The sequence below is a fragment of the Pipistrellus kuhlii genome, unplaced genomic scaffold (genome assembly GCF_014108245.1).
Source record: "Pipistrellus kuhlii isolate mPipKuh1 unplaced genomic scaffold, mPipKuh1.p scaffold_m20_p_27, whole genome shotgun sequence".
NCBI lineage: Eukaryota > Metazoa > Chordata > Mammalia > Chiroptera > Vespertilionidae > Pipistrellus > Pipistrellus kuhlii.
Window position 1 is genome coordinate 2,265,135 of NW_023425526.1, and position 137,095 is coordinate 2,402,229.

Genomic DNA, 137,095 nt, shown 5'->3' on the forward strand with positions numbered 1-137,095 from the left:
TTATTTCTTTGCATGCTTTGTAATTTTTGTTGAAAATTGGACATTTTGAAAATTATAATGCAGTAACTTTGGAAATAACATTCTTCTCCTCCCCAAGGTTTGTTGCTGCTGCTTGTTGTGCATTACAGTTATTTGTTTAATGACTTTTCTAAACTATTTTTTGTGAAGGCTATGTTATTTTGTTGTGTGTGGTTACTAAAGTCGCTGTTCCTTTAGCATAGAGGTCAACTGGTGATTTTATAGCCATCTCCTCATAGAGCCCAAACAACAATGGCAACTAAAACCCCATACAACTCTCCTGGTCTTTGCAGATTGACTCTGCTGGAGTTCTCCTTCAACATCAGCTAGGCCTCTTGCAACTCTCCCATAGCCTTCACTTTTTTTATTTTTGTAATCTTTATTGTTCAGATTATTATGGATGTTCCTCTTCCCCCCCCCAACTAGCTCCCCTCCACCCAGTTTCCACCCCACCCCATGTTCTTACCCCCCCTCACTGTCCTCTTCCATAGGTGTAAGATGTTTCTCCAATCTCTTCCCACAACCCTCACACCCCTTCCCCCTGAGAATTGTCAGTCCACTCCCTTTCTATGCCCCTGATTCTATTATATTCATTAGTCCATTCTGTACATCAGATTTTTAAATATATTTTATTGATTTTTTTTACAGAGAGGAAGGGAGAGAGATAGAGAGCTAGAAACATCGATGAGAGAGAAACATTGACCAGCTGCCTCTTGCACACCCTTACTGAGGATGTGCCGGCAACCAACGTACATGCCCTTGACCAGAATCGAACCTGGGACCCTTCAGTCCACAGGCCAATGCTCTATCCACTGAGCCAAACTGATTTCGGCTCATTTGATTTTTTAGATTCACTTGTTGATAGATATGTATTTGTTGTCCCTTTGTTCATAATTTTTTATCTTTACCTATTTTTTTTTTTTTTTTTTTTTGTCTTCCTCTTCTTAAAGAATACCCTTCAGCATTTCATGTAATACTGGTTTGGTGTGATGAACTCCTTTAGCTTTTTTTTTTTGTTTGTTTGTTTTAATCTGTGAAGCTCTTTATCTGACCTTCAATTCTGAATGATAGCTTTTCTGGGTAAAGTAATCTTGCTTGTAGATTCTTGCTATTCATCACTTTGAATATTTCTTGCCACTCCTTTCTGACCTGCATAGTTTCTGTTGAGAAATCAGCTAACAGCCGTATGGGTACTCCCTTGTAGGTAACTAATGGTTTTTCTCTTGCTGCTTTTAATATTATTTCTTTATCTTTTGCTCTTGGCATTTTAATTATGATGTGTCTTGGTGTTCTGTGCACTTCCTGGACTTGTAAGTCTATTTCTTTCACCAGGTAGAGGAAGTTTCCTGTCATTAGTTCTTCAAATAGGTTTTTAATATCTTGCTCTCTCTCTTCTTCTGGCACCCCCATAATTCAGATGTTGGTATGCTTGAAGTTGTCCCAGAGGCTCCTTACACTATCTTCATATTTTTGGATTATTTTTTCTTTTTGTTCTTCTGGTTGGGTGTTTTTTGCTTCCTCACATTTCAAATCTTTGATTTGATTCTTGGGATCCTCTAATCTATTATTGAACCTCTGTATATTATTATTTATTTCAGTCAGTATATGTTTAATTTCTGACTGGTCCTTTTCCTTTCCTTTCCTTTTCTTTTTCTGCATTCTCATTAAGATCTTTGAAGGTCTTGTTAAGTTCCTCAGATGTTTCTAGAAGATTCTTTTAAAAAAATATATATATTTTATTGATTTTTCACAGAGAGGAAGAGAGAGGGATAGAGAGTTAGAAACATTGATGAGAGAAAATCACGAATCAGCTGCCTCCTGCACACCCCCTACTGGGGATGTGCTGGAAACCAAGGTACATGCCCTCGACCGGAATTAAACTCAGGACCTTCCAGTCCGCAGGCCGATGCTCTATCCACTGAGCCAAACCGGTTTCAGCTCTAAAAGATTCCTGAGTATGCAAAAGCCACTGCTCACAGCTTGGGTGGGGTTGTAAATTGGGTGGGTTGGTGTCTCAGGGAATCACCAGGGCAAAGCAAACAGCAATGGCTGCCAGTAAGCCCTGCACCGGAGAGGTCCCTGTGTCTCCCTGTCCTGTGCCCCTACGCAGGAACAATGATCGCTGTGAGCACCTCTGAGAGAAAGCCACTCTCGCGTTCTGGCCTGATGCCAGGCAGTCCAGTTTCTCCCCATATGAGTCTGGATCCCCGGAGTCTCACCCAGAACTGGAGTTCAGAGCAATCACGAACTTAAAACAACAACAATAGTGCCCCCCGGTTGCCAGCCTCCATGCGCGCCTCCACACCCCCTACCAGTCATAACGCACCTTTTTCTTTCCTTCTAGTTATAGGACTTCTAATCAGTCAGCTTTCCTGTGGTTCTGGATGAGAGTTGTTTTGTCTTTTAATTATCGTTTTGATGTGGTTGTGAGAGGCAGCACGTACAGGTGTTTACCTGTGCCCCATCTTGGTTCTCCCTAGCCTTCACTTCTTGATTATGTGGAGCCTGACCATCAGCCAGAGGTGAAAGCTGGCGGTCTTTCTTGAGCATGTGTCAGCCCTGGGCTCACATGCGGCCTTCTAGTCTCTGGCTTAAGTGGGAGCCTTACAAATTCTTTATTCCTCCTTCCTCTCAGCCTCTTCTTTTCAGGCTGTTCAGTCTCTCTGATGCTTGCCCCATCTATTATCTCTTGCCCAAGCTGGCTGTAGTTAGTAGATCTGTCTTTAAACACTTTTTTTAAAAAAATATATTTTATTGATTTTGTACAGAGAGGAAGGGAGAGAGATAGTTAGAAACATCGATGAAAAAGAGTCATCGATCAGCTGCCTCTTGCACACCCCCTACTGGGGATATGCCCGCAACCAAGGTACATGCCCTTGACCAGAATCGAACCCGGGACCTTTTAGTTCCCAAGCCGACGTTCTATCCATTGAGCCAAACCGGTTTCGGCTGTCTTTAAACACTTTTGACAAATGCTCGCCAGGAGGCCACTTCAGCCCAGAGAAAGTTCTGAAGGGAGTTAAAAAAAAGTCAAGGCCATAAACATCCATCAGGGAGCCACTAGATAGGTCAAAACACACCCCCACAATTCTGTAAGAATGTTTGTACCCCTCTCTCTTCCCCAGCACCAGAAAACCATTCCAGGAACACAGTCCCAGGTCTGCCTCTGAGGTGGGATGATAGGCAGGTACCTTCAAAAGCCAGGTTGTAATCTTTCTGAAGTTTAGCAGCTCCTTTTTTCATGAAGCATCCCCCTGGTTGCAGTCAGTTTTATTAGATACCGAAGTTGTGTACGTGTTGGTTCTGATAGTTATTGCCAGCTTTCCTTGTAGCTTTTGTGAAGGGACAGATTTGGGGGTTCCCTGATCTCAGATATGGACATTTTTACAGTTATTTTTATATTGACGATTGCTCTCTAAAAAGAATAATTCATTTTATAGTGCTAACTAACAGCCATGCATTCAATTAGTTATAAATTTTTAAATAAATTTTTGTTATAAATTTTTAATTTTGTTATAAATTTTTATAAAATTTGTTATAAATTTGTTATAAATTATTTGATTTTGTTATAAATTTTTTATAAAATTTTTTATAATTTTTTAATTTTCTGATTATTATTGAATAATACTTCACAGTCATACTGATTTCAATTTATTGCATTATTGTTGAGTTTGAACACTTATTGATTTAGTGTTTGTTTTTCTGTAAACTGTTGATTTTTTTGATCATTAGACTCTTAAGCTTGTTCAGGTATTAGCCTTTCACCTGCATTTTCATTTACCTGCGCCTGGGCTTGATGTACGAGAGACATCTGTGTAAATGGCCTGGTCCATCCTAGCTGGGGACAGACAGCCCCTAATGCTGGGGAGGCTTGTTGGACCAGATTCCGGGTCTGTTTAAATCATTCGTTCATTAAATCATTCATGTACCGAGCCCTGCCGAGTACTAGGCCTGTGACGGTGCTGGGGCAGCCATGCCCCACCCCTTGTGGCAAAGAGCTGGACCGGGGTGACATACAGCAAGGTGCTCAAGATGTCATCTCAGAACACGGTTTTCCTGCTGAGCCATGCTAGTTTCCATTCTGTGCAGGTGATGTCCTTACACTTGCCCATCACATCCTTGAAAAGAGAGGCCAGATTGAGCCCCCACCAACTCAGCAACTTGATCTTTGTGGTGCATGTGCTCAGTCCCTGGGTGAGCTGGAAGGGGTGTCCTCCTGGGTACCAATAGGCCAGGCCCTCCTTTCTGGGAACCTAGGGCCCCAGGACATGAGCTTTCTTCTGGGGGCCCCTCCCCTCCCCTGACCAGCGGTTCCTTCCAGGACAGAGCTCCCAGAAGCTGTCGGGAGGCCAGGTCCCAGAAGGCGGTGCTTGCCCTTCCTCAGCCTGAAGGTAGGTGTCCCTCACTTCAGAGGTGGAGCTCTCCTGAGGCTTGGGGCCACAAGGGAGTGGAAAACCCATGGCTGGTTTTCCTTACATCATTTTAAAAGATATGTTATTACTGATTTTAGAGTAAGAGGAGGGAGGGAGGGGGAGAGAGAGAGAGAGAGACAGAGAGAGAGACAGAGAGAGAGACAGAGAGACAGACAGACACAAACGTCTATATAGGCTGCCTCTTGCACACCAGATTGAGCCCACAACCCTGGCATGTGCCCAATGGGAATTGAATTGGCGACCTGGTGCATAGGGTAATGCTCAACCAACTGAGCCACACCGGCCACGGCCCCCCTTGCATCTTGCAATACAGGGTTGCCCGTCTCCTCACCCAGCATGGCGGGATGGTGGCAGTCAGGTGGGATACTGTAGTACTCATCCTGTCCACAGGGGTCCGTCCAGGCAGCCGCCGCAGTCCCGGTTCTTCTGCCCAACCTGAACCACAGTAGCTTCGCTCACCCCCTACGCCAGGGGATCTGCCGGCCCACCCAGCGCCTCTGCAGCCCCAGCTCGGCTCCGGCTCCAAGATGTCGAAGAAGCCCAAGATGCAGGCCACAGGAGACACGCTCCCCGCCGACTGGAGCCCCCTGCGTGTCCCGCTCCTGACCCCGAGGGCCAAAGGGGATGTGGCCCCCACGGACTGGAGCCCCCCGCATGTCACATGTCTGACCTCGAGGGCCACGGGGGATGTGGTTCCCACCCACTGGAACCCTCCACATGTCACGTTTCGGACCCCGAGAGCTATAGGGGACGTGGCCCCCACGGACTGGAGCCCTCCACATGTCACGTTTCTGACCCCGAGGGCAACGGGGGACATGGTCCCCACCCACTGGAGCTCCCCGCATGTCACATTTCTGACTCCCTGGCCACCGAAAGCCGGCAGGGGGCCCCTAGCCCACAAGTGGGTGGGCACAGTGGGGCCTGAGGGCCTCAGGAGACTGGCCTGCTCTGTGCCCATGGAGCTAAAGCAAGAGCCCCATGACTCGGACCCCATGGAGGACCTGGCCTCACGGGAGGAACAGCTCTGCAGCCCGGCAGGTGCCAGCCAGCAGGCTGCAGCAGGGACCAGCACTGGGGTAAGCAGAGGCCTCCTCTCCTCACTGCCCTTCTCTGGTCCCCTGCCTCTGTCACCCCCAGGCTACTTCTTTTGGCCACTCCTTGGCTATACCCCAGCTGGCCTCTCACCATCCCTCCTCATCCTCATCCCTCTAACCCTCGGCTCCAAAGCCCGGGGTGGCCTCCCTTTATTCCACTCCTCGCTCTGGCCGGCGGTGGCGTGGCAGTGGGGCCTTTGGGGGTGTGGTTGGGATGTGGCCGCAGAGAAGGGCCTTGGGGCCGGGGCAGGACTAGTCAGGCGCAGAGGCCGGGCTGGCTGTGGTCCGTGGACCTGGAGTCCTGAATGGACTCTTCTGCGGTGAACTTCCCACGGAGCAAACCCCCTGCCAGGTAGACTGTGGGGACACGTAACGGTGTCTGTGACAGTCCAAGACGGCCAGTCACTGAAATGCCCACCACTGGGGGAGCTGGGGAGTTAGTTCCGGCCACAATCGGGGCGCCCTGAGAGTGTTTCTGAAGTTACCCCTGTAGTACTGACATGGAATGACCCTGTTAGTGCGCCCGGTGCGTGCGGGGGCTGGGGGTGCTCCCCTCCGTGCTGAGAGGGCTCTGGCAGGCCTGTCTGCTCGCCTGCGCACAGAATCGCTCTGATAGCACGCCTGGCCTGCGGGGAGGGCATTTTACTGTACGCACTCATCTCATGTTGGCTTATTTTTTAGTCAGGTGAATGGGTTGCCTGCTCAGAAAAGTAAACAAGATAAAGAGGGTACTTTAGATTAAAATTCTTTGTGTTTCCCTCTACTTTGTTTTTCTCTCTCTTCCCCATTCCCTGTCTAGCTCACCGCTGAGGGCTCGGAAAGCTATGTCAACAGCTTAGATTCCTTGCTGCAGGAAAAGAGGTGAGTGCAGGGAAAGGTCCGTCATGGGCTGTTCATGTCTGTGGGCTTGGCAGTGCCTTCACAGGGCTCATCCTCTGGCTCAGATCAATGCCTCCTAGGCTGCAGCCACCCACCTCCCCCACAGTGAGCCCCGCCCGCCCCCGCCCAGCGCCCTGGGTGCCGACCTAATAACGAACAGAGCGGCAGCCAGGTAGAGGAGGGCATGGCCAAGCAGAGAGCCCAGAACGCCCCACCCCCTGCCCATCACAGAGCCCGCGTCCCCGCTCCTCTTCCCATCCTGACTCTTCTGCCCAGTTCCTGCCAGTTTGGAGAAGCGGGGAGCTGGTCTCGGTTCCCTTTCCTGTGTTAGAGGCAGAGGAGGCGTGTGCGCCCGCCTCCTGCCGCCCAGAGAGGGTCACTTCCCACTGCCTGCTCTGTGCCAACCCTGACTGGCGCACGCTTTGCTCATTTCCCATGCACGCCATCTAGTTCACGTGTGCCGGCTCCCTGGGTCACAGTGAGCCTTATCTCACGAAGAAGCCCTTCCAAAGGCCAAAGTGATGTCCCTTAGGGAGGCGGGGGCGGTGTTGGAGACACTGACTTTTGCACTGGGCGGTCCTCGTTCTGCACTGGGCCCTGACCGGGCGCCGGGTGTACAGAGGCCATGCAGCCCCTGCATCAGGCTGCTGTGGAGGGGGCTGGAAGAGTGGCACCTGGAGATCAGGAATGGCTCCCCATAGGGGTCCTTGCCCTTGAACCTCAAAGGGTTAGAGTCGGGGAGGGCAGCGGAGGGGACCACACATACAGGTGGCCAGAGTGGAGCTGCAGCCGCGCCGTGAACGGCAGCTGGGTCCTGAGGGGCCTCGGGAATGCCAGATGGGCACCGGGGAGGTCTAGGCAGGCAGTGATGCGATTGCCCACGTGTCTGGGAAAGAGCTCCGGGTGCATCATGGAAGATGGTGGGAAGGAGGAGAGGAAGTAGGGCAACTGGTGATGAGAAGGGATGTCTTTGTGGGAAAGACCTGGACCTGTGGTGCCCAGCGGGCCTGAGTACATTGAGCCAGACGTCATCCAGTGAGTGACTAGCTAGGGGGACCTGCACTCAAGACAGAGGCCCAGGCTGCAGGTACCAATCTAAGAGCTAGAACCTATGGGCAGAGCCAGGGTAAGCCCTGGGAGGGGCAGGCCAAGGGCTGGGAGTCATGACTCCCTCCGCAGCCCACAGTCAAGGACAGCCGAGGACAGAGAAGGCTGGAGCCAGTGAGGGAAGGTGATGGTTGGCAGCAGGGCCTGTGATGGGGGCCGGTTGAAAAGGGAAGTACAGGGGAACCTCAGTTCTCTAACTTAATTTGTTCTGGAAGGCTGTTTGAGAAGTGATTTGTTCAAAAAACGAATCATTTTCCCCATTAGGAATAGGTAAATTGAGCCTTGGCCAGTGTTGCTTGGTGGTTAGAACATTGGCCCAAATACCTAAAAGTCTTGGGTTTGATTTCTGATCAAGGACACATACTTGGGAAGTAGGTTCAATCCCTGGCCCTCGTCAAGGCTCATGTGGGAGACAAGAAACTGATGTTCTTTCTCACATTGATGTTTCTCTCATTCACTTGCGCTCTCTCTCTTCCTCGCTCTCTCTCTCCCCCTTTGCCCTCCCTCCGTCCCTCCCTCTCTTCCATTATCTCTTAAAAAAACACACCAAAAAACACAAACCAAAAAAACCAAAAAACAAGAATGGAAAAATATCTTTAGAATGAGGAGTAGCAAGACAAAAAGTACTGTAAATTGAATTAATCCATTCCAGACCTCAAATGATTTCCTGTTTTAACCTTTCTTATATACAGTGCACATCCAAATACTGTTTAATCTACAAATCAACACTTCTTTTCTTAAATTTATTGAACAACCCTCTACTAGCCTTAAGTGAATTTTTCATATATCATTGCTTCAGAAAAGCTATCACCAGCTCACTGCTTTTTGTTTATCTAAATCACATGTGTCAAACACAAGGCCCGCGGGCCAAATCCGTCCTGCCAGGCCTTGCAATGTGGCCAGCACCGCGCTGTCATCACTGCACTCTGATGCGTTTCCATCACAATGACAGTTTATGACTGTTCAGTAAACCATTCGGCCCGCGATTTAGGCTGGATTTTAGATTTTGGCCCCTTCTCTGATTGAGTTCGACACCCCTAATCTAAATCAACGAGTTTGTCCACCTTTTCAATTGCCTTTTACACCCTTAACAGTTTTAGCACTCTTGGTGGCCTCTGTGTTTTAAAACTGTGCTAATCTCCATTTGCCAGCAACCAGAGCATTCTCTCCTTTGTCTGTGGCCTGAGAGATGCTTTTTGTCCGGCCGAGGTGTCAGCTGGAAAGGGTTGTTAGGTCGAAAACTGAAGTTTGGGTCGACAATCAAGGCATTTTGTTTTTCTGTGAGCAACTTGGTTGGGAACGTTGGAGAGTTGAGGTTTGACTGTAACGTGCTCAGGGCCTCAGGCCTCTGACTGGGGCCCAGGGTGGGGGGAAGGTCTGGAGCTGCCCTTGGAGGCGGAGGGTGGTGAGCGGCCGCCGTGGGCGTGGGCTGCTCCAAGGGGCTGGCGCAGCGTGATGTGCCAACAGTGAGCAGGTGCCACAGTGAGGTCCGTGATGAAAGCACACGTTCGCCCCGCCGGCGGGCTCCGTGGCGAGCACCAGCCTAGGCGCCAGGAGGTCGAGGTTCCACTCCTGGTCAGGGCCAGGCCTGGCGGTGGGCTCGATCCCAGGGGGGCCTGCAGGAGGCAGCCCATCAATGGTTCTCTCTCCCTCCTCCTTCCTCTCTGAAATCAATAAAAATATATTTAAATTAAAAATGGAATTGGTATATGTACCAAAATAATAACTTAATAAAAATATATTAAAAATAAATTAATTAATTAAAAATGGAAAATAAATAAAAGCACACTTTTAAGTGTGTAGTGCAACAAGTCTTCCTTAGTAATTTCTTTTAGCCCTCACTGGCGGACATGCTTTTATTGATTTTAGAGAGAGAGGAAGGTTGCCCGACTGTTTCCTGCATCCACTTTGCTGGGGATTGAACCCACAGCTAGAGTCTGTGCCCAGAATCAAACCTGTGACATTTGGGTCTAAGGGACAGCGCTCCAACTAACCAAGCCACACTGGCCAGGCAGAAACCATGTCCTCTCAGGCCTGTGCTCCTCTGCACACTCAGAAATGATTCGGTCAATGCAGTGCAGTTCTGCCCCCGTGAAGGTAGAAGTTGTGGGGGTTTTGTTGTGTGTTTTTGTTGTTATTGTTTTGTGTGGGGTTTTTTGTTTTTTTGTTTTGCAGAAAAGCAAGGAAGAATTCATTGGCTGCAGCAAAAATATACTTAGGAGAGTGAAACAAGGACGGGCTTAGAAGAAGCCACAGGGGAGCCCAGGCTGGGCTGCCCAGGCTCCCTGGGAAGGCAGAGAAAAGGGGCCTGGGAGCAGGGCCAGGGGGTTAGCCCAGGAAGAGCTGCCCGCTGCTCCCCTGGTTGCAAGGCTCATGAGGTCCCCTAGAGGTTAGGGACACATGCATGTGGGGAAGGAGAGGGGAAAGGGAGAGCACAGCGTGCTCCTGCAGGGAGAGCCAAGATGGAAGTGTTTGAGGCGGGCATTTCGGCTGCCGGCCCCTCCTTCCGGGGGTCCCTGCAGCCAGTGCCGCTGGATGACCCTCAGGACAGCACTGACCTCTGGCTCTCATCTCCCTGCAGGGAACAGGCCCTGGAGCCGGAGCCGGGGCAGCTGCTTCTGCAAGACCCTGCTGACCATGGCTCCTTGGATGCCCACGAGGAGGCCGGGCCCCTCACGCCCGAGCACAGGTGGCGGGGCACACGTGGGAAGAGGGGGCTATGAGGGGCTCAGGTGGGCACTGGGGAGGGTATGAGGGGCAGGCAGAGGTGGGGAGGTTATGGGGGAAGCACCCCTTTACCCACCTCTTCATGCAAACAATTTAGCCCACCACACTCTGGGTTTTGAACAATTTCAGCCAGAGATTTGTGTCCTTTATGAGTTCTCTGGTCGCCTCCTTCCCTTAAACCCACATTTACTGGGAAATACTTATTCCTAGCTGTGTGCCAGGTCTAGTGTGGGCCTTTGAGGACACAGATCCAAAGCATGGCCTGCTCGGCCCCACTTGTCTGCCCACATCCACGGAACCTACTCTTGGGACAGTGACTACACAAAACTGCAGCCTCAATGGAGACTGCCTTTGAAGGGGCGCGCAGCCACCTGGCACGTCCCGTCCCCGCTGGGAAGAGAAGGCGGCTTCTCTCGGTGCTGCCGTGCAGGGTCTCATCTGTGCCAGCCTCAGAGATGCCCAAGGACCACAGCTGAGTCCGCCTCAGGGAATCCGTTATGTGTTCCTCCATGTGTCTGTCCATCCTTCCATCCAGTCACCCATCCAACAAACGTCCACCGCGCCTGACTGGAGCCAGGCTCTGTAACAGACTCGGGACGCAGCGGGAACAAAGCCCGCGGACATCTCTGCCCTCAGATCATTGCCTTTAGGGCAGGAGACAAACAGTGAGCCGGCCGGGAGAAGCCATGTGACAGGCGCTCATGAGAAAGGATAAGCTGGGGAGGGGCTTTGGGACTGTTGGGGGGCTGGGAGGTTTGGGATGAGGGGTTGGGGAACCACACCACCCCCCACCCCTGCACCAGGTGACTTTTATGCAGAGCCCTGGAAGAGGCGAGTGGTGTCAAGGAGAGACTGGCGGAGAGGGAGGGGGGAGGTATTAATCAAAGGGGCCAGAAGGGTTTGGCCTGAGCAAGCAGAAGGGAGTTGTGTGGGGTAAAACTAAGGGTTATGGGGTGGGGTGAGGTGGGATTGAGAGTTCTTTTGGGGGATCCAGAGGCAGAATCAAGGAGGCGGCTAGGATGCCTTGTCTGGAAAGGCAGACTTGGGAGTTTCTATATACAAATGGCATTTAAAGCCACAAAACTGGGTGGGATGACCTGGGAGCCATTTATAGAGAGAAGACACAGGGGCCCAAGGCCAACACAGAGGCCACGCTGACCTTGACAGGAGCGACTCTGGCGTGGCTTTGGGCAGATCTGATGGCACAGGTTCCTAGGAGAACAGAGCAGAACAAAGAGCAAACTGGGCCGTAGTTGGAGGGGGGCGGAGTCAGGACAGATCTCTCTGTCTTTTCCCTCCCTCCCTCCCTCCCTCCCTCCGGCTGCCACCTCAGCCATGTGATGCTCAACACGCCCGACTGTGGCTGTCCCGGCCGTGCCTCTCTTTTTTCTCAGTCCTCACCTGAGGATATTTACCCACTGATTCTAAGAGAGAGGGGAAGGTGGGGGAAAGAAAGACACATTGATTGGTGGCCTCCCACATGCACTCCAACCGGGGCTAGGAATCGAACCTGCAACCCAGGTACGTGTTCCTGACTGGTGCACAGGCCGACGCTCTAACCACGGAGCCACAGCGGCCAGGGCCGGCTCTGCCTTTGCCTGAGTCTGAGTGCCGTTATCCCGCTGGTTTGCGTGACAGGCGGAGTGTGCATTCGGCACCCTCTTCCTGAGGATGTTGAGTGAAAGCACACGGCCTCCTCGGGGCCTCACTTTCTGGTTGTTGGCCAGAGATGATTAAGTGCGACACTGTGGTGGGCTGTTTGCTTTTTCCTGCAATTTTCTCGGTAACCAGTCACCTCAGGACTAGATCAGGGCCCAGCACACTTCCTGGGAGATTTGTAGCCGGTAAATGTTCAGGCTGTGGGCCATGCAGCCTGTCTAAGACCAGGCTCTGCTGTGCGGAACGCCCGCAGACATGGGAGTGGCTGCGCTGCCCTGAAGCCTCGATCAGAACTGGCAGGCGGCACTCAGACCCGGTCTAGGTTCGGGGTCCCTGCCCCCTGCCGGTGCCAGTCCTCACTGTGCAGAGCCCAGTGGCCGGATGGGCTGAGGGGAGGGCTGTGTGCTGAGCGTGGAAACGGTGGGACCTCGGGGTGGAGGCCTCGGTGGCAGCACAGGTGATGGGAGCACTGCTCTCTCTGTGTTGGGGCCTCTGGATTTGGTTTCCAGGTTCCCGCTCGCTGGACAGATAGCCTTGCAATTGAACCTTTTAGAAATCCCTGCAGCAAGAATCATTACTGTAGCTCTGCCTTCCTGCTGCGGGCACTCAGGACTCGGAAGCCACGCTCGGATATGTTTAAGTCCTAGCAGGAAAGGAGTTATCTGGCCAACCGGTTTAAGACAGAAGGGGTTTCAGGCTTGGAAATCACTGACACTTTTCTGGGCACGTGACATTTTCAAGCTGGACTTTGAGAAAGCCTTTGATAGCAGCCATTTTGAGGTGGTGGTTTTGATGTGGGGTCATTTTGATGGGACAGTTCAACTGTCTGCTTCAAAGAAAAGGACTTCCTGAGACACAAAGCCAGCAGCGTCTTCCCCCCTGAGTCGGGTGTGGCGCATGGAGGAGCGTAGGTCCGGAGGGGGGAGCTGAGGGGCCCGGTCTCGTCTGGCAGACAAGTCGCCTGTGACTCATAGAACCACAGCTGCCCTCAGAAGGGGACCCTGAGCATCCTGAGCCGATCATCTGCTCGCACGCGAAGGACTGACTGGCTAGTATTTGAATGGACAACGTCTTACATTCCTATTTCTTCAAGTTGAAAGACCTTGTGTGTGTGCTGGGTGGGGGAGGGAGGACATTTAAACCACAACAGCATCCTTTATCCTCAGTTTGGGCTGCACAGGAAGCCCTGGATTAGATGTGTGAGGGTCATCCCGGAACTCTGAATGACAGACAGACAGACCTTACAGTTAATATCACAAAAGTCCCTTTGAACAGTGGTTTGGGGACAAGGTTAAGACCTTTTTGTAGGTAAGCCTACTTCTTCCAGACTTTTAATCATTTGAACATTTTTTAATTACAAAAACAACTTAGAGTATTCAAACAGTGAAGAAATTAATCTCAAATGGCAAAGAAACGAGTAAAACAGAAAATGGTTTCACCCTCTGGCGGCTTTCCCAGGCTGCCCCAGAGGCCCAGGGTCACTCTCCCAGCGTGATGCACCCCTTTGTGCTGTTCCACCCTCAGGGCAGCCTGCAGTCTGGTCAGCCTGACCGTGGCCCGCCTGGCACTGCCAGAGAGCTCACCTGGCCAGCAGCGGGCAGCCACCTCGCGCTCCGCCTCCGGTGCCAGCTGCTGTGTCCCAGATCCTAACGGGAGCCCCAAGTGCTACCCACTCCGAGTTCACAGGCTCAGCCCGGCTGAGTGTGGCCGGGGAGCAGTCCTCTGCGAGAGAGGGCATGCAGTACCGTAGCTGCTTTACTTTGTTGCTGTTACTGTTGTATAAAATAAAGAGGAAATGCCTCCTTTTTTCCAAATCCTGCAGCCCAGGACTGACCCCAGGTCATAGTTGCATGTACCAGATATTGGGGGTGGGGGGTGGGATACTGCATGCATTCATGAGTGTGTGTATACCTACACACACACACACACACACACACACACACACACGTGCACGCACACTTTCTGTTCTGCAGCTTGCTCTTCCACCGCATTGTGGTGCAGCCACCTCACTCCCAGGAACCATCCCACTGCCTCCCTTTCCCCATTCCCTCCTCATGCAGTGACGGGACTGACGGGCACACCCTCCCGACATAGTTGGATGGTATCCCTCTTCTTCTCCCTGCTCTCTGATCTGCTCAGTCAGACTCACAGGAAAGGTGGGGCCTGGGCATCTGCATTTTGGAGGCTTCCCAGGGAGTCCTCCTGATCACACAGCTTAGGACCACTGCCCGGAGGAAGAGCCTGGGCTCCTTCATGGTGAGGATGCCCTCCCTGACCCTGGCTGACCCAGGTCTGGGCTCTGGCTGTCCACCTGCTGTAGGGCACTGGGAAATGCAAGGGCACTGATGGATCCTCCAGCACCTGGCACTGCACATGGTGGGCACCCGGTGAACATTGGAGCTGAAAAGAGCCGACGGGTGGGGCTGGGGTGTCACCAGAGCCTCTAGCCCGTGGACTGAGGCTCAGGGAGGGATCAGGTGTACGACACAGCGAAAGGGGGGGCTCCTGGTTCCCAGACCGCTGGTTGTCTGTGAGGTCCTAAAGGTTGGCGACCGCTGCCTTCGTCTACATCGCAGGGTTTTTCTCCGTCAGCAGGTGGCGCTGTCCTGGTTCAGTTCCACCCTCCCCTCCGCTCAGCTCCCAGGCCCCAGCTGCAGACCAGGTGTGCCTGCTGACCGGCTCTCCATCCTTGCTTGGCAGGACGCTGTTGGAGAGGTACTCCATGTCCCTAGAGGTCATCCCCTCAGTCCATCCAGGAGAGGCCGTGTTTCTACCCAGGCATCGCCCCCTGCCTTGCGACCTGGACTGTTCGCAGCTGGAGCCCCGCAACCACCTGGAAAGGCAGTTCCTCAGGTAAGTGTCTGTGCTGCATGACCTGGCCCTCCCCATGGAGCCCCTGTTAGGACCAGCCCAAAGGAGGCAACCCAAAGCCGTGTTTTGGCCCGTTTGGAAGTGTCGACTTTTCGAGATGTCGATGAAAGAGCCACCGTGTCTAACAATATTTAATTTTTAAATCTTACATTTCAGTAAATATTAGCCTGTGTATTCATGTACTCATATTGCCTTTCCCCCTCACACCTGAGCTTCATCAAACAACCTTAATCACAGTCATCCTACCTGCCTTCGGAGTTACGTCTCCACCAGCACTGGAGCCACTTCTGGGCCAGCTAGCAGTTTGCAGAGCATGCGCGTCGCTGCCAGCCACTCCGGAGGCCCTGCGTCAGCCTGTGCGCGAACCGGGAGTGTGTCCGGGAGGAGGCTCTGTGTGCAGTGTCAGGACAGCTTGTTCCTCTTCCCTGGGAAGGAAGTTCACGATTGTTATCACATAAGCTCTGACTATGTTGTTTTCTAAGGCTTAAAAAACCTCATGACAGTAACATGCAATACTTGCAATTGTGAGTTCACACAGGGAAGGAGAGAGAGCCGAGGACGCAGGGCGCAGCCGTCCTGGGTGCGGTGCGGCCCAGGGGCTGGAGTGGAGGCCGCTGGCCCACCGCTCACAAGTCAGGCTGCCCCTGTGGCCCCTCCGGCCACCTTAGGACTCGAACCCAGGGATCTTGTTCTCTTTTCCAGCTGTTTGGGGCTTCCTTGTGTCTGTTTCATTAATTCTAAGTCTACTTTTAAAATAATAGATAACATTTTAAAAAATATATAGTTTATTGATTTTGTACAGAGAGGAAGGGAGAGAGTTAGAGAGTTAGAAACATCAATGAGAGAGAGTCATCGATCAGCTGCCTCTCGCACACCCCCTACTGGGGATGTGCCTGAAACCAAGGTACATGCCCTTGACCAGAATTGAACCCGGGACCCTTCAGTCCCCAAGCCGACGCTCTATCCTTTGAGCCAAACCGGTCTCAGCAATAGATAACATTTTGATGTGTTTCCTTTAAAACTGAGATTCATAGAAAGTTTCAAACATACATAACAATAGAGGGAGCAGTACAATGTGGCCTCATGTTATCTACTCAAAGCTCTTCTGGTTCTGTCTCTACCCCTGCCGGCTAACTAGCATTGTCCCCTCGGGTAGTCTTTAGGCAAATCCCAGACACACATAATTTAATCCGTACGTGTTATACTTCAATTTGTGTCTCTAAAAGCAGGATTCTATCGTTAGATGTTACATCAATGCCATTATTGCACCTAAAAAACATAGTAGCTTCTTATCAGTCAATGTTGAGTTTCCCTCGATTGTCACATAGGAGTTTTCCACACGTTGTTCGCATCAGACGCAGACGTTGCGCCCAGCACGCTGCTCAGGGATGCTGCTGCCCTGCCCGGGCGTCCTCGTTGCGTGGCGGGCAGGCTGTCCCTCCTTCCCCTGCTACAACGCGTTCTTACACGTGTCTGTCTGGAGGTCTGGAATATTCCGTGGGTGTGATGTGAGGTGGTTTGGCCTGAGCGTAAGAATAATGATGAAGGTTCACTTTACCAAATTGAAATGTATCTAATAAAGAGAGGATGAAAAGGGGAAAGGGATGAAGGGAGGGAGGAAAGATAGTGGAGCTGGAGAAAGGAGGGGATAGCGACCAGGCCGGGCAGGAGTGGGGCGGGGAGGACAGGAGAGGAAGGCGGCTTCCTGAGCAGCCTCACGGTTTGTGCCAGCAGCAGGCCGCCTGCCCCGGGCTAGACGGCCCGCAGGAAGTGCTGGACAGAGGAGCTGGCCCGCGGAGCGGTGACCTGGATCTGAGTGGCTCTGCCAAACGGGGCCAGGTGGCTGGCCGGCTCCCTGGGCAGGAGGAATGCAGGCCCGCCTGCCTGGGGCCTGCTGACCGCAGTGCACAGTGCAGCCTCGCCAGCCGGCAGATCCTAAGCCAGGGCGTTCTGGTCCGGGCCCCTGCTCCGCCTGGGTAAGGGCTGCTTCCGGAAGGTCACCCATTAGCCTCGGGGCCATCTTTTAGTTCCTGTTTTGGCCAAGGACCATCAAGTTTAGACACAAGAGTGGAGAATACTGGTTCTTTAATAATTATCCCGTTGTGTTCAGCCGGAAACACGGAAATGGAGGAAGAATAAAAGATCACTTGATCTCAAAAAAGCAGTTTTTCCATTTCCTGCCGTACAGACAGCTAACACTGTGATTACAGGTCATTGTAACTGTCCTCCTCATACTCCTGTGTTTCCCAGACTTTCTGAGCATTCTTACATGTGAGGGGAGAAAAAGTGAATGCCTCCCTAAAAATCACGTCCGGAAACAGAGTGGCTTCTCCCTGCTGTGAGGAGCATTATCTGCCTCCCCACTGTTCACCGGGGGAAGCCTTGGCACTGAGGGAGCAAGCTGTTTGTCTCAGGCGGCAGAGCGAGCGGGGCCCGGGCCCGGGCTGCTCAGGGTCTGAGCCGCAGCTGTGGCACCGGAGGTGGCCCGGCCGCCCCCTGGCCCATCACCAGCTGGACGTGTGGCCTCCGCGCGGTTCCCTGGGACCAAAGGCACATGCCTTCCTGCCAGGGCTGGTGCCAGGCTGAGCTTTTTCCTCCTCCCTGGACAGCAGTTCGACAGGAAATCCGATGCCCGGAGTGGAACTTTGGGACGTGCCCACTCCCGGCCAGGAGGCAGCTCCAGGGAAGGTGGGGGCTGCCCGCTGGGTTATGCAGGGTGCTCCCTGGCCCCGCAGTGTGCGGGGGGAGGGGGGGTGTCCTGCGGGTGGGGCGCCTGGTGCGCAGGCCAGGGCCTCGCTGTGAATGCTTTAACAGGAGGCCGTGGGCGGGTCCGAGCTGGAGGGCCTTGCGGCGTGGGCACCGGACCTCCGAGGCCCAGCCCTCGCTTTGCCAGGACCTCCTCTTCCTGGCATGCTGGGGGGAGCCTGTGAAATAAATCCAGTAGTTAGTGGGCAGGACTGAGCCCGCTGGCTGCAACTGTCTCTGAAAACACAGAGCCCCCAGGCAGGGCGGTCGCCGGGGTCCCTGCTCTGACTGGTGATGCTGCTGAACTTGGACAAAGGACAGCAGGAAAGAGAAGAGCAGGGATGAGGCTCTGAGCACTGCTTTCTGTTCTCCGAGGAGGCCGTTAACGTCCATTTGAGTGGCTTGGCACGGGCGCAGAACCTGATCCTGTATAAATAGCTGCCTGTGTTTATGCCTCCGCCAGCGTGGGATCCCCAGGCAGGAGAGCTGCCCTCTGGGACGGCCGCGGGCGGGGGAGGAGGGAGGCTGGAGGACCGTTGGCCGGCCTCTCCGGCAGGGACGTCCACGCAGGCCGGGGCTCCGCCAGCGCCCACGTGTGGGTCCACACGGCCCTTTGGTGCCGTCCCGTTTGGGGCCGACTCCCCTTCCTTCCCGCAGCTCCAGGCCCTCCGTCCCCGCCACTGGGCTGGGGACCAGCAGTTTCCTGACTGGCTGCTCCGTGTCCTGGCGAGAGCTCCCTCCTGGGACCCGGGGTGGGCAGTGTGGCTTTGTGTGCAGCCCGGCCGCGAGGCTCCCTCCGCCCCGCTCACTGTCTGCAAACCGCTGGCCGGAGCCGTGGCTTAGCCGCCCCGCGTCCAGGTTCTCGATTTGTAGACGTGGCAAACCACACGGGTTCTGTGACCCACATGTTTGAGTGTTCAGCACACACCTCCTGCCCCTCCCCTTGCCTCCAGGTAAGGCTGCAGCTCTCCCTCCCTCCCATCGGCTCCCCCCGAGCTGGAGGTCACTCCTGCCTCACCGCCCTTCCGCGCGGGGGCAGCCTGTGAACCGCAGGGGCAGCGGCACTTGTGGGCCAGCCCTGGGCAGAGTTCCTGAAGCCACTCGCTCCGGGCGCCCCGGGCCACCCTCCCTGCCATCTCCTGCTGCTGGTCTTACAGACCAACCTGCCTCGGCAGCCGTGAGCCCAGAGGCAGCCTGGTCACTCCTGTGGCAGCAACTGCGCTGCAGGGTGGGCGAGGCCGAAGGGAGACGTTGCCACGGGGGTGTCGCTCCCCTGGAGCAGCGGTTGGAAATGCATTGATTGACAAGAGGGGCTTGTACGGTCAGCCCCCCATTGAGAAATGGGCAGGATGCCCCCAACAGAAGGCCACAGTCTCCTGAGAGTCCCCGGAGCACCAGCCTCCTTGCCACGTGGCCCCGGGCCAGGCCCCGCTGGTCTGTGAGGCCCTCCAGACACGGTTTGCCTGGGTGTTGCCGGCACCGGGGTTCTGTGCGTGAGCCGCGCGGGCATCACGGGGTCAGTCCATGACAGTGTCCGTGTGCCCAAGCGCATGGAGCCGAGCGGTGCCGCGGCCCCGGGGCACACACATGTCTCATGAACAAATAACCGTCTGTTTAGAGCCGCCAACTTCACAAACAGGGGGAAAGCTGCTTTCTCCTCTGAACTTAAACGACTTGGAAAATATAAACAATCTGTAAATTGCCTGGACATACTCAAGGAGACAGCATCTTGGCTTGGAGCAGAAGCTTTGTTCTGGAGCATTCCGTGCCTCACAGATTAAAGCATGTCCTTTGTAAAGGGAGAAGGGTGGGCTGACCGAGGACTTTCTATCTGGAGTCATGATTTTAAACGCTGTCCAAAATCCCTGCATGGGCCTGGCCATCAAAGCAAGAACGGGAAGTTACAGCCCTCTCCCGAGAGCAAAGGGTGCTCGCAGAGGCAGCAGGAGGGCCCCTGCCCAGCCTCCCACGGAGGAAGCCTGCGACCCTCCGAAGTGGCTCCCAAGCTCCTTCCCCGAGGCCCTGGCCACCTGGCGCGATTCGGCTCCTGGCCTCGGGGTGGCCAGCAGGCGGGGCTCCGCGGCGGGGTTTGGAGGCTCCCGTTAGGACGCTGTCCGAGTGGGGCTTGGGTTCGGGCACAGGCAGGTGGTGACTGGTGCCAGTCCCTGGACGATTTCTGGAGTCCCCGGCGGCACCCTTGTTTGTGATTCGCTTCCCAGAATTTCCATTATTCCCCATCTTCTCAGGTGTTCCCTTTGTTTCGGAAAAACAGCCCAGGCCGAAGCCCCGTGTAACCGGAGTCCGGATGCTGGCCCACGTGGGCCCGGTGGTAACTCTGCCCGACGGTGGGGCCCTGGGCCGAGGCTGTGCCCGGCCACTCTCCCCCAGCCAGCCTGGGGACACTCGGTCCCCTCTGTCCCGGGAAGGACAGTGTGTTTAACCTCTGAGAGAGGTGCTGCGGGAGCAAGCCATTCTGGTGAGAGCGGTTTCGCCCTCGCAGCTGCCTGCATCCAGGGCTCTACAAACTGTCCATAGCGATCACTGACATGATCCTAGCACCCCTGTGAGGCCGAAACGCGGGAACCCCCACCCCGTTTTACTGAGACGGGTGTTAAGGAAAGCTGGGCTGGAGCCCCCTAACCTGGCTCTTCCGCCCCGCAGCTCCCCGCGGGCCCAGCAACTCTCCTTCCTGCGCAGTGGCCTCCTGAGCAACCTCTACCTGCACCGGCCTGGCTGCCCTGTGCCCCTGCTCCGGTGGCTGTTCCAGGTGAGGACCAGGCCTGCCACCAGGTGGCGGGAGCGTTCCGGCCCACAGCCGGGCAGGCGCGGGGAGGGGAGGGAAGGGCAGAGGAGTGGGGAGGGGCGGGGGCCTGCCTCTTCCTCCTCAGGTCTGGGCTGCTTCTGGATTTGTTTCCCTGAGGCAAGAGGAGGAAGGCCTGTGATGGCATGTGGTCTGTCACCCAGAGCATGTGCCTCGCAGGGTGCTGCCTGTGCCCCGAAGTCCTCTGTGATTCTTTCCCTGCTGCTCCACAGGCGCCTCCTGGTCCTGGCTCATCTCTACTCCAGGTCTCAGGGCCTGGCTCAGGGCCCGGCTCAGGGCCACCAAGGCCTGGAGACCCTGTAGGTGGGGGGCCTCATGAACTTCCAGCTGGGGTTGCTCAGGTGTTGAGCGTCTGCCTCTTCTGTGGGTGTAGTCAGCTGGGGAAGCCCAGAGCAGCTGCGCTGGCCCCTTTCTGCCCCGCTGGTTCCCCTGGGCCTGAGAGAGAGGGTGAGAGCCAGCAGGGACAGCCCAGGCACAGCTGCTGAGGTCTGAACGCTGCCAGCCTTGGCACCTGCCCAGACCAGACCGTCCCTGTCCCGGAGGCAGGTCAGAAGTTCCGCCTGGTCTCATCCTGGCATGTTGGAGCCTGGATCCCAGCTGTACAGGAAAGCAGCTTGCAGGGCAATTGGACAAGGAAGTCGCCTTGCTGCCTGGCTGCCTTCCAGGAGGAGCCCTCCAGCTCTCTCCTCCCCTGCCCCTCCCTGCCCCGGAGGGAAGAGGCACCCTTGGTGCCTGGGGCTATTGAGTGTGGCTGTTGCCCTTGTCCCTCCCCCGGGCCCAGTGGGAATGGTGGCCCAGTGGCAGGGAACAGTGTGGCCATTCTTCTCTGCTCCCAGTCTGTGCTCCACGCACAGTATATGACAAAACACAATCGGGCATTGGGAGGCACAAAGGGCTCGTCTGAGACATCGCCCACAGAGGGTCCTTGTGTGACCCTGGCACGGTGTGGACGGCCTCCCTGTCCGTGAGTCCTGGGGGGAGCGAGCTGTCCCTGCAGTCTCCTCTCCCACCTCTGTCACGGGAGGGGGGGGGGGATCGTAGCCCGGAGGCACCAGCCTGAGGCAGACCATTCCTCCCCGCCACTTCCTGCCGTGTGACCTTGGTTTTGTGTTCTGTGGCCTGGGGCTGAGAGTCCCATGAGGAGGTGAGTGAAGTCCTGTGACCTGCCGTGTTTGGAGGTCCCCATGGCGCTGCCGGGCCTGGCACCTTGTGAAGGAGAGTTAGGGAGAGGCTCCAGCTCTCCATCTTCAGGAAGGAGCCAAGTGGCCATGTGGCTGCCATGTGTCACTGCAGGCCTTCACCGGACTCTGCCATTTCACCTCTGAGGTTTGGGCGTCCTTGTACTTGGAACACTTCCTCATGGAGCAGCACCATCCATTCATCCGTAGACATCGGCTAAGGTCCTGCTGCTGTACTGAGCTCTAGGGGTGGAAGGGCTTGGGGGCTGGCGTCCCGGGTGCCTGCCCAGAACGTGGCCCTGTGCTCAGCAGACTTCTGAGCCTCGCTATTACAGGGACTCTGGCGGCAAGAGACAGCAGTCCATGGGGCTCCCTGAAGCTGCTGAGGAGACTCTTAGGAAGGTGCAGGGGTCGTTTGTGGGTCCTCGGGAGGAGCAGGAACGAGGATGGAGAAGGATTGGATCCTAGGAAAGATCTCGGCTTTACTCTGCAGACTCCATGGCCCAGTAAATTCTCAGGAAGGAGAGTCTGATTGGACTAAGGGGTTAATGACGCCCCCAACCCCACTCCATCCAACCAAAGGCGCCTGGGGGAGCAGTGTCCCTGGGCTGCCCAAGGCTCCCGGCACACCTGGAGCTGACTCAGAATCGGGGAGCAGAGCAGACCTCCCATCGGCTCATCGGCTGTTTCTTTGGAAAGAATATCCTCAGGGCCCTGGGACAGGGTCCTGCCACCCTCCGGGCTCCTCCCAGGGGCTTCCGTTGGGTATACAGTGGGCACCGGGTGAATAGACTTTGGCCTCGGTGCTCATGAATCACATGAACTTGTTACTAGAGCGCTAGTGTATGCCTGCCAAGTGAGCCTTGCTGGGGTCGTGGACAAAAGCAGGTATCATATGCTCTGAATTTATATTCTTGTTGGGAAACAATCAGATGTCCAGCTATGGATAAAGAAATTATGAGAAGTTATGAGGGGAGGAGGAGGAGGAGGAGAGGAGGAGGAGGAGGAGGAGGCGGCGGCGGCAGAGTTCTGGTGTCTTAGGTCAGATCCCGGGAAGCTGACTCTGAGACGTGATTTCCCAGCAGATTTCTGGGAAGAGGGTGGGGTGTGCGACACCCTCAGCAGCTACCCTGGGAGGGAGAGAGGAAGGCCTGGGCGGAGTCAAAGCAAATGCAAGAGAGGTCACAGTGGGGTCTTCTGGAACTGGAGGGACCTCTAGAGTTGTCCCAATGGAGGCAAGGGGTGCAGGCCTTTGCACCCCAGCCTAGGTCAGTTCTCGGACAAAAGCTGTGCTTGGAGGGGTGTGAGACCTTGGGTGAGGCATTCCCTTCATCCAAGTTAGTGGCCAGAGGGACTGGCTCAGGGCCTCAGGCAGCCACCGCACTGAGCCCTGGGTGGGGCCCTGTCCTGGAAGGGGCGGTGCCCAGGGCATCCACCTCTGAGTTCTTTCTCAGCGCTCAGGAGGGTGGTTCGTGGGCAGCATGGCCGGATCTGTGTCCCCAGGCCAGATGGCACTGCCGGGGAGGGAGCTGTCCATGCCACTCACCCCAGATGCCCAGCTTGTGAGCCTGCGGGGCTAAAAAATATTAATGCTTTTCCTCCCACTTTCCAAGTTCTTCTGGCTGGGCTAATAATCAAGCGAACAGGTTATCAGAGAAAAACAAAGCTTAATGCATGTGCCTAGGAAACTCACATGGGCATGGAATTCCGAAGACAGTGAGGCAGCATCAGGTAGATAAGACATTTTTGGGCAAAAGAGACAAGAGGGAATGGGGGATTAGATTCCAGAAGTGAGAATGGCTGACTCACAGGCAGTCGAGGAAGAGCAAGAGGCCCCTGGCAGGAAACCTTTTGCTAGACAACCCAGAGGGCGTGCTTCATGTGCAGCTCCCAGGCCTGCGGCTCCACCGTCATTCCCACGTGGCTCAGGTGACCTAAGGTCTCCTTCCTGGAGCAGCTTGTCTGTCTGAATCTCTTGGGCAGGACAGGGAGGAGGGTCAGAGCTTCTTTCTGAGTTTTTTAACAAACAGCTTAAAATCAATATGCCAGCCGAAACCTGTTTGGCTCAGTGGATAAAGCGTCGGCCTGAAAACTGAAAGGTCCCAGGTTCAATTCCGGTCAAGGGCATGTACACTGGTTGCGGCACATCCCCAGTAGGGGGTGTGCAGGAGGCAGCTGGTCAATGTTTCTCTCTCATCAATGTTTCTGGCTCTCTATCCCTCTCCCTTCCTCTCTGTAAAGAAAAAAAAAAATCAATAAAATATATTTTAAAATATAAATAAATAAAATCAATATGCCAGAAAGGGCAGCTTCAGGGAAGCAGAATTTTGGTCCCTTCAACCCTCAGAGTCAAGGAGCCTTTAAGCAAGGATTCCAGGACATTTGAGTCAGTGGGTGACCTGCTGCCCGCACCCCGCCCGGGCTGCTGGAGGCCCTGCGCTGAGTGCAGCCGTCGTCTCATCTCAGATGATGGCCGTCTCAGACGGCGGAAGCTGAGGCACCGATCTGGGCGTGATGGGGACCACAAAGGGGTCCGGCCTGTCATTGTCCAGCTGACTTTCAAGCTCTTTCTCTTTCCTGCACTGGCCCAGCCTGGAGGGGCCCAGCCGTGACAGGGAGTGAGGGGCAGGACAAGACTCCGCACAGGGAGGTGGACGGAGTAGGAGGGTTCAAGTCACACAGACCGGCTGCACCCTGGCTTTGCCCGTACGAGCAGGGTGACCGGGGAAGCTGCTTGCCCGTATGAGCGGGGTTCCTCCTCTACGATGGCAGTGATGACAGTGTCCGTGTCCCGCACGGCGTGAGGACGGAGCAGTAACGGTGTGTGCTGTACGCAGGGGAGTGACCGGCCTCCTGTTATTTCTCCTCCCAGCTGCTGACATGGCCTCCAGAAGTTTCCTCCGGCGCCTTTGGTCTCCTGTGGGATCTCAGCGTGGATGGTCTCTTTCGTCCGTCCGGTCAGTACCGGGGGTGGGGTCACCATTCACAGCTCCCAGTCTCCTGCGCCGGCCTGCGGGGGAGGTGCTGTGGGCGCTGGGGGCGCAGTGTCACCAGGCTGTGGAGACATGGGGCCATCGTTGGCTCTGGCGTCGGCATTAGTAGAAAGCTGAGCCGACAGGCTCCGTGGCACCTGGATCTGGCCTCAGGGGAATAGCACTGTGGCCAAGCCCAGGCTGGCCTCACAGACTCGGGATCCCAGAACGGTCTAGAAGGCAGTTCCCTGGATTTAAGGGGACAGTTCTTTCTGAACTTGTACATCAGGTCAGGGAAGCTCCTGGGGTTGGATTAACCAGGGGCTGGAGCCATGCCCACCAGCAGTGAGGCCCGAGTTTGGTCTGGAGAGAGAGCCTCACATCTCTGTCTTGGCCCTGACAGCGAAGGTGCACAGAAGCCACCCTTACACTTCCAGAAGTTCTGAGTTCACAGAAGCAATTGCTTTTCCCTCCAGTGGCTGCACACTTCCCAGGCTGTCACCATTTCATTCCTGAACCCAGACACTTTGGCACCAAAAACAGTATCATGCACCCAGTTGCAAGTTGCTTGCAGCAGGCAGACAATGAGAGGGACAGACAGGTGTCCAGACCCGCCTTCGCTCACTAGCGGAAGTCTGCCCACCCTCTCTCTCAGACACTGATGGCATAGCTCAGAAGGCCAAGGTCGGAGACCTATGATGCACCATTGACACCCCACCAGCACTTTGACCTTCTGCTTTTGTGCCTCCTTGTTTCAGGAGTTGGCTGAGCTGGGGGCCAGCTGTCAAATTAGAGCATCCAGACCCCTGCCCCCGCCTAGGGCCCCTCTGAGGATTTCTGAATAGCCCCAGTCTCAGCATCCTCTCCCTTTTCATAACCTCTGCCCCTGCGCCCGCTGCCCTTTCTGGAGCCTCTGGGCACCTCTGCGGCATGCCTGCCCTTTGGGGAACAGAGGCCTCCCTTGTCCTGCTCTCCTCCAGGCAGTGCTGTGTCTCCTCTCAGAGAGGGGGCGAGGCCGGCCCACTCTGCTCTGCTTCTTGCCACATTGTCCTTGATTCGCCTGCACCAGGGCGGCCAGGATCTCTCCGGAGCTCCCAGGTGGCTTAGCTCTGCTCCCTCCACCCCAGGGCATTTCTCATGCACCACCTGAGAGTCCATCCAGGGGCTCTCCCCGCCCTCCCCCCTCTTCTCCCCCCATCCCATAGACTGGCCTACAATTCCAGGCCCAAGGTGCAGTCTTCACGGATTCAGAGAAAGTCAAAGGCCAGGTCCACAAATGAACTGTCTGCAGGGACTTGAACAGATGTCCTCACCCGCAGGCTCACAGCAACATTACTCACAACAGCCAAAAGGTGCGAGCAACCCAAGACCGCGCTGGTGGGTGACCGGACAGTAGTGTGTGTACACACGCGATGGAGCACGAGTCAGCCTTGAAAAGGAAGGAGCCGGCAGGCTGCAGCACGGATGAGCCTGGAGGACATCATGCTGAGTGAAATAAGCCAGATTCAAAGGGACAGCTGCTATATGACTCCTTCTATGTGAGGGCCCTAAAGTCATCGGAATTATAGGGGTGGAAAGTAGAAGGCGGTTGCCAGGGAACGGGAGGAGGGTGGGGAGTTCGTGTTTGATAGGCACACTGTCTGGGAAGGTGAGAAGTTCTGGGGAACCATAGATTTTGCCATCCTAACCCTCCTCACTGTGTGCAGTCACCATCACCATTCCACGTTCCGTGCTTTGTACCATCACACACACACACACACACACACACACCAGCCAAGTCCAGAGCCTAGAGCAGTGCCGGGAGAGACCACCAAAAGCCGGAGCTGAAAGTCAGCCGCCGGTTCCGGAAGCGTTTGGGAGCTCCGTTAGACCCGGGTCGCTGCAGACAGACAGAACCAGGCGCCCTGGGATTCGTGTACAAGCTGGGGTGCTCTGAGTGCCTCCAGCACAGGCCACAGCCTCCGGGGAGAACCCGGTCCCTCCCGTCGGGATCTGTGATCGGTGTGCCTGACCTTCCTCTGTAAACGGGGTATTTCTTCCCTTTCCTGGAACTCGTGGTTGTGGGCAGCCCTTCCAGACCACGCTGGGGAGTCACCCACCACGCTTCCCCAGCCTGCGAGGGCGAGGCGCCTGGCCTCCGGCGAGCTGGCCGTGTGCAGGTGTCCTGCGGGTGAGGGGCTGAGACTGGCAGCGGGGTCCCTGGAGTGTGGTACTGAGTGTGGCAGGAGGATTTTCCTGACTGAGAAGCACACATAACTGTCTAGGGGGACGGGATACTCCTGACCCTGGTGTTCTTCATGCAGGGGCTGTCTATCCAGTTATTCAGCAGACGTGTTCCGAGGCGTCCTGTATTCTAGCAGCTCGCTTGGGGTCGTGGCAGAGGGAGAGGAGAATGAGGAGGCAGATCCTGCCCTCGTGGGCCGGATGGCTGCGCAGCTGCAGTAAGAGGTGGGAGGAAGGCCAGGGCAAACAGTGGACTTGCACGGAAGGGGGATTACTCCAGCTAGATGGGGACAGGAGTTGGGGTTGATTTGTAGAATGGGGGCCAGTAACCCATCTCTTGAAAGATGGTAGTTGCCTCTCTTAAGGGCTGGCAGGTCCAGTGCGCCAGGTCTCTCCATTTCAAGACGAGCTGCGTGTTGGTTAGGATGGACTTTGCCTGTAAGGAACAAATACCAGGTCAGAGAGGTTTATTATCTCACGTGAGAAACATTCCAGAGGCGGGATTACGGGCCCTATCCAGCAGATCTGAGTGTCAGAGCCCTGGCTCAGCCCGGGGCTGGCGGCTCCCGCAGGGTTGCAGGGTGGCTGTCGTGGCTCCGGCGTCACCGTGTCCTGTGAGGGAGCAGTGCGCAAGGCAGGACATTCTTTGCATTTCGTTTCACTAAACAGAACCATGTCACGGGCTTCCTGACTGTCAGTGCCCTTTGAACCCCTGGCTATGTCTGAAAAATTTCAGCTCCATGAATCCTACTCCTTCAGGAACTCCGGACACTCACTTTTCCAGCCTCTTTCCAAATTTTGAATTTTTAGTTTTGGAATTTCCATTTAGTCCTCTTTTCTTCTTCTTCTTCTTTTTTCTTCTTCTTCTTCTTCTTCTTCTTCTTCTTCTTTTTTTAATAGTTTCTGTTTCTCTACTGGGATTTCTTGTTCATTCAATGTGAGCATATTTTCATTGATCTCCTTGAGCACAGTTATAATAGCCGCTTTAAAATTCTCCTCTGTAATTCAAACACCTGGATTATCTAATTCATTACATGGAAAATTAAGTATGAAAGTGAGCTGTTACTTAGAATGAGTAAAGAAGTCATGGACCAAAGTGCTGGACCATGGGAGGTTCTTCCTCCTCCATCTTTTCAGAGTGTTTTCCAGAGACATTCACGCCCAAATGCCCGCTGGCCGTGCCGGGCTTCCTTCCCCGGCCTGGAACTTTCGGGCGCGCGGGGGAGAGCCCTGGGCCCTAAGCTTCACCAGCTTTGTGGGCAGTGGCTCTGGCACATGATAGGCCTGTTTTCTCTCAAACAGCCAGTCCTGGGCTAAGAGTTCTGACTGCTCCAGGAGCCCCTAGGCCAGTCCCTGCAAAGGGCAGGGGGATGCCACGGTTCTCCCACTGGATGGACCAGCTTTTCCCAGCAGAAGCCAGAACAAAGCCCGCTTCTCCCAGGGAGGAAGAGGAGCGTGGCTCTTGGACAGGCAGCCACTGCCACGGCCAGAATGTGGGTGTTTATGTGAAATCTCAGGGTAACTAAGTCAGTTAGAAAACAAAAGTAGAAACTGCCCCGGCAGGGTTAGTGTCTGCCTGAAGGACTGAAGGCTCATGAGTTCGATTGCTGGTGAAGGGCAGGTACCTCTATCTCAGTTGCAGGTTCAATCCCTGGTCCCTGCTGGAGGCAACCAGTTAGTGTGTCTCACATTGATGTCTGTCTCCCCCCACCCCCTCCCCGCCGCCCCCCAATTTTCCTCCCTTCTCTCTTCTACTCTCTCTCTAAAGATCAATGGAAAAAATATCCTCGAGTGAGGATTGAAAAAAAGGAAAGCAAAAACTCCCGCTGTGAATCCTTCTGCAGATTCTTTTCAACTGTAGATGGAACATAGCTCCAGTGGCCTGCCCCCGAGGAGAGGATTCAGGTGCAGAGCTCAGGGAAGCAGAAAGCAGCAGAACAAAGAAAAGGGGGTGCAGGAGATGAGGCTGAACATTGGGGGCCCGGTCTCAGAGGACAGTGGGGTCGCTACAGACAGGGTGAAGCTTACTCTTTGTTAAGACCAAGACAGAATGTTGCTATTTAGATATAATCTACATACCATATAATTCACTCCATTAAAGTGTGTGATTCAGTGTGGTTCACAGAGCTGTTCAACCATCACCACTGTCTAATCCTGAGCATTTTCCTCACCCAGCACAAGACGCTTCAGACCCATCAGCAGTCACTCACTCTCAGTCCCCCTCTCCCAGGCTCTGGCAACCCCTAGGCTATGTCTGTCTCGGTGGATTTGCTTAGTCTGGCCACTTCACATAAATGGAATCACACAGTAGGTGACCTATTTTTTTTAATGGTTGAAAATATTACATATGTCCCCTTTCCTGAACTCCCACATTGACCTCTTCTATCCTCCCTTTCCCACCCCCAGGCCTCCACCACCCTATTGTCTGTGTCCATGGGTTATGCATATATGCATACAAGGTGTTTGGTTGATCTCTTCCCACCCACCCACCTTCCCTTGCCTTCCCTCTGGGATTCCAGTCTGTTCCATGCTTCTGTATCTCTAGACCTATTTTGTTCATCAGTACTTTTATACCATGGAATACTGTGTAGCTGATAAAAAAAAAGGATCTCTTACCTTTAGACAGCATGGAGGGGCCTGGAGAGTATTATGCTAAGCGAAATAAGCCAGTCAGAGAAAGACAAGTATCACATGATCTCCCTCATATGTGGCATCTAATGAACAACAACAAAAAGGTAGGTTATCTTTTGTCTGGCTTATTTTACTCAGCATAGTGTTTTCAAGGTCTATGCATGTTGTAGTGTTTGTCAGTATTTCATTCCTTTTTATAGCCAAATAGTATCATTGTATGAATGTACCACATTTTATCTATTAGTTGATGAACACTTGGGTTGTTTCTACTTTTGGGCTATTGTGAATAATCCTATCTAATAAAGAGGGAATATGCAAATTGGGGAAACATCTATTCAAATGTTTGGCCCATTTTGGTCACAAAGATGGCTGCGCCCATAGTCACAAGATGGCGGTGCCCAGTCCCTCAGCCCCGCCGAGTCCCCCAGTCCTTTCAGCCCCACCATGGAGGCAGGGGGGCGGCAGGCGCACACACACACACACACACTTAAGAGTAGAATTTCTAGGAGGGAAACCAAGATGGCGGCCTAGATAAGCACCTAAACTACTGCCTTGCACAACAATTTTAAAACAACAACTAAAAGACAGAACACATAATCTAAAACCCCAGGAAAGCTGGCTGAGTGGGAAATCTACAACCAGAAAGAAGGAGATAGGTTCACAGGTAAAGGGAGCTGCAAAGCACTGAGGTTGGGAGACATGCGCACGGAGAGGAAGGGCAGACGAGTGCCCGGCTGGGGGGAAGGGAAAGGAAGCCCCGACTACACTGACCCCCAACCCCGGCCGAAACCCCATGGACCCAGGCTCATACAGGTGGAGTCTGGACTGTAAAGAAAGGCACGCGGAGACTCAGAGACTGGGAGACTTGGGGGAGCCGGGAGCCGCAGCGGGCAAGGTCTAGAATTGCGTGCCAGTGAGTGTGTGCAGAGAGGTCTGACCGCAGATTGCCATAGCCGCTCCTTAGCAAAAGGAGTCGGAAGCTCCTAACTGCTCTGGACCCCAGTTCCAACTGCACTGAGCACTGAAACCCAGTTCAGGGCAAGCCCCTGGAGCACCCACATTCTTACAAGGGGGACTGTCAGGCAGAAACTCAGGAGAACCATGGAAGGCAGAGGTCTGAGGTGCACACACAAGGGCAGGGCTGACGGGAAGCCAAGACTCCACCCCATCCAAGCTGAGCACAGAGGCTTTTGCAGTTTTGCAAGTCTGATCCTATAAGACTGTCTCCAATACAGAAGGTATCCTGGCGTAGACACAGCTGATACATCCAATTGTCCTGAAGGTCAATTCCTCCCAGTGATACCAACAACAATCAAGACTTAACTACGACAAGGCTGTACACGCAGTTCACAAAGGGGAGCACCAAGAGTGTCTACCTCAGGTAACTGGGGAGACTGACCCACCGGCCCATATAAGACACCAAATACACAAAGCCACCCTATAACTCAGGGAAGCAGCAAAAATGGGGAGACAAGGAAACAGATCTCAAACGAAAGAAACGGAGGAGAACAAAAGACTGGACATAGAGCTCAAAACCACAGTTATAAGGTTTTTTTTTGTTTTTGTGGGTTTTTTTTGTGTTTTTTTTTTTTTTTTACAGAGAGGAAGGGAGAGAGATAGCTAGAAACGTCGATGAGAGAGAAACATCGACCAGCTGCCTTCTGCACACCCCCAACTGGGGATGTGCCTGCAACCAACGTACATGCCCTTGACCGGAATCGAACCTGGGACCTTTCAGTCCGCAGACTGACGCTCTACCGCTGAGCCAAACCGGTTTCAGCAAGGCTGATAAATTTAACGAGACCTTTAAGGATATGAAAAAGGACCAACTAGAAATTAAACATACACTGATTGAAATAAAAAATATTATACAGAGACACAATAGCAGACTAGAGGAATGCAAGAATCGAGTCAAAGATTTGGAATACAAAGAGGCAAAGAACACTCCTCCAGAGAGAAGAAGAGAAGAGAAGAGAATCCAGAAAGTTGAACCTAGTATAAGGAGCCTCTAGGACAACTTCAAGCGTACCAACATCAGAATTATGGGGGAAGAAGAGAGAGAGCAAGATACTGAAAACCTATTTGAAGAAATAATGACCTAAAACTTACCCCACCTGGTGAAAGAAATAGACTTACAAGCCCAGGAAGCACACAGAACACCAAACAAAAGGAATCCAAAGAAGACTATACCACAACACATCATCATTAAAATGCCAAAGACAAAAGACAAAGAATCTTACAAGCAGCTAGAGAAAAACAGTTACCTATAAGGGAACACCCATATGATTATCAGCTGATTTCTCAACAGAAACTATGCAGGTCAGATGGGAGTGGCAAGAAATATTCAAAGTGATGAATAGCAAGAACCTACAACCAAGATTACTCTACCCAGCAAAGTTATCATTCAGAATTGAAAGGCAGAAAAAGAGCTTCACAGATAAGAAAAAGCTAAAGGAGTTCACCACCACCAAACCAGTATTATATGAAATGCTGAAAGGTATTCTTTAAGAAGAGAAAGAAGAAGGAAAAAGTAAAAATAAAAATTATGATCAACAAATACATATATATCAACAAGTGAATCTAAAAACCAAGTGAATTAAAAATCTGATGAACAGGCCGAAACCGGTTTGGCTCAGTGGATAGAGCATTGGTCTGTGGACTGAAAGGTCCCAGGTTCGATTCCGGTCAAGGGCATGTACCTTGGTTGAGGGCACATGTCCAGTAGCGGGTGTGCAAGAGGCAGCTGGTCAATATTTCTCTCTCATCGACATTTCTAGCTCTCTCTCTCTCCCTTCCTCCTCTCTGTAAAATATCAATAAAATATATTTAAAAAAATAAAAATAAAAATCTGATGAACAGAATAAACTGGTGAATATAGTAGAATCAGGGGCAAAGAAAGGGAGTAGATTGATAATTATCAGGGGGAAAGGGGTGTGGGGGGTGCAAGAAGAGGCTGGAGTAAAATCGTACCCCTATGGATGGGGACAGTGGGGGCGGGGGGAGGCGGGGCGGTAAGGGCAGTAGGTGGGGTGGGAACTGGGTGGAAGGGAGCTATGGAGGGAAAAAGGAGAAACAATTGTAATAATTTGAGCAATAAAGATTTATTAAATTTAAAAAAAAGAAAAAAAATAGAATTTGTAGGTCATAATGGTGATTCTGTTTTTAACTTTTTTGAAGGACTGCCAAACTATTTTTCAGAAGTGGTGACATCATCTTACGTTCCCGCCAACAATGTTTGAGGGTTCCTCTTTCTTTACATCCTCGCCAACATTTGTTATTGTCCATCTCATGATAGTAGCATTACTAGTGGTGTGAAGTGGTATTTCAGCGTGGTTTAGATTTGCATTTCTGAAATGGTTAAGGGTGTTGAGCATCTGTTCATGTGGCTGTTTGTATATCATCTTTAGGGAAACATCTATTTAAATGTTTGGCCCATTTTTGGGTTGGATTTTCTCGTCTTTTTTGTTATTTGTGTTCTCTATATACTCTGGATACTAGATTCTTACCAGATACATAATTTGCCAATATTTTCTTCTATTTTGTGGGTTATCTTTTCACTCTCTTGATAGTGTCCTTGATACATAAAAGTTTTTTTTAAATATTATTTTATTGATTTTTTACAGAGAGGAAGGGAGAGGGATAGAGAGTTAGAAACATAGATGAGAGACAAACATCGATCAGCTGCCTCTTGCACACCCCTTACTGGGGACGTGCCTGCAACCAAGGTACATGCCCTTGACCGGAATCGAACCCGGGACCTTTCAGTCCGCAGGCCGACGCTCTGTCTACTGAGCCAAACCGGTTTTGGCTGCATAAAAGTTTTTAATTATGATAAAATCTACTTTATCTGTGTTTTTTTCTATTGTTGCCTGTGCCTTTGGTGTCAAACAAGATACTTTTGCCTAGTCCAAGGTCATAACGATTTTCTCTTATGTTTTCTTCACAGATTTGTGTGTGTTTTTTAATTGATTTTGGAGAGATAAAAGAAGGAACGAAGGGGAAGAGAGAAAGCGAAACATCAATTTGTTGTTCCGTTTTCGTATGCATTCATTGGTTGATTCTTGTATGTGCCCTGACAGGGATCAAACTTGGTGTATTGGGATGACTACTCTAACCAATTGGGCTCTTCTAAGAACTTTACACTTTTAGCTTTTACATTTAGGGCTTTGATCCATTTTGAGTTGATGTTTATAATATATGGTGTGAGATAGGGAGTCTAGCTTCATTGTTATGCAGGTGGAAATTTATTTGTCCTGACCAGCACCATTTGTTGAAAAGACTGTTCATTGCCCATTGAGTTGTCTTGGCACCTTGTTAAAATCAATTGACCATAGATGTATGAGTTTATGTCTGGGCTCTCCACTCTGCTACATTGATTATACATCTATTCTTATGCCAGTACCCCAAATTCTTAATTACTGTACCTTGTATTAAATGTTGAAATTGGGAAGTGTGAGTCCTCCAACTTTTCCTTTTCAAAAGTATTTTGTCTACTCTGGAACCCTTGTATTTTACAGTCATACATTCAAGGGTATGAATTTTAGGATTGGCTTGCCAATTTCTACAAAAATAAAAGCCGGGGTTTTGATAGTGATTGCGTTGAATCTGTAAATAACTTTGGGTAATATTGATAATCTTAATAATATTCACTTTTGCCCTAACCAGTTTGCCTCAGTAGGGGGTTCCGGGTTAGTGTCCCATCAAGAGCACGTATCTCGGTTGTAGGCTTGATCCCAATCCCAGTCAATGTCTCTCTCTCACATCAGTGTTTCTCTCTCTGTGTCTCTTCCCTGTCCCTTCCACTCTTTCTAAAAAATAAAAATAAATAAATAAAAATCAATGGAAAAATATCCTTGAGTAAGGATTAACAACAACAAAATAATAATATTGAGTCTTCCAATCCATGAACATGGAATATTGGGATATCTTTAATTTCTTTGAACAACATTTTGTAGTTTTCAGTGTACAAGTCTTATACTTCTTTTGTTAAATTTATTCCTAAGTATTGTAAAACCTTTTTGAGGCTATTAAAAATGGAATTGTTTTTCATTTCAGATTGTTCCTTGCTAGAGAGTAGAAATACACCAAATTTTTATATCTTGACCTTATATCCTGCAACCTCGCTGAACTCATTTATTAGTTCTACTAGTTTCTTCTTTTATGGCAGAATTTGGTTTTGAAAACAAACATATTCTTGTGCAATTAATTGCTTGAAAGACATGACCTCATGTTTCTTTAACAACGTAGGACTGGCCAGTAAGCCTCGCGCCCATCATCCCAGTGTAGGCAGCAATGCCTGGGGAAAGGAACTCCGTCAGCAAGATCAAAACACATCAGAAGAGGCATAAACCATGTGTAGGTTCTCTCCCGTTAGCTTCCAGGACAGTGCTGTTCATTCTTACCTACCCTCCTGTAGTATTTGTGTAGGAGGGGAGAGAATAATAAAATAAAATGACCCTGGCCAGTACATTCTTTGGATATTTTTTAAGTGGGCGAGAAATTCAGCTCTCAAAACAAATTAGTTTTCTTTTCACCAGTCTTGTCTTTGGGCACTTTGTTCTTCCTCATTTGGTCGCCATGCTTTTCCCTTTGCCCCCAGAGCTCCAGTGTCATAGTCACTGGGGCTTTAGGAGTGTCGTGGACATGCCCCTGTTTTGTGGGTAATTTTCTTTTCTGTCGTGACCTTGCTTTCATTCTCCTTCTTCCTCCTCTCCCTTCCTCCTTACTCCCTCCCTGATAATATTTATAAGGTTGCTTCTTAGAAAAATAATAAAACAAACAAAAAATGACCATAATCGCACTAGTCAGGTAACCTTTGTTATTTTTTAAATATGTGTTTTATTGATTTTAGAAAGAGAGGAAGGAAGAGGGAAAGAGAGGTAAAAACATTGATGAGAGAGAAACATCAACATCTGTCAGCTGCCTCCTGCACACCCCCCTTCAGGGATCAAGCCCGAAACCTGGGCATGTGCCCTGATTGGGAATCAAACTGGCAAGCTCTTGGTGCCTCGGTTGATGCTCATATGCAGAGCCATACCAGCTGGGCTGCTGTTGTTTTTAAAGTATTCCATGTACCAAGTGGAGAAAATTTAAGTACTAGAGAAAGATGCAAAGTGAAAGCTCCCTCTGGACTTGCTCCCAATAGCCACTTCTTCTCAATACTCATTATTAGCAACCCCTTATGGTACTTCCAGGAACAAAATGAATGCACAAGCCACATAATGTAAGTATTCATATTTATAGGTTTGCTTACACCACATATCTTTTGCCACTTGAACAGTCATCTGAAAATACCTCCAGAGCCAGCCGGTGTGGTTCAGTGGTTGAGCATCCACCTGTGAACCTGGAGATCACGGTTCGATTCTCAGTCAGGGCATATGCCCGGGTTGGGTTGATCCCTAGAGTGGGGCATGCAGGAACATCATCATTGGTATTCCTCTCTTTCTCCCTCTCCCTTCCTCTCTGAAATCAATAAAAAATATATATATTTAAAACAAAATGACCTTCAGAGGAGAGTTACTCTTTTAGGATTTTCCACTTTTCTCCTTGGATGTCCAGGAGCCTGCAGAGTGGGAGTCCTGGAGGTAGGATGAGCCACCAGGCTGCAAAACAAAAACATTAATGCATTTATCTACATTAGCCCATTAAAAAAAGTTTTACTGAGTTTTAATTGACAAATGTCAACCTCTACACAATAAAACTCACCACAGTCATGATAATAAACATGTCCATCACTTCCAAAGTGTTCTTGTGCCTTTTGTAATTCCTTCCCTTTTGTCTGTAGGAAACCACTGACCTGCTTTCTGTCTCTACAGATTAGCTTGCATTTTCCAGAATTTTATATAAATAGAATCAGGCAGTAGGTTCTCTCTTTCTTGTCTGACTTTTTACCTCAGCATAATTATTTTGAAATTCATCCATGTTGTTGTGCATTGATACTTTATTCCTTCTTGTAGCTGAGTAAGTATTCCATTGTGGAGATTCCCCATGGTTTGTTTATCCAGTCACCTGTTCATAGGCAATTTGGTTGTTTCTGTTTGGAGCCTATTGAAATGACACTGCTGTGAACATGCTTATGCACTGACACCTGTTTCTTTCCCCGGGAACCTGTCTAAGAGTGGACAGGCTGGGCCGTGTAGTAGATGTATGCTTGCGTTTTTAAGACATTTCCAAACTGTTTTCCAAAGTGGTCACACCACTTCCCACCAGCAGCGGAGAGCGTTCGAGTGCCCGGCGTCCTTCCCACCACTCTCTTCATAGGCATGGAGCGGGAGCCCACTGGCATTCTACATGGCATTTCCCGAAAGATGGAGAGGTTTGTGTGACCTCATTTGCCATCTGTATATGGTCTTTCGTGAAGTGTCCACTTTCTTAGTGGGTTGAGTTGTCTTCTTATTGAATTGTGAGAGCTCTTTATATATATTCTACAATAGCTACAGTTCTTTGCAAGATACATGTTTTGTAAGTATTCTCTCCCAATCTGGCTTTCCTTTTCATTTATGTGATAGTGTCTTTTGGATAACATATTTTTTATTTTAATGAAGTACAATTTATTCATGTTGTATAGTTTTTGTTTTTGTTGTCATATTTGTGAAATTCGGGTCACTGAGATTTTTTCCCTGTTTTTTTCTACAATTTTTCTAAGTTAAAATTTTTATAATTAAAGTAAGTTTATAGCTTATAATTAGCCTTATGTTTAGGTCAGTCATCCATTTGGAGTTAATATTTGTTTATGGTGTAAAGTAAGTTAATTGATTTACAGATGACTGTCCAGTTGGTCCAGCACCATTTGTTGAAAAGTTATCCTTTCTGCATTGAACTACCTTGGTACCTTTATCAGAAATTAATTGGTTATATGTGTGGGTCTATTTTTGGACTCTCTTTTGTTTCATTGATTTATATGTTTAAGTTTACCCCCACTATCTTGATTACTATAGCTCTGTGGTAGGCAAACTGCGGCTCAGAGCCACATGCGGCTCTTTGGCCCCTTGAGTGTGGCTCTTCCACAAAATACCACAGCCTGGGCACGTCTATTTTGAAGAAGTGGTGTTAGAAGAAGTTCAAGTTTTTAAAAATTGGCTCTCTGCCCTAACTGGTTTGGCTCAGTGGATAGAGCGTTGGCCTGCAGACTGAAGGGCCCCGGGTTCGATTTCGGTCAAGGGCATGTACCTTGGTTGCAGGCACATCTCCAGTAGGGGTTGTACAGGAGACAGCTGATCAATGTTTCTTTCTCATCAATGTTTCTAACTCTCTAGCCCTCTTCTTTCCTCTCTGTAAAAATCAATAAAGTATATATTTTAAAAATTGGCTCTCAAAAGAAATTTCAATCGTTGTACTGTTGATATTTGGCTCTGTTGACTAGTGAGTTTGCCAACCACTGCTATAGCTTTATACATGTGGAAATCCAGTAGTTTAAGTCCTTCAACTTTGTTTTTCTTTTTGAAAGTTGTTTTGGCTCTTTTAGGTTCTTTATAAATCTTAGAATGAACTTGTTATTTTCTACCAAAAAGAATCCCCCTGAGTTTTTATTGGAATTGTACTGAACCAATAGATCAATTTGGGACAACTTGACATCTTAGCAGTATTGTCCCCCAATTTGTGAACACAAGATGTCTTTCCATTTCCTTAGATTTGTTTAGTTTCTTTCAGTATTTCAGTGTACAAGCCTTGCATTTCTTTTGCTAAATTTATTCCTAAGCATTTTATTCTCTTAGAAGGTCTTTAGAAGGGATTTTTAAAAAAATTTATTTTTGGATTGTTCCTTTGCAGCATACTGATATACAATTGATTTCTGTATATTGACCTTCTGAACTACAATCTTAATAAACTCCTACTTTGCTGAGAATGTTTGCCAGGAATTAGCTTCCAGGACAATGTTGTTATTCTCACCTACCCATTTCATTCTCTAGCAGCTTCTGTAGTATTTGTGTAGGAGGAGAGAGTATAATAAAGTAAAATGACCCAGGCCAGTACATTCTTTGGATATTTTTTAAAACGTTGGATTTTGAGATGTTTATATGCTTCTTCTTATTTAGTCTCTCAATATAGTGAATTGCATTGATTCTTGAATGTTGATTCATTCATCCTTGCATACCGGAGTAAGTCCTACTTGGTCGTGATGTATTAACTTTCTATGTATTGTTGGGTTCAGTTTGCTATGTATTGTTGGGCTCTTCAGTTGTTAAGAGCCCTTGCATTATGTTCATGAGGATATTAGTCTGTAGTTTTCTCCTTCTGGTGTTAGTTAGCATAGGGAATGCAGACTTCATAGAATGTGTTGAGAAGTATCCCTTTTTTCAATTTTCTGGAAGAGTTTGTGCAGAACTGGTATTATTTCTTCCTTAAATGTTTAGTAAAAGTAACCAGTGAGGCCATCTGGGCTCTAAGTTTTCTTTGTCGGGAGATTTTTAACCACAAATCGGATTTTTGTAATGGCTGTGTGGCTGTTCGTGTCACCTACATCTAGTGTGTGTCCCTCTCATCTAAGTAGTTGGGTTTGTTGGTATAGATTTTTCTTAGTATTCCCTTATTATCCTTTTAACATCTGTGGGCCAGCGATGGTGTCCTTTTCTCATTCTGATTTGGGGATTTCTCTTTCTCTTTCTGATCAGTCACATTACAGGTTTATCAACTTTGTTTATCTTCTGAAAGAACCTGCTTTGGGCTTCATTAATTTCCCTTTTAGTGTTTCTGTTTTCTGACTTCTGCTCTTATCTTTATTATTTCCTTTCTTCTGCTTGTTTGGATTTGATTTGCTCTCTCCCCCTCTCGTCCCGAGTTTCTTGAGGTGGAAACTTAGCTCATAGTAACTCATCTTTTTCAAGTTCTCTAAGTTATATAACGAACATATGTAAGTATCGTGGTACATTTCCATAGGTTACAAATGTACAACTGTTGAAGATATAAATTAAGATTTTTTAATGGTGGACCTGCACGTCGGAAAGCTTGGAGACCAGCACGAGCATTCTTTGATTGGAACTTAGGCTGACTCACTGGAAACTTTGAGCAGAGATGTATCTTGGAGACGCGGGACGCGTGGTTGTGACAGAGCATAGGTTGGGGTGGGTGGAATAGAGGCAGCAGTCACCCCAGGGGCTCAGGGCAGCGTCGGATCCCAGGGGCTCAGGGCAGCGTCGGACAAGTGATGCTCAGCAGTCAGACTCGGTGTAGTCACCGGGTGGCTGGCCTGGTGTCGGCAGCAATGACAGGGGAGCACCTGGTGCATGGTAAGCACTCACACGTGACAGCCGTTTCCAGAACAAACGTGTGTTTTTATGAATGAGAGGCCACTAATAAACCGAGGGAACTCTGAGTAGTATCTGTCCCTTTTCTTAATTTCTGTAGGTCTGCTTTTGCCATTTCTGTCCCAGATGGTCGGGTTGGGTTTTTCTTTTTGTTTTCTTTTAAGCATTCAGAAATCCCTTTGTCTACATATCCGGTGGACATTTCTGCCCTTCACTGTCTACGAGGAGCTGCTGTACCTGCCCGGTCCGCCTCGCACGGGCAGGACGGCCTCCGTGGGCGCTGAGGGGCAGGACGCAGTCCATCCAGAGCCGCCCAGAGCTCCCGGCGGCACAGCTCCCTGCCCCACGCCTTGTTTGTGGGCTGTATCTCCTGTGGCAGAGGCAGAGGCAGTGGCAGTGGCAGAGGCAGAGGCAGTGGCAGAGGCAGAGGCAGTGGCAGAGGCAGAGGCAGAGGCAGAGGCAGAGGCAGAGGCAGAGGCAGAGGCAGTGGCAGAGGCAGAGGCAGAGGCAGAGGCAGTGGCAGAGGCAGTGGCAGAGGCAGTGGCAGTGGCAGAGGCAGAGGCAGAGGCAGAGGCAGAGGCAGAGGCAGAGGCAGAGGCAGAGGCAGAGGCAGAGGCAGTGGCAGAGGCAGTGGCAGTGGCAGAGGCAGAGGCAGTGGCAGTAGCAGTGGCAGAGGCAGTGGCAGAGGCAGAGGCAGTGGCAGAGGCAGTGGCAGTGGCAGAGGCAGAGGCTGAGGCAGAGGCAGAGGCAGAGGCAGTGGCAGTGGCAGAGGCAGAGGCAGAGGCAGAGGCAGTGGCAGTGGCAGAGGCAGAGGCAGTGGCAGTGGCAGAGGCAGTGGCAGTGGCAGAGGCAGAGGCAGAGGCAGTGGCAGAGGCAGAGGCAGAGGCAGTGGCAGAGGCAGTGGCAGAGGCAGTGGCAGTGGCAGAGGCAGTGGCAGTGGCAGTGGCAGAGGTAATGGCAGTGGCAGTGGCAGAGGCAGAGGCAGAGGCAGTGGCAGTGGCAGAGGCAGTGGCAGAGGCAGAGGCAGTGGCAGTGGTAGATGCAGTGGCAGCGGACTCTTGTGGGTCCCCTTTGCTCACTAACTTCCTGGGCGGTGCTGCTCTCCCCAGGCCCAGAGGGCGGCTGGGACCCGCGTCTGCCAGCTGCACCGTTAGCCCCGCACTGGTTCTGCGAGCAGGTTGTGCAGACCCAGGCCGGCAGGGAAGCACAGGCACCACCAGGAAAGCCATCCTCTGCTTGGCTCCACCCTGTAAAGCCTTCGGTTGGAAAGCAAGGATAACAGTAATATCACTTCATAATTGATCCTCACGTTTTAAATGTCACATTGTCAGTTGTGATAATGAAGGTTGTTTCATTGAAAATAATGGCTAACGTTTCTAGAGCTGTGCCAGGCGCCGAGCCAGGGCTTTGCCTGTCGCATTCACTAGTGGTCGCCAGGACAGTCCAGCGGCAGATAGAACGGTTTTCCATCGTGCAGATAATGAGGCTGGAAGCCCGAGGCGCTCGCTCTCTGGGTGACGCTTTTGTCAGAAAATGAACAGGGAAGTCCAGTCTCCTGCATGCCTCCCCGGCCCTGGCCCGGCTCGCTCTGTCACGTCCTCTCTGGTCTCCGTGCTCCCGCCTAATGGCCTCCTTTCTCCCGTCTTCCTTCCTGCCTCCGGCCTCTCCTGTGCCAGTCCCCGCCTGGCCGCACGCCGCCGCCTCCCTACAGCTGCTGCCTCTGCCTGCTCGGCATCCTGTCCCGGGCTCACCCTGGGGCCCTCTGCTCTGCACCGTGTCTCGTCCCCCCCCCTCTACTCACACTCCTTTCCCCTCCTCGTGGCTCTGGCCGTAGATGGTGGTGAATCCCTTGATTCGTGCCGGCTCCCAGGCTGGGGGCTCCTGAGCACAGGAGCCGCTCGTTGCTTGTTTGTGTTTAGCCTTTTCCCCAGAGCCCGCGGCTGCGTGAGCCGGTGCACGGAGGACCAGGTAGGGCCTGGGAGGAGGGGAGGAGTCTCAGGCGGCCGGTGCATTGCCCACGGCGGTCGGCAGCATCCTTTCCCAGCGGCTCCTCTGAGCCCCCGGCCAGTGGGCTGTGGAGCTGTCCGTGCGGCCACGTGGGCCCCCGGCATGCTGTCTGCCCTCAGCGCTGCAGCGTCGAGCTGCGCTGCGCCTCACAAAGCAGGGCCCAGCCTGCCCGAGGGGGCCCTGGGTGCAGCCCGGCCTGGGCACCCTGAGACCTCCCGGCCATTCCAGATCACAGCAGGGGCTCGACCCCCAGCCACCAACAGTGAGGGCTGTGTGGGAGCTGGGCTGCCTTTCCTTCATTCCCCCCGGCCATTCCAGATCACAGCAGGGGCTCGACCCCCGGCCACGCCGGCGAGGGCTGTGTGGGAGCTGGGCTGCCTGCCCTTCATTCCCCCCCTCATCCACCTCCCCGTTTGCGTGGCAGGAGCAGGACCGGAGGGCAGGAGGGAGCTGGGAGGGCGCTTCCCTTAGCTCAGCAGTCCCAGCCTGGCTGTGCATCAGAACCACTTGGGACTTTTCAAAAATTCCAAAGGCCCAGCCACACCCAGACTGCTTCACGGCCGGCACTGGTGGGACCCAGATGGCAGCCGTTTCTGAAGCTGCACCAAAGTGACTCCAAATGTGCAGGCCAGGCCGAGACCCACCGCGTGCTCTCCGTGTCCGTCCCCGCCGTGCCCCCCGGAGGCCCGGCCGCTGCCGGTGCGGGTGCTGCTTCCCGTTCTCTTCTTTTTTACCGGATTCCTGGTTGTTGTTGTTGTTAAGTTTTAGTGTTTCCGAAGAATAAATGGGAAAGTACAGAGCGTTCCCATTTTCTCTCCCTCGCCTCCGTCTCTCTCTCTCTCTCTCTCTCTCTCTCTCTCACACACTCTCACACACACACGCACACACACACACACACACACACACACACACACACACGCAGTGTCTCCTGTTGGTCACAGCTCGCATTAGTGTGGTATCTCTGTTAGGACTGATGAGCCATTCATACAAGCTTATTAACTGAAGCTCATTGTTTAGATTAGGGCTCACCCTTTGTGCTGTGTGTTCTGGGTTTTGCTAAAGCTGGTGACACCTCTCACCATTGGTGTCCCACACGGAAGAGTCGCTGCCCTAAGAACCCCGTGCCCACCTGCCGCCTCCTCCCCCCTCGGCCCTGCAGCCGCTCCGCCCGTGCTGTGGCTGTCTTTCCAGATGTCATGCAGCTGGACTCAGAGGTCTTAGCTGCAGAGGCTCCTCACCAGTCACGTGCTGGAGGCTTCCTGCGTCTGTTTCTTTGTAGTCGGCCACGCACGCTCACTCTCTGTGGGAACCAGTGCTCATCCATCACCTGCGGGGGGACATCTTGGTTGCTCCCAAGTTTTGACAGTTATGAACAAAGTTGTTGTAAACATTCATGTGCAGCTTTTTGTGTGGGCAGGCGCTTCCAGCGCGCTTGGGGAAAATACCAAGGAGCACAATTGTTGGATCATATGGCTAGTTTTGTAAGACACTGCCAGGCTGTGTTCGAAAGTGGCCGTACCGTTTGGCATTCCCTCCAGCAATGAATGAAATTCCTGTTGCACCAAGTCCCTGCCTGTATTTGGTGTCTTCTGTCTCATTTTACTCCAGAGATCTGGAATATTCCAATGTCTCAGGTTCAGAAATAAGAGTGAGAGAGAACACGGTGGCCCATGCATTAGGGGACTCACTGGGGAGCCCTTTGCTTGTGTCTAAATTCCTCTCAAACTCTTGCTTTCCAAACTCGAGACGGTGATGTGCCACTGCCTTCCCAGCTCACCCTGAGGGGCCCTGCATCCTCAGCAGCAACCCAAGCATGCGCACTGAGGTGGCAGAGTGAGCCAGTGGTTGCCTGGGGCTGAGACGTGATGGCCGGGCCTCTCGCAGCCATCTTGGGCCACGAGGCGGCCTGAGAAGGAGAGGCAGGTGCTGAGATGGCGTGGCAGAAGGTGGGCACCCAGAGCCCTACAGGCCAGTCAGGGCCCTGCCGCCCACTCCCTCCAGGCTTCCTTTTAATCAAAGAGAATTACAATCTCTGTAATTCTCTTACAAACCCAGCGGGCTTTTTATTTTGTTTGTGGTCTCTGTTATTTGCACCTGAACCTAATTCCAGCTGATACGAGTGGTTCAGTGGTTTGCACCATGCAGGTCCGTCCCGCACTGCAGGCCTGGAGTGCTCCACTGTGTCAGGTGACACCAGGTGTAGTGTGAGTTACCGAGCAGAGGAGAGGTGGCGTGAGGACGGCATCGCCTGCCTGTGCACACCCGCGGCCCCCGGAGAAGCGGGCCGGCAGACAGGCTGTGTGGTGGAGGGTGGAGGGTACCGATGGGGCTGAGTGCAGGCTGCGCTACACAGGCAGGCAGGACGCTATGGCAGCACCAAAGGGGGGCCTGGTCTCAGGGAGGGGCCTGGTCTCAGGGAGGGGCCCTGGTCTCAGAGAGGGGGTCTGGTCTCAGGGAGGGGGACTGGTCTCAGGGAGGGGGACTGGTCTCAGGGAGGGGGGCTGGTCTCAGGGAGGGGGGCTGGTCTCAGGGAGGGGGCCTAGTCTCAGGGAGGGGCCTGGTCTCAGGGAGGGGGGCCTGGTCTCAGGGAGGGGGACTGGTCTCAGGGAGGGGGACTGGTCTCAGAGAGGGGGACTGGTCTCAGGTGGGCGGCCTGGTCTCTGGGAGGGAATGAGAGTGAAGAGGCCCATGGGCACTTGCACAGCATCAAGCAGAAAGAAGGTTCTGGAAGAAGGTGGGTAGAGCAGGTCTGGAGAAGGAGCCGGGGGTGAGAGCCGAGAACAGAGGGGTAGGAGCTCGCCAAGGTCCTGCTAGGCACCAGCTCTGCTGGGAGAGGAGCTGTGAGCGTTAGAAAACACGGCTCCCCTAGCCGGGACCGGTTTGGCTCAGTGGATAGAGCGTCGGCCTGCAGACTGAAAGGTCCCGGGTTCAATTCCGGGCAAGGGCATGTACCTTGGTTGCGGGCACATCCCCAGTGGGGGGTGTGCAGGAGGCAGCTGATCGATGATTCTCTCCCATCGATGTTTCTAACTCTCTATCCCTCTCTCTTCCTCTCTGTGAAAAATCAATAAAATATATTAAAAACAAAACAAAAAAACAAAAAAAGAAGAAAAGAAAAGAAAACACGGCTCCCTCCAGTGATGGGTGGGCAGCGTGCTTCCTTCGGGAACCAGCACCCATTAAGGCAGAGCCCCCCCCCCCCCCCGCCCCCTGTGCATGGGCCTCGCCCTGTAGTTGAGCCAGTGAAATGAGTGCATTTTAAAATAGGGACTTGGTAGGATTTTGTTTCAGCACATAATGGATCCCTTTGGTAACATCACTCCTCCCCCATATCCAGCCTGCTCCTGTGCCCTGCAGCCTTGCCCAGCCTACAGGGCAGCAGGCCCCACCCCGGCCTCACCCCCAGCTCCGGCTCTGCTGGGGGAGCTCAGGCTCAGGTCTGTGACGTCACCGGCTCCCTGGCCACCGTTCCCGGCCAGCCGCCCACCTGCCATCGTTTATCTGTCAGTTTGTCACATGCACTCTATCCCTACCCACTCATCAGCTCTGGGAGACCAGGACACACGCGCACAGGCGCGCGCACACACACACGTGTGTCTGACTCTCCTCATCCTGGACCCCAGCATTCAGTGCTCACTTACTGTTTGTTGAGTGAATAAGACTTTAAATGGCTCAGGCTGAATCAGTGAAATGGAAATGAGTTTAAACGTAACTAGGAAAGTGCTGGGGGAGCTAAACGATTGGAGCTGGGCGGGCAGGCAGGTGGGTTTAACCTCCCCTCAGTGTGGCGGCCCCCACTGCGCACTGGGGCGCAGTCTGATGACGGGCAGCGATGGTGTCGGGAGCAGCCCCCCTGGAGGCTGAGGCGGTGGCGCCCTCGGTCCCGGGACGTGTGGTTCCCGGCCCAGCACACAGGCCGGAGAACGTGGGTGACGTGAAGCACTGCTGGAGGTGCAGATGGGAAAGTCACTGGGTGGGCCTGATGCTTCCCTGCCCTGCCTGCCTTCCAGCATCCGCTCCGTCCTCCGCTCCGTCCCAGGAGAGCCACCAGGGACGCCTCCACATCCTCCACCTCTCAGCAGAGGCAGCTGTGGGGCTGCTGGCGGAGGAGGCTCAGCCGGCCGGTCGCCTCGGAGACTCCGTGGGCGTGGAGACGGGAGATGGAGCCTGAGCTCCGGGCCCGGGTTTTCTCCGGAGCCAGCTCTCCAGAGCACCCGCGCCCGCCGGGACAGGCTGCGCAGGAAACGCTGAGCGTGGCCTACTTACAGGCGCGTTAATTACGGGGGCTGTGGTGCCTGTCGTCCTGAGCCAGCTCCGGGCTGGATGACATTTATCCCAGGCAGCCCGGGCCCGCTCTCGGACACGCTCTGACGCCTGCGCCGGGGCCACGCCGCCTGGGCCCTGACCGCCGGGCAGTGCAGGCTCCCGGCTTGCGGCTGGTGCCCCTCCCCCCTGCTGTGCGGGGCGATGGGGGAGATGTGGGGCCTCAGTGGGAAGGGTGTAGGCCCCGCACGGCTCCCGCTGGGTCTGACACTCTGGCAGGATGTTCTGGCCCAGCTGGCCTCGCCCTCGCTGATTCTCTTTCCATCTGCGCCTTCCCCTCCCTGGAAGGTTCATCGCCGCCCACACAGCGTGCACGTAGGAGCACGTCCCGGGCGGTACACGCTCTCCCCGGCGGAGTCGCATTGTTTTGCAGACTTCATTCTTCCAGCTGGTTGTGAGGGGTATCATTACACTCTTGTTAAGCCGCCTGGGAGGGAGAAACACAAACAAGGCAAGTTTTTCCTCCTCCAGGAGTCCAGTTACTTGCTGGGTGAGCCTGGGCCCGTATACGCTTTCTGAGAGAGACACCCGATGCGGCCGAAGCCCCGTCCTTGGATGGGACTCACCCCTGCCCGCCATTCCTCCGGCGCTGGCTCTGTGGCCGGGCTGGACTGGCCGAAACCGCAATGAGTCCAGGCCGCTTGGTCACTGCCTCGGTCCCTGTCATGCTTCTCTGTCTTGTCGTTTCCGTGGCTCTGCAAGGGGTGTGCTCCTTTCCCCTGCCTGTGCGTGCTCCTCGCCCTCCTCCCTCTGACAGCTGGTCCCCTCCTCTGAGCAGGCACCGTGCATCTCACCTGCTTTGTTTCTGCGTGAACATGCTCGGTGTTCATGTGCCCACCTGGCCTCTCCCTCCTGGACTGCGGGCTCCCTGAGGTCAGGTTCTCACAGGGTCACCTTATAGCCTTAGCGCCGGGCACAGTCCCCCACACACGCGGGCGCAGGGAGGGCACATCCGCCCTCTGACGGCAAGGTTGGCACACGCCTGCTAACGCCCAGCCTCGCCTCCAGGTTCTTTCTTTTTCTGTTTGTTTGTTTGTTAATCCTCACCTGAGGGTATTTTTCCGTTAATTTTAGGGAGAGGGAAAGACAGAGAGAAATACTGACTGAGAGAAACACATCGATGGGTTGCCCCCTGCATGAGCCCCAGCTGAGGAGCTTGTAACAGAGGTACATGCCCTTGACTGGAATCGAACCCGCGACACTTCGGTCCGCAGGATCATGCTCTACCCACTGAGCCAGACCGGCTAGGGCCCTGTTCCAGTTTCTTGATCCAACACCTCATTCACTGTCAAATTCTGCATTTGTGTTCTGACGCGGCCGATTTATTTTGTGACTTGTCATTGCGCTCTTAGCCATGCACTACTTCGTCAGATTGGTTTAGGATGCCCTCTCTCCTTCTCTCCCTTCCTTTCTCTTCCTCCACTGTGTCTCCGTGGGGATGGAGGGAGTGGTCATGTGCAGAGAGGACATTGTAGCATTTCATCATTAGGAAACATGCCTGGCCACACGGTTTTTATTTTTCTGTTCTCCTGTTTCTGGAAATGTCCTTAAATAGTCTGACAAAAGCAAAAGCCCTGAGTGAAAAGTTAGAGTCAGGAAAAACAGCCGTCTCAGACGGTGCTGAAAGGAAATTGAATTTATTTAAGGAAAGGGGATGGAGTTGGACTATCCAAAGGGAAGGGCTGCACGGAGAAAAGGGCCTTGGAGACAGGTTAGGGGGTCAGCCCGGGACGAGCTGCCACTGCCCATTGCTCCCTGGTTGCGAGTCTTGTGGGGTTCCTTAGGGGGTGGGGTCTCGTGTCTGTGGGGGAAGGCCGAGCGTGCTCCTTGGAGGGAGCGCGCACGCTGGTCCTTTGTCCTGAGTGTATTGTCTCGGGAGGTCTCGGAGGGTCTCAGCACATCCATCAGCTTCCCCGTGCTCTTCAGGCCGTGGTCTCCACGGGTGGGTCAGCGCCAGGGCCGGGCCATCAGCCACTGCAGCTGGCCCCGAGGCAGCCACAGCGCTGAGACGGGCGTTTTCTGAGGCAGGGCTCGCATCCGGCTAAGCCCCGAGGGGCTCAGTGTCCTGAGTGCCTTGCTGCTTTTCTAGGCCTGGAGCGAAAATACAGCTGAGCCCTGGCCGTTTTGGCTCAGCGGATAAGGCATCAGCCTGTGGACTGAAGGTCCGGGGTTCGATTCTAGTCAAGGGCACAGCCCCGGTTGGCTCTGTCCCCAATGGAAGGCATGCAGGAGGCAGCCGATCAATGATTCTCTCATTGATTTTTTTTTTTTTATTGATTATGGTATCACATAATTGTCCTCATCCCCCCATTCCCATCCCAAATTCCTCCCTACATATGCCCTTTCCCATTGATTTTTCTATCTTTCCCTCTCCTTTCCTCTCTGAAATCAATAAAAATGTATTTAAAAAAATAAAGCACAGCTGAGGCCTAGATGTTATCTTTAGGGAGGAAAAAGCCAGGGGCCCAAACTGCCTGACCAGCGACACGAAAGTCTGGGTTCAGACCTGGCCGGTGCTGTGCCAGGGGGGGACAGGCTGCCGGGCAGGGCTCTTGTCTCCCAGCTTTGCCGCTTGCTGCGCATCCGGGGCTTTCTGCCTGGGACCGTCTGTATCCGGCCCATCGTCCTGGCCCCGGAGTCTAACCCTGAGTCTGTCAGGTTTTCCCCTCTGTGGATGGGGCCAGATTATCACTCATGTTTTGTAAACTGGTCAAGAGAAGATGGTGCTCACAGCCCCGCTTGCTGAGAAGCCAGGGGCAGGATGGGGGCCTGGGAGAGCCGGCGCCAGGGCCAGGCCCGGTGTGGCAGAGCCGGGCGCTGAGACGGGGGTTTTGTTTTGAGGCTCTGGGTCAGGGCTCACCGTCTGGCTCCGCTCTGAGCGGCTCAGTGCCCTGCGGGCTGCCTGCCAGAGACGGTCAGGCGGCCATGGCTTGAAGGTCAGAGAATGAAGGGCCAGCTTCCCAGAACCCCAACGAGTGTCTGGGAACCACAGGTGCTTTATTTCACCCGCGGGTGCCTGTGCCGCAGGATGCAGAAGCTGGTCCCCTCCGGCCAGCCTGGCCTCCCCACCCCTGTCTTCCTCCGCTGCTCTAATCCTTGCCTCCCTCTGGCCCCGCAGATGAGGACGTGCACATGTGGTGCCCCTCAACGCAAGAGGTCATGGAGGTGGTCTGCGGCCTGGGCACCCACGGCCCTGCTCTGTGCCCGCAGGGGCCCTCTCCGCGCGGCAGGAGGTGAGTCAGCCCCTCCCCCGTCCTCCCTCGCTGGCACGGCCTCGGCTCAGACCCATTGAGATGTGTACGCTGAGTAGGACCAGGTTTTCCATGCCAGTCACGCCTCAGTACAAATGTCGAGAAACAAAACAAAGTAGTACCTCACAAAGAAGCATTCTTCTAAAAAATATGTCCGAGCTGGGAAATATTAATTTAAAGCATATCCTATTCTCTAAACGAAACACAGCCATTCATTGCACAACGTTATCGATTTCATTATTTGTGGAATGATCCTCAGCTCAGGAAGCATTTATAAGCTAGAAAAAGAAAGATTTCTTCTGGCTTTTTATATAAAATTATATGCATTTTTTAAAGTAAAAAGTTACTAGCCTGGGCAGCATGGCTCAGTGGTTGAACTAGGAGGTCACAGTTTGATTCCTGGTCAGGACACATGCCCGGGTTGTGGGCTTGATCCCAGTGTGGGGTGTGCAGGAGGCAGCCAATCAATGATTCTCATCATTGATGTTTCTCTCTCCTCCTTCCTGCCTGAAATCGATAAAAATATATTTTTTAAAAGTTACTAAAAAAAAAAAAGTTACTAAACTCGGGGAAGCGGAGCCTGAGGGAATCACACGACAGCCCCACACGAGTCCCCAAGAGCCTCATGCGTGAACAGCCAGGCTCCCAGCCCTGGCGGTACAGAGAGAACAGGCCCACTTGTCTTGCTGCTTTGGTTGGCACCTCTTCTGCCCCTTCCTGATCAGAGCCCCCGCTCTCCCAAGACACGCCCAGCCTCTTCAGTCCATCCCCAGCCTCCGGGGGCTCACCCTGGTGGTCAGCAGGGCACAGTAGCTCGGGACTCCACCATGCTCCCCTGTGTGCGGTGCCCTCTGTGCACTGGGCAGGGGTCCCTGCCCTTCGGACAAAGCCATACCACACCCTTCAGTTGGATGGACAGTGACGAGACCTGGGCTGTGAAAGCCGTACAGGTTATGGCCCATCTAACCTCTTTCTGGAAAATTCGTTCAACATATCTCAAATATGTTGGTTTGAGAAACAACAGAGTGTGCAGAACCCTGAGCGGCTGTTCCATGGGAGCCCCTCCCGCGGACAGCCCCTCGCCCCGGAAGGTGCTGGGACCGACGTCCATCGCGGAGAAGGCCCACGCTTCCTGAAGAATCGCTTCCACGGCCGTGATCAGTGATCATCTGCCACCAGCCCACTCGGCTCTGCCGGGACTGCCTGCACGTGCCCGCCTGCGCTTCGCCCCAGCCTCTTCCCAGCCCAGAGCCGCAGCCACCCCACCCCTAGGATGAGTCAGGAGAGAACGGCCCTCAGAAAACAGCGCGCATCAGAAGTGGGGTGCTGTGGGCTCAGAGAGCCTGGCTGGAGACATGACACTCAGTCACTCTGCGCTCAGAGCCATGCCCCCCCCCCCATGGCTTCCTGTGCGGATGCTTCAGGACAAACCCCTGAGCTGGGAGGCCGCTGGAGGCAGGCGGTGGGCCTAGAACTGTGGTCCTTTAAACGTGTCCCCCAGATTCCCGGGAACAGGCCCAGCACACAGACGTCCTTACCAGGTCGGTCAGCCTGTGCAGGAGGCGAACGAGCCCAGGAGCCACCAGAGCCGCGTGACAGCCCGGCTCCTTCCCTGGCCCGCACCTTGGGCTTGCAGCTGGCGCCGTTTCCCCAGAGCAGTTAGAGCTGGCCCCAAGGAGCAGGCGGTGGCCACGGGGCTCCCTGTCCCTGCGCCCTAAGAGCCGTACGAGACCTGAGAGGCGTATCTGCCTGACAGCCTCCTCAGAGGAGCAGACAGGGCCTGGACGCCCCCTGTGACCGCGGGGGGCGGGGGCGAGGATGCTCAGGTGTTTTGGGGGCCGGTACTGGGGGGAGCTGGCTGGTGCTGTGCTTGGGGAGGCGCTGGGGGTCACGGTGGGAAGATGACATGTCGTGTTGGGGGAGTTGGGGCTCAGGAAGCAGGTTCCAGCATCTCCTCCAGCAAGGGTGAGGCATCCTTCGTGGATTCACGGGTCACAGGAGCCCCGGAGGGCCGGCCACCTTCTCCCACCGCCGCCGCCTCTTCTCCTGACCCGGCTCAGAGCAGGCCCGCCGGCCAGCTGGGTCCGCTCCAGGGACCGCTCTTCTCTGCCGGCTTCAGGGACGCCCATCTCGGGCAGAGCAGACGCTGGGTCTCCTGCGGGCACCCCAGGGCCCGTGACCCAGGGCTGGAAGCAGGGCTGAGCATGTGCCGGCCGCGGCTTGGCTGCCTTTCCCGCCGCCGTGAGAACTCAGGCCTCCGCCACCTGCTCTGCTCTCAGATTTCCTCACACCGTCAGCACCCCCCGGGGCGCCCGAGGTGGCCTCTCAGAAGGACACGTGGAAGGTCTGCTGTCCGCCTGTTGCAGTCGCCCTCTGCCCGAGATGGGGCGGAGAGGCGTCGGGAGGGCGTTGGCGTGTGGAGCGGGGAGGAGGGACCGTGTGGCGCTGAGCACGGGCTCCTGAGTCCGCCTGGGAGGAGAGGGAGGGCTGCGGGGACCCCGGCTGGTCCTCCGGGGCCGCTTCCGGAGACAAAGCCGGGAGCCCTGCTCGGACACAGGCCTGCCTCCGGGCCAGGAGGCCTGCAGCTGGCCCGGGCTGGCCGCCCCCACGTGGCCCTGGGAGAGGACAACTGTCCACTGAAAGGGCCCCGCAGGCCAGGGGCCTCCTCGCCCTACAGCAGCTCTGGGGTGTGGGGGGGCAGTACCCACTTACCCTCCTCCTGCCGAGAAGCCGCAGCCCTGCAGACAGTAACTGTTGTTTATCAGCTCTTGGGAAAAACAAAATGGGGCTGGCTTTCCAGATGACCTAAGACATTTATAATTCTTTCCCAAAAAGAAGGGCTCCGAGGGTCACTGTGGCCCAGACTCAGGTCCTGGTGCTGCCCGCGGGGCGGCGAGCCCAGACCTCGCCGAGGGACGGCGGCCCAGGCGGGCTGCTTCGCATGGACTCACGTGGGCCCTCAGCCCTCAGAGGGGCCGGGCCGGCACCCGTGCTCCTGGCCGCCCGCGGGAGTGCCCAGCACAGCCGTCAGACGCCACGTTCCAGTCAAGTGGCTCTTCAGAGGGAGGGGAGGACCCCGTTCTACCTGCTGCTCCCCAGGAGAGGTCACAGGGAGGCGGAGTGCAGAGCACTTTCCAGGAGCTGTCCCTCTCCCTGGGGGCCGTCCCTCTCCCTGGGGGCCGTCCCTCTCCCTGGGGGCCGTCCCTCTCCCTGGGGGGCCGTCCCTCTCCATGGGGGGCCGTCCCTCTCCCTGGGGGCCCGTCCTCCCTGGGGGGCCATCCCTCTCCCTGGGGGGGCCCGTCCCTCTCCCTGGGGGGCCATCCCTCTCCCTGGGGGCCGTCCCTCTCCCTGGGGGGCCGTCCCTCTCCCTGGGGGCTGTCCCTCTCCCTGGGGGCCCTCCCTCTCCCTGGGGGGCTGTCCCTCTCCCTGGGGGCCCATCCCTCTCCCTGGGGGGCCGTCCCTCTCCCTGGGGGCCCTCCCTCTCCCTGGGGGGCCGTCCCTCTCCCTGGGGGCCCTCCCTTCTCCCTGGGGGGCCGTCCCTCTCCCTGGGGGCCCTCCCTCTCCCTGGGGGGCCGTCCCTCTCCCTGGGGGGCCGTCCCTCTCCCTGGGGGCCGTCCCTCTCCCTGGGGGCCGTCCCTCTCCCTGGGAGGCCGTCCCTCTCCCTGGGGGGCCGTCCCTCTCCCTGGGGGGCCGTCCCTCTCCCTGGGAGGCCGTCCCTCTCCCTGGGGGCCGTCCCTCTCCCTGGGGGGCTGTCCCTCTCCCTGGGGGGCCGTCCCTCTCCCTGGGGGGCTTGCTCCCTCCTGGGAGGAGTGGGCTCTGTCACAGCCACACACCCCCTCGGTGTCACCAGGTGCTGCACTCCACCTGCCTGGGAACCACGCTGTGTGAAAGCCCGCCCTTTACAGAGGCAGCATGCGCACTCTGACGCCCCCTTCGGGGAGTCTGGAAGCCCCCCACTTGCCGGCTGTGAGCTCAGGCTGCTCCCGCTGATCCCCTGGGACTGACAGCCCAGCCCGTTTCCCAGTGTAAATGCCGCCCCCTCCCTGCCCTAATCCACGGGACCCAGCCCTCGCCCGCGCCCCAGCGAGGATGTTGGCACCGATGCTGCCTAGACTGGGTCTCCTTCTTGCCATAGGAGCAGCGCCAGTGCCACGTAGGGAAGAGCAGAGGCCTCCCCGGAGCGCGGGGAGAGCAGGCGGGGTAGGCAGCGCTGTCATCGGCGCCTTCGTCCGGCGAGGCTGGCGGCCCCAGGCTGGGCTGCATGGTGGGAACGTGGGTGAGACAGCGCATAAACTCGCCTCACTTCCTGGACCTCATAAGGACACACTCGGCCGCAGGGAGAAGGCACCTGCCGCCCTGAGTGCGACTCCAGTCCCGCACGGGTTTGCTATGGCCCTGGCCTCGGGGGAGGGGCCGTGCTGGGCTCCGCAGCGCCCGCCCGACAGTGTGCCCCTGGGAGGGTGTTCCTCGCTCCTGCTCTGATTGTCACCTGCCTTACTGACGGGAGGTGCAGCTCTGTGCGTCCGGAGCACGTCTCCACGCCTGGATGGACAGAGAAAACGCCTCTGAGGACGGCTGTGGGGCCGTGGGGCGCGGCTTCCTGCTGCCCAAGCCCCAGGAAGCTGCAGCTGGAGGCCTGGCTGGGGTGGAGCCGCAGGCTGACCCCGTGTCCACAGCCGGCCGTCACTTCACTCCGGGCCAGGTGTGACAGGCTGCAGCCTCGTCCAGGCTCCTCTCGAGTCACTCTCCCGCTTTCAGGAAGCAGGCTGCCTGCTGACCGTGAGAGAGCTCAGGAGCTCCGCTGCCCAGCCAGGCCTGCAACCACAGCAGCCCGTCCCCCCAGCGACTGGGGGACACCCTCCTGAGAGACCCTGAGCCCCAACCACTGAGCTGAGTTGCTTCTCTTCCCACGCCCAGGACCTGTGTGAGATAATAAACGTCGTCCTAAGCCTTCGCGTCTGGGGAGTCTGTTCACAGCAGTAGCGACCGGCACAGCGGGTCCCGGCTGAGCGGATGGGCTCTGGGCTTTGTGTTCTTGAGCGAGTGTAGCCCTCCGCCTCAGTTCCCCCTGGTGCCCATCCCCGTTCCCTTCCCTTTGTCTCTGCCTTAGAGTGCTTGCCAGTGAGGCCAGCCCGGGCTGGCGTGAGCTGCAGGACACCCGCCAGGAGACCGCCTTGGACATCAGCCTGAGCTACATCTATAAGGTGAGTCACATGGCCGCCTCCATGCCCCATCCTGGCCCGCCCCACAGGCCAGCCCCGGAGTGCCACCCAGCACCCACAGGCTGGGCGCCCTCCACGCCACCACCTGCCACTGAGGCCCGCGGGGCCTGCCCTCGCCTCCCTGCTTATCTCGGCTCCTCCCCAACGCGGCAAGCTGCTCACATGCAAACCCTCCTGTGCCCTGTCGCCCAGGAAGGCCCTCACTGCCCTGTGTTCTCTCTGCTCCCCAGTTCCTGACACTGTGTGCCCAGGCGCAGCCCAGCGCCAGCCCTGACAGAGACCTCCTGGACCTGATGGAGCTGCTGTGCAGAGCCGGCCTGGACGTGCGGCTGCGCCTGCTGCCCAACGCCGACCTGCAGCAGCTGCTGCTCCTGCTCCTGCAGAACATCCGCGAGTGGCCAGGGAAGGTACGCGCCTGCCCAGCCCGCCCCTCCTCTCCGGGCCCCCAGGTGCCCCTCACGCCCCAGAAGGAGTGGCATGCTCGGAGGTCACGAGGTCATGGAGATGCCAGGGGCCATCCCTCCTGTCCCTGCCTCCGTGCTGGTCCTCTGACCCTCCGGGGACCGGGGGAGCGGGTGGGAGTGCCCTCCCTCGCCCACGGAGCTGGCTTCCCCACAGCTCCAGCAGCTGTGCCGCGCCCTGAGCTCGGTGTCCGACCACCACCACAACCTGCTGGCCGTCGTGCAGTTCTTCCCGGACGTGACCTCCCGCAGCAGGTGGGTGCCGCCGCCTCCCTCTGACTCAGCCGGCTCCGCTGGTGGGTGTGGGGATCCAGAGCCATCCCGCCAGTCTCAGCAAACCTCCCACCCTCACGGTCTCTGACACCCCGGGGAAAGGACTAAAAACAGCACTCACTAATGAGTTCATTACAGAGGGGAAAGCGAATCTCCTTACTGTGGCTTGATTAGCAAAGCAATTGTCTCGCACAGTTAGCCGTGACTGGTGGCCCCGCCCTCCTCTGCGCTCCCTCCCGTTGGTGAAGGGTTCCTTCCGGTCTCTGCCCTCCCACCCGCCTCTCACACTCGGTTTATCATTTGCTAGCCTGCACTGCAGCGGTCTCTGCCCAGGAGATCTGTGCTCCTGTGTGGGCTGGGCCCTCCGGGGACAGGTCACGCCGCATCCGCCCGAGAACAGCGCCCCCACTGCTGAGCCGGAGCAAACTCAGCCACGGGAGATGCGCCCCCGCTAGACCGGCCCCCATCGCCTCGCTCCTTCCTTCTCCCACGATGGCCGCCGTCTCGGGTGCAGTGCCCTCCCTCAGCAGGCCCTCCCCAGCCCCGCTGCGCTCCTGGCTGGTCCGCTTGCAGCTCCTCCCGCCTAGAACGACACCCCTGCCCGTTCTTGTAACCTGGCCTGGCCTGGGGTCCCCCTCAGGAGGGCCTCAGCCTTCAGGGCGCCCCCACGGGGCTGGCCCCAGCAGCCCCTTCGTGGAGCTCTGATTCAGCCTCCTGTCCCTGGGCCTCGCGGGTCTGACCACCTGAGCCCAGTGCAGTCCTGAGATGGCGGCTCATCTCCTTCCTCCGACTCCGGCCGAAGGAGAGGAGGCCTCCCTACGGTCCTGAAAGGGGAGTTTTTGCTCCATATTTGAAAGAACTGGGCTATACATGCATCCTGTACATATACATACACACATACACATACATGTGTACATGCACGTGCACACTCAGGAGGAACACAGCTGCAGTGTTCCCTAGTGGACGGACGTATGATCAGGCCCTGGATACCCCTCCAGTGACTTCCCATGTATATGAACTTTGCACACTTATTCATAGTTCTTTTTTATACATTTATATTGGTTTCAGAGAGGAAGAGAGAAATACAATAGAAACATCAATGATAAGACTCATTGATTTGCTGCCTCTGGCAGGCCCCCCACCAGGGATGGAGTCCACTACTGGGCATGTGCCCTGACCGGGAACTGAGCCGTGACCTCCTGGTTCACAGGTCGACACTCACACTGAGAGTCACACGGGCCGAGCTATTTAATGATTTTTCTAAAGTTTTGCTCCGGGACATTTTGAACGTATACAGAAGTAAAGACTGGCGTCATGGGCTCCACACACCTTGTTCCATCTCAGCAGACATTCCTATGGCCTTGGTGACTCCGTCCGCTTTTCCCTGCTCTCCCCCCTCTCCTGCCCGGATCCTCGGGAAACAGATCCCAGATCTGTTTCTGGTTCTGGTTCTGACGGAATCCCTGCTTCCTGTGCGCGTGTGTGTGTTAACGTAATAGTTATCACACAGGACATCCAGCGGTAAAGGAACCACCACCAAAGAGTGAGTCACTTCCCCGTCTCAATCCCCCGAGGCTCCGCGTCATGCTGGAGGGAGGCTCCTCCAAGATGCCTGTGAGGCCCCGGGGATGCGGCCCTGCCGCTGCGCGCCCTCGCTGTCCCTGGGCACACGGGGACTTCCTCCTGTGTCCCCTCTTTCCGGCACACCCGCCCCCACGTTGGCAGGGATCACACTTTCACATCGCTGTGGTCTCCGCCAAATCGTCGCCTCCTCACAAGAGACCACAGCTGGCCATCCTCTCCACGCACTGCCTCCTCCGGCCTCCAGACCCGAGTGTCTTCGTTTCCTCCTGACTTACCAAATGCCAATCGCTCCTGGCATTTCTCCGCGTGTTCCCGCCCCTGCCCCTCAGAGCTCCGCACCTGCGGGTCCCCGCCTGGACCATGGTGGAGTGGCCTGTGCTCCTGGGCGCCGTGAACCCGGCCTCCCTCCTCTCTGCCTGGGCTCTTTGTCTTTAAGGGAAGGGCCTGTTGTTCCTCGGCGCTGGGCATCCTCCCTGTGCTGCGGGGGAGCCCTCGTGCTCCCTGCACAGAGCCTTGTCACCTCTTGGGAGCCGGCGGGCACCGGGCAGGTGCTGCTATGCACGGAGCCCAGCAAGCAGCCGCCCCCTCCGCCCCGGGGACCTTCCTGCTCTCCCTGCCCGCGCCCTGGGCTCCCCACTGTTTTCAAGCCAGTTTCTCATCTTCCCTCAGACTCCAGAGCCCCAGGGTCCTCTCACACAGCCCTTTCTGCCTGAAGCAGCTGGTCCTGAGCCTGCGGGGAGCTGGCTGATGAAGCAGACTTACTCCTCTGCCTTCGAGTTTTATTCTCCACTGGCTTTTCCCTCCTCAGCAAAGCGTTGCCCTCGTGAGTCTCCTCCCATAGAACCGTTCTGTCTCCTCCCCCGTCCTCCACCTCCCACTGCATCTTTCCTCCCCGGCTTCCTCTTGCTTCTTGTCTGAGCTAGACACCTCAGAGCTCAGAGTGTTGTAGGGGTTCTCACCGGAGAAGACATTCAGAACATTCTAGAAGGAGGCAGCCAACGTGTAAAAATGCCCTCAGTATTTCAGAAGGGTTCAACATTTGGAGGAACAAGAAACAAAGGTGAAGGTCATGTTGGAGGTCAGGGGCCATGGCTGGAGCTGGGAGGTGAAGCAAAGGAAACCAGCCTCTCCTCAGCGGCTGTCACCAGTGACCTGATGGCTCTTTCTCCTGAACAGTGTCTCGTCCAGCCTCTTCCCTACTCCACGGACCCCTCCTGATCCCTCCCTGTCCGCACCCCTTCTCCAGTCCGTCAGTCTGTCACTGATTGCCCTCCAGCCTGCTGCGCGTCAGAATTCTGCCCCAGGCCGCTTCCTGCAGCGGGCATGTCCAGGGCCTTCTGGCTGGGCCCTGTGCTTTCTGTCTGGTGGGGAGCTCGGACGCCCCAGCCCGGTTGCCGGAGTCTTGTTGCCTCCCCAGCCCATCCCAGGGGTGTCTCCGCGGAAGCCAGTCACCTTCCCTGGGGCTGGGCCCTCCCTCGGGGGCGGCCCGGTGATGGGGTACAAAGGCCCCACTCCGGCGTCTCTGAAGGACCTCGCCAGCCCCAGGGCTCCTTGTGGGGTCAGCTTTGCCATGAGCATCGCAGCCTGGCTCCCCCTTGGCCCAGCCTGCTTCCTTCTCTCCCCCAGGGTGGTTCTGACCTGCGACCACCCATCCGCCTCACGGCCTCGGCGCCAACCACAGGCAGGGCTGCCAAGGCGACGGCTGTGGCCAGGCTTCCCTGTGCGCGTGCGTGAAGCAGCCTCCTCCTGCCCTGGAGGCCGCCCCCTGGTGGCATTAGCACCTGCCCACCACCTGAAGCCTGGCGGTGCGGGCACCTTCTGTCCTGCCAGGCCCCTCATCCCCACGCTGGGCAACCCGCGTCCTCCTTGTCATCCTACCGTGGCTGCCACCGCTCCGGCTCGGCTACCAGCCGGGCCTTCTGCCAGGGACTCGGAGCGGTCTCCTGCCAGGCTCTGTCCCGCAGTGTGACCGTCACACACATCCGCCGTGTCACTCATGCGTACCACCCCCGAGGCTTCGGTCCTTTGGATGGAGTTAAACAGCCGCCTCACATATGAGGGCCTCTGGGCCTCTCCCAGTTCACCTTCTCCCTCCTCCGCCCCCACCCCCTCAGGCTGCCACGCTCCAGCCACGTCCTAAATCTTTGCAGCCACCAAAACCACAAGCATCGTCTCTAAGCTTTTTGACATCTGTTCTCTCTTCTTTTTTCTTTTTTAAAATATATTTTATTGATTTTTTACAGAGAGGAAGGGAGAGAGATAGAGAGCTAGAAACATTGATGAGAAAGAAACATCGATCAGCTGCCTCCTGCACAACCCCCACTGGGGATGTGCCTACAACCAAGGTACATGCCCTTGACCAGAATCGAACCTGGGTCCCTTCAGTCCGCAGGCTGACGCTCTATCCACTGAGCCAAACCGGTTTGGGCTGTTTTCTCTTCTTTAAAAAAAGTTTTTTAAAGAGGAAGGGGGAGAGAGAAAGAGGAACATGGATTTGCTGCTCCGCCTACCTATACATTCATTGGTTGATTCTTGTATGTGCCCACCCGGATCAGACCCCCAACCCCAAGACATTGGGACATGGTCCAACCAGCTGAGCCCCCAGCCAGCGCCCCCTCTTCTGAGAGAAGCCTCTTCCCCTCTCCTCCCCGTTGTCTGGTAAACACTTCCTCACCCTCAAGACGAGGCTCTGAGCAAGGGTCTCCTCCGAAACCCCCTGCCGCAGCCTCTGTGGCCGGCGCCCTGGGCAGACCCCGTGGCGGGAGCCTGCCGAGAGGAGCGTGGCGAGGGGGAGCGGTGGGCATGCGGGGGAGCGGCGCTTCTGGAGGGCAGAACTCAAAAATTGGAGAGAGGTGATCTTTTAGTATCAGGCTCCAAAAACAGATTACATGTGGGCTAGGACAGTGGTTGGCAAACTCATTAGTCAACAAAGCCCAAAATCAGCAGTTCAACGATTGAAATGTCTTTTGAGAACCGAAAACAAACTTCTGTGCATGGGCCACGAAGTTTCAATTGCACTGTCTGTGCTCGCCTACACGTGGTACTTTTGTGTAAGAGCCACCCTCAAGGAGCAAAAGAGCCGAATGTGGCTCGAGAGCTGCAGTTTGCTGACCACTGGGCTAGGAGATCCTGTGATACAACTGACTACGGCCCAGCAGGGTGGCTCAGTGGTCGAGCGTTGCCATGCACCAGGAGTTGCCAGTTCAATTCCTGGTCAGAGCATGTGCCAGGCTGTGGGCTCAACCCCAGTAGGGGACGTGCAGGAGGCAGCCAATCAGTGTCTCTCTCTCTCATCAATGTTTGTGTCTATCCCTTTCCCTTTCTCTCTCTAAAAAAAAAAAAAGAAAAGGAAGGAAGGGAGATGGGAGATGGAAGGAAGGTTCTGAAGCGGGACGGGGGGCGGTGGTAATACTGTGCGGGAAACCAGGGCCGGCGAGGGTGGGCCGCTGTCTCGGCAGCAGCATGCTGTTTGGGCTGATGTGAACGTTCACACTGATGGAGAGAAAAGCACCACAGATCCCTCTTCTGCATCTGCCGTCTGTCTGGGGCGTAACGTTTCACCCGGACTCACATGTTGGCCGCGGGCACTTGAGGCTCAGGAGGGGACGTAGGCAGAGGTGGCTGTGTGGAGGAGGTGAGGTCCCTCCAGCGGGGGGACGTGGCGTCAGTCCTGTGAGGGCAGATGGTGCCCTGAGGGGGAGAGCGGGGCCTGGGCGGGACAGAAGGTGCTCCCCGCCGTCGCCCGCCTGGCTGTGAGCACACAGCCGCCCAGGATCCCGGAGCCAGGCAGCCAGGAAGTGCTCGGAGACCTCGGTTCTTCTGGGGCGTTGGGCAGAGCCGTCGTTGCTGCTTGTGGACGCGGAGAGGACACGTGGGCTGAGGGAGGTAAGCTGGACGGGCTGGTCATCGGAAGGCACTGCTGGCCATGGGTCTGCCCGGGGCGGCTGTGGCCACCAGCCTGTGTCTTCACCACCAGCGTGACAGGCGACCCAGCATCTCGGACAAGGCCATCAGGGGAGCAATAGTCAGATTCACACATGGCATGAATTCAACTGACAGCAAAAGGAAGATCTCAACACACCATAGTGCCGGGCTGGGAGGAAAGAGAGCCAGCTGCACAGTTAAGAAGATGTAGGAAGGGGGATTTGACAGCGAGATGTGTGCGAAAGCCTTTGCGCTCACTCCGTTACTGCATGGCATCAGGGGCCTCTGCCCTGAGCGCCTCCCCTGCCTGGGCGCCCTGGGAGGACCCGCCCGGGGGGCAAGGAGAAGCTGGCGGCAGCACTGCCACCTCCTCCAGCCTCTGAGGGCCGCGGGAATGGGTGGCGGGCAGGTGGCAGACGGGTGATGTTTAGGTGTTTTCTAAGCCCAGGGTTATACCAAAAGGGAGGACAGGAGGGAGGACGTTGTCTTGCAACTGTCCACATGAGCTCTATTTCCTAAAGAGCAGGAACCTCTGCACTTAGTTATAACGCGCATCAGGCAGGACCTGCTAAGGGGGCCGCGATGCTCCTCACAGGGGCCGCTGTGTGGCCACCAGCACATCCCGGGAGAGACGGCGCCTGCTCCCAGGAGCCCCGCCTCCACGGCTGCACCTGCAGAGACCCCCTCACTCCCCGCCCCCGCCCGGCAGGTGGGTCTGCACTATTGGGACGTGCACAGAACCGGCACCTGCAGAGCTCGCCCCCGTGCACAGTGGAGAGCGACAGCTCGTGGTTTCATCTCCGTTGGAGAGGCTGGTCCTTCGAGGTGCCACACGGCAGTTCGTGAGCAGGCCTGTGGCTGGCTGTGCCCCGCCTGCCGTCTCCCTGTGCCCACTGCGCTCACAGTCGGGTGCCGCAGCCTGCGTGTGATGCCCGAGCCCAGGCCTGGCTCTGTGCCTGGCAGTGCCCGCTCATGCCCGGAGGGAGCCACATGGAGGGCTTGGGCAGGTGGGTGAGAGGGAGCCGGGCAGACACCCCGAGGCAGGGTGTTGGGCGGCATTTCCACTCGGAACAGGCCGCTGCCACCGCCGCTGCTGCTTCCTGAGCCGCCCGAGAGACATGGAAAAGGCGGCTCTCCCTTTGGCCCGCTGCCCGGTGGCCTTTTAGGGTAGTTCGGCCTCGCGGGCCGGTTCCTGGAGGAGGGAAGCCGGCACCCGGGGCTGCGTGCCTCGGTGGCCGTCCTGCCTTCCCTGCAGGGTGCGGCTGCGCTGCCCCTTGAAGGAGCTGAGGGGGTGCGTCCATGTCTGCCGGCTGTTTGGGAAAATCATTCCCACATTCCCCGGCTCTGGGCTCCTCTGAGCTAGTCCAGGTCCTGGTCTTCGAGCGGCCCGGGTGGGGGCAGGGGGGCGGGCTGTGAGCCTGGGCTGGAGCCTTGCCTTATATGACAGTGGCTGGCCCGCCAGTGGCTTTTGCGTCCTCCTTTGTCCGCCTGGTGCCAGTTCCAGGGGGAGGAGCCGGGCCGTCCTCAGCCAGGCCTCCGCCTGCCCCTGCAGCGGGGGTGCTTAGGGTGCATCTTAGCTTTTCCTCCTCTGCAGAGTGACTTCTCCGTCTAAAATGGGAAAGGGGTCTCGTCCCCTCTCCTGTGGGAGCCGAGCGCCGGGACGGTTAACAGGCGGGGGAGCCTGGGATAAAAGGCAGGCGGCGAGGGGGAGCACGCTCTCAGATGTGGGTTTCTTTGTAACCATTCACCCCCTCTGCTTTTTTCTGGGCTTTTCATTTCTGGACAGCAGCCCTGTCCTGACCCACCCACCGCCTCTTCCCTCTGGACCCACCCAGCTCTGCTTCGCCGGCCCGCACCCACCCCGGGCCCTCCCGCCTGCCCCCTGCCAAGGAGCTCCTCGCAGTCCTGGCTGGATTACGGGCGCCCAGATGCAGGACTTCTGACTGGCTGCACATTGCTCTGAGCAGCAGCTCAGAGGGGCCATTTACCTCCCACTGTGTCCGCGCCAGCTGCTGGGGCTGCGAGCAGCTGCAGAGCCGGGCCTGGCTCACTGAAGGGAAGCCACGCAGGGCGTGTATGGGCCAGGGCCAGGGAGGGCTGAAGGGTGGGGCTGAGGGGGGCAGGCCGTGTCGGGACCCGGAATGAGGGGTACCCAACAGTGTGGGGGACCTGGGCTGAGAGGTGCCCAGCTGGGTGGGGGACCAGGATGGGGCTCCTGTGCCCAGTGCCCGGTGCAACCCAGGACAGGGAGGTGAGGTGGGAGCCCACGGCCCTCTGTGGAGAAGGTCAGGGCTGACCAGAGCTGGGGCCAGACGACCTCTCACTGGTTAATGCCACATCTTCCCGGCAAGAAGGGATGAGAGTGGCCAGGCCTTCCCAGGGCTGCCATTTATCATGCAAATATGGCATGGTAGAAACGTGTGCTAAAAACACTCTTTGGCCGAAACCGGTTTGACTCAATGGATAGAGCATCGGCTTGGGGACTGAAAGGTCCCGGGTTCGATTCCGGTCAAGGGCATGTACCTTGGTTGTGGGCATATGACTCTCTCTCATTGATGTAGAATTTCTAACTCTCTATCTCGCTCCCTTCCTCTCTGTACAAAATCAATAAAATATATTTAAAAACACTCTTTGTTTATCTATAAGAAATTCAAAAATAACTGGGCACCCTATATTTTTATTGCCCAAATCTGGCAATCCTCTCTCCTCCCCCAGCTGGATTCCTCCTGTAAGTAATTATTTTATGGAGCTAAAACATATGAACAGAACACAGACCGTCAGTGTATGGCTCAACGGATTTGCACAAATTGAGCATGTGGAACTAGCACCCAGATCAAGAAATGAACCATGCCTGGCCAGTGTGGCTCAGTGATTGAGCATTGACCTATGAACCCGGAGGTCACAGTTCGATTCCCAGTCAGGGCACAGGCCTGGGCTGTGGGCTTGATCCCCAGTGTTGGGGTGTGCAGGGGGCAGCTGATGAAGGATTCTCTCTCATCATTGATGTTTCTATCTCCCTCTTCCTTCCTCTCTGAAATCAATTTTAAAATTTTTAAAAAGAAAAGAAATGAAACATGAGTAGAATCTGCCCCACCATGTGTCACCAGTATCCCCACTTCCAATAGCTAGCTGGTACTTGCCCGTTTTTGTTCTTTCTACAAATGAAATCATATATTATTTTTAATTTTTTATTGATTGATGTTTAGAGAGAGGAAGGGAGAAAGAGTAGGAAATGTCGGTTTGTTCCTCTTATTCACGTGTTCATTGTTTGATTCTTACATGTGCCCTGACGGATCGAACTGCAGCCCTGGCACATCTGGCCGCGGCTCTGCCCGCTGCCCGCCAGGGCTGTTCCTCTGTGTCTGGCCTTGCCCACGGCACCGAGGGGTGGTGAGCGCCGCTGGGAGAGCTGGCCGGCGGCTGCGGTCGCCGTGCAGGGTTGGTTGTAGGGTCTTTCCCCACCCGTGGGGCCGCCTCTGCCTTCCTCCTTTCTGTGCGTGGGGCCAGGACAGCACTGCGGGCCACGAGGTGGGCATGCGGGCCGCTTCCGAAGATCTTCCAGACCGTTCCCACCAGCTGTGTGCGAGCCCTCTGCCCACGCCCTCCTGGCGCTGGGCCTTTCCTCCTCATGCTCATCCTGGTGGGAGCAGTGCCGCTGGCTGCTGCCTTTTTTCTTTGTTTAATCAAGAGCCTGGCTTTGTTGACTCCTCTGACTCTCTAGAGTCAGACTAAGTGCTAGGGAAGAAAGTAAATGAGGCCCTGGATCAGATGCCAACCGGCCCAGGCCGCAGTCCCCAGCACCGGGGGGGCTGGGCAGCCTTGGGCATGGGGTGGAGGGTGCAGGAGGCTCGGCTCAGCTCCCCGCGTCCTTCCCGAGGGCAGCGTGTTGCCCTCAGCCTGCTGCTCCCACGTCCGCTCCCTCCTTTCGTTCCTGAACTGTCGTCCACGCTGCGGGTCCCCCAGACTGTCACCGAAGGCGGTTCCCTAAGGAGGGCCTCCAGCCAGCGTCTCCTCAGCTCCGGACTCCTTGATTTCCGCGGGAAGTAGGGGCTGCGGCCAGGGGCTGCCGTCTGCTGCTGAGGGGGCCACAGGTGGGGGGGCGCACGGGAGATGTAACCTGGTGGAGGCTGTGGCAGGAGTGGGGACAGGGCCCTGGACCCCTTCCCATCACCTCTCCCCCGTCTGGTCTCCACTTCCCTCCCTTCGCCTTGGCTCACTCCAGCCCTCAAGGACTCTGGAAATCAGAGCCCAGCCATTAGCATCTTAAATTCACATCAGAGGTCTTCACCCCTGACGGGAGGAGCTGGCCAAAACCGGTTTGGCTCAGTGGAAAGAGTGCCGGCCTGCGGACTGAAAGGTCCCACGTTCGATTCCCGTCAAGGGTGTGTACCCTGGTTGTGAGCACATCCCCAGTAGGGGGTGTGCAAAAGGCAGCTGATCGATGTTTCTAACTCTCGATATCTCTCCCTTCCTCTCTGTAAAAAATCAATAAAATATATTTTAAAAAATAAAAATAAAAAAAGTAATAAAGGGAGGAGATGGCAGCCCCATCATGAGTGAATCATGGCCGTTTGGTGCTAGACTCAGAAGCCAGCTCAAACTGACTCAAGCAGATGGGACTTCATTGGCTCACAGCCACCCAGCTGCCAGCGGGAGCACGGCCGGGGGCCCGGGGCTTGGGCAGGCGGTGCTGGGTGCCGTCAGGGCTCGCTCCATCCGGTCTGCCGCTTCCTTCAGGCACGCCCACAGGGAGGCAGAGGCACCAGCCGCTGTGGGATCGCCTCTGCCAAACAGCGGCCCTGCTGGCAAGGCACACGCTCCGCTGTCAGTCGGCCACGACCCCCGCCCGCCCAGCGGCTCGGCCCCGGGGACTGTGTTGGGCCAGGCCTGCCCAGTCGCCCACCTGGGAGCCCAGGTTCTGGCTGGCGGGGAGGGGGCTCCCCCAGGGAAAGGCACTGGGTGCTGAGTGACCAACAACAACTGTGGCTGCTGCGCCAGGAGGCTGCCTGCCCAGGCCCTGCGCGGGCTGAGAGGCGGGAACAGGCGAGGCCTGAGCAAGGGATTGGCCACGCCCTGTGTGCGCGTCCACAGTAAGTGTGAGCACAGAGCAAGAGAACCTACAGGAGGAAAACTCTGTGCTAGCCTCCGAAATTACCACTTGCTTTAATTTTTCTGTTTGCTTATTTTTTAACTTTCCCATCATGGGTGGCTGATTACTTCTAAAATAAATAAATGAGAAAACCCACATACTCCAGACAGAGCAGCTCTCCCTTGTCCCTCTCTCTGCGGTGGGTGTCCGGCCCCCCTCCCCCCCTCCATGGATGTCCGCACGGCTCCTGTCTGACTGCTCCCTCCCTCCTCCCACAGGCAGCTCCGCAGCCAGCTGAGCCTCGTGGTCATTGCCCAGATGCTGGGCCAGCAGGAGGCACCGCTGCTCTGGAAAGAGGAGGCCCAGGTGAGTGCGGCTCTGCCAGGTGTGTCTGCCCGGCCTGGGAAGCCTGTGGGCGAGCCAACAGCTCTCCCCTTGGCCGGCTGCCCGCGCTTTTCCCAACGGTTATTTGAATGTTTTACTCACATTCCCGCATTGGGCAGTTACTTGTGTAAGCCTGCTTGCTGTGTGCTGGAGTGGGGAGCAGGGAGTGTGTATTACTTTTAGTTAAAATTGTGGTAAATTTTAGATAATATAAACTTACCACTTTTAGCCATTTTAAAGTGTCCAGTTCGGTGGCCGTAAGTACATTCAGGGTGCCGTGAGGCTGTCCCCACCAGCCATCTTCCCAAACAGAAGCCACCTGTAAACACTACTCCCCACCCTCCTCCTGCCGCCCCTGTGATGCCATTTTGTTTTATTTTTTTAAAGAAGGTGTGTGTGTGTGTATGTCTGTTCCACTTTTTAGAGAGAGAGGAGCAGAGAGGGAGAGAGCAAGAACAACACCCATCAGCCGCCTCCTGCACACACCCGCCAGGGCCCTTCTGTCACTCTTTATACGTGGAAAACAAATGCTATGCACCTGAAACTGCTCCCTTTCAGTGACCTCTGTGCCAGCGTCAGGCATCCTGAGGGCAGTGGGAGGCAGTCTTGTCCTCTGCTCTCCAAAAAGCTGATACCACCTCCTTGCAGCTCAGAGAACATCCCTGAGGGCCCCTGGGCAGCTGGGCCCGAGCCAGCCGGGCTGTGTGGCAGGGAGGCTGAGAAGGCGCTCACCCTCCCAAGAGCCCTGCGCACCCAGAGTGCGTGGACAGCCCAGCCTCCGGCGCAGCTGGGAGACAGGCAGGACAGGCCCGCCCACTGAGGGGCAACCCCTTACCGAGTGCAGAGGCTGTTCCGGCACATCCGGGCAGGGCGGACGGTGTGCTGAGCTTGCCTTGCAGGGACAGAGCTCAGCACGGGGCCCAGGGTTGGCTTGTCAGAGCAGGCCCCGCTTGGCTTTTGCCTTAGCTGTCCCCTTTGCCTTAGAAGCTCTTCCCATAGGAAAGTGGTCAGCAAACTCTATTAGTCAACAGAGCCAAATACCAAGAGCACAACGATGGAAATTTCTTTTGAGAGCCAAAGTTTTTAAACTTAAACTTCTTCTAATGCCACTTCTTTAAAATAGACTCACCTAGCCCGTGGTATTTTGTGGAAGAGCCACACTCAAGGGGTCAAAGAGCCGCAGTTTGCCGACCGCTGCCCCAGGACTTAGTGCAGCTGGAGCTTCTTATCATTCCAATTCTGGCTGAAGAGGTCTTTCTGGACCACCGAACCCAAGTACCCTGGCACCGTCACCCTGTCTTTCAATTACTCCTGGGTTCACCTTCTGATATTTTCATGTTCGTTCAGGGTCTATACACATGCACACACCCCAGCAGCTCCTTTATGTACACACACATGTACACACACAGTAGCACACAGACCAAATGGCTGCTGCTTCCTGCTGCCCTTTGGTGCCTAGCACAGTGCTGGCCACAAAAGAGCTCAGCACACACTTGTGGGTGCACACTGCGGGTGCACACTGTGGGTTCACACTTGTGGGTATACACTGTGCATGCACACTGCAAGTGCACACTGTGGGTGCACACTGTGGGTGCACACTGTGGGTATACACTGTGCATGCACACTGCAAGTGCACACTGTGGGTGCACACTGTGGGTGTATACTGTGGGTGTATACTGCAAGTGTACACTGTGGGTATACACTATGCATGCACACTGCAAGAGCACACTGTGGGTGCACGCTGCGGGTGCACGCTGCGGGTGCATGCTATGGGTGCACGCTGTCGGTGTACACTGTGGGTGCATGCTTTGGGTGTACACTGGGTGTACACTATGGATGCACACTGTGGGTGTACACTTTGGGAGCACACTGTGGGTGCACACTGGGTGTACAATATGGGTTCACACTGTGGGTTCACACTGTGGGTGCACACTGTAGGTGTACACTGTGGATGCATACTGTGGGTGTACACTGTGGGTGCACACTGGGTGTACTCTATGGGTTCACACTGTGAGTTCACACTGTGGGTGCATACTGTGGGTGCACACTGTGGGTATACACTGTGGGTGCACACTGCGGGTGTATACTGGTGTTCAGACTGTGGATGCACACTGCAGGTATGCACTGCGGTTGTACACTGGGATGCACACTGGGTATATAATGTGGATATACTATACATGCACACTGTGGGTGTACACTGTGGGTGCACACTATGGGTGCATGCTGTGGGTGCACACTGGGTGTACACTGAGGGTGCACTCTGTAGGTGTTCACTGGGGTTCACACTGTGGATACACACTGGGTGTATTAATATAATGTGGATATACTATAGGTGCACACTGTGGGTGTACACTGTGATGTACACTGCGGGTGCACACTGCGGGTGCATGCTGTGGGTGCATGCTGTGATGTACACTGCAGGTGCACACTGCGGATACACACTGCGGGTACACACTGCGGTTGCACACTGTGGGTACACTTGTGGCAGTGAGTTGCTGGTACATGTGCAGGGGAATGTTCTCCAGACAGAGACCTTGGGAGGTTGGGTGAGGGAGTGGCCTGAACAGGGGTCACTTCACAGAAGTGACAGCTGATGACGGGACACCTCTGTGGGGAGCAGAGGGACCAGACAGTGTGGTGGGAGCACCAAGGGGCAGGGGCAGGGCGGGCAGAGATGCAGCAGGGACGGTTGGGGATGAGACTGCATGATCCCAGAGGGCTTTAGAGAGGTCACCGAGCCCCACGGAGAACAGAGCAGTGCCAGCAGAGTCAAGGTCAAGGAGAGCAGGACTGCCTGCGTGCGGTGGGGGGCCGGTCGGGGTAGCATTTGGCAGTGACTAAAAAGTCAGAGGCAACTCCAATGTCAGCATCAGTTCAAGGTTTGGGTGTTTTTTGCTTTTTGTTGTTGTTAATGGATATTTTCCCATTGGTTTTTAGAGAGAGTGGGAGATATAGAAAGGGAGGAGGAGAGACAGAGAGAAATATCGATGTGAGAGAGACATGTAGATTGCCTCCCGCACAGGCCCTGACCAGGGCTGAGGATCATGCCTGCAACCGAGGTACATGTCCTTTATCAGAACTGAACCCACAGCAGACAGTCTAACCACTGATCCACACCGGCCAGTGCTGTTTTGCTTGGATTTTCTTGAGGAGAGCCAGTGTATGGCGGAAGGCCTGCAGGCTCTGCAGGGGAGCCACCCTCCAGAGAGGGTGTGAGCAGGGGCGGAGCAGTGAGCAGGCTCCTAGCGGTGTCCTGAGCCAACCCTGGAGGCTGGCCCGTGCTTGTGCTGCCAGAGGAGTCTGCAGCGGGCAGCACAGCTGTGCCAGGCCGTGCCAGACGCCTGGTGGCTGGGGAGGCAGGACCAGCTCAGGCTTGCCCACGGCCTCCGTGTGTTTCCCCATCTCGGAGCCAGCCCCGCTGCCACGGCCTCCTCCTGGTGCCGGCTGCAGGCACTCCCCTTTCCAGTCTGGCTAGTCAGACGGATCCTCGTGAAACACACCTTCAAAGAGCCATTTCAGCCCACAGCTGCCCACACTCAGCCCCCTGCTCCCTCCCGACTTCTCCTCTGACTTCTCCTTCCTATTCCTCTCAGCCGCCTCCACACACAGCTCTGTGCGCTGACACGCCTTCCTTTTCCCCCCATCACCTCCCACCAGGACCGTGTCCCAGGGGCCATCTTAAGCTTGCCTCTTTCTCACAGCAGCCCCAGTGTAAGGATCGGTTCATCGCCCGTCTTTTACAGATGGGGAAACCGAGGCAGGTGAGTTAGGGAACTTCTCGGGATCACTCAGCAGCAAAGCCGTGGATCTGGGATTGGAGCCCAGAGTCCTGCCCTTGACCCGCATGAGCCATCTGTGCTTCCCCAGCCCCTCCTTGGCTCACACTGTGGGGTCAGCCCGATCCACACCTGCCACTTCCGGCTGCAGGTGCCTGCTGGTCCCTTGAGCTTTAGTCCTGAGTGGCAGGTCAGAGGACAAGGGCCATCCCTTCCTTGTCCTCCTTAATGCACAAGTGCTTGGTGAACCTCATCAACCGATTCCCTAGAAATGGGGGTGCACGGGCTGAGGGCTGATGTGGAGGAGCGAGCTGGGACAAGTGCTGTGCAGAAGTCCTCGGAGCACTGCTGGCTGAAGTGTCTGCTGCCTGCATTGCTTGGCTCCCCAAGTCAGGCTGCGGGCTGCGGCCTGGGAGCAGGAGCAGGTGCTGGACAACTGAAGGTGTGGATCAGGACTTCTGTAGGCGGTCAGCACGCAACTACCCCAAAGCGTGCGTTTTCCAGGAGAGCCTCAGGGTCCAGCTGCCTCCTGGACTATCCCAGAAGCAGCGGGGTTTCGGCCTCAGGTGTCAGTGTGCTCTCAGGTCACTGCAGACACAGCCCTGAGCACACTCAGTCCCTCCCTCGTGAAACTCATGGTTCAGGGGGATCAGGGAAGAAGCACGTACTCGGCACGCCAGGCTGTGTTCGTGCTGAGGAGGAAAGTGAAGCCGAGGAGGAGGAGGAGTGGTGGGAGGGTGCTCCTCTATGAGGATGAACAGGGACATTTGAGCACAGACCCGAGGGAATCGAGCAGGTTTGGGGGAAGGAGGACAGCAAGTGCAAAGGCACTCGGGCAGGCAAAGGCCTCTTGGGCTGGAGAAAAGCCAGAGGCCGGTGTGGCTGGAGCAGAGGGCTGAGGGTGGAGCGGGCTGAGGGTGGAGCGGGCTGAGGGTGGAGCAGGCTGAGGGTGAAGTCAGAGAGGCGAGTGGGGACTCAAGCCCCGCGCACCTCCAGGCCAAAGTGGAGGTCCATGGGGAGGAAGAGGGAGATGATTGGTTTATAGAATGTGCCCAATCTTGAAGTTGACTGTTGGGGGTGTGGAAGAAGGAGGTGATGGCAGTAACCATGGTTTGAGCTGGCTGTTCGGCCTGGGGAGGAGGTGCCAGAGGTTGTGAGCAGTGGTCAGATTCCAGGTGTACTCCCCGAGGACAGCGGTGGCCTGGGGCGTGAGAGGAGGCGGCGAGAGGGCTCCACGGCTGTCCGGCCGGCCGGGGGAGAGGCAGCGGAGACAGGGAGCCCGGGTGGAACCGGTGGAGGCCGCCTCTTACCACACAGCAGCCTCCTTGGTCAAGTCAGGTCTTCCAGTTTGGAGTGTGAAAAACATGGGCTTCGGATTGCTGACGTCAAGGGGGTGGGGTTTGCCTGTTCGAGGGGAACTAGCTGCAGCCCTGCCCGGCCCTTTGGTTCATTTAACGATGTGGTTATACACGTACCACGTGCCAGGCTCTGCGCTAGACTCTGGGACAGTGCCCTCATGGGGCTCACACTCTGGTAAGGGAGGGGGAACAGATAAAATAGAAAGTGCATTGCACAGCATGTTAGCAGGTGACAGGTTCCGAGGAAATGAGGCAGGGCACAGTCAGGACTGGCGAATGGGTGGTGAGGGCGGGAGGATGCAGGTTGCAGGGAGCTGGGTGGGCCTCACCAGCCAGTGGGCCTGGAGCTGGGCTGGAAGGAGGGGAGGGCAGTTGCAGTGTCTGGTCGGAAGGACCACTCGCACAGGCTCCCGGAAGCAGCTGGGCCCCCGCGCATCGCCCGCAGGTGAGATCCTGGCCTTCTCCTTCGGGCAGGAGGGCAGCAGTCCTGTTGAGGCAGGAGCGACGGGCTTTGTGGCCCCGCCCGCACTGGAACTGGCCTGCCGCCTCTGCCCCAGACTGAGCGTTTGCTTCTGGCCCAGAGGTGTCTGCCCTCCGGGGCTGAGTGTTAGGGAGCCGGCCCCCAGAAACGGGGCCAGGTGGGGAGATGCAGGCCAAACAAGTCCTTATCCTGGAGAGAGGTGGGCCAGCTGAGCTGGAACCACAGGGGATAAGCAATCAGAAGGTGGAGGCTGGTGTGCTGAGTGGGGTGGGGGTGGGGCGAGGGGGTAGGGGCTGAGCTCTGCGTGTGTTCCTCCGCCCTGCCCCAGGCTCCCTGGCTGGGAGGGCCCGCTGGGGTGAGGCGGAGAGCGCCCCTGGGCGCCCGGTGCTGTTGTGCGCCTGAGCAGGCAGCGCTGCCCTGGGGCCTCTCCCCAGGCTCCAGGGACCGAGCAAGAGGCACACTGAGGGTGTCGCTCTTCACCCAGGACCTTCCCCCCTCCCTCTCTCCCCGCCTCCTCTCTGCCCTCCTGAGGACCCGACACTAAGCCCAGAGCCCGGGCTTCCCAGGCCTGACTCCTCGCCCTCAGCCCAGCTGCTCTGTGGGCTAGGCCCACAGCTGCTGGGCGCCGAGCAGGTGGCTGAGGGCGAGAGGGAGGAAGCCAGGTGCGCTGGGCAGGCTAGGCTCAAGCAGGGGCTGGGCTCGGGGCTCAAGTCCTTGCCCTTTCGGCCGCCCTGACCGGCTACATCTGAAGAGACGGTGCCTCTGAGAACTCCCACCCCCCGCGGCTCCCCGTTCTGCACCTCCAGCTCCAGGCAGCACGTGGCCGCAGAGGCCCGGGCGGAGCCCGCCTGCCCGCCACAGTTAGCTCCGGCCCACGGAGGCTGCCCGCGCCAGGTGCAGGGCTGGGGAAGGATTGCTTGCTGCAGACACCTGGACTGGTGTGGACCACAGGGTGGGGAACACTGCCCGTTTGTTCAGAGACGATGGTCAGTTAAAGGGGGAGTGGGGAGAGCTAGCAGATTAAGTGACATTTCAGCCCAATGCAAGCTGTGGGCCTTGTGGGGAATCCCCATTCCCTTAAACAGCTCCAGGAGGATGTACTGGAGACACAGATGTTAGATCATAAGGAATTCATCCTGGTGATTTTATTGGGCAAGAGAATGGTATTACCGTATTTTTCGGACCATAAGACGCACTTTTTTTCTCCCAGAAGTGGGGGAAAAAGTCCCTGCATCTTATGGTCCAAATATAGCCTACACATATACTTTTAAAAAAAAGTTTTTTTACTTGCCCGGCTCTGTGTGGTCTCTGTGTGCTTGCCCGGCTCTAAAATGGTTCTAAATGCTGCTGTTTACTTTACAGGGTTGATTACATGTGTTTATGACTGTGATGTTGGGTTTTAATGCACATAAAATATTTTAGGACACTATTTGTTTCAGAATCTTTTTTTCTTCATTTCCCTTCTCTAAAAACTGGTGCATCTTGTGGTCCGGAGCGTCTTATGGTCCGAAAAATACGGTATGATTCTATTGGGAGGGACCCGTGCCCTTGTCTGTTAGAAGTCTTTGTGGGTAAATAATACGGTGTTTAGATTTGCTTTAAAATCCTCTGGGAGGAAAAGCGGGGAGAGAGGATGGGACACAGGCAGCACGGGTGACCCGTGGACCACTGTTCCTGGGGGGGGGGTACAGCTTGTCCCCTTCCCCGAGCCCTCGCTCAGGCCCCACAGGGACACATTGAATGGAAAGAGGGACGTGGGCCAGTGGGCCAGAGCAGCTCAGCCAGGGCCTTCCTGGTGGCAGCGGGGACCGTCGCTGCTGGCTGTGCGTTAAGCCAAGAGTGCTGCTGGCTACAGCGGGGTGCGGCCTCCAGCGCCCCAGCTCTTCCTCCCTGCTCGCCCTCCGAGGGCCCGCCGGTGCCAGGCTGGGTGACTGTGTGCCCTCCTGCTCAGGAAGGTGCACTCCCCCACTGTACAGAGCGCGAGTGCGCGGTGGGCCCAGGCTCCGGAAGCCGGTGTTCTGGCCCCAGGACCCACTCTCGGCCGCAGTGCCAGCGAGGCGGCAGGCAGCAGCCGCCCACTGACACGGCCTCTCCTCCGCAGCTGGTGGTGCTCGGCCGGCTCCTGAGCCTCATGAGGCCGGCAGCCCTCGGGCAGCTCCTGGACTCCGAGGCCTCGCCACCCCGCCAGGAGCAGCGGCCGACGGGCAGTGCTGAGCGAGACTACCAGGTGAGCCCCACACGGCCCCCCCTCGCCCAACCAGCGGAGGGGGCGGGTGAGGCAGCCCCACCTTCGCCTGTGGTCCTGCCCTGCCCGGCCCACGCTGGGCGCTGCGAGCACAGGCGCGGGCCCGGGTCTGCTGCAGGCCTGGCCTGGGTGTAGCCACGGGCACCGGGAGCCCCGCAGCGCCGGCAGGGAGGACGCAGGCGGCCCTGCTGCCGAGGGAGGAGGGGGAGGGACACGGAGGAGGCGCCGGGCGTCCAGACGTGCCGGCCCCTGTCCTCCGAGGGCGGCGCCCGGTGAGCTCCGTCCCGTCTGCGTGGTTGTCGTTGACCTGAGTCCTCCCGTCGCCCCTCCCGACGCTGCCCGGGTCCCTGCAGCGCGCTCCGGAGGTTCGGGAAGCGAGGCCGGGCCGGGTGAAGGCCACAGGGCGGTGGGCAGCGGGCGGTGTGGGGCCCGGGAGCCGGTGAGGAGCAGGCCGGCGCCCTCCTGGTTCGGAAGCGAGCCCAGAGGCTCCTGGGGGCTGGCATCAGAAGTCTCACCTTTGGGCATCATTCTGCAGATCAGATAAACAAATTAACGACTTAATGAGCACAAACCGACCATTAGGAGCCGGAGCCGCGCACGCTCCTCCGGGCGTGGAGGAAGCTGTCTTAGCCCCGCCCGGCGTGCCCGAGGGGCGGCCTCCGCCTGGGAGCGCCCAGCGTCCCTCTCCGGTGCCAGCTCCTTCCTGGCACGTGGGAGCGGGCTCCCAGGCGAGGGGAGTGTGGGGTGAGCCCGGGTGGTCTCTGAGCAGGCAGTGGTGAGAGCCGCAGGCTGGGCTGGAGACGGAAGGAAAGGGCAGAGGAGGGGGAGAGTAAGGGAGCGCTGTCTGTCCACCACGTGGAGAGTGCGACTCCAGGCACCTTGGGGCCCTCCCGTGACCGCACGCATGGGCGAGGGCACCCTTTGTTTTGAAGACGGCTCTCCCGCATATGGAGGCGTGGAGCGTGCCCTGGCCGGCTATAGGACGTGCCCCGTTTGGCCTGGAAGCGGAGAGGCCCCACACCAGGCGGAGTGCGGCGTGTGCTGGCCAGGGCACAGAGGCCGGGGCTCCCGGTGCCTCTGCAGAGGAAGGCACCAGCCCCGGCCTCCGTCCTGTCTGAGAGGGGCGGGAGGGGCGGGCCAGGCTGGCTGGAGGCACAGCGGAGACACAGAAGGTGAGGTGTCCTGACCCCTGGGCCGGCTCTGCTCTGACCTGGAGCACGTGGTGGGGCCGGTGGGGCCGGTGGGGCTGGTGACGGGGCTCCGGCAGCCCAGCCCCCTCCCCGGCCGCTGGCTCCTCATTAGGCCCCAACACGTTTCATCTTCAAAGATGATCAGCTACTCACCCGCCGAAAAGAGAGGAGGCGTCACCCGCCCTGTTTTACGGGAGTGGTGGTCGGCGGCTGAGCTTTCATCCCGGAGCTCAAAGGCCTGCTTCTCTCTCCTAGAGGCGCGGGGAAACCGAGGCCAGAGCGAGGTTGAAAGGGGACGGCCCTTTCCCCGCCCAGGGGCCTCTCCCTCAGGCCTGCTCGCTCCTGTCTGGGCGATTTCCTGCCCTGGAGAGACCGTGTGGCCACAGCCCTCCCAGCCTTCAGACACTCTGCCAGGCTCCGGCCCGCTTCCCCCCTCCTCTCTCTGCCCGGGGCCTGGGCACAGCCTCCTCTCCCGGCTGGGAGCAGTGCTCTGTGCCCGGGGCATGGCTTCCCTGTCCTGGCTGATCTGGTGGCTTTGCCGTTCTCCCTTTACTGTTCTTAGCTGGGCACAGCCTGGGTGTCCCAGCATCGTGTGGTGTGGTTGGCTCTAGATGAGTGAATGAATGAAGCAACTTCAATTCCTCTCCTCTCTGAACTCCGTTCTGGAGGGCCTCAGACCTGCTCCCTCTGCGCGCCCTCCGACCCTCTGACCAGTCCCTCATGCGGCCCCCTTGCCTCCAAAGTCCTGGTGTCATGAGAGCTGCAGGGGCCTGTAGCCTGTGGGACGGGACGCTGGGCTCCACGAGGGTCAATCGTGAGGAGCCAATCAGAGGACATTGTGTGTGATTATCAGCCAGTGACGCTAACCACCCAGCACCACCCGGAGAGCCTGCCGCAGCACAGTCTCCGCGGAGCGGGAGCCGGGCCCGCCGCTCACAGCTGCGGAGCAGAGGGGCCCAGCTTCCTGACGGCCCTAGAATACTGGCGCATTTTCAGGTGCTTTTGGACAAGAAATGGTCGCCCAGCCCTGGCTGCTGTGGCTCAGCGGGCTGGGCGTCCTCCGTGAGCGGCAGGAACGGTCGCCCAGCCCCTTGTGGCGTGTGGGTCAGACTATTTTGCACAGAAAACAATTGAAGCCCAATAAACTCAGGAAGAGTTTGCCGCTCCCCCTTTCCTGCTGGAGATTCAGAGAGAAAAACCTGCTTCAGAACAGGGAACCAGCTAGGCGGGTCCAAGAACATCTGACTCCGAGGCTCCCCTCGGCACCCACTGTTGTGGGGGCAGGCGGGCATGTATCTGCCAAAAGTTTGATCCTTCTCAACTGCCTGTGAATTGACTACCTCCTCTCCTTAGTCCAAAAGGACATATACACCTCAGTTTGCCTTACTGAGGGATGTGTGCCATTTGTAGTGCTGTAATTCTTATGTTTCCGTGAATTTCCCTTGCACAGATACTAAGGTTTGATTTTCGCCTTGGCTGGTGTGACTCGGTTGGTGAAAGGTTGCTGGTGCCCAGGCTGCTGGTTTGATCCCTGGTCGGGTATATGTAGGAGGTAGCCAATCGATGTTTCTCTCCCTCTCCCTGCCCCTTCCTCTCTCTAAATTCAAGTTTCCCTGCCTTTTGCGGCTGGTGTAGGCCCTGTGCTTGCCTGGTTTGAGAGGGGCTCTGCCAGAGGGGGGCAGGGTCAGAGGTCAGCATGAGGTTTGGGGTACGAGAGGGGGAAAGGATGTCTTAATGCAGGAGCGAACTGCGAGAGTTGGCCTCCAGGTCTCCCCTCTGACCCAGGGGCACCAGTTTGCGAGAGACCGGCCCCTGGGCTCCGTGAGGTTCAGCCCTGGCAGAGGAATGCAGGTAACTGCACTCAAGCGGCCACCGTCTCCGGGAAGCTACCCGCTGAGCCTTCCAGCCCACAGCCAGGGATCTGCAGCTTTTTGTTTTATTGTTGCCGCATGTAAACCATTGTCGATGTAAGAGATGTCCAAACCTGTAGATAATTTTTAATGAATTTGATTGAAAAAAATGCTCCTGAAAATGGCAGTTTTGCAGCTTATTTTATACATTAGAGTCAAAGGAGGAGAAGTAAGCCTCCCGGCCAGGGAGGAAGAGGGGCTTCGGGCCCAGCTCCCGACCGGAGAGTCCCTTCTTCATGAAACCCATTGGTAGATTAGGGAGGCAGGAGAGAGCAGAGTGGGGGTGGGGATCTCGGACATTGGATAAAGTAAAACACATACTTCTTTATATATATATATATATTATTGATTTCAGAGAGAAAGGGAGAGTGAGAGAGAGGTAGAAACATCAATGGATGAGAGAAAATCATTATCAACTGCCTCTTGCACTTCCCCTACTGGGGATCAAGCCCACAGCCCAGGCATGTGCCCTGATCAGGAATCGAACCATGACCTCCTGGTTCCTAGGTCGATGCTCCACCCCTGACAGGTACTCCTTCTGCATGTGGTGCAGGAGGGTGGCATTTACCGCACAGAGAGGGCATGCCGGGTTAAGATAACGGGAGTTCACTCTGGGTTTGTGAGGGCTCTGAAAAAAGATTGCGCTGACATTTCAAAGGCACGTTATCTTGTCCATGCAAAAAGATGCTAGGCAGGCTCACTGAGGTAAAGACTGACTTTTTACTCAAGCCTCGGGCCTGGACGGGACCCTCTCAGGCAGGAATTTTGATGATCAAACCATCTGTGTGGTTGTTCAGGTCCCGTGAGTTTGTAAGGCCGCCTGAGCCAGCAGGTTTAGCACAGCTTTTGTCCGGCTGTGTCCCGGCCGACCTCAGAGTCTCGGCCCCCCTTTTCCTGAGGCTACCGGCCTTGCTGAGCCTCCGAGTCTGCTGTGCCTCCTGCACTTCCCTCAGGGTCTCCCTGGCGGGGAGTTCTCCCCAGTTTGGTACTTTTGGGAGCTTGGAGGAAGTAGAGGTCTCTGGCTGTGGAAGAAAAGGAAGGTCCGCAAAGGGGAAGTCCCGCGGTCTACCCCAGGCGCCGGGAGCCGCCTCGCCTGTCTGTCAGCCTCTGGCCTCATCCTCCGGAGCCGATGGTGTGCTTGTGGGACAGACAGCTTGAGGTTCTGGTGGAGGCCACACTCCGGATGGAGCCGGCCGGCCACAGGTGGCTCCCCCCCCCCCCCCCCCCCCCCCGCCCCCGCCCCGCTTCCTCTCGGTGCTTATGGCCTGCAGGCAGCCCGGTGCCGTGCCTGTGGGAGAAGGGCTGGTGCAGAGCTGGTGGTTGGAGGCGGGTGTGCTCCCAGCGGACCACCCCTTGGGCCTCTCGGCCTCTGATGCTCTTACCCCTGGGGTCCCCGTGTGTCCACCGCGGAGGGCGCTGGCCTGCTGCGCCTGTCTGTGTGCACGCTCTCCTGCACATCTCTTTGCACACATCTTCGTGGTGCGCCCTGCGCACTGGAGCTGACGAACAAGTTTTACTGCTTTTGCTTCTGCTGCTGGGATGGCGGCAGGCCTGTCCCTGTGTCTGGCCTGCTGCCAAGAGCACCTGGAGTGACTTGGCGGCTCTGGGAAGGGCAGGGAAGGGCAGGGAGGGGGCCGGCCCCAGGCGGCTGTGTGCCTGCCGCACTCCCCCGGCTCCCAGCAGCATGGGACAGCGCTCCGGGGCTGGGAGCCGGCCTGCGCCTGGCGCCTGTCACCCCGGAGGACCGGGGGCTGGAGCTGTCCCTTCTCCTCACACTGCGCCTTCTGGCAGGTGACTCCCTCTTTCCCTGCGCCGCGGGGAGAGCCACGGGTAGGAGGGATGGGGAACTGGCTGGGCCCGAGGAGCAGGAAGCAGACGTTCCGGAGTCGGGAGTCCCTTCCCAGGCTGTTGCTGGCGGGTCTTCTTCCTTCCTCCCCAGCGAGGAGCCTCGGACATGTTTGGGAGTCAGCGCCAGCGCTGGCCTTTGGAGAGCTGACCCTGCAGGGCATCCGCGCGCTTCACGTGCCCTCAGTGGCCGCCGAGCCTCCTCAGAGCAGCCTCCTGAGCGTCCGAAGCCATGCAGCCCGGGCCTGGCCACTCTGCAGGGCTTGAAGGGGCAGAGCTTGGCGGGCAGCAGGTGGGCTTCTCCACGCAGCTGGCATTCAGTCCTGCTCTCTGCCCGCCCCACCCCAGGCCCCGGGCCCCCTGGCACAGTCCTTGCCCCAAGCTTGTGACTCCTCTCTCCTGACCTAGCGCCTTCCCAGCCTCTTTATCCTGCAAGTCCTGCTGGGCTACTCCGATCACCTTCCTCCCGTTCCTGCTCAGGAAAGAGCGGCCCTCATGCCTGTCCGTCATCCCTGCCCGGCCACCCCTGCTCCTCAGCTGCCCTTTGTCCACGTGCTCCCCCGGGGTCACATCCAGGCAGCCTGTCCTCCCAGCACCCCCTGGCAGGCCTGAGGCTCTGCTCCTGCTCCTGCTCCGCCTGGCAGGGCGGCCTGTCCCCCGTCCTGGATCCCGCGGTTACAGCTGTTCACTCACCCTGTGGCTTCATCACCAAAACGGCGTCACGTTGAGTCTGTCTCAGCTGCACCCCCAGTGGATCCTTCTTCAGAGGGAACAAGCCCCTTCACTGGGCACAGCAAGGGCCCCAGGGCTTGCTGGAGGCTGGACAGCGGGAAGCGGAGGGACCCTTCCCACCCCCTGCGCCCAGCCCACCCACCCGGGCCTGAGCCAGTAGGTGGAGGGGCAGTGCCTGATTAAAAAATAAATATGCCTCGCCCTGGCTGGTGTGGCTCAGTGGATAGAAGGGTCCCGGACTGAAGGGTCCTGGATGGGATGCCAGCCAAGGGCACATGCCCAGGTTTCAGGCTCGCTCCCCATTCGGGAGTGTGCAAGAGGCAGTCAATCAGTGATTCTCTCCCATCATTGATGTTTCTCTCTCTCTCCCTCTCCATTCCTCTCTGAAATCAATATAGTAAAAACAAACAAACAAACATGTCTCTACTGATTTTAGAGAGAGAAGAACTGAGAGGGAGAGAAGGAAAGAAACATCAATGTGAGAGAAGCATCGATTGGTTGCCTCCCACCCACACTCCAACCAGGGATCAAACCGAAAACCCAGGCGTGTGCCCTGATCAGGAGTCGAATCCACCACCTTTTGGTACACGGACGATGCTCCAGCCAACTGGGCCATGCCGGCCAGGGCCAGGGCAGCGCCTTCTGAGTGCTACGCGTAAGCAGCTTACTCAGCAGCACCGCCCAGCCGAGGTCCAGGCCGGCCGGGGCCCCACCCGCCGTTCTGTCCGCAGGAGCAGCTGCCAGGCAGCCGTGCCTTCTCGCCACCTCTCTGCTCGCTGCCTTTCCGCCCTTCGCCCTGTCTTTGCCGGGACTTCGTAGCGACAGAACCTCAAACACAGCCTGGCAGATCTGGAGAGCCCTCCAGCTGGGCCGGGGCTGGGCAGTGTGGTGAGGCCTGGACGCTGCTCCCTGGACCTCACGGCTCTGCCTCCCAGCAGGCTCTCCCGCTGCAGCTGGCCCCTCCACACTCTCACCCGGCCCTCGTCAGCCCCGGCGAGGGAGGAAGAAAGGCTTCGGGCCCAGCTCCTGACCGGAGAGTCCCAGAGCTTAGTCTCGGGGGATTGGCCAAGGTCATGTGCTCATCTCTAAACCAGTCCCAGAGCCAGGTGCACAGGGCTAGGCCAGCCTGGGCCGTGTCTCCCTTAGCGTCAGGAGAGCAGGAGGCTGGGACGCTGACAAAGGGAGGGACAGAATCTGGGCACCTGGGAACCTTACACGTCCATGGCATCCTCCCAGGCTCAGCCACGGGCATGGTCCCGCGTTTTATCCTTGGGAGGGAAGAGGAGGCCTGTGCCTGCCAGGAGCCAGAGGGGAAAGAGAAGGCAGGAGCCATTGCTCTGGAGGAGGCGCTGCCTGGGAGGCCTCTCCAGCCCCCGAGGATGCTGCGCCATGCCCGCTGCTCTCGGGCTCCTCAGCAAGGCGCCCACGTACTGATGCGTGGACTCTCCAATGGGGCGTGGAGAACCTGTCCCTCTTGGGCAGACCGCAGAGCTGGGTGTCCTGTCCACATCAGGGTCTCTAGTTCTAGCTGGAGAAGCAGGAAGAGCCAGCCAACCCGCCTGTCATCTCCCCAGCCCCCAGGGCCAGCAGGGAGCCGGGAAGGAAGGCTGGGCTGGTGGGAGGGCTCTAGCAAGGCTTTGCCTACAGCCCCACCCTCCTCCCGCGGGCAGAAGAGCAGTGGGTCAGGCGCTCAGATAACCTCCCTACAGCTGGTCCCAGCAACAGAAGCCCTCAGCCTTCCTGCCCTCGTCCCAACTCCATCTCTCCCCCGCCCCTCCCCGCACCACACCGGGCCCCAGCCCTCAAGGAGCCGAGGCCAGGGCCGCCCAGGGCGAGACAGAGCTAGGAAAAGCTGCTCTCCTGCGTGAGCTCCGTCCTCAGGGCTGAGGCGTGGACGGACGCAGACGGGCTCCAGAGGCTCAGGGCCTCCGCGGTCCGTCCAGCCTCCGCCCAGCGGGCTGGGGCACTCTCCAGGCGCCGTCCCCGCAGCTGAGCCGGTCCTTCTCCTGGAGATGCCGCCAGCCTGTCTCCCATCAGTCCCCTCAAGTGCCTCATCTCTGGGCTCAGACCCGCCCCAGCTCCGAGCGGGCACTTTCATTGAGAGGTGCGTGTCCAGCCCACGGGCCCCGGAGTATGGCAGGCCCTGCCAGCGGCGGCCCTGGCCTCTCCTGCGCCTGCAGGGACCCTGCCTGGGAAGGGGTGTGTCACCTCTTCTCATTTCCTAGTGACCGCTCCGGGCCTCGTCATTTCCTGCTCTCTAGGACTTATGACCGATGGCTTGTCCTGGCCAGGAGTCCGCTCCAAACTTAGCTTTCCTTTGGGCACAGCCCTCTGGCTTGCCGCTTTCACGACGGTCCAAGCCAAGGTCAAGGGCGTGACTTGGACCAGGAGCCTGTCTGTGGTTGGCTGCGGGGTCGGGAAGAGGCAGCCTCCTAGAGGTGACAGCAGAGGCCACATTCCGTGGCAGGTCCAGACGAGGTCCCCCTGAAAAAACGCATCCCCTCTCGTCTTGTTTTTGTGGGCAGGCTTTCTCATGGGCTGAGGCCCTTGGCCTGGGGCCTGCCAGTAGCCCTGGTCAGGATTACTCACCACTAATTATTGTTGTCCTTCCCGCCAGGGGGAGGGAGGACTGAGTGTGCCCTGGGGGCTCAGGCTCCGGCCTCTCCCTACACAGCCTCTCCCTACACAGCCTCCAGCAGGCCCCTGGGCCCTTGCTGTGCCAGCAGTAGGGCCTGGTTCTCTCTGAAGGGGGACCACAGGGGTGCGCACACACACACACACACACACACTCACACACACACACACACACACACACACACACACACACTCACACACTCACACACCCTCAGAGCTTGTCCGGCTTAAGGCAAAAGCACAGATCGAACCTTCACTGGAGGTGGTCACGCAGTCAGGGGATCTCTCCAAGCTCAGTGTCCAGGTCTGAGTCGTCTCTCCCCCCCCCCCCCCCCCCCCCCCCGCCCCCGGTCAGGGCAGTGGGAAGTGGGGCTGTAGGTTTAAATTTCATTTTAGAGAACAGAAAGAAGGAAAAGAAAAATAACTCTCCAGGACCCAGCTCTAGCCTTGGGCTTGGAATGTCCCACGGCCGTAGACAGGGCAGCGTCAGTCATGCCCAGGCCGGATTAGCATTGACCTTCAGCACCTGTGCCTGCGTCCAAATGCCTCCCGTGGAACAGACCCCGAGAGGACCGCCATGACAGCGCCCGGCCGTGGCGGGGCTGGACGGCAGCCCCTCTAGTCAGGCTGAGAGCAGCCCGGCCAGGTGTGGCCGAATGCAGGCCCCCGGCACAGCGACCACCCAGAGCCAGGGAGCCGGAGCGGCAACGCCAGAGGAGGCTGCTCTGGGGTCCCAGGCAGGAACCCTGACACCAGTAAGCATTCGGGGCCGACTTTTTGAGCAGGAGCCTGGACCCCCTAGGTCCCAGAGGGCACTTCCTGGGTGTCCATTGATCCTCCCCAGCAGATGTTCCTGGGTCAGCCTCAGCCCCACCCCCACCCCCACCCCCACCCCGCCCACCGCAGCTGCCTGGGCCCGGCGAACGGCTCCTTTAGGATCCTCCTGCCAGCCGCCTGGCTGCTGGAGAAGGGCCGGTTAGTGAAGCCTGGATTCCTGGCCATGACCTGAGGTGGGGAAAACCATGTTCTAGGCAGAGCCAGTGGCTTCCCAGGAGATCTCTCCCTCCTCCTTTCGGCCCCTTTTTAGCACAAATGCTCCTGCCACAGCCCGCTTCCTTGGCACGGCTGGAGGGGAATTCTGTGAAGGACGGAGTTCCTGGGAAACGGCCCCCCCTCCCTGTGTGACGCAAGGCTGCAGAGGGCCCCGCGGCCCTGGTGGGGTGAAAGCCCCGCAGGCTGTCTCCTGTCTCTGCCCTCGTCCCCTCCCAGGGCCGCCTCCCAGGGCCTGGGCCTTTAAGGGTCCAGAGCCAGGAGGGAGGCATCTGCACGCACTTCTCAGAAAGCCCGCCGGCTCCGGGAAGAGACCCAGGAAGCGAAAGCGCAGGCCTGGCCGGCAGCCGGGGCGGCCCATCGTGTCCACAAGGGGTTCAGGCACATCCCGTTCCGCACCCTCAGACGCTGCCTCTCCGAGCTGTTGACGGAGGTTTCCCGGGCCCGTTTCCCATGGGGGCTTCCCAGCCTCCAGCTCACACCCAGTGTGTGTGTGTGCGTGTGTGCGCGCGTGTGTGTGCCTGTGTGTGTGCGTGTGTGTGCGTGTGTGTGCCGGGGGGGTTGGGCAGCCTGGAAGGTGGGGTCCCGTCTTTCAGACAAGTTCCTGAAGACTGGACAGGTACAGCCCTCCCCCCACCCCCTCCGGTCACACTTCAGCCCGCCCCACCCCCAGGCCTTCAGGGCTTGGCGGCCTCGGGCACCACGCCTCCAGCTGCGTAGGAAATGGGAGCGGCAGGGGCTTTGGTGGCGACCAGCAGCGTGTGCCTCTGCCCAGCCCCCATCTCCTGCGACTTGAAGGAAATCAGAGCCCAGGTCTGGTGCCAGCCAGGACAGGAATGGGCTTGCTAAGTTCAGGAACTGGTCACGGCGACTGGAGCAGGAACCGCAGCCTCACACCTGGCTGTCTGCTTGGTGTCCTGGGCACGCTGGCTCTCGCCTCGGCTGGCTGGCGCTCGGGCCACCGTGGGACTGTCGGAGGCCGGAGACTCCGGTCCAGCCTCCTCTGAGCCCCTGACGCCGGCTTTTCTGGGAGGCGTGCCCGGTGCCTCTTACCTCTCAGCGCTGAGGCTGCAGGCCTCGGGCCTGGGGCGTGGCGGCTGGACGTGGTCTGGGCGTGTCCTCTGTACATATGAAGCCTTTTCCCCAAAAGCACTGCCACACAGGCTAGCCATCAGGATTCCCACAGGGGCCTGTTCGGGGACCCGGTGTTTGAGTCCTGCAGCTGGAAGTGGAGTGGGCGAACGTTCCTCTGAACTCCGTGCACAGCTTCCGGCTGGTCGAATGATTAAATAGACTTGAGAGGAACTAGCCAGATTTAACACACGTGTATGAGACCCCACTCGCAGGAGAGGTTCAGAGACAGGGGTATACAACCTGCTGTGGAAGCTTCTCAGGCTTGTTGCAGGATGTGTGTCCTGGCTGGTGTGTCAGTGGCTAGAGCGTTGGCCCACGTACTGAAGGGTCACAAGTTTGATGCCTGGTCAAGGGCACGTACCTGGGTTGCCGGTTAGATCCCTATCCCCAATTGGGCACCTGGGATGTATGCTTTCTCCCTCTTCCTCTCCCCCTCCCCCTCCCCCTCCCTCTCCCTCCCCCTCCCTCTCCCTCCTCCTCCCCCTTCCCCTCCCCCTTCCCCTCCCCCTCCGCCCACCTCCCTTCTACTCTAGGTAAAAATATCACGGGGGAAAATATTCTTGGATGAGAATTAACAAAAAAAGGAAGAGCAGATGTTTAGTAAGTAAAAGTTTGCCCTGCCGTATAAGTGGATTGAAAGGATTATTGCTGAAGTGGGTAAGGCCTCGAGCTCATTCTTTCAGGCGGTTACAGGTGGAAAGCAGAAATTGCTCGTCAGCCTGCGGCTAAAGTTGCCTTTAGCTCCAAATAGTCTGCATACCACAAGAGCAGATCTTGGGGTAATTCGTTCTGGACCCCCACAAAAGGGAAGGAAGTTTCATAGTGAATGCCCCATCGGGAAGCAGGGAGCTCTGACACCCGATGGTGTGTAGGGTGCAGATTATGTTTGGCAACACCTAAAACCTGGCTCAGGGTGTGGGTGGTGCTGGGAGCTGATCGCTGGTGGGTCAGGGGAGTCGTTTCCCCGGGTCTGGGGACAGTGGAGCCTGAGACAGCATCCACTGTCTGATCATGGAAAGGAGCCAAGGGGCCTTTCTATTCCGGGGTTCGGGAGCTGAAGTATAATTTAGGTGGAGATGTTATCTTTAGCCCAGGCTCTGGCTTCTGCTGCCTGGGGGCTGCCGATTATTGGAGAAAATGATAGGTCTCTGAGAGGTATATGTATTTAGAGAGAGAGAGAGAGGATTTCTAGTGCTAGGATTTAGAATTAAACTTAATCAAAGTTGTAAGGACCCTTGGTTCAGCACCTTTACTATCCCCTTAAGTGGGGTCAAGGTCTTCCTTACAGGGCCCCCGTCACTGAACCCCAACTCCAGGCATCGCCCTCAAACCAGCCCCTCTCCCGGGCAGGAGCAATTCCTCCGCTTCGGAAAGTCTGCTGATAAAATAGAATGTGGTTAGTGGGGCTTTTCTTCTTCCTGTTACACTCCCACCCCCACCCCCACCCCCAAAACTCATTCACAAACGTTTTCCAGCTCAGTCATGGGAAAGAGCAGAAGAAGGAAGTTGTGGATTTTACATGCAAGTAGTCCTTTTTTTCCCTCAATAAATCCCTCCTGCCGAAACCGGTTTGGTTCAGTGGATAGAGCGTCGGCCTGTGGACTGAAAGGTCCCGGTTCAATTCCAGTCAAGGGCATGTACGTCGGTTGCGGGCACATTCCCAGTAGGGGGTGTGCAAGAGGCAGCTGATCGGTGATTCTCTCTCATCGATGTTTCTAACTCTCTATCCCTCTCTCTTCCTCTCTGTAAAAAATCAATAAAATATATTTTTTAAAAATAATAAAGTAAAAAAAAGAAATAAATCCCTCCTCACAGACTCCCCGCAGGGCATCCCTCAGATCCTGGGCCCACGCCCTCCACGCCATCTCCTCGTCCTTCTGCAGGCGCCTGGGCCGGGGACCGTTGCGCTGGCGGCAGGTTCCTCCTAGCCCAGGCTCGCTGCGCACAGCACGGACCTCACTGAGCTTTGGGCAGAGGGCAGACCCACTGCCCCCGCTCAGGGCTAAGGGGCAGCTGAGTGAAAGGGCTGAGAACAAAGCTTCCTCTCCTCTCTGCCCGCCTCCCTGGCTCTCGCACCCCCTCAGCCACGGCCCCTCCGCAGCCTCAGACCAGTGCCCCTGACCCTTGTCTTTGGCGTCTCACCCTCACCCTCTGCGAGCTCAGGGCTCTCATGGAGGGGCTATTTTATTTTATTTTATTTTATTTTAATTTGTTTATTGATTTCAGAGAGGAAGGGAGGAGAGAGAGATTGAAACATCATTGATGAGAATCATTGATTGGCTGTCTCCTGCACGCAACCCAGACAAGTGCCCTGACCGGGACCTCCTAGTTCATAGGCGGTCAGCCACTGAGCCACGGAAGTGAGCTCTGCTCCTTTACAGGTCATACTCATCCCAAACCCAGCCAGGCCTAGTCAGTGCTAATTGGCACTGTCTTATTTAAAATTAGTTTTTGAAAACTTTTATTGTACTTTGATCATATGAGTAAAATATACACATTGTAGAGAAATAATCTTAAAAAGAAAAAAAAAAATGAGGATGTCCTTTAACCCTTTCTCAGAGCCATTGCACTGATGTCCCCGCTTCCGGGGTGTCCACCTGCCCCCCGTCAGGGAGGAGCAAACTTCCCTCCTCCCTCAGGTGCCTCCGGCGGCCTAATAATCAGAGGCCTGAGGCAGACTTACGAGAAAATAACAAATTTAGCACGTACGTCCGTGCGGGAACCCCACAGGCACAGGAGAGTCGAGGTTCGGGACAGAGGGGCTGAGGATGGAGGTGCTGAGCCGGAGGTCGTGTCCGCGGGCCTTCCACGGCCATTGCAGGATGATGGCCAGAAGCACAGGCATTCAGCAAATAGATATTTGCCCTGTCTCTTTTGACCTTTCTAGAGGTCACATTCTGCAAGGCCCTCATTCAAATGTTCCAGGTCGTTAAAAGGAGAGGCAGCAGTTTCTCTTGAGCCTGAGGCTACAGTTGCCTGTAGCTCAAAACAGTGAGCATACCAGAGCCAGAGGGACTCAGGCCAGCCTGCCTCTCCCCAGTGCCCTGCCCAGAACCCTGCCACCAGCCGCTCCTCAGGGCGCCCTCCCCCCCTTGCTTCACCCCAGCCAGCTTCCTCCCCTGGTGCCTGCCTCTGTTTCCCTGAATCAGCCCCTGCTCTGTCTGGTGCTGTAATCAGCCTGCCCGCCGGCCCCATAGCCAACCTCACCACAGATCTGCTGTTCCCTGCTGTAGCTTAGTCACTTCCTCCCTGAACCTTCGGAGCTGCACACCACCACCACCCCCCCAATCCCCCCGGAAACCGAGAAGCCCCTTCTCCTGTGCTCGCTGGGGAGGCTGGAATTCAGGCTCCTGCAGGTCGTTCTTCCCTGATGTCTAAGGTTGTGGCTGTGTTTAGTCCAAGTGCAGTGGCCAGCACACAGAACTGAGCCTGCCTTATGTCCAGGTGGGGGAGGGTGGTGATGAGCAGCTTGGCTGGACTGCAGAGGTCAGAAGGGGCTCCAGATGCCTGGCCCTCCCTCCAAAGGGCACGCCAGTCTGGGGACAGGGAGCCCTGGGGAGCAGGCATTGCCAGCCAGTTAGCGCCCTGTGAGCGGGCCTGCTGGGACTCAGGCACTGGCAGCTGCAGGACCTGCAGTCGGAGCTGGCTCAGAGAGGCCAGGCGAGACCCCCGCAGCACTGCCTGCAGGCACACCCCTAGCTTCCCCCACTGCCTATCTCTGTGCCTGCCAGCCTCCGGGTCAGCCCCCGGGCCTTGCTGCGGGGCTGAAGAACAGGCTGGGTCCGTGCAGGGCAGGTGCTGCTGGGGGAGGGCAGGTGGTCTCTGTCAGGCCTTGTGCTGTGGTGTTTGAATTCACGAAGACTATTCCATGGTGCCAAGTCTGGTGCCCTCAAACATGATTCTGGCTTCTGCCCTAAGAGGCTTCCGGTCTGTGCAAAGAGGCTGCCCCATTTCTGGGTACCACTTGGTGCTCTAGGGCCGTGGTCAGCAAACTGCAGCTGACGAGCCACACGCGGCTCTTTGGCCCCTTGAGTGCGGCTCTTCCACAAAATACCACGGCCTGGGCGAGTCTACTTTGAAGAAGTGGCGTTAGGAGAAGTTTAAGTTTAAAAAATGTGGCTCTCAGAAGAAATTCCAATCCTTGTCCTGTTGATATTTGGCTCTGTTGACTAGCGAGATTGCCCACCAGTGCTCTGGGGGAAGTGATGGCAGGGGAAGCCCAGGGCTGGTTCTGAGCTCCATTCTGGAGCCGCCTCTCCCTCCAGCTCAGCCTTGGGCCGGTTATCTGCAGGTCAGGGTCATTTCCTGCCACCCTCCCGGTCTCAGATACAGGAGGAATCCGCAGACAGAACCTCAGGGTGCCAGGAGCAGACGGTCTCCACAGCGGAGCCTCGCCGGTCTTAGGGTGCCTGGCACCTCATTTCCCCTGCACAGCAGATGAGTGAGCACTCAGAGTGCAGGCCCTGGGATCACACCACTGTGTCCGGTTTCACCCCTCAGTGCCTAGGGCAAGGGCGAGGGTATGTGCTGGTGGGTGACCCTGCAGATGGCCACCCGCTGCCTCCGCCCCTTCGCCCCCTCGTCATGTCCGCAGGTCTGTGTGTCTGGACAGGCTGCACATCTGTCTGAGCAAGTGGTGCTCCCCCAGGGTGAGCAGGCACCCATGGGCCCCAGGCCCCCGTGAGGAGACTGGCCCCCAGGGTCGTGCCCACAGAAGCAGGGGGCCCGTGAGGAGCAGCGCAGAGGTCTGAGCGGACGGCCTCGCAGGCGGCGATCTCGCTGGATCCTGGGCGGGGCGGGGGCAGCTGGGCCTGGTGGAAGGAGGGGGAGCCTGGAGGGGCCCGGCTCCTTGAAGACGCCCCCAGGAACCTGGCTGGGCCTGGAAGGGGGACTGGGGGACTGGGTGAGGGACTCAGGGCTGCCCTCCTGTGCCCTCCAGGTCTGCTACCTGTGTCACAGCCTCCTGAGCCTGGCGGGGGTGGTGGTCAGCTGCCAAGACCTTACTCCAGGCCGCTGGGTGAGTCTCCCCGAGGCTGGGCCTCAGTCAGCTGTCAGGAACTGCAAAGAGGGCTGAGAAAGAAGCGCAGCAGGCGGGGGCGGGGGCGGGGGCGGGGGCGCGGTGTGTGTGGGGAGCAGGCCTCTGTCTTCTCCCAGCATCCCATGGGGCCTTCTCTAGAGTGACGGACATGTACCCCCAGCACTTGCCCTGTCCCTCTCCTCTCTTTCCGCCCCTCCACGTGCCTCTGCAGGAAGAGCTGCGGCTGCTGTGTACGCAGCTGGACCGTCACATCAGCGCCCACATCCGGGAGAGCCCCCAGGCCATGCACCAGACCAAGCTCAGGGACCTGGCTACCCAGACCTACTTCCGCTGGCAGGAGCTGCTGGCCCACTGCCGGCCCCAGGTGGTGCCCCTCTCGCCTCCGGACTGGGAGGGGAGGGAAGTGGTCAGGCAGCTGACCAGAGCCAGAGCACGGCCCCCCCACCGTGTCCACCCCCACTGCAGCTGCTGAGCTTCGGGCTGGGAAAGGCTGGAGAGGGCCTGAGGGGGAGGGGAGGGCCTGGAGGCCTTCAGCATTCTTATCAGGAGTGAGATACCAGTGTGGGTGTGTGGCGTGGGGCAGAGAAGCCTCCACTCCCAGAGAGGGGGACCCGGGCACCAGAGGTGCCAGCTGTCCCCCTCTGCCTGCCCGCCCTGCAGGCTGAAGCTGGCCCGCCCTCCCAGCCGCCTGCCCGCCCTCCGCCCTCGGAGCATCAGCCTCCGCGCCTCCCCCTCATAGGGAGGCGATGCTGCTCCCAGCTAATGCTCTGCACGAGTGCACACAGCCCACGAGGCGGTATCACTGTGCCCCCATTTTACAGACAGCGCACCCACGGTCACCGAGAGGTTAACTAGCTTGCCCATCGCACAGGCAGGCAGCGTATAAATGTCAGAACTGAGGCGCTGGGCCAGCCTGGCACCCACGCCTGTGGCCCTGCCCTGGCATCCTCCCTCCGGCCTCCATCCCTCAAGGAGCAGCGCCTGCTGGCTCAGGGGCACTTCCCTCCGGCCCAGCCCTCGGTGGAGACCAGCAGCCTCTCCTCTGCCTTCTCTACATGTCCTTCCCCGTAACCTCTGACACGGGGCTGACATGTCGCCACAGGCTGTGGCTTAGGTCTCAGATTTCGCAAGTCCCTGAGAAAGCTGGAGCCCTAACCTCACCCTGGTCCCCAAGGAACTGGATCACACTGGTCTTTTGGTGGGAAACTGTGTTTGTCATGAAAAGAAAGAAAAGTGATCTGTGGCCTGGCCAAGCCGGGAGGCAGGCCCACCGCTCACACTGCCTGGGGCTGCAGGCAGCCAAGGGGCGGGGGGGGGGGGGGGGGAGGGGGGAGCAGGAGGGACCGGGCAGGGTGTGCCTGTGGCTGCTGCCCTGAGCCCTGCCTGGGCCGAGCCCCAGGAGCCCCGTCACTCAGCGGCTGGCACAGGAGGCTGCCCTGGATGGTGAATGGACACTGGGGAGTCAGGGAGCACCAGGGCCAGGCAACCACACCTTTCTCACCCTGCACAGGCCCCGCGCATCAGCCCCCCAGGCAGCATCTGAAGGAGCCGGGCAGGGTGGCCAGGGCTGCGCTCTGCGGGGGAGTGAACAGGACCCTGGAACTGGAGGCAGCGAAGGATGGGGGCCCGAGGAGGACCATCTGATGAAGCAAGAGCCTGCCTCCACCACTGCCCTGACTCCCAGCGGCAAGGGACCCTGCCCCTCGCTGCCCGCTGCCCCCTCCTCCCGCTCTCCTTCCCTGCCCAACGTGTCCTCTCCTCCCGCCCTCCTTCCTCTCTCACGAATGTGAGGTTGCTTTGTGCACACTAAAGCCGATTTCACATCAGTGGTTCGGACGGTTTCCTGCAGCCCGTCCTGAGGTCTCGTGCCAGCATCCGGTTTGCTGAACACTCACCTCGGACAGCCGTGTGACTGGGCTCAGGCCTTGCTGCCCGAGGCAAGTTTTGTGGGTGCTGCTCCCTAACAGGATGCTGGATGTCTCAGCCCTGCTCCCCTTGAGGAAAGAGTGGGTTTTCCATACCCTAGCATCCCAGGGGCCTTCCCAGGAGACCCCGGGTGTCCATTTCCTCCCTCCGTCCATTCCTCCAACCCTGAGCATCCACTTCTAGTCTCTGGCCCCTCCTGCCTCTCTCGGGGTTGGGATGGGGTTTGCAGGGGCCGCGGAAATGGAAGGGGAGTCACCGGGCAGGGTGTGCCTGTGGCTGCTGCCTGTGCTCACTCTTCGGCTCAGCCTATGTCTGCCAGAGGAGCATCACCGCAGCAGGTGCCTAGACTTTGTCCCTCTCCTTTGTCCTTGGTCCTTGCAAGCCACAGAGGTCAGGGGAAGGGGGCTCACTAGGAGAGAGGCTCCCCCAAAATAAAGGACTTTCAGGGCAAGGAGCTCCATTGGCATACCCGCAGCACCCCTTCACTTCCTGGGCCTCCCTCCTGGGAGCCAGGGCATCTATAATTCAGAGGCTGGTACCGTGCAGGACGCCTCCCGGCCTCCACGCACTGCCAAGTGAGAGGTGGAAGAAATCCTCTGCCAGGGGACTTGGCTGCCCAGGTGACTGGACCGAGAGTTCTGGTTTCTGTTCCTGGCTGCCTCGCAGGCCCCCTGGGCCAGGGCACTTCTGAGGCCCCAAGGAGGCCGTGGTACCCCAAACAAGGGCCGGCTCCTGCACCCTCCCGCAGGGCTGCCCGCTTCTAACACTGTGCATCCCGGCAGTTAATCTGCAGCCATTCAGTTCACTCTGGAAACCTGGAAATCACCTTTGTAATTTCCCTTCTTTGTTTCACTGCCGAGGGCAGAGAGGGAGTAGGGAGACCTGGGGAGTTTCCAGATCTCTCTCTCTGTGGCTCTTAGTTAGAGTGGCGCTGTCCCTCAGCTCCCAGCTCTGGTCTCACACCGCCCCACTCACCCGTCCCCCGGAGAGAAATGGACACCAAGGAAAGGAGGTGTTGGTGGCGACTCGGTCCCTCTGGAGGCCTGGCTGTAACCTGAGCAGAGGTGTGCAGTTTGAGGTCACGCAAGGGCATGCACCATCCCCTGGGACATGTAATGGGCCCGCTCTGGAACTGGCCTGGAGCAGACCTGATCTAAAACCAGTCTGGGGCCAGTGAGAGCCTCGGCCTGCTCTAGGCCAAGAATTGACAGGTGCTGGTCCCGGCACCCCTGCCCTTTCCAGATGGCGCCCTGGGGAAAGGGAGGGGCGTCCGGGCTGCGGTGAAGGACGTTTTCCTGCTTCCTCTGGGTGACGGTGGCAGGGAGGGGCTGGGAAGGGAAAGGCTTCCCAGGTGGGTGGCTTTGATAACTCCCCTTCGGGAGGAAGCAGAGAGGAAGTCCTTTTCCTATGTCCCCACTGACCTCAGTCCTCAGGCCCTCAGGAAGGTCCCTGGAGGGTGGCTGACCCAGGCTTTCTCATTTCCCCTTGGGGTCACAGCAGCTCGGCTCTCTGGGGGGTAGCCAGGCATGTTGTCCAGTGAACCCCAGAGGGAAGCATGGCTCCTCCTGCCAGCTGCCTCAGAGCAGTGGGGGGGGAGAATGGAGCCTGCTTTTCAGGAGGGACCCCTGGGCCCGCTGTGGGGCCAGCCTCTGCTGCCAGGGCCTCTGAGCAAACTCAGAAGGCACTTAGCGCCCGCCTCCCCTTGACTTGGCCTCGGCAGTTGAGTTAGTGGGACAAGTAGGAGTGTCAGGGCCTGAGGCTGAGGTGGGCACTTCCACGGGGAATGCCAGACAGGCCCCAGGGAGGTCAATAGATACACATTGTTTTTTATCCTAAGACCCAGGAATCTTCATTTTAGACCAGTTGTGCTTACATTAAAAAGAATGACTCTTGCCCGCTGGTATAGCTCAGCAGTGGATTATCGACCCAGGAATCAAGAGGCCGCCAGTTTGATTCCTGGTCAGTGCACATGCCCGTGTTGTGGGCTCGATCCCTTGTGAGGGGCATCCAGGAGGCAGCGGATCCATGAGGTCTCTCATCCGTCTTTCTGTCCCTCTCCCTTCCTCTAAAAAAAATGAATGAAAACATTTTTTTTTTAAGTATGAATCATGAGCAAATGGTCATGCAGGAAACTTTATTCCCTGCTCACCCGCCCCCGGAAAAGGCCATTGCGGGGCATGAACAGAACACGGAGGAAATGGGCGCAGGTGGGGAGGGCGTGGGGGCTGCAGCCTAGCTTTGGGAGGAGCGTTTGGGAGGAGGGGCTCCCTCAGGCTGTTACTGGAGCGCAGAAGCCTGCCCTGGAGGGTGGGGCACGGAAGGCTGTCCCTGCCAGTGAAACCAAACCACCTTTGAAACTTTCCACTGGGGCTATCTTGCAGGAGGAGCTCAAGTCTCTGTCTGGTAACCCTCACACCTAGTAGGTGGCAGTGGGGGCGGGGCTGGAAGGGGAGGCAGAGCAGCAGGAAACGGAGCAGTTGGGGGCTGAAAGTTGCCAGGATCCAATGTGACTTAGTGGAAAGATGGGTTTGGAGTCCCCGGGGCCCAAGGTAACATTCTGACCTTGATACCCATCCGTGTGACTTCCAGCAGGTCTCTCAGACTCATTGTATCTACCAAGTGGGACAAACAATTGCCCACTTTACAAAGTGGTTCTGAGGGTGGGACGAAAGAAAATGTGGTGGAGGCAGGCTGCAAAGTCTACAGCACAGAATGAGGGAGCTGCACACGGGTCACCTCTTAAATGGGAACCAAGCCACCCACTTCCTCTCCCCCAGCCTGCGGAGCAGAGCCTGCTGCCCACCCCGTCCTAATAGCTGGCTTGCCCCCTGTCTCCAGCATCTCCAAAGCCACACAGCTTTTCTCTGGTGGAAAGGAGCTGGGAAATGTGGCCATGGCCAGAGCGGGAGAAGGGGCCTTTATGTGCCCAGCAAAGACCCAGTTGTTACTGAGTCCAAACTGGGCTGCCTCCCCAGTTATCTCCTCTACTCTGCTGGTCTCTGCTCTTCAGACGCCAAGTTTTAACCCAGAACAAAAGCTTCTGTCTGGACTGATTTATAATCCAGATCTGCTGATGGGGCCCGAAAGCATTGCTCCCCTGTAGGGCTGCAGCCGGTGTAAAGCCACCACCCTAGCCTCTGGGCCTCTTCGCCTCTGCCCTCTGCTCCTGGCCAGGAGGTGGCATCTCGCTGGGTGCTGGCCTCTGTCCACCTTCCCAGTTCGGAGGACCAGCTGGCAACATCACCCAGGAGCTACCAGTTACTTCTAGGAGCGGCCGTGGGCGGAGACTGGCGGTTCTGAAGGTGGCAGATCTGAAGGTGGCAGATCAGCAGCGTGGCCACCCTCGGCCCCTTTCATCTGAACATCAGGCTCCTGTCAATGGTTAGCCTCCCGGCGGCACCGAGGGAATCCTTTCCTGGGGCAGCCTGTGCCCCCGGCTAGAGGGAGCTGGGCAAGGGGCGCTGGGCGGGTCCCCGGGCCCGTGGAGCGAGAAGCCAGCGCAGCGTCTCCGCGGACGGGGGTCTTCCTGGCCCGGGAGCCCCGTGCAGTCTGGCTGCAGGGCCGGCGGTCGGCCCGGAGGAGGGCCGGGCTCCCCTGAGCCCTCTCGCCCCGAGGCCCCTCCCGAGCCCGGCCGCGCGGCCCGCGGTGGGCCTGGCACACACTCCGGAGAGGCCGGCGCGCGCTTCCCCGGACAATGCCCGGCGCCGCGGAGCGCCCGCGGGTCCCGCGCGGCCGGCGGGGCTGGGGGACGCGGGGCCGGGCCGGGCGCGGAGAGGCCGGGCCGCAGCCCCTCCCGGCGGCCTCCGGGCCCGCCCTCGAGCCCCGCCTGACGTCAGGGAGGGGCGGGGTGGCGGCGGCGGAGAAAGAGCCGGCGGCCGCCGCGGTGGCGCGCGGAGCCCGAGCCCAGGGCGCCGAGCCGAGCGGGACGGAGGGCGGCGCGGGCCGCGGAAGGCGCGGGCGGGCGGCGGGTCGGAGCCGAGCGGGACGGAGGGCGGCGCCGGGACGCCAGCCGCGAGGAGACGGTGAGCGAGGCCGGCGGCGCGGGGCGCGGGGCGCCGCTTTGTCCCTTCCCGGGCAGGGGCCGCCGCACGCGCGAGGACGGGATCGGGGGCGCAGGACGGGATCTGGGGCGCAGGGAAGGGCGGAGGGGCAGTTGTCCGCTCAGATCCTCCTTGCGCCCCCGGCAGGGCGTGGAGCGGGGCCGGCAGCGCCTGCAGCCGGGGTCCTGGGCGCGGACTGGCCGGAGCGCGGCTCGGAGCAGGGTCCCTTGTGCAGGCGGGTCCGCGGCCGGGATCCTCTCCAGGCCCCCGAGCTGCCCCGGCTCCCCCACCCCCGATGGAAAGTTTGGGGCGGGCTTGGGCCGAGGCCAATGTTGTGGGATCGGATTTCCCCGCCGTGGCCCCCCGCCCGTTCCGCCGGGAGGCGGAGTGTCCTGGAGAGCCAGCTCCGAGCTCAGCCGGCCTGTCCCCGGCAGGACCGCTCGCCCATCGGCTGCCGTTCGTGGTGGGCACGGGTGAGGGCCCCCGGGACCCCGCGCCCTGCACCCGCTCCAGGCCGCCCCGGTCTCCGTGTGGGGCACCCTGCGCGCCGCGGAGCCGCCAGGCCGGGGTAAGGGACGGAGGGCGGCCGGGGGTTTGGGACCCGGAGAGTGAGCGGTCCGTCCCCCGCCCTTCCCGCGCGGGGTCCTGGCCGACAGGGGGCGTCCTGGGCCGGCCGCCCGCACGCTCCTGGCGCGGCTGCTTTGTTTGCATTCAAATCCCCGAGCTGGGGGCGCGGGGGAGGGGACAGGCACGGGTCCTGGCGGGGACCCTTTGTTTTGGGGGTAACACGCCCCGGCTGCTGGTCTCTGTGCCCGGCCTGGGAGGCCTGCGGCGGCGGAATGAGCCCGGTTGGCCTGGCCGGGCGCGGGGCGCGATCCCCGGGTGGGAGGCTCCTCAGACCCTGGCGGCACCGCGGCTTCCGGGGAGCCCCCCGCGCCCCCAGCCCGGGCCTGGCCTCCCGCCCCCCGGGCGCCGCCTGGGCCCCGGCCGGCTCCGTCCCCCCGCCCGGCCCGGGGCCGCCGTCCGCCGAGGCCGCTGGCGGAGCGGGGGCGGCGCTGGTCACTCCGCCCCCCTCGCTTCCTGCCCCCTCTGGGCACAAAGGGCCGGCAGCGCGCCCCCCGCCCGGCCGCCGCGGCCTCCGGGGGAGCGGGGCCGGCCGCCCGCCTTTGTCTGCGCGGGGGGCGGGGAGCGGGCAGGACCCCGGCCCGCGGCGCCGGCCCCCGCCGCCCCCTCCTGCCCCGCACCGCCCAGGGGTCCCGTCCAGAATCAGGCCTGGGGTGGCGGGAGCCCCAGCAGGGCCAAGTGTTGCTTCCAGAGGTTACTTTAAAAAACCTGGAATCTGTCAGGCCTGGGGTGGGGGAGGGGTCCTTTTTTATTTTCTTAAACAACTTCCTGTGGAGCAGAGGGATGGGGGAGGGCCTACCCCCCCCCCCGCGGCCCCACCCCTTCAGGGAGACTCCCTGGTCCTTTGGGGGGAGGAGGGGCTCAGGTTTGAGAGGGAACTAGGTCTCGGCTCCTTGGACCGGGCAGGGCCCCGGGGAGGCCTGATCTGTCTGCTGGCAGTGCCCTCGCCTGTGCGCCGCTGCGATGCTGACCCTTTTCTTTCCCCCAGCAGGGCGGCTGGCCTGGAGCTCTGAGCCAGGCGCGTGCCATGGCCCCACACTGGGCTGGCTGGCTGCTGGCTGTGGGGCTGTGGGGCCTGGGCTTCGGGGCTGAGATGTGGTGGAACCTGGTGCCCCGGAAGACGGTATCTTCTGGGGGTGAGTGTCTGAAAGCAGAGGAGACAGACCAGGTGGAGAGAGGGGCCAGGAGGGGCTGCTGAGGGAAGAGACGCTGACAGGCTGCCCCCTTGACTGTGCCAGCTTTTCTCTGCTGCGAAGGCCCACCATGCAGGTGACCCAGTTTTGACCCTAGGGACTTGGGACTGATCGTCCGGCTCAGGACCAGGGCTGTCCCCTGCCTCCTCTGCATCCCTCTCCCCATCCTCACTTCTGCAATTGTCACTCTCCCTGAGTGTGTAGCCAGATAGATATCCTGAACCCGCATGAGCTTGAAACCACGGCCTGCGACCTGTGGCCCTCGGTGGGCGTGTGTGCACGTGCTCGTGTGGAGGACAGCAGCCTGCCAGCCTTACTGTGGGCGCACACGTACCCAGAGGTGATGTCAGGTGTTTGTGCCATCCCTGCACTCTGGGGACCTGGGATGAGCTCACCTCCCACAGGCTGCTCTCAGGTGCTAACGAAGCCTTCCTGCCTGGCTGTGTTTGGACCCAGCTTTGGCTCCAAAGACTGAGCTGATTTAGGGGGCCTGAGGACAGGTCGGCAGCTATTTTGGAAGCCGACATAGGGGTCCTGTGACTATGGATGTCGTAGTGCCCTGCCTGTTGAATGGCAGCAAGGCTCCCAGCCCCAGGCTTCAGCTCCATCTCCATCCCAGCCTCCGGTTCCCCTCCATGTTCCAGCGGCCAGCTGTGCTGGCGGGTCGGGCAGCCTGCATGTGTTTGAGAGGAGCGGGAGGTTTCTAAGACAAGGAGCGCTCACAACTTCTGTATGCCTGCCCTGCGGGGTCCGGCTGGGCTCTGATGTGGGCACTGGGCAGCAGAGCAGAGAAGGAAGAGGCACTGTGGAAGCCGGGAAGGAGCCTGCCCAGCTCTGCAGCCAGAGGCGCTGCTGACCCGAGAGTGGGAGCCATCATTCTGATGGCTTCCTCTGGCCGGAAGCTGTGGCCGAGATATCCTTCCTTCCTCCTCGCAGCTCAGATGTGCTCCTCCCAGGCTTTTCCCGGGAAAGCAAGGCCCGCAGTCGCTGTCCGCCAGGCGGCAGTTCAGGAAATGCCCTTTATTGCCATCAGGGCACTGGGCTACGTTGCTGTGGGGCTGCCAGCCCTCATGTGGGGAACAAGGACAAGGGGGCCCAGGAGACCATTGCATAGAGCAGCGATTTTTCAACCTTTTTCATCTCATGACACACAGAAACTAATTACTAAAGTTCTGTGGCACGCCGAAAAAGATGTTGTATTTTTGGCCAGTCTGACAAAAAAAAAAAAAAAAAAAGATAATTTTGGTTCATTCATACGGAATGGCTATTGTTATAGTGCCTGTTGTAATTTTTTTATTGGACAGTCTAAGGGAAATGTGGTCAGTGCCCTTGACTAAAATAGTCAGGCATGGTTATTGTTGTTAACCCTCACCTGAGGATATTTTTCCATTGGTTTTTAGGGAGAGGGAAAGACAGAGAGAAACATCGATGAGAGAGAAACACATTGATTGGTTGCCTCCTGCACGTGCCCTCACCAAGCTCCGGCCAGGGCCCAGCTGGGGAGGAGCCTGCAAACAAAGCATGTGCCCTTGACCCAACCCGGGATCCTTTAGTCTGCAGGCTCGCGCTCTACCCACTGAGCCAAACTGGCTGGGGCAGGTATTGCATGTTTTAAACATTCTTGTGGCACACTGGTTGAAAATTCTGGTGTAGAGGGAGGCTGATTGGGGCGGGGGTGCCTGGAGCCCTAAGGAGGCCGCCCACCCACAGCCTCGCTCTCCGTCCCGCCCGCAGAGCTGGCCCCAGTGGTGCGGCGCTTCTCCCAGACGGGCATCCAGGACTTCCTGACGCTGACCCTGACCGAGCAGACCGGGCTGCTGTACGTGGGGGCCCGGGAGGCCCTGTTTGCCTTCAGCGTGGAGGCTCTGGAGCTGCAAGGAGTGGTGAGCGGAGGGGGCGCGGGAGGCACGGCCGTGGCAGGCCAGGCGGCCCCGGGGACTGGCTGGCTCTGCGCCGTGGGCCGCGTGGGGCCGTGTCCTCCCCGCAGCCAGCGCCCGCCGTGGGCACCTGTCCTGGCACCGGGTCTTCGGTGGCTGCCACAGGCGCTTGGGCACACGCTCAGTCCCCCCGTCTCTGTCCCCAGATCTCGTGGGCAGCTCCTGCGGAGAAGAAGACCGAGTGTGTCCAGAAAGGGAAGAATAACCAGGTGGGCGCCTCCGACAGGCCAGGGGGGCGGGCAGGAGCCTCTGCCTCCCCCCGGCTGGGCCTCATGGCTCACGCTCTGCCCGGGGCTCCCTTTTCATTCCTGATCTCCCTCCAGTGTCCCCATCCTCGGCCCCCTCTTCTGACTGCACCCCCATCCTCGGCCCCCCTCTTCTGACTGCACCCCCATCCTCGGCCCCCCTCTTCTGACTGCACCCCCATCCTCGGCCCCCCTCTTCTGACTGCACCCCCATCCTCGGCCCCCCTCTTCTGACTGCACCCCCATCCTCGGCCCCCCTCTTCTGACTGCACCCCCATCCTCGGCCCCCCTCTTCTGACTGCACCCCCATCCTCGGCCCCCCTCTTCTGACTGCACCCCCATCCTCGGCCCCCCTCTTCTGACTGCACCCCATCCTCGGCCCCCCTCTTCTGACTGCACCCCCATCCTCGGCCCCCCTCTTCTGACTGCACCCCCATTCTCGGGCCTCCTCTTCTGACTGGATCCACTTTCCTCCCCAGACGGAGTGTTTCAACTTCATCCGCTTCCTACAGCCGTACAACGCGTCCCACCTGTACGTGTGCGGCACCTACGCCTTCCAGCCCAAGTGCGCCTACATCGTGAGTGTTTACCTCCTCCGCCCGGGTGCTCTCTGAGCGCCGGGCCTGCTGGCCTCACTCTCTCTCCTCTGCCAGGACACGGGCACCTTCACCTTGGAGCACGGCGCCTTTGAGGACGGGAAGGGGAAGTGCCCCTACGACCCCGCGAAGGGCCACACCGGCCTCCTTGTGGGTGAGCGGCCCCTGCGGCAGGCCGGGGTCCCAGGGCTCGTCCCGTCCCAGGCTGCCCACCACCCGGCCTCCTGACGCCCTGTCTCCACAGATGGCGAGCTGTACTCGGCCACACTCAACAACTTCCTGGGCACCGAGCCCATCATCCTGCGTAACATGGGGCCCCACCACCCCATGAAGACAGAGTACCTGGCCTTCTGGCTCAACGGTGAGCCCCTCGGAGCCTGCGTGGGGGGCGCGGGGGTGGGGGCCGCCCTGGGCCTCGCTGAGTCTCCCCCCTCCCCCAGAACCTCACTTTGTGGGCTCCGCCTACATCCCGGAGAGTGAGGGCAGCGTGACCGGGGACGACGACAAGGTGTACTTCTTCTTCAGCGAGCGGGCGCTGGAGTACAACTGCTACACGGAGCAGGTGGTGGCCCGCGTGGCCCGCGTCTGCAAGGTACGGGGCGCGGCGGAGCCCGGGCGCCCTGCCGGCCGCGGGCCGCCTGCCAACGCCTGCGTGTCCCCGCCAGGGCGACGTGGGCGGCGCGCGGACCCTGCAGAAGAAGTGGACCACCTTCCTGAAGGCGCACCTGGTGTGCTCGGCCCCCGGCCGCCACCTCTACCTCAGCCACCTGCAGGCGCTGCACACCCTGCGGGGCGCCTCCTGGCGCAACACCACCTTCTTCGCGGTTTTCCGGGCGCGATGGTGAGCAGGCCGGGGTCAGGGTGGCGAGAAGCGGGTCTGCAGGTCGGGGGTGGTTTATGGTGTGGGCCTGTGGGTGAGTCCGGAAGCCAAGGAGGGTGTTGGTCACCCGCTCCCAGGGGGACCTGGGCCGGCTCGCTGCCCCCGGCACTTCAGAGTGGCCGTTACACGGTGCGTGTCGTGACGGCTCCGCGCCGGGCCCTGCCCTCCCCGTGCGCGGCCTGACCGTGGGTCCTCCCTCTGGCAGGGGGGACGTGGACCTGTCCGCCGTCTGCGAGTACCAGCTGGAGGACATTCAGAGGGTGTTCGAGGGTCCCTACAAGGAGTACCACGAGCAATCCCAGAAGTGGGGCCGCTACACGGACCCCGTGCCCACCCCGCGGCCGGGCTCGGTGAGTTGCCCCGGGAGGGCCGGCTGCCCTCAGCCCCGGTGCCATTCCCGCGGACTGACCGCTCTCCCCGACCCCGCTCTCCAGTGCATCAACAACTGGCACCGCCACCACGGCTACACCAGCTCTCTGGAGCTGCCCGACAACACCCTCAACTTCGTCAAGAAGCACCCCCTGCTGGAGGAGCAGGTGAAGCCGCTCAGGGGCCGGCCCCTGCTCGTGAAGAAGGACACCAACTTCACCCACCTGGTGGCGGACCGGGTCCCGGGGCTCGATGGAGCCTCCTACACAGTGCTGTTCATTGGCACAGGTAGGCGCGTGGGCATCGAAAGCCTGTGCCCGGAGAGGGGGTGCCCCGGGGACCTGTGCTTTCACTGACACCTGTCCTCCCCCCCCCCCCCCCCAGGAGACGGCTGGCTACTTAAGGCTGTGAGCCTGGGGTCCTGGGTCCACCTGATCGAGGAGCTGCAGGTGTTTGACCAGGAGCCCGTGAAGAGCCTGGTCCTGTCCCGGAGCAAGGTAGCCATCAGCTCCGCCCCCAGCCCGTCCTCTTCCCCAGCCTTGTGCGAGGCCCTTTCCGGGCGGAGCGGGCACTCCGCACACCGCTGGGCTGGGGCCAAGCTCCGGGGTCAGTCCGGTGCCCCTGCACTCCGGAGGCTGTGCATGGCCAGGGCCCTGCCAGGCTGCATACTCCCCAATCCTGACCCCCACACCCCCCTTCCCAGGCGCACCTTTCCCCTCCGGCCTGTTGTCCCACCTAAACGTCCACATGCTCCTCCTTTACACACTGTTCCCAGACGTGGAGTGATGGCAGAAAGAAAGTCTGGTTGAAGAAACCCAGACTAGCAGTCACCGTGCAAACAGGAAAACACCTTATGCTCTGCTGCTAAAAGAGGGCTGGCTGCCTGGTCTGGGTCCTGATCTCCGTCCAATGTCCCCATTCTATTGTGAGACCATTGTGAGGGCTGCCGGAAAGCATACTTCCTGCACTATTTATACTGTACTGGAGCGCGCGCGCGCGCGTGTGTGCGTGTGTGTGTGTGTGTGTGTGTGTGTGTGTGGCTATCCACAGCACCACAGGCTCCTGTTCTCTCCAGGAAGGCCACCTTTAAGGTGCTCAGGATGGTGTGTGTGCGTGTGTGTGTGTGTGTGTGTGTGTGGCTATCCACAGCACCACAGGCTCCTGTTCTCTCCAGGAAGGCCACCTTTAAGGTGCTCAGGATGGTGTGTGTGTGTGTGTGTGTGTGTGTGTGTGACTATCCACAGCACCACAGGCTCCTGTTCTCTCCAGGAAGGCCACCTTTAAGGTGCTCAGGATGGTGTCGGCTCTAATAAGCCCCCGTGCATTCTGTGGTCCTTAGGTTTCCGTCCTTGGTTCTCCCTTCTTTTGGCCCCTTTGCCCTGTGCCGCTCCCAGCAGTCCCAGCCGTGCCCACCCGGGCCCGGGCCTGTGGACCCTCTCCCACGCCCACCGCTTCTCTTGCAGAAGCTGCTGTTTGCCGGCTCGCGCTCCCAGTTGGTTCAGCTACCCGTGGCCGACTGCGCGAAGTACCGCTCCTGTGCCGACTGCATCCTCGCCCGGGACCCCTACTGCGCCTGGAACGTCAACGCCAGCCGCTGTGTGGCCGCGGGCGGCCCCTCTGGGTGCGTGGGGCTCTGCTCCCGCTGGCCGGGAGGGGGGGGCAGGCGGCGGGAGCAGGGACGCTGATGGACCCTCTTCCCCAACCAGGTCCCTGCTGGTCCAGCAAGTGAGGATCTCGGACACCTCGGGCCTGTGTAACTTCCGCGGCAGTAAGAAAGGTGAGCTCCCTGCCCCCTCCCGCGGGGCGGGCCCCGCCAGAGCGAGTGTCCGCACTCCCTGGGCCCTGGCTTTCCCGCGCTGACCGCTCCCTCTCCTCCCCGCCCTGCAGTCCGGCTCACGCCCAAGAACATCACGGTGGTGGCGGGCACCGACCTGGTGCTGCCCTGCCGCCTGACTTCCAACCTGGCCCACGCCCGGTGGACTTTCGGGGGCCGGGACCTGCCTGTGGAACAGCCGGGCTCCTTCCTCTACGACGCCCGCCTCCAGGCCCTGGTGGTGATGGCGGCGCAGCCCCGCCACGCCGGCGCCTACCACTGCTTTTCCGAGGAGCAGGGCGCGCGGCTGGCCGCCGAAGGCTACCTGGTGGCCGTGGTGGCCGGCTCCGCGCTGACCCTGGAGGCGCGGGCGCCCCTGGAGAACCTGGGGCTGGTGTGGCTGGCCGTGGTGGCCCTGGGCGCCGTGTGCCTGGTGCTGCTGCTGCTGGTGCTGTCGCTGCGCCGCCGGCTGCGGGAGGAGCTGGAGAAAGGCACCAAGGCGGCGGAGAGGACCCTGGTGTACCCTCTGGAGCTCCCCAAGGAGCCCACCGGCCCCCCCTTCCGCCCCGGCCCCGACACTGACGAGAAGCTCTGGGACCCCGTTGGCTACTACTACTCGGACGGCTCCCTCAAGATCGTGCCCGGACACGCCCGGTGCCAGCCCGGGACGGGGCCCCCCTCCCCACCCCCGGGCATCCCCGGCCAGCCCCTGCCGTCCCCCACTCGGCTCCACCTGGGGGGTGGGCGGAACTCGAACGCCAACGGCTATGTGCGCTTACAGCTGGGCGGGGAGGACCACGGCGAGGGGCTGGGGCACCCCTTGCCCGAGCTGGCGGACGAGATGAGGCGCAAACTCCACCAGCGCCAGCCCCTACCGGACTCCAATCCCGAGGAGTCCTCGGTATGAGGGACCCCACCACGGCGTGGGGCGGCCTGGGAGCCCCGGCTCCTACTTTTGCACAGGCACCAGCTACCTCAGGGACATGGCGTGGGCACCCGCTCGCCCATGAGGACCTGCTCTGCTCAGCACGGGCACTGCCACTTGGTGTGGCTCACCAAGGCACCAGCCGCCCACACGGCGTCTTCCTCCTCTCTGTGAGGGGCTGTGAATCAGGCACGCGGGACCCCAGCAGCCAAACCTTCAGACAGAAGTTGGAGATATGGGTGCGTTTGTGTATGTGTGTGTGCACGTGGGTGTGTTTGCGTGACCGTCTTCTGTTTCTGTGGTGTCTTCCCTTGGCCTGGGGTCCTCCTGGTGAGTCATTGGAGCTATGAAGGGGGAGGGGTGGATCACTTTGCTTCTCTTGCCCCCACTGTCCCCAGGAGGGGCAGGGGTGTACATATGGGGGTGGGCTGGGCAGGGTGCTGTGCCCCTGGGGGAGTGCAGGGCTCGGGTGGGCCTAGTCCTGCTTCTAGGGTGGTGAATGTTTCCAGGGTTCGGGGAGGGAGTGGACCTCCTGTGTGTTTGGGGGAAGGGAGGGAGGGCCTCCCGTTGGCCCTGGGTTCGTGGTATTTTATACTTGTCCTCCCTCACAGGGCTGGGAGAGGAGGGGGAGAGGGTGGGCATGCTGCGGATATGGCATAGCCTCTCCCAGGCCTGGAGGAGGGCTCCTAACAGTGTAACTTATTGTGTCCCCGCGTATTTATTTGTTGTAAATATTTGAGTATTTTTATATTGACAAATAAAATGGAGAAAATGAAACTGACTGGACTGAGACATTTGGGCTAAAGCCTCAATGCCAAGAGGGAAGGCTCCCTGTGGAAGAGTCAGGCCATCCCGCTTCCCCTTGGTCCTGGCCCGCCGCCGGTGCCCTCAAAGGGGAAGGACGGCGGACCCAGTGTCCCCAGCGGTGGCTGTGGGCGCGGAGCCGGCCTCGGCCTCTGGCCAGGGGGGAAGACAGGGAACTGGGAGTCACAGCGGGGGCGGAACTGACTTCCCAGAACTCGGGAAGGGGAAGGGGGTGAGGGCGGGAGGCCGCTCCCTGGAAGCTCTGGGGCCGCCTCGCTGGGGGGCATCGGGGCTGCGGCTCCGGGGCGGGAGCGCAGGGCGGCCACGTGCACCGCCGCCCCGGCCCGCACGCAGGCCTCAGGGCGGCGTCCGCCCGGCGGCGCTGCGGGCCTGGCTGAGGGACCCGCTGGACCCGCGAGGACCTTCTGATGTCCAGAGGGCCGAGCCCTAAACTGGGCGCCACTGCGGGCGGGTTCCGCCCTCCTGCCCGCGGGGCTTGCAGCTGCTCCTGCCTCCCACGGGAAACGGACCGGGAGGGCGTGAGGCGTGGCCGCGAGGCCTCAGGTGGCTGGGGAGCCTCCCTCCTGGGCCCCGGGCGGGGCGGGGAGGCGGGGAGGACCTGGGGCGGCGTCCGCCCCCGCCCAGCGCCCCGCCCCGCCCCGCGCCGCCCTCCGCCGGGCCTGGGGCGCCCCCGTGCGGCCGTCCAGGGCGAGGCGCGCAGCCCGGGTCCCGCCCCGCCGTCCGATTGGCTGTCGTGTGAGAGCCTGGGCGCCTCATTGGTCCGCGCGGCGGTGGACGCCGACTGGCCAGGTGGCCGGGCGGCGCCGAGGCCGGCATGGCGGCGCCGGGGCCCTGCGCGGGCGGCCCCTGCTGCAGCCGCTCCGGCGCGCGGCAGACGCTGGACGAGATGGATTTTGAGAGGGGTGAGCGGCCGCGGGGCCGAGGGGGCGGTCGGGGACACCGGTCCTGGGTCACCAGCTCCCTCCGGGGCCTGGCCGGAGCTCGGCCACTGGAAACGCCGACCGGGACGGGAGGGGAGCTGGGCCCGGGCGACGCGGGGGCTCCGGCCGCTCCGGCGTCGGATCGGGCGGCTGGGACCCGCGCTCGCCCCGGGCTGCAGCCGCGGGGCGGGCGGCCGCTGTGCGGGGCTGACGTTTCCGCGCCGCGGCGTCCGCACCGAGTGCGCCCGGGGGTCCTCGAGGCCGCCGGCTCCCGCCGCGAGGGGCCCGAGGTACCGCGTCTCCACGGCCTCTTCCCCCGCTCCCCGCCCCGGGGGCCCCGAGGAGCACCCTAGTTCTCAGCGGCACAGCTCTGCCCCCTGGGCTCTTTGGCGAAGCCTTCGCCCGTGGGTTACCCTGAGGGCTGAGGGCGCTGGGAGGTGCTCCCAGGCTGCTCCCCGCAGTTCTCCGGCCACACCTGTCTGTGCTGCTGACGGAAAGAAGCCTGGACCCGTGCAAAGTAGGGCCCCGGCCCCTCCAGTTCCAGTAGATCTCCTTGCTTTCATCAGAGCAGTTTTTACCATCTGACGCCACAGACACACCTGGAGGTTTGACTCAGACCACTGTAAAGGGAGTGAGCATCTCAATAAAGCGAGTGCTGATTGTTTTGCTGGTGGACCGTCTCGCCTTCAGTTTGTGAAATACACAGCATCTAGGAGGCACACGAAGGTGAAGTGCAGTGAAACGAGGCTGCCTGTGTTTTGTTTGCTTGTTCGAAACCTATTTTGCACACATGGAAAAGATCCTATCTTTTTTGTTGTGTGGATTTTTTTCCTCATATTTTCTTTCTGGTTCATTTTTATTGTTCCTGAAGTATATCTGTTTTTAAAATATATATATATTGATTTCAGAGAGGAAGGGAGAGAAAGAGATAGAAACATCAATGATGAGAGAGAATCATTGATCGGCTGCCTCCTGCATGTCCCCTACTGGGGATGGAGCCCACAACCAGGGCCTGTGCCCTGACTGGGAATTGAACTGTGACCTCCTGGTTATAAGTTGCTGCTCAACCACTGAGCCTTGAGGCCAGGCCTGAAGTATATCCTTTAATAGTTTTCTCAGTGAGCATGCTACACACACACACACACACACACACACAATCTTAGCTGGTATAAAATTCTAGGTTGACAGTTATTTTCCCTTCCCACCCAATCCTTTGGAAATATTATTCTTTTATTTTTCACACTATTTTTCTATTGTAGAAAGAGGGAGGGAGGGAGAAACGTCAATGATGAGAGAGAATCTTTGATTGGCTGCCTCCTGCATGCCCCCTCCTGGGTATCTAGCCTGCAACCCAGGCATGTTCCCTGACTGGGAATCTAATCAAGACCTCCTGGTTCATGGGCCCAGTTAACCACTGAGTCATACTGGCCAGGGAGGTCCTCCTTTGTAAGAGATTGTCACACATAGCTTTGAGGCTAATAGAAGCATCTTAATGGGTAATTTTATTTTAAAATATATTTTTATTGATTTCAGAGGGGAAGGGAGGAGAGGTAGAAACATCAGTGATTCGGTTCGTATCCAAGTCACGACACCAAAAAAAGAAACATCAGTGATGAAAGAGCATCCTTGATCAGCTGCCCCCTGCATCCCGTCCCCCCCCCACCCCCCACCCCCCGGGGATGGACCCTGCAACCTGGGCATATATTCTGACCAGCAATCAAACCATCAACTGAGCCTTCATAGGTTGATGCTCAATTACTGAGCTACGCTGGCTGGACCTTAAGGGTCATTAAAAAATGTTGCCTCTGACTGGCCCTTATAGGATACTTGTCTGGACCAGTTTTTATGCCACATTCTTAGCTTGGGGGTTTGGGCTTTTTTTTTTTTTTTTTTTTAATATATTTTATTGATTTTTTACAGAGTGGAAGAGAGAGGGATAGAGAAAAACAACGATAAGAGAGAATCATCTGTTAGCTGCCTCTTGCACACCTCCTCCTGGGGATGTGCCCACAACCAAGGTACATGCCCTTGACCGGAATTGAACCTGGGACCTTTCAGTCCACAGACCAATGCTCTATCCACTGAGCCAAACTGGTCTCGGCAAGGTTCTTGTCTTGCTTTTGAATTTGTGCATTCAACCATGTTAAACAGTACTCAGTATTTAAAGTGGGGAGAAGGGATTTCTGTGTCCAACGCCCCTGCTCTGGTCAGGCAAGCTCATAGCCTGGCTCACTACTGTGTCCCCAGCACCTAGGACAATCCTTGGCACAGAGGAGGTGCTTGGTTAATGTTTGTTGAATGGATATTAACCCAATGCCCATTTCTTACCAATCTTATGGATGGGGAAAAAATGGGGGTCAAGGGTGAAGGAAATATTAAATGTCCTCGGTCAGCATCATTCAGTGCTTTGGCACTTTGGTTGTCTTTCCTTAGGAATCTGGTCAGCAGCCCTGAATGGAGACCTGGGCCGAGTGAAGGATTTAATCCAGAAGGCAGTGGACCCTAGTCAGCCGGACCTGGCCGGCTACACCGCTCTGGTGAGCTGGGAGGAACTTGGGGTCCTCCTCCCTCCCATTCTTCTCTCCCAGCAGCGTTTCTCTCTTTAAGTGTCATGTGAACCTGGATTTTTTTTTATCTAGTTATTTAATTTCACTTTCATAACAATCCTGTGAGATAGAAATGACTGAGGAAGCCAGTGGCCCAAGTCACACAGCTGATGGAGCCAGGCCTCTGCTCAGGGACCCATGCTTTCCCCTCCCCTTCCCTTCCCCTGTCGCCTGCCCGCTTCTGCTGTCCGACCTCGTCTCTGTCCCCTGCAGCACTACGCCAGTCGCAACGGACACTACGCAGTCTGCCAGTTCCTGCTGGAAAGTGGGGCCAAGTGTGACGCCCAGACCCGGGGCGGGGCCACCGCTCTGCACCGGGCCAGCTACTGTGGGCACACAGAGATTGCACGGCTTCTGCTCTCCCATGGGTCCAATCCCAGGCTGGTGGATGACGATGGCATGACCAGTCTGCATAAGGTATGCCCCCTCAGGCCCTCCAGCACCTGCTCTATGTCATTATAAAAGGTATAGAACACGCTCACCGTAGGAAACGGGAAGACGGGGAAGCATGAAGCAGAAAGTAAAAAGCGGTGCTCTCGTCTCATCACTTTAGGATTAGTGTGTATTTTTCCAGCACTTTTCCGGTGACTGTAAATTAGAATTAAATGTAGTATCATTTAATTTTTCTTTCCTTTAGTGATATGTCATGAATGCTTTCTACATGATTTTTTCCTGAAACTTGCACCTATATTCACCTGTCCCTATACACTTCAAACTAGAAATACCTGCACGTGGTAGACAATTTGAGGAGTACAAGATGGTAGGCTGTGTTTCCCTTCAACTCCCGGCCCCTAGTCCTTCTTCTGGGTCCCTCCCTAAGACAGACATTTTTATCCATTTCTTATGCATCTTTGAGAAGTGGTTTACTGGGTATGTGTAAATTTATTTGTCTTATCCCCACTTGATTTTCCTCCAGAGTGATGGTTTTAAAAAGCAGTTTGGATTATGCCAAACTTATACTCTTCCCGAGCTTTTAAAGCCCTGAATATATTGATAGTTTACCAGGCTTGAGGCTAGCCCCTGCCTGCCTCTCCAGTGCATCTTTTTTTTTTTTTTTTTTTTTTTTTTCTTATTTATTTATACAAGCAGGAGCACAGTAAATAATATTTTTGAATTGTAGTTTGTGAAACACATTTCTGGCTGTGAATATTAAGATAGAAAAATTTAAGCCCAGTCAGTGTGGCTCAGGGGTTGAGCATCGACCAAGGAACCAAGAAGCCCCCAGTTCAGTCCTCAGTCAGGACACATGCCTGGGCTGCAGGCACAATCCCCAGTGGGGGATGTTCAGGAGGCAGCTGATTGATGATGTTTCTCTCTCATCGGTGTTTCTACCTCTCAGTCCCTCTCTCCAATTATCAATAAAAACGTGTTTTTTTTAAAGAAAAATTTGTCTGCATTACATTAACAACAGAACCTGTGACTGACATTTTTTACTATTCACTAAAAACCTGTGCTCGCTTTTTTCTTTTTTTTTTAATTCCTACCCGAGAGAAAGGAATGGAGAAGGAGAGAGAGGGGGAGGGAGAGAAACATTGATTAGCTGCTTTCCCTATGTGCCCCAACCAGGAATCAAAGCCCCAGCCCATGTATGTGTCCTGACCAGGAACCGAACTGCACAGGACAACAGCCAACCGACTGAGCCCCTCCAGCTGGCTGTGCTCACTTTTTAAAAAAAGGTTTATTTTGTTTGTTTGCTTGCTTGCTTTATTTCTGTTAATCCTCACCCAAGGATAATTTTTCATTAATTCTTAGGGAGAGACAGAGAGAGGAATATTGATCTGAGAGAGAGACATCAATTGGTTGCCTCTTATGCATGCTCCCGACCAGGGCCGGGATCGAGCCTGCAACTGAAGTACATGCTCTTGATTGGAATCGAACCCAGAATCTTTTAGTCCTCGGACCAACGTTCTATCCACTGAGCCAAACCAGGTATGGCAAAAAGTTTTAATTATAGTTGATATACAATGTTGTATTAGTTTGAGGTGTACAATAATGACTGAACTGTTTCATATTAGAGACATGTCTCTAAAAAGGGGATCTCTAATTACAGACTAGATTTTATCCCCTCACGCATAGAAGACAAGAAATACTGATCATTTTTTCCAGGAGAAAGCCTCTGGGAATCAGTGTTCCAACTCTGTTGCCCCCTCTAGTAACAGAGACCTCAGGGTTGATGGGTTCACAGCAGGCTGCTGGCCTCCAGAGAGGGACCTGACAGGTGCTTGCATGGGCTCAGCAGCCTTGACATGTTATGTTTACAAAGATACAGTTCTTCCTCAAGACTGCTATGGCTATTCGGGTCTTTTGTGGTTCCATATAAATTTTAGGATTTTATATTCCAGGTCTATGAAAAATGCTATTGATATTATAAGGGTTGCATTGAAACTGTAGATTGCAGGGTGGTATACTTATTTATTTATTTATTTATTTATTTATTTATTTGGCACATTTTAACATTAATGCTTCCTATCCATGAAAATGGTGTATGCTTCCATTTATTTGTATCTTCTTCAATTTCTTTCTTCAGTGTCTTGTAGTTTTCCAAGTTTGTCTTTTACCTTATTGGTTAAATTTATTCCTATATATGTTATGCTTTTTGAAGCAATTGTTTTCTTTCTTTTTTTCTGAATATATTGGTGTATAAAAATGCAACTGATTTTTTATTTTTATTTTTTATTTTTATTTTTTAAATATATATTTTATTGATTTTGTACAGAGAGGAAGGGAGAGAGATAGAAGAAGGGAGAGAGATAGAGAGTTAGAAACATCGATGAGAGAGAGTCATCGATCAGCTGCCTCTTGCACACTCCCTACTGGGGATATGCCTGCAACCAACGTACATGCCCTTGACCGGAATCGAACCCGGGACCCTTCAGTCCCCAAGCCGACGCTCTATCCATTGAGCCAAACCAGTCTCGGCTGCAACTGATTTTTTAATATTAATTTTGTATCTTGCTATTTTACTGAATTTAGTTCTAATAGTTTTTTGGTGGAATCCTTAGGGTTCTCCATATATATCATTTGCTAATGATGACAGTTTTACTTTTTCCTCTACAATTTGGATGCTTTTCATTTCTTCTTGTCTGATTGCTTTGTCTAGAACTTACAATACTGTGTTGAATATAAGTGGTTAAGTGGACATTCTTGTTCCAGATCTTAAAGAAAAAGCTTTCAGCTTTTCATCATTGAGTGTGATGTTAGCTGTTTATGTGTATCATTCTATATTTATAGCTGTTTATTTTAAGCTGCTAGGCATGTAAGTTCTCATCTTCTAAAAGGACTACATTTTTGCTCCCCCTCCCTCTAGTCTTTATGTTTTGAGGTCATATTTTATTTATCTATTTATTTTTAATTAAATAATTTTTAAAGTGATTTTATAGAGGAAGGGAGAGGGAGAGAGAGATAGAAACATCCATGATGAGAGAGAATCATTGATCAGCTGCCTCCTGCAAGCCCCTTTCTGGGGATTGAGCCTGCAACCCAGGCATTTGCCCTTGACCAGAATCAAACCTGGGACCCTTCATTCTGCAGGCTGACACTATGTTCACTGAGCCAAACCAACTAGGGCTTTTGAAGTCATACTTAAAATATTTTTTGTTTGTTTTCTTTTTTTGTTGTTAATAAATCTTTGTTTTGTATGTCTCCTAACTACTTGTAGTTTTTTATTGAGTCTGGTACTTTTATCTATCATAGTGGCTTTTTAAATGGCTAATTTGCTGTGTTTATTAAATATTTGCTTTTATCTGTAAGTTATTTTCCTTTCTCATATTTCCTAGTGTCTGGTTATCACCTCTTCTTTTCTGCTTAAAGAATACCCTTTAACATTTATTGTAAAGCTGGTTTAGTGATGATGTACTCCTTAAGTTTTTGCTTGTCCAGAAAATTCTTTATCTTTTCTTCAATTCAGAATAATAATCTTGCCCAGTAAAGTATTCTAGGTTGCCAAAACCGGTTTGGCTCAATGGATAGAGCGTCGGCTTGGGGACTGAAAGGTCCCGGGTTCGATTCCGGTCAAGGGCATGTACCTTGGTTGTGGGCATATCCCCAGTAGGGGGTGTGCAAGAGGCAACTGATCGATGACTCTCTCTCATTGATGTTTCTAACTATCTCTCTCCCTTCCTCTCTGTACAAAATCAATAAAATATATATTTTTTTAAAAAAGTATTCTAGGTTGTAGGTTCTTTTCTCTTAGCACTTTAAATATGTCCTACTGCTCCCTTCTGGCCTGTTTAGTTTCTGCTGAGAAATCTATAGATAGCCTTATATGTTTTCCCTTGTATGCAACTTACTTGCCTCTTGCTGCACTTAAGATGGCCTCCTTATCTTTAACTTTTGCCTTTTTAATTGCAATATGTCTTGGTGTAGGTCTCTTTGGATTCATCTTGTTTGAAACTCTCTGTGCTTCCTGAACCTGGATATGTTTCCTCTCTCAGGAAAGTTTGTTCCTTTCTCTCTTTCTCCTTCTGGGATCTCTGTAATATGATCTTTGTGTGCTTGGTGTTTTCCCAGAGGCCCCTTAAACTATCCTCATTTTAAATTTTTTTTTTTAATTTTTGCTAAGCTGATTGATTGGTTTCCACTAGTCTGGCTTCCAGGTTGCCGATCCATTCTTCTGTTTTTAACAACAAATAATCTTATGCTGATTCCTTCCGTATTTTTCACTTCACTCGTCGTATTTTTTAGGTCTGCTTGGTGCTTTATTATACTTTCTAACTCTTTGGTGAAGTTCTCTCTAAGTCCCTTTTTACTCTGAAGTTTAGTGAGCATCCTTATGACCATTTCTTTGAATTCTTTTTGGGATAAATTACTTATCTTTGTTTCAGTAGGATTCTTTTCTGGGGATATTTCTTGTTCCTTCCCTTGAGAGATATTCCTTCATTTATTCATTTTGTTTGACATTCTAGTTTATATAATTAGACAAAATAGCTATATTTTCCGGTCTTGAAAAAGTGGCCTTGTGTTGCCTTAGCTGGTTTAGCTCAGTGGAAAGAGCATCGGGCTGTGGACTGAAAGGTCACAGGTTATATTCTGATCTAAAGACACATGCCCAGGGTTGTGGGTTCGATCCCCAGTGGAAGCATGGGGGGTGCTGGAGGCAGCCAGTCAATGATTCCCTCTCATCATTGATGTCTCGCTCTCTCCCTCTCTCCCTTCCTCTCTGAAATCAATAAAAAGAAAAAGAAGTTAAAAAAGAAAAAGTGTCCTTGTGGCTTTGTGTGCTGGGTCATCTGGCAGGCCATTGGAGCCAGCTGCGTGTGGTAATGCCTAAGGATGCTGTTTTCTCCTTTGTTCAGAGGGAAATGGGCTCTGGGTGGGATGGCTGGAGGTCAGAGTACCTGGATAGAGCTGCTCCCTGCCCTATGGAGGTGGAGGGAATATAAGCAAGGGTGTTCACTGGCGCCCAGAGAATTCCCGCCGTCTTGGGCGGCTCCCGCGGCCGCCAACCTCCCTGTACCGTTCCTCTCTGGCATTTGTTCTGCAGAAGCAGCTCAGTTGCTCCCAGGGGTCTCTGAAGGAATGGCTCTCTCTATGGGCATATAGTTCAGTGTGCTCATGGAGGGCTGAGTTCACCACCACCATCTTGGACTTCAATTTCTTTCTTTCTTTTTTAATAAACTACTTGCAAACATTGGTACTTTTTTTCTGGTAAAAAAAAAAAAAATTACTTGAAATACAGTTGTTTACAACATAGCATTGCCTGAAATGAGGCAATAGAATTAAGAACCTGTGTCTATATCATCAAAAAAAGATTTGGGTTCAAACTTGAGATGATGGTTGATACTATTATTAATTTTGATACCTCTCACAAGCTCTGTATTCCATCAGTTTGTCTATTGGGAGGAGTAGGGAGCCTAGTACTGTAGTATAACAGTTGTAACAGTCCAGACTTTGAGATCAGACAGACCTGCTTTAGAATCCCCAGGTTGCCGCATTAGCTTTGTGACCTTAGGTAAGTCACTTTACTTTTATAAGCCTCAGTTTCTTCATTTATAAAATGGGAATAATGATAGTACCTACTTCTGATAGTTACTATGAAAGTTAAATAAGTTTATGTAAATCACTTAATTGCTATTTTTTGCAAATAAATTAGAAATTGACATCCAGATTGGGATAATCTGTCTCAGAAGAGGAGAGGAGAAAGCTGGTGACCTGAGCCCATTTTTCTCTGCTCATCTGAAAGTTCCAAGAGGTCAGAGGCCATGTCTGATGTCTCTTGCACTCATGGTGCCCAGCCCCCCATCGATGATCAGAACGTGTATTTGTCAAATACACAGAGACCCAGGGTTCTGTACTTGTCCTCATTGTGCAGCCTGGACAAGGAAGAATGGCCACTGAGCCAAAGACCACAAGAACCAAAAATTAAAGCTAACTGCCAGGATGGCCCTAGAGTACTCTGCCCACGTGCGTGCCAGTCGTGGGAGTGGGTAGGAGTTAGGCGAAGTCTACCCAAACAGCCAGTGTCTCCACTTCCACGAGGACCAAGAGATCCCCCGAAGCAGTGCAAGAGCAGGGCCTGGTGAGGTGTGACTTCTGATTCAGGCCGTTCTCTCCACAGGCTGCCGAGAAGGGTCACGTGGATATCTGCTCCCTTCTGTTGCAACACAGCCCAGCCCTGAAGGCCGTCCGGGATCGGAAGGCACGACTAGCATGTGACCTGCTGCCCCACAACAGTGAACTGCGGGACCTGCTGGCCAGTTGAATCACCACCCTCTGTCTCAGGCTGCCATGCAAGGGAACAGACTCGTCTCCACGGCCTAGCTCTGATCAGCATCCATGCTGCAGGTGGGGAAGTGGGGCCTGAAGACCCAGGAAGAGCCTGATTTTGGCCCCTGGAGTGACGGAGTGGATTGGGGACTGCAAGTGCTGAAGCCTGGACAGATGACCCTCTTCTAAATGAGTTCATGTGGAAATATCTGTCTGGAAAAAATAAAGTTATATCCTTACCTCACCCATGCCCAGGTTAAATTTCAAGAAATTAAAGACCTAAATTGTACCTGGCGAGGTAGCTCAGTTGGTTAGATACTCCTAGGTTGTGGGTTTAATTCTCCATCAGGGCACATTTAAGAATCAGTCCATGAACGCATAAAAAGTGGAACAAAAACAAATAAGTGTTTCTTTTTTTCTCTCTTCCTCCCTTCCTAAAATCAATACATAACAACAAAAAACTTAAATAAAAAGACCTAAATTGAAAACCACAGAACTTTGCAAGTAAGTGTTAGGAGAAACTACAGAATACGTAACAAGCTTCTTGCTAGCTGAGGTATCGTGGTAAATGGCACTTTCCTCATCTGTGAGATGATGGTTTTAATAGGACCTGCCTCAGAGGCACTGGAGATTAGGTATTTGAGTTATGGGGAGCACTGGAGAGAGCCTGGCACGTCGCAAGCAGTGTATTAGAGCACACTCTTCCTCAAAAGCTGATTGCGTTTTTATGCCATAGTTTCATGCATTTTAGTAATCTGATACATTTAAAAGTGCTGCTGCTGGGATTTTGGAGAAACCAAGATGGCGGCATAGGTAAACGCCTAACTGCAGCCCCATATAACAATTTCAAAAAAATACAACTAAAATACAAAATGGACATTATCCAAAACTACAGGAAAGTTGACTAACTGGAAATTCTACAACGAGAAGGAAAGAGAAAACCAGAAGGAAAATCAGAGGAGCTGTAAAAGCCTAAGGTACGGAGACACGGTGCACGCGCGGAGAGGACAGAACTGGAGAGGAGGGGAGGCTGAGTGCCTGGCTGATGTTCCCTAGCGGGAAGGAATTAAAAGCTCCAGACTGTGCTGAACCCCAGTTCCAACAGCACTGAAACCCAGTTCTGGGCGAGACCCTGGGGACCAAGGCTCATTCGGAGGGAGTCTGGGCTGTAAAGCGGAAACTCAGGGGAGCGGCGAAAGGCAGTCCCAGAGGTATTCACGTTGCGCACAGAAGATGGACTGTTGACTCTGCTGCTAGATTGCCCTGGCGGGAAGGAGACAAAAGCTCCGGACTGTGCTGAGCCCCAGTTCCGACTGCACTGAACCCCAGTTCTAGGCCAGACCCTGGGGTCCCAGGCTCATACGGAGGGAGCCTGGGCTGTAAGGTGGAAACTCAGGGGAGCGGCGAAAGGAGGTCCCAGAGGCACGCACATTGCGCGCAGAGAACGGACAGTTGGCTGTGCCGCAGGATTGCCCTGGCGGGAAGGAGACAAAAGCTCCAGACTGCTCTGAACCCCACTTCTAACCCCACTTCCAACTGCACTGAACCCCAGTTCTGGGCTTATTGGGGGAGAGCCTAGATTATTCGGTAGCGGGCAAAACTCGAGGGCACCTTTCTCTCAGAGGTGCTTGCAGCGAGTACAGAAGGACCTTGAGGAACACTGAGACTCAGGAACCTCATAGGGCGGGACTGAGGGAAGCCAAGGCTGTAGGATCCACCCTGAAACTCGCCCCATCCAAGCTGAGCACAGAGGCTTTTGCAATTTTCTAAGTCTAGTGGAATAAGGCTGTCTCATGGCATAGACACAGCTGATCCTCACAGCCAATTGGCCTGGAAGTGACACCAACAACAATCAAGGCTGTACACACAGCCCACAAAAGGGGCACCAAGAGTGCCCACCTGAGGTAACTGGGAGGCTGACCCACTGAACCATATAGGACACCTTAGCACACAAAGTCACCCTAGAAACCCAGGGAAGCAGCAAAAATGCCAACACAAGGAAACAGATCACAAACGAAAGAAATGGAGGACAAAAAGCGACTTGATATAGAGTTCAAAATCACGGTTATAAGGTTTTTCAAGAATTTCCTAGAAAAGGCCTATAAAATAAACGATACTTATGAGGATATGAGAAGGGATCAACTAGAAATAAAAAATACATTGTCTGAAATAAAAAATATTATAGAGAGTCCTAAAAATAGAATGGAAGATCACAAGAATCAAGTCAAAGATTTGGAACACAAAGAGCCAGAGGACACCCTCCGCAGAAGCAAGAAGACGAGAATCCGGAAAGGTTTTTTGTTTGTTTGTTTGTTTGTTTTTAAATATGTATTTTATTGATTTTTTACAGAGAGGAGGAGAGAGGGATAGAGAGCTAGAAATGCCGATGAGAGAGAAACATCGACCAGCTGCCTCTTGCACACCCCCTACCAGGGATGTGCCCGCAACCAATGTACATGCCCCTGACCGGAATCGAACCTGGGACCTTTCAGTCCGCAGACCAACGCTCTACCACTGAGCCAAACCGGTTTTGGCAGAATCAAGAAAGTTGAAGATAATGTAAGAAACCTCTGGGACAACTTCAAGTGAACCAACATCAGAATTATAGGGGTCCTAGAAGAAGAGAGAGAGCAAGATACCGAAAACATACTGGAAGAAATAGTGATAGAAAACTTCCCCCACCTGGGGAAAGAAATAGACTTACAAGTCAGGAAGCATACAGAACTCCACACAAAAGGAATCCAAAGAGGACCACACCAAGACATATCATAATTAAAATTCCAAGAGCAAAAGACAGAATATTAAAAGCAGCAATAAAGGAGCACCTATACGATTGTCAGCTGATTTCTCAACAGAAACCTATAAAGGAGCACCTATACGATTGTCAGCTGATTTCTCAACAGAAACCATGCAGGCCAGATGGGAATGGCGAGAAATATTCAAGGTGATGAATAGCAAGAACCAACAGCCAAAAATACTCTACCCAGCAAAGCTATCACTCAGAATCGAAGGCCAGATAAAGAGCTTCACAAATAAAAAAAATAAAAAAATAAAGGAGTTCATTACCACCAAACCAGAATTATATGATTTGCTGAAAGGGATTCTTTAGGAAGAGGAAGAGAATAAAGATAAAAATTATGAACAACAAATACGCAACTATCAACAAGTGAATCTAAAAACCAAGGGAATTAAAAAATCTGATGAACAATATTAACTGAATATAATAGAATCAGAGGTATGGAAGGGGAGTGGACTGACAATTCTCGGGGAAAGGGGAGTGGGGGTGCCGGAAGAGACTGAACAAAAACTGTGCACCTATGGATGAGGACAGTGAGGGGTGGGGAAAGGGTGGGATGGGAACCTGGTGGAGGGGAGCAATGGAAGGGGGGGTGGGAATGAGGAACATTTGTAATAATCTGAACAATAAAGATTTATTTTTTTTTAAAAGTGCTGTTGCTGTTATTTTGCATTCTTTTTAAAAATTTAATAAATCTTTACTGTTCAGATTATTACAATTGTTTCTCCTTCCCTTCCTCCCCCATAGTTCCCCTCCACCAGTTCCCACTCCACCCTCTGCCCTTACCCCCCCCCACTGTCCTCACCCATAGGTGTATGATTTTTGTCCAGTCTCTTCCCGCACCTCCCACACCCTGTTCCCCCTGAGAATTATCAATCCATTCCCATTCTATGCCCCTGATTCTATTATATTCACCAGTTTATTCTGTTCCTCAGATTTTTAATTCACTTGATTTTTAGGTTCACTTGTTGATAGATATGTATTTGTTATTCATAATTTTTATCTTTACCTTTTTCTTATTAGCCTTTTATTATAAAGGATAGGAGTTGTTTATGGCTTCTGGATTAGAAGTTTTACAATAGAAGTATGTTTTGTATCCTTTCATATTGTTATTTGTCATTGGCATCTGTTAATGAATTGGTACAGCCACTATAGATGGTAACTTGGCAATATCTATTAAAATTTAAATGAACAGCCTGGCCATTGTGGCTCAGTGGTTGAGTATTGAACCATGAAACAGAAGGTTAGGGTTCGATTCCTGGTCAGGAGGGGCATGCAGGAGGCGATTGATCAATGATTCTCTCATCATTGATGTTTCTCTCTCTCCCTCTCCTGTCCTCTGAAATCAAGAAAAACATTTTAAAAATTTGTTGTTAAATGAGCCAATAATTTGGTTTTTCTGTAGCTACATAGAAGAATATTCATATCTACCAAGATGCCTATTTATGGAGGTATTCACAAAGATACACATTTGAGCGTGGGGTGTAATATTAAAAAAAAAGAAAAAGAAAAAAAGATGACCAGGATGCTCCCCGATAGGGAAAGGGTCCACATGCCATTTGAGTGCAGTGCAGTGGAACGGTGTATGCTAATGTGGGAAGCGTGCTGAGTTGTGATCACAACATGTGCCTCTTAAAACATGTCTGTAGAAACACGTATGTACATACACCAAATGGCAGGAACGAAGTCAGAGGAAGTCTAGCAAACTGACCAGGTTCCCCAGGGCACGGTGGGGAGTAAGGGGTTCTTGTGGAGCTTTATTTGTTAGTATGGATTTTTTACAAGGAGTAATTTTTTTAATAGGCCAGTTAGTTTCACGTGGAAGAGACTAGTTTCCTGCCGAGTTGCAGGTAAAACTCGCCAGGAACACTGAGGGAGCGGGGTGAGTAGGTGGCTGGCAGTGGAGCCCAGAGCTTATAACTTTTCCTGTCTGTCCTCCCTCACTCAGGTCTAGGTAACCCTTTCCCTCCTCATAAGGAAAGACAAGAAAGCACCTTTGACAGAACACCCTGACGCATACAGATTGAGTTTCTTAAAAACACAAATCTGGTCTCAGCCCAGCCAGTGTTGCTCAGTGGTTGAACATCCACCCATGAACCAGGAGGTCAGGGTTCGATTCCCCGTCAGGGTACATGCCCAGGTTGTGGGCTTGATCCCCTGTGGGGGCATGCAGGAGGCAGCTAATCAATGATATTTCTCTCATAAATGTTCCTCTCTAGCCCCCGCCTTTCTAAAAAGTCAATAAAAACATACTTTAAAAAAAAAGTAACTTTTTAAAAAAAATCTGGTCTCAGAGAGATGCAAATCAAAACAACAATGCGGTACCATCTCACACCTGTCAGAATGGCCAACATCAACAAATCAACAAACGACAAGTGTTGGCGAGGTTGTGGAGAAAAAGGAACCCTCTTGCACTGCTGGTGGGAATGCAGACTGGTGCAACCACTGTGGAGAGCAGTGTGGAGTTTTCTCAAAAAACTGAAAATGGAACTCCCATTTGACCCAGTAATCCCACTCCTAGGACTATATCCCAAGAAACTAGAAACACCAATCAGAAAGGATATATGTACCCCTATGTACATAGCAGCACAATCTACAATAGCCAGAATTTGGAAACAGCCTAGGTGCCCGTCAGCAGATGATTGGATCAAAAAACTGTGGTACATCTACACAATGGAGTACTATGCTGCCATAAAAAAGAAGGAATTCTCATCATTTGCAGCAACCTGGATGGAATTGGAGAGCATCATGCTGAGTGAAATAAGCCAATCAATGAAAGAGAAACACCACATTACCTCACTCATTTATGGATAATATAGAACATTATAAACTGATGAACCAAAAGATAGATATAGAGACAGTAAAGCAACAAGCAGACTGTCAATTTACAGTGGGGAGGGGAGGGAGATCTGGGGGAGATAATAGATCAACCGAAGGACTTATATACATGCATATAAGTACAACCAATGGACATAAAACTCTGGGGAGGGAGGGTATGTATGGGAGGGAAGGAGGGGGGCAAAAAAAAATCAATAAAATATATTTAAAAAATAAAAATAAAAATCTGGTCTCAGAACTGGCAAGAACTTACAAACTAGCTGGTCAGCCCTGGGTAGGACCTTGGCAGCTCTTCAGGGCCTGGGGTGTCCTTGACCCGAAATCCCCCCCTCTCGTTTGGTCATCTCTGCTCATGTTACTCCCCCTCTGGAGTCTTATTTACTGGCTATCGGGTTTCCTCTCAAAGGTCAAGACAGAGCATTTTGCTCGGCTGGTTGAAGGGCAGGCTGGCATTAGGGCCTGTTAGGACTTTGATTTTGAGGCTGGTGACAGGTTGCTTTGCGACTGGATTAGCGGTGAATGTTATGTACTTGGACCTGCAGCCATGTCAGTCTGGCCTCCCCTCTGGAAAGACATGTCCTGCTCCAGGAGGGCGGCTGGTAGGGACCTGCTGGTGGGGCCTGGCCTCCCAGGGCTGAGGTGCTGGCAACAGGCTGGACGAGGCCCCTCGGGGAGGGAGAAGGCACCTTGGGGCGCCACCCAGAGTGGGGGCAGTCCTGGCCCTGGGAGACCCCTTGCCGCCTGACTTCTTGCCATGAGGGTTCCCGGTGCCTGTGGGCTCAGGCCCCTTTCCCACGGGCGGCAGGGCTGGGCCTTGCAGGGTCACAGGTGGCTGGGCCCACAGTGTGGAGCTCACACTTGACTCTGTTTCATAAGTGGCGTCTGGACTTAGGAAAGTGGGAGCTATTTCCCCCTGAATCCGGGCCAGTGGCCAGGCACCCTAGGACACGTGTCTGGTGGAACTGCTCCGGAGCAGGCATGGGGGATGGCATAGGTGCGGGGTAGTAGGTGTCTGAGGATGCCCCTGACTCAGCTCAGAGCAGCTCCTCCTTCTGCCTGCCCGGCAACAGGCCCACCTGGTATTTTGGTGGGCATTACAGAGCCACAGAGTCATCTGGCTTGGGTGCCAGCCACTGCCCTGCCCTGCCTGCCCCCAGGGACGGCTCACCTATAAAAGTGCTGGCAGCTCAGCTCCTCTCACTGGGGTGCGGAGAGCGGGGGACCATGGAGGGCATCAGCGTGCAGCAGTTGGTAAGGATGGGAAGAGGGCCAGGAGGGCAGCCAGTCATCCGGGCACCCCCAGGCCTTCTCAGCAGAATGAGGGGCAGCAGCTGCTTCTGTGTCTGCGGATGGGGTTTTCAGAGCCCAGACAGCTGCCCCCTGGTCTGTGTGCTGGTTCTCCTGTGGGTGGCGAGGGAGGGGGTTAGGGAGCAAGAGAGGGAAAGAGTGACGTGTAGAGTGAGTTTTGCCAGGATGGCGATGGCTAAAGAGGAACAGGAAGCGGCAGGCCCAGGCTCAGTTTAGCTCAATGCCGGACATCCATTGCTCTGGAAATGGCCGGGGGCCAGCTGCCTTGGCTGGGAGGGAGGGGGGAGGGCGCTGGGCTGAGGGAACGGCAGCGCCAGGGGCACTTCGGGATGTTTTGGTGCCACAGTGCCCACGGGCCCAGCCGTGCGGGGTGGCCAGCGTTTGCTTTGAAAGGGAATGCAGTTCCCTGTGGCTGAAGCCCCAGGCCCGGCCACCCAGCCTCGCCTCTGCACGTTCACTCCTTGTGCGGGCCGGCAGGGGCAGGCGGAGCAGTGGGGCTGTCCCAGCACAGCTGAGCTGAGCGCTAGTTCCACACCCTTTTACTGATGAAGAAACAGCTTTGTGGGAGCCAAGACTGGACCCCAGGAATCCAAGACAACCCCATCCCCCACCCCCATCCTCACCCCTCACCCCCCGCTGCCCAGGCATCTCCTGTGCCCCTGGCTTGGGGTCGGCTGGCAGTATGGCGTGATCTGGTAGGAATGCAGGGAAAGCTGAGGTGTCATGTGCTCCAGCTCCCCTGGACAAAGCCCAGCATATAAATAGACGGGGTCACGCCCCACCCTGTGCCCTTGCTGGCAGGGCAGGGCAGGGCAGGCGGAGGTGGGAGAGCCAGCAGCAACCCTGCATGGAGAGTTCTGAAAAGGGTGAGCTCTTGTTGGACCCCCCACTGGACAGCTGGCTCTCTAAGGACCCTCCTAATTGTCTTCTTCATCCTCACCCTGTCCTCACAGGTGAGTGGAGAAAGAGAAGGGAGGAAAGTGTTGGGATGTGGACATGGAATTCCTGATCCTGGAGGCTGGCCCGGAGTCTGGAGGCTGGGACCCCATGAGGCCGTGGCCCAGGAGAGGCAGAGGCTGGAAGAGGAGAAGAGGAGGAGAGTGAGTGCCCTGGTGCAGGGGGGAGGGAGGGGCAGGCCCAGAGCCGGGGGGCCTGGAGGCCGGCAGGCAGCCGGGGTGGGGCGGGCGGCTGTGTCTGCGGCAGGCAGCAGGCGGGAGAGGCCAGCCGAGAACAAGAGGCTGCCCCAGCCCGCACCTGGCTGATGAGTGGCATGGTTTTGTCTCCTGCCCCAGCTTGAGAGGTTTAAGAGTTCCAGAACTAACCTGGAGAACCTGGCTGACTTGGAAAACTTGGTTCAGAGACGAAGAGAAAAGCGATTGAAACGCAGAGTCCCCCGCAGGGCACCTGAGCGCGTGGTTGAGGTGGGTGAGCAGTCAGTTCGGGGAGTAAGGGGGCGCACCCCAAGGCTTGGGTTCTGAGGAAGAGCTTGGGGAAGGGGCGCTGCCAGCCACGCCTGAGGCAGCAGCTCCAGCTGCACAGCCTGAGCGGAGCCCCGGCTGCACTCAGGGCCTGGGGCTGCGGGTCCGGCTGCTCCCTTGCTTGTGGCCACACCACCCGCCCTCCGCCTCAGGCCCACCCGCCTTCTCCCCGCGCCTGGCTCTGCTCCCAGTGCCCCTCTGTGAGGTGGGACACTGGTTACACTGGCTTAGGGCCCACCCGCTCCGCTCCCTCCCCTGCACGGCAGCTGCCATGACGGTTACAGACAAGGTCACATTCTGAGGTTCTGGGGGTCAGGACTTGCAGTGTATGAACTGGGAGCGGGGGCACAAGTCAGCCCATAACCCCCCACCCCACCAGCTACCTACTGAAGTCGGTTTTTAAAACTCATCTGTATGAGCCAACAGTGTCTGTAGGCCCCTGCAGCCCAGTGTGCAACTGGTTTGCTCTCGTCCTTAACTTACCAGCCCCAGGCCCAGGCCCAGGCCGAGCCCGTGGGCCTGGACACATTCCTGAAGGCGGCGGCCGAGAACCAGGAGGCCCTGGTCCACAAGTACCTGGCGGACGGAGGGGACCCCAATGCCCACGACAAGGTAAAGGGAGGGGCGCGGAGAGCAGCTCGGCTCTGCGGAGTGCCACCGTGGGAACCACAGGGCTTTCCTGTTTGCGGGAGGGGCTGTTTGCGTGACCAAGAGCAGGCGGCTCTCTCCAGGGCACCAGCTCTGGGGAAGGGGCGGGACCTCCAGAGGCGCCCGTTGCCCTGCTTACCCTCCCGTCTCCACCGCCAGCTCCACCGCCGGGCCTTGCACTGGGCCTGCCTGAAGGGCCACGGCCGGCTGGTGGACAAGCTGCTGGAGGCCGGGGCCGCCGTGGACGCGCGGGACTTGGTGAGAACGGGGAGGGCGCCTCCTCCGCAGGGGCTGGCGCGGCCTGCAGCGCGTCGGACTCAGCGCTTTGCTTTGCAGCTGGACAGGACGCCCGTGTTCTGGGCCTGCCGGGGAGGCCACCTGGACGTCCTCAAGCAGCTGCTCAACCACGGCGCGCAGGTCAACGCGCGGGACAAGGTGCGGGACGCCCCGTGGGGAAGCGCAGCCCTGGGTTTGGGGTGAGCCTGCCGCTCAGTGGCCGTCCGCCCGCGCCCGTAGATCTGGAGCACCCCGCTGCACGTGGCCGTGCGCACGGGGCACTGCGAGTGCCTGGAGCACCTCATCGCCTGCGGGGCCCACGTCGACGCGCAGGACAAGGTAGGCGCTGGTTTGGGCGGCTCCGCGGGGCAGAGACGGGGCCTGAGCTCGGGGACGGGAGGCCATCCCCACGGCAGCACTGGGGCTCACAGGCTGAGGACGGGGAGGCAGGGCTCCCGATAGAAGCAGCGCCCAAAGCCAGAGGTCAGGGAGCCTCGGGGACAGGTCAGGGTGCTGCCCGCTGCTCCCCCGGGCGCAGACCTGGGGGGTCCCTTAGCGTCTAGGGAACGCGTTCCTGTGGGGGAGGGAAAGGCAGGGGAGAGCACCGACGTCGCCGCTCCCCACAGGAAGGGGACACAGCCCTCCACGAGGCCGTGCGGCACGGCCACCACCGGGCCATGAAGCTGCTGCTGCTCTACGGGGCCGGGCTGGGCGTGCGGAACCAGGTGAGCCGCAGCCCCGCTCCGGGAAGGCAGGCGGGCGCCAGGAGGAAGGACTGACCCGGCAACCTTGTTCCCAGGCTTCGGCGACCCCCGTGCAGCTGGCCCGAGACTGGCAGCGGGCCATCCGGGAGGCTCTGCAGGCCTACGAGGGGCACCCCCGCAGCCGGTGCTGACGGCAGCCCTCGGGCGCTCCGCCACCATCCGCCCTTCCCCAGGCCTCCGGGAAGGTGGTGGTGTGGGCTCAGGGCCGGCCAGCGGGCAGATGGAGCAGGAGAGGCTGCGGCAGAACCAGGAGGCCAGACAAGGCGGCGGAGCTGGTGCTGGGATGGCCGCGAAGCTGAGGAAGCCGTGCGGGGCTGCCCGGGGCCAGGAGCCGCCTTCGAGGTCAAGGAGATGCCGGTGCCCCTCCCTCCCACGGCGCCTCCTGCCGGGGGCCATGGCACAGCCGCCGGCGCCGTGGGCCATCTCTCCGTGACGCCGCTCCTGTCGGCGGGTGTCAGCGGCTCCGGACAGCTCGGCCTAGGACCTCTGTGTTGGTCTGGACGGACGGGGCTGCTCAGCAGGTCTGAGGCCCCAGCACAGAATCCAGAGCCAGCCTGGTGGCACGGGAACCCTGAGACCGAGGAGCTGAGCCAGTGCTCGGAGCCCGCGCCCTGGGAAAGGCTGGGGCAGGCCTGTCGCCGCTGAGCCGGTCAGCCGGGCGCTCCCGGTAACATGAAGGCCTGGGTGCGGGGGTGCCTGTGGCCCGGGACCCGCTTTGCCTCGGGCGCTAACGCCAGCGGAGCTCGGTCTGTACCTGCAGCTGTCGCCTCTGCCACCTCCGTGCGGGGCACCGCAGGCTCTGAGCCCGCTGTGGAGGGAAGCAGAGCGGCACCTGCCCCTGCTGGCTGGCGCAGTGCGGGCCCAACTGCACCCTCTCCAGGGACCTCCCCTCCCATCCCCGGCGCCTCCCTGTGCTGGTGGGGCGTGCTCCTGGCAGGCTGGGTCTCCAGGGCCAGGAGGGAGCCTGGAGGAGCCGAGGGGCAGCTCCCGGTGAAGGCGCCCCCCTCCCTCGCACACGGGCGGCCCCTGGGCAGACACCGTGCCAGCAGTGACTTCTAAGCTGGTGGCCTTCTCGGGCCAAGAGCCAGCTCTTCTTACTGTGAAAAAGCCTAGAGCCCACACTGTCCCTTCCCAGGGCGGCGCCCGCCTGGGGGACGGAGGGACGGAGCCCGCCCTGCCCTGGGGGACGGAGCCCGCCCTGGGGACGGAGCCCGCCCTGGGGGACTGAGCCCGCCTGGGGACAGAGCCCGCCCTGGGGACAGAGCCCGCCCTGGGGACAGAGCCCGCCCTGGGGGACGGAGCCCGCCTGGGGGCCGGAGCCCGCCCTGCCCTGGGGGCCGGAGCCCGCCCGGGGGGACGCCCTGGGGGGGGAGCCCGCCCTGGGGACAGAGCCCGCCCTGGGGACGGAGCCCGCCCCGCCCTGGGGGACAGAGCCCGCCCTGCCCTGGGGGACGGAGCCCGCCCTGGCGGGGGAGCCCGCCCGGGGGACGGAGCCAGCTCCACCAGGTGCTGGGCCGGGGAGCAGCAGGGACTAGTCCACAGAGAAGACGACTCCCCACCCAGAGAATGGGGACACTTACGTGACCGACAACAGTACCTTTTTATACGCGTCAATGTGTTCATTAAAACTGGCTGGTCACCCCTCCGGGCTAGTGTGTGCGGGGCGAGCAGCAGCGGGGCCATCAGGCCCAGGGCCCCGCCTTCCCCAGCCCGGCGCACGCTGCTAACCACGCACAGCAGGCAGCACGCTGGGCAGTCTGGGCCCGCGGCCCTCACGCTCATGGGCTTCTCTGCTCATGGATGGGAAGGTTCAAAGAGCAGCGGTTCTCAGCCTTGGGCTGCTGCTTAGACTCACAAGGGAAAGTTTTAAAAGCCCTAATATTCAGACAACACAATCAGAGTCCCTGGGGTGGGCCCAGGTGTTACGTTGTCATGCAGACCACACACTGGTCCGCATAGGAAATCCTAAGAAACCCACAAGACCACCTAGAATAAGAGTTGGGCAAGATCTCAGGATACAAGGTGAACATGCAAAGCCCCATTTCTACATATTAACAATGACCATGTGACCACAATGAAAATCAAATGCTCGCTGCAGTGTCGTCCCACACACCACAGGTCACAGTTCCATTCCCAGCCAGGCACATACCTAGGTTGCAGTTTTCATTCCTAGTCGGGGCGCATACTGGAGGCAACCAATCAGCATTTTTCTCTTCCCCTTTCTCTAAAACCTGTAAGTATGTCCTCCGGTGAGGATTAAAAAATAAAATCAATAAATCATATTCTTGGTGAGGATAAAGTACCATTTACAGTTGCTTCTAAAAATAAAGCCCTTAATTGTAAATATAACAAAACACAAAAGGACTTACATATATGCCAAAAGCTACAAAACACGAATGAATGAGACAGAACAAGAGGTAAATGGAGACTTATGGTGTCCATGGATTACGAGATACAACGTAGCAATGATTTCAACCCTCCCCAATTGATGTACAGATTTACGCAGTTCCTGCCAAAACCCAGTAAGGTATTTTATAGAGGTAGATAAGATTATTTTTAAACTTATAGCTAAAACAATTTTAAAAAAGAATGAAGTGGAAGGAATCTGCCAGATTTCAGAACTCATTACAGGCATACATCGGAGATGCCTGCAATAACGTGAACGGATCTTTCTGCTGGAGGAGTCTTGCCTCCCGTTTGTAAGCCACGCAACGCCTGAGAAGAGCAGTAAGGTGAGGCGCAGTGAAATGAGGTGCGGTGTGCAGCACCAGGATCACAGTGGGTGCCGATGGACACAGACCAATAGTACAGAATCCACAACCCAGAAACAGGCACAACCTGCCCAAATGACTTTCTTCAAAGATGCAAGATTTAACCAGTTAACTGCCACAGTATTTTGAATTTAAAAAGGTCCACTGCTTGAGTGTATAGACACTTCATGGTGTTCAATGGTTAATTCACGAAGGAGAAGACAAAGGTGCTGGAACAACTGGACATCCAAAGGCTAAGAAGAAAGTTGAAAGTCAGACAACTAACAGAAAAGGATTTCCTGGTCAATGTCGGCACACCACCACCAGCTCCGCACAGACACCAGGAGGTGTCCCCCAGCGAGCAGGGAGGCGGGCGAGAGGACAGAGGCGGCCCGGGTCAGTCTGATGCAGGAGCAGGAAGGAGTCCTCACACAGCAGCGGAGGGCAGAAGCAGCACTGCAGCCTGCGTGGGTGGCACCTGCTGTAGCTAAGCTGGTGACAAGGGCGGAGATGTGGTACAGCAGTGGCAGCTGCAGACACCAAACCTGCCCCGCCCCCGTCTGCTGCAGCCCAGCTCACCCAGGAGCGGAGCCGGGCCAGCCCGAAGGTGGAATGGGCGGCAGTGACATTCCAGCCTGAGGAGCAGGCTCCCACTGCAGCTGCACTGGGCTGTGACAAGGCACAGTGGTGTCCCAACTGCAGCAGACGTGGTCACCATGAGCAAGAAGGCAAAACTTCGGACTTGTGAACCCGCCTCCCCCACCAACCACCCTTACCACCCATCACGGTGGAACCTGGTAGGGAGACACCTCAGGTGGCAGCCTCTGATTACAAAGAGGCAGCACTGGGGACTCGCAGGCCCAGAGCCCAACAGCCCAGCACAGGGATGGTACTGAGACTGAGGAAACCCAGATACGGAGCAGACACCAAAGTCCTTGGGAAACACGGGGCATTTTCCAAGACTGAGGCAACACTGCCCCAAGGAGGGCCCCAGGTGCCAGCAGAGCAGGTAAGAGAAAACGGAAACTTACAATATAGCACCACCTAGTGGAGAACAAAAGAAAGACCTATGTTTATTGACCCGCAGAATTGTGAGCCAAACGGTACCTAAGGGTTCCGGGCAGAGAACCACCCATCAAGCACCATGAATAACCACAATGACAAGGTAGCTCAGAAAGAAACGTCTTTAGAAATAAACTCCAAGACAATGGAAGACTGATTTAAATGACAGAGAATTCGAGATTGCAATTATGAAAACACTCAGGCAGTTCAATGAGTTAAGGAATAAAATCTACAAACAAAAGTATTTTATCAGAGACTGAATCTATAAAAAGAAATAAATTCTGGAGCTGAAGAACTCAATAAATGAGATGAAGAATGAATTAGAAAGATGGGAAAGAGCAGACCCGGAAGACAGAGTAGGGAGCTCAAAGATGGAAACCTAGAAATGACTCGGTGGAAGAGAACAGAGTAAAACCACCAGAGAACCCCGCCCGCCACCTTAGAGAAAGGATAACGGTACACTAGAAAGGAGACCGCGGAAGGGAACAGGCTTATTCATTTAACTGGTAATTCATCAGGCCTATCCCAGGGGCTGGGCCCTCAACTCCAGAAGTGAACAGACTGTTACCTTTAATGTGAATGTGCTGCCCCTGCTGCCTTTCTATCCCGTTACAACTCCACTCCACTGCTCTCCCTCCGGGAGCACACCACTGCCTCTTCCACCCGCCCCGTCACACACACACACACACACACCAGTGCCTCTTCCACCCGCCCCGTCACACACACACACACACACACACACACACACACCAGTGCCTCTCCCCACCCCTCCCACCACACACACACACACACACACACCACTGCCTCTTCCACCCCGCCCCGTCACACACACACACACACACACACACACACACACACACCAGTGCCTCTTCCACCCCGCCCCGTCACACACACACACACACACACACACACACACACACCACTGCCTCTTCCACCCGCCCCGTCACACACACACACACACACACACACACACACACCACTGCCTCTTCCACCCGCCCCGTCTCACACACACACACACACACACACACACCACTGCCTCTTCCACCCGCCCCGTCACACACACACACACACACACACACACACACACACCAGTGCCTCTCTCCACCCGCCCCGTCTCACACACACACACACACACACACACACACACACCACTGCCTCTTCCACCCCGCCCCGTCACACACACACACACACACACACACACACACACACACCAGTGCCTCTCCCCACCCCTCCCCACCACACACACACACACACACACACACACCAGTGCCTCTCTCCACCCCTCCCACCACACACACACACACACACACACACCAGTGCCTCTCTCCACCCCGCCCCGTCACACACACACACACACACACACACACACACCAGTGCCTCTCCCCACCCCTCCCACCACACACACACACACACACACACACACACACCAGTGCCTCTCCCCTCCCCACCCCCTCCCCACCACACACACACACACACACACACACACACACACACACCAGTGCCTCTCCCCACCCCTCCCACCACACACACACACACACACACACACACCAGTGCCTCTCCCCACCCCTCCCCACCACACACACACACACACACACACACACACACACAGGTCACCACTGGCTTCCTCACTCCCAAGCTCCAGGGGCCCTTCCTTTGCCTCTATAATTGTTTAAGCCCATTTTCTTCTAGGAATTACTTTTTCTCCCTCTGCAATTTACCCAGTAAATGTCCTCTTAACCCCCCCCCCAAAAAAATCAACTTAGTTGAGGTATAATTTGTATGCAGTTACAACGCACCCATTTTCAGAGTACAAGTTTAGACAAATGTATATTCCCATGTAATTATAACCACAGACACACACACAAACAGAACATCTTCCAAAATGCTCTCCCACACCCACTCCTTTGCAGTCAATCACCCACCAGCCCTCAGGCCCCACAGCTGGGGTTGTTTCCTGTCACTATAGGTTACTCTTTTTTTTTTTTTTTAATATATTTTATTTTTAAAAAAAATATATTTTATTGATTTTGTATAGAGAGAATGGGAGATAGAGAGTTAGAAACATTGATGAGAGAGAGTCATCGATCAGCCGCCTCTTGCACACCCCCTACTGGGGATATGCCCGCAACCAAGGTACATGCCCTTGACCGGAATCGAACCCGGGACCCTTCAGTCCCCAAGCCGACGCTCTATCCATTGAGCCAAACTTGTTTCGGCTAGGTTACTCTTTTTTAAAAAACTATATTTGTGTTGATTTCAGAGAGGGAGAGGAAGTGGGAGAGAAACATTAATGGTGAGAGTGAATCATTGATCAGCTGCCTCCTGCACGCCCCCTGCTGGGGATCGAGCCTGCAACTCGGGCACGTTCCCTGACCAGGAATCAAACCGTGACCTCCTAGGCCGCCAGCCACTGAGCTACGCCGGCCAGACACGATAGGCTACTTTTGCCTCTTCTGGAATTTCATATAAATGGAATCATACAGCCCTGGCTGGCTTATCTTAGTGGACAGAGCATCAGCCTTTGGGCTAAAGGGTGCGGGTTCGATTCTGGTCAAGGGCTTATGCCTGGGTTGCAGGCTCGATTGGGGAGGGGAAGGGGACGGGGGCATAGTAGGAGGCAGCCAATCAATGATTCTCTCTCATCATTGATGTTTCTATCTCTCTCCCTTCCTCTCTGAAATCAATAAAAATATATTTTAAAAATGGAATCATACAGGAAAAAAAAGAAGCCAACAGAACACTTAATTATGTCAATGCAGAAAGACTTCCAGTACACCTTATATTAAAACTGTCAGAAGTTAATGACAAAAACATAATTCCAGGGGGGAAAAGATTGTAACCTACAAACGAGAGAATGGAATGAAATATTTGAAATATTGAAAGAGAAACGACCAGCCAAGAATATATCCAACAAAGTTAGCTTTTAGATCTGAAGGAGCAATAAGGCTTTTTCTGACAGACAAAAGCTGAGGACTTTACCACCACAAGACCTGCATCACAGGAGTGTGAGAGGAGCTCTGCCACAGGAAACAAAGACTAAGGGTGTTAGAACTGGTAAGCCCTGGCCAGGTAGCTCAGCTGGTTAGAGCATCCTGATATGCCAAGGTGGTGGGTTCAATTCCAGTCCGGCAGTCAGCCAATGAACACACATAAGTGGAACAACAAATCAATGTTTCTTTCTCTCTAAAAACAATCAATAAAAACTTTTGAGTAAGAAGAAAAATGGATAGAAGCAAGAAACTGCAACTCTACTTTAGAATATAGTATTAAACAAATATGACATAAAGGTTAAGGGGGGAAATGTATTTAAAAAAGAGAATAAAACTTTGAACTTCCATAAAAATGCAGCTGTGGGGGGAAACCCAGATGGCAGCCTAGGTAAGCGCCTAAACTGCTGGGTCACACAACAATCTCAAAACAACAACTAAAAGACAGTATGGACATCATCCCAAGCCACGGGAAAGCTGGCTGAGTGGGAAATCTACAGCCAGAAAGGAGGAGAGAGGCTCACGGATCAGGGGAGCGGCAAAGCGCTGAGGTAGGGAGACACAGCTCAGAGAGGAAGGCCGGCCCAGCGCCTGCCTGGCGGGAGGGGAAAGGAAGCTCCCGACTGCACTGAACCCCAGCCCCAGGTGAAATCCCGCGGACCCAGGCTCCTATGGGTGGAGTCTGGACTGTAGAGAAAGGCACCCGAGACTCGGAGACTGAGAGACTCGGGGGAGCCGGGAGCCACGGCGGGCAGGGTCTAGAGACGAGCACACACACGTGTGCGCATGAGTGCGTGCATGCAGAGAGGTCTGACCGCGGAGGTAGCCACAGCCTCTCCATAGCGGAAGGTCACTGAAGCCCAGTTCCGAATGCACTGAGCACTGAAACCCAGTTCCAGGCGAGCCCCTGGAGCACCCACGCTCTTACAAGGGGAATCTGGACTGTCAGGAGGAAACTCGGGGGACCTGTGGAAGGCAGAGGTCTGAGGCGCGTGCACAAGCGCAGGGCTGACAGGAAGCCAAGACTGGCGGCTCAGCCCTGAGACTCCACCCCATCCAAGCTGAGCACAGAGGCTTTTGCAATTTTGCAAGTTTGATCCTATAAGACTGTCCCCAATACAGAAGGTATCCTGGTGTAGACACAGCTGATACTCACATCCAATTGTCCTGGAGGTCAATTCCTCCCAGGGATACCAACAACAATCAAGTCTTAGCTACAACAAGGCTGTACACGCAGTTCACAAAGGGGAGCACCAAGAGTGTCCACCTCAGGTAACTGGGAGACTGACCCACTGAGCCATATAGGACACCAAACACACAAAGCCACCCTACAACTCAGGGAAGCAGCAAAAATGGGGAGACAAGGAAACAAATCTCAAACGAAAGAAATGGAGGAGAACAAAAGACTGGATATAGAGTTCAAAACCACGGTTATAAGGTTTTTCAAGTATTTCCTAGAAAAGGCCAATAAATTTAACAAGACCCTCAAGAATATGAAAAAGGACCAACTAGAAATTAAACATACACTGACTGAAATAAAAAATATTATACAGAGACCCAACAGCAGACTAGAAGAATGCAAGAGTCAAGTCAAAGATTTGGAATATAAAGAGGCAAAGAACACTCCTCTGGAGAAGCAAGAAGACGAGAATCCATAAAGTTGAAGATAGTGTAAGAAGCCTCTGGGACAACTTCAAGCTTACCAACATCAGAATTATGGGGGTGCCAGAAGAAGAGAGCGAGCAAGATACTGAAAACCTATTTGAAGAAATAATGTCAGAAAACTTCCCCTACCTGGTGAAAGAAATAGACTTACAAGTCCAGGAAGCACACAGAACCGCAAACAAAAGGAATCCAAAGAGGACCACACCAAAGACACATCATAATTAAAATGCCAAGGGCAAAAGACAAAGAGAAAATCTTACAAGCAGCAAGAAAAAAACAGTTAATTACCTATAAGGGAGCACCCATATGATTGTTAGCTGATTTCTCAACAGAAACTATGCAGGTGAGACGGGAGTGGAAAGAAATATTCAAAGTGATGAACAGCAAGAACCTACAACCAAGATTACTCTACCCAGCAAAGTTATCATTCAGAATTGAAAGGCAGATAAAGAGCTTCACAGATAAGAAAAAGCTAAAGGAATTCATCACCACCAAACCAGTATTATATGAAATGCTGAAAAGTATTCTTTAAGAAGAGGAAGAAGAAAAAGGTAAAGATAAAAATTATGATCAACAAATACATATATATCAACAAGTGAACCTAAAAATGAAGTGAATTAAAAATCTGAGGAGCCAGAGAGGAGAGAGCCCATTTCCAGGGTGTGTCACCTGAGAACCTCAGCTGCCAAGTCACCTCAGCTCAGCAGCTCCTGTGTTGAGCATCTGCCCCCTGGTGATCATTGCATGTCATAGCTATCAGTCAAAAAGTCAAATAGTCAGATGGTCGCTTAGACTTTTATATATATACTACGAAAGGTTATATGCCACCAAATTCAATAACCTAGAAGAAATGGACAAATTCTTTAAAATATATAGCCACCCTAGACAGAATCACGAGGTACTGGAAAACCTAAATAGACCAATCATTGGTAACAAAATTGAAACACTAAAAAAAACACACACACAACACCTCCCCAAAAAACAAAAGCCCAGGACCAAATGGCTTTTCTACCCTAACACTCAGCAAATATTTAATATCCTCCTCTAATTCTTCAAAAAAAAAAAAATTGAAGAGGAGAAACTTCCTAACTCATTTTATGAGGCCAATGTAACCCTGATACCAAAACCAGGCAAGGACAACACACACACAAAAAAAAACTACAGGCCAATATCTCTGATGAGCATAGATGTAAAAATCCTAACTAAATCCTAGCAAATCAAACAAAACATTAAAAAGATCATATACATTATGATCAAGGATGGTTCAACACATACAAATCAATCAATGCAGTAACACACTAAATTTACAAAATAAGTCATATTAATAAATGTAGACAAAGCATTTGACAAGCTCCAACATCCATTAATGATTAAAACACTTAATAAAATGGGTACAGAAGTACCTCACATAATAAAGACCAGTTCTGACAAACCCTCAGCCAATATCATACTCAATGATGGAAACTGAGAAAAGACAGCTTTTCTTCTAAGATAAGGAACAAGGAAAAGATGTCTCACCATTGTTATTCAACATGGTATTGGAAATCTTAGCCAATGCAAATAAGCAAGAAAAATAAAAGGCATCCAAACTGGGAAGTAAAACTATCCTTATTTGTAGATGGCATAATACTATATAGAAAACCTTAAAGATATCACCATAAGATTATTGGGGGGAAAAATAGTCAAGTTGCAAGATAACAAATCGATACATATGTGAACATCTGATTTATGACAGAGGGCATTACAGAGAGGAGATGTGCTTCTTAATATGTAGGATTTGAACACTTGGTTATCCATTTGGGGGAAAATAAAGGGAATTGAATAGTGCATACACTTATCACTTTCTGGTGGGTTAGACATTTAAATGTGTGTGTATGTGGGCATGTAGATAATGTAGAAAAATATTTTTATGACAACAGGGTAGAAAAGGATTTATCAAGACACAAAATACCAACCATTGAAGAAAATATTTGATTAAGTCCAATTGCAGAAAAATTAAGAATGACTATTTATCAAAAGACATAAGTAGAATGATAAACTACAACACACAGAGAACTTTTTGCAACATATTTATTCTACAAATGATTAGAACCCAGGGCACATAAAGAACTCACACGAATAAATAAGAAAAATACAAACTCAATGGAAATAGGGCAAAAGAGACCAGCTGCTGTGGCTCAGTGGCTGAGCTCTGACCCAGGACCAAGCGATCACTGGTTTGATTCCCGGTCAGGGCACATGACCAGGTTGCTGGTTTGGTACAGGAGGCAGCCTATCAGTGCTGTTTCTCTATCATTGATGTTTCTATCATACTACACCTCTCCCCTCTCTAAAAAATTAATAAAATCATAATAAAAAATTTTTAAAAGGCAAAAGATATAACAGGCATTTCCCAGAAGAGAAAATATGAATTACCTAGCAATACGTAAAAAGACACTCAATCTCATTAGTAAACAGTAAAATGCAAATTGAGGAAAAAAGAACCTTGACCAGAAGGTCATATCTTATACAAAAATTAATTCCAAATGGATCACAGACTTAAATGTAAAACAAATCTATAAAGTTTAGAAAACATAGGAGATAATCTTCAGCATCTAGCAGGAGGCAGATTCTGAGCCATGTCATCAAAAGCATAATCAATAAGAGGGAAAAAATCTGTAAATGGGACTTTATCAAAAGTAAAAATGTTTGCTCTGTAAAATGTCCTGTTCAGAGGATGAAAAAAAAAGCTATTTGTAAACCAAAACCCTAAAAAAGGATTAGTATTTAGAATATATATTAAGAACTCTGAACACTTAACAGCAGCCTGGCCAGTGTCGCTCAGTGGTTGGGCACCAACCTATTAATAAGGAGGTCACAGTTCAACTTCCAGTCAGGGCGCACAGGAGGCAGCCAATCAATGATTCTCTCGCATCACTGATGTTTCTATCTCCCTCTCCTTCTCCCTTCCTCTCTGAAATAAATGAAGATATATTTTAAAAAACAAAACTCATAGGGGGGAGGGGCGGGAATGGGGGAATAAGGACACATATGTAACACCTTAATCAATAAAGAAATTAAAAAAACGACTAAACATTAAAAAAATTAAACAATCCAATTAGAAAATTGGCAAAAGACATGAACAGATATTTCATGGAGTGAATAGGCATATGAAAAGATACACATTAGCCACTGTGTAAAAACCACATGAGATGTCACGACACCTACCAGAATGGCCAAAATAAAAGTGACAACACGAAATGCTGGCAGGATTCAGAGAAACTGGGTCACACTCGTTGTTGGTGGAGATGTAAAATGGTGCAGCCACTCTGGAAGTTTGTCCATTTGAAAAACCAAAACGTGCAATAACCATATAATCTAGCGATTGCACTTCTGGTCATTTCTTTCAAAGAACCCAACATTTAC

At 55.8% G+C, this 137,095-nt stretch overlaps 5 protein-coding genes across 11 annotated transcripts; all 5 read left to right on the forward strand.

Annotated features, from left to right (window-relative positions):
• The first annotated feature begins 4,853 nt into the window (after positions 1–4,853).
• Positions 4,854–55,594, forward strand: LOC118727998 (protein FAM178B). Its single transcript, XM_045587235.1, has 13 exons — positions 4,854–5,527; positions 6,345–6,406; positions 10,113–10,220; positions 13,442–13,618; positions 14,618–14,770; positions 20,034–20,096; positions 20,195–20,300; positions 24,405–24,489; positions 49,051–49,165; positions 54,294–54,387; positions 54,636–54,812; positions 55,024–55,121; positions 55,447–55,594. Exons 1-13 carry the CDS (start codon positions 4,979–4,981, stop codon positions 55,592–55,594), a joined length of 1,935 nt encoding a protein of 644 aa, XP_045443191.1. The 5' UTR covers positions 4,854–4,978.
• A 9,805-nt stretch (positions 55,595–65,399) lies between these two features.
• On the forward strand, positions 65,400–91,965 carry LOC123650993 (protein FAM178B-like). Its single transcript, XM_045587253.1, has 6 exons — positions 65,400–65,737; positions 66,015–66,102; positions 73,837–73,962; positions 89,415–89,492; positions 89,725–89,877; positions 91,024–91,965. Exons 2-6 carry the CDS (start codon positions 66,055–66,057, stop codon positions 91,054–91,056), a joined length of 438 nt encoding a protein of 145 aa, XP_045443209.1. The 5' UTR covers positions 65,400–65,737; positions 66,015–66,054; the 3' UTR covers positions 91,057–91,965.
• A 3,328-nt stretch (positions 91,966–95,293) lies between these two features.
• SEMA4C (semaphorin 4C) lies at positions 95,294–104,838 on the forward strand. 4 transcript variants are annotated; one of them, XM_036454022.2, is made up of 15 exons: positions 95,294–95,461; positions 97,092–97,239; positions 99,031–99,179; positions 99,380–99,442; positions 99,958–100,056; positions 100,132–100,228; positions 100,319–100,435; positions 100,515–100,666; positions 100,740–100,915; positions 101,160–101,304; positions 101,389–101,611; positions 101,708–101,820; positions 102,787–102,944; positions 103,030–103,100; positions 103,211–104,838. In XM_036454022.2, the coding sequence occupies exons 2-15, from the start codon at positions 97,131–97,133 to the stop codon at positions 104,041–104,043; spliced, it is 2,505 nt and encodes an 834-aa protein (XP_036309915.1). In that variant the 5' UTR covers positions 95,294–95,461; positions 97,092–97,130; the 3' UTR covers positions 104,044–104,838. The 4 variants fall into 4 exon arrangements, with proteins under 4 accessions (XP_036309915.1, XP_036309914.1, XP_045443210.1 ...); XM_036454021.2 differs by having other exon boundaries at positions 97,095–97,239; XM_045587254.1 differs by lacking the exon at positions 95,294–95,461 and adding an exon at positions 95,572–96,047.
• A 792-nt stretch (positions 104,839–105,630) lies between these two features.
• On the forward strand, positions 105,631–128,482 carry ANKRD39 (ankyrin repeat domain 39). Of its 4 annotated transcripts, none has more exons than XM_045587257.1 (5): positions 105,631–105,788; positions 108,240–108,343; positions 108,626–108,829; positions 113,707–113,738; positions 128,428–128,482. In XM_045587257.1, the coding sequence occupies exons 1-5, from the start codon at positions 105,701–105,703 to the stop codon at positions 128,465–128,467; spliced, it is 468 nt and encodes a 155-aa protein (XP_045443213.1). In that variant the 5' UTR covers positions 105,631–105,700; the 3' UTR covers positions 128,468–128,482. The 4 variants fall into 4 exon arrangements, with proteins under 4 accessions (XP_045443213.1, XP_045443212.1, XP_036309858.1 ...); XM_036453965.2 differs by lacking the exons at positions 113,707–113,738; positions 128,428–128,482 and adding exons at positions 114,969–115,146; positions 123,014–123,148 and having other exon boundaries at positions 105,632–105,788; XM_045587256.1 differs by lacking the exon at positions 128,428–128,482 and having other exon boundaries at positions 113,707–113,808.
• ANKRD23 (ankyrin repeat domain 23) lies at positions 121,955–126,328 on the forward strand. The gene is made up of 9 exons (XM_036453962.2): positions 121,955–122,003; positions 123,014–123,160; positions 123,353–123,481; positions 124,025–124,150; positions 124,346–124,444; positions 124,523–124,621; positions 124,703–124,801; positions 125,089–125,187; positions 125,262–126,328. Exons 1-9 carry the CDS (start codon positions 121,977–121,979, stop codon positions 125,355–125,357), a joined length of 921 nt encoding a protein of 306 aa, XP_036309855.1. The 5' UTR covers positions 121,955–121,976; the 3' UTR covers positions 125,358–126,328.
• Positions 128,483–137,095: the final 8,613 nt, after the last annotated feature.

Coding starts and splice junctions, on each gene's coding strand:
- ANKRD39 (XM_036453965.2), top strand. CDS start 105,701: ATGGCGGCGCCGGGGCCCTGCGCGGGCGGCCCCTGCTGCAGCCGCTCC. Junction 105,789..108,239: donor CGAGATGGATTTTGAGAGGG/GTGAGCGGCCGC, acceptor GTCTTTCCTTAG/GAATCTGGTCAGCAGCCCTG. Junction 108,344..108,625: donor TGGCCGGCTACACCGCTCTG/GTGAGCTGGGAG, acceptor TGTCCCCTGCAG/CACTACGCCAGTCGCAACGG.
- LOC118727998 (XM_045587235.1), top strand. CDS start 4,979: ATGTCGAAGAAGCCCAAGATGCAGGCCACAGGAGACACGCTCCCCGCC. Junction 13,619..14,617: donor CACAGGCTCAGCCCGGCTGA/GTGTGGCCGGGG, acceptor CTTGCTTGGCAG/GACGCTGTTGGAGAGGTACT. Junction 54,813..55,023: donor TCCGCGAGTGGCCAGGGAAG/GTACGCGCCTGC, acceptor GCTTCCCCACAG/CTCCAGCAGCTGTGCCGCGC.
- SEMA4C (XM_045587254.1), top strand. CDS start 95,775: ATGGAAAGTTTGGGGCGGGCTTGGGCCGAGGCCAATGTTGTGGGATCG. Junction 97,240..99,030: donor GAAGACGGTATCTTCTGGGG/GTGAGTGTCTGA, acceptor TCCCGCCCGCAG/AGCTGGCCCCAGTGGTGCGG. Junction 99,180..99,379: donor CTCTGGAGCTGCAAGGAGTG/GTGAGCGGAGGG, acceptor CTCTGTCCCCAG/ATCTCGTGGGCAGCTCCTGC.
- ANKRD23 (XM_036453962.2), top strand. CDS start 121,977: ATGGAGGGCATCAGCGTGCAGCAGTTG. Junction 122,004..123,013: donor GCATCAGCGTGCAGCAGTTG/GTAAGGATGGGA, acceptor CTGTCCTCACAG/GTGAGTGGAGAAAGAGAAGG. Junction 124,151..124,345: donor ACCCCAATGCCCACGACAAG/GTAAAGGGAGGG, acceptor CTCCACCGCCAG/CTCCACCGCCGGGCCTTGCA.
- LOC123650993 (XM_045587253.1), top strand. CDS start 66,055: ATGCTGGGCCAGCAGGAGGCACCGCTGCTCTGGAAAGAGGAGGCCCAG. Junction 73,963..89,414: donor GTGCTGAGCGAGACTACCAG/GTGAGCCCCACA, acceptor TGTGCCCTCCAG/GTCTGCTACCTGTGTCACAG. Junction 89,878..91,023: donor TGGCCCACTGCCGGCCCCAG/GTGGTGCCCCTC, acceptor CACCCTGCACAG/GCCCCGCGCATCAGCCCCCC.